Source organism: Cupressus sempervirens, chromosome 3 (assembly GCF_028749045.1).
Source record: "Cupressus sempervirens isolate cs-2001-9-10 chromosome 3, ASM2874904v1, whole genome shotgun sequence".
Taxonomy (NCBI): Eukaryota; Viridiplantae; Streptophyta; class Pinopsida; order Cupressales; family Cupressaceae; genus Cupressus; species Cupressus sempervirens.
Window position 1 is genome coordinate 359970939 of NC_143120.1, and position 144179 is coordinate 360115117.

General features: G+C 35.5%; 1 pseudogene; it reads right to left on the reverse strand.

Annotated features, from left to right (window-relative positions):
• Positions 1-16586: 16586 nt before the first annotated feature.
• On the reverse strand, positions 16587-99858 carry LOC149566487 (chaperone protein ClpB1-like; annotated as a pseudogene).
• Between the last annotated feature and the right edge of the window lie 44321 nt (positions 99859-144179).

The window sequence follows — 144179 nt, forward strand, 5'->3', positions numbered from 1 at the left end:
TTCTTCTTCAACATTCTCCTTCTTAACAATACTCTTTTCAAATGATCTTTTTAATCAGATATCAACAATTTCATGTTGATATTGGAATATTTGTGTATAACTATAGGTTCTTTCCTATATCTTTATATCTTATGAGATATTGTAGCATAATCTTATCATAGACTTTCTTTCTTGTCTCATGTTTGGGGGGCAAGGCCTTTTGTACATTCTTTTTCTCTATTTGTCTAAGGAATAAATTTCCTTAGTATACTAGTATATGTTATTATGTGACACTTTTTTCTTATAAGGAATGGTCTCTTGATTATGACTCTCTCTTGTACAAGAGGTGTATATCCTTGATCATCACCTATTCTTTATTTGCAAAACTATGTTCATTATAAGCATTTATCCTTACCACATGTATTCTAAATCTTGTCATCCCTCTTCCAGGGATCCCTATTTTCACCCATATAGGTGGATAAATAGGTGTATCCTTGTTCTTGTTGGAAGTTGTATCTTCATTCACAACACTCCTCTTGAAGGTAGATGTCTTGTACATAATATATCTTTATTTTATGGATCTCTCCTCATTTGCAACATATCCTTTCATAATTTATCTATTTCCTTGGCTTACAAGAGTTCAAGGTCTTAGCTAAGTTTATGGTATAAAATTTTGATAGAGGATATCTCCACATTGATGGAAGTAGTTATCCATGACTCTTTTCCTTACAATGCCTATGGCTATATATTAATCCTAAAGAGGAGGGGCAAATTTATGCCCTCTTTGTACTTAGTTTCCATGAACTGAAAATATAGATTCTAAGCATGACTTGGAGTACTTTAGCTTTCTTTTTTGTGTATGATTTCTAGGCCACCCTCAAATATATGAATTGTGGCTTCATGTCTCTTTTGCATGCACAAGAACATATGCTAAATATCATATATATGGGTAATGCATGTACATTTGCTAAATCCACTATAGGCATAAGTCACATCTCTCCATCCTAAGGACACACATATTTTTCCTATGGTGACACACACACACATTTATTTTCTATAGTGACACTAGGAAATTGATCTATGGGTGGACACATACATACATACCCATGTGTGAGCCACTGACAGGAGCACAAGATTGACTACTAGACACACAAACTTGATAGAACATTGGATCCTAGATTTTTTTGGTTTTTGGATTGACTTTTAGGAACACATACCTATTAGACCATTCAATCCTTCCTCATTGTGATACATAGTAAGAGACACAAACCTTACTGTACATAAGGAAACACATATTCATAAGACCTTGGTGCAAAGTGCCATGAGAATTAAAGTAAAGCTAAAATAGACCTAATAAAAAACTATCAAATCAATAATTCATGAACATCTCATGTTTCCCTAACTATAATTGCTAAAATTTATCTTAGATCAACATCTTAGTGTCAATCCTAGAAGGAGATTAAGCTATTATTCATATCTATGATGATATGACTAAGATTGGAAGAAGCTATATGAGATCTATATGAATAACAAATCTAGCAAGATAAACACATGAAAGTACTTTAAATGTGATGATAAATGATGCTAAATGATGATTAAAATTCTCTATAATAATAATGCTAACAACTTGATAGCTCTTAGCTCTAGAATGCCGATACTAAGGATGCCTAAAACTTGGGGGTCTTTTGCTCTTGATTTTGCCTCCTATTTATAGGATTGTAAAAGGAGTTAGGGTAAAGATGTGGGATTTACTTTTTCACAAGGTGTAATGATAAATTTGAAAATATCTCATAAAATCCTAAGAGGAAAAGTCCAATAGAATTGAATTATGAGAATAAAAGGGCTTTTTCATTTCTCTTTAAATAAAAAGATGGATTTTCATTTTTGAGAAGATAAATTTTTTATTTGATTTAAATTTGCATTTCTTTTCAATTTGTCTTCTCCTCTTTTATCTGATTTTTGATTTTTCCCGTTTGAATTAATTTTCTTGTTTGGAATAATTTTGGCATTTGAGTTGTAAAATGATCAAGAACTTAGACAATTAATTAATTTAATTACTTTAAATAACTTGATGTTGTGATTAATCCAAATGTCTATTGTTTTTCCTCATTTTCTTTGATATTTTCCTTAATATTTATTGATTTGATAAAATCATGTTTTTGAAGCCCTACCAATTTTAGGGTGTCTACAAATGCCCCTCTTTGAGATGATATGGTAAGCATATTAGTTCAAATAATGTCTCAATTCTTATGATTTTTAAACCAACTTTGATGGTTGAATACTTGATTGCTAATGATTTACTCATTTGATGTTGATGCTATTGGGACTCAAAATTAAAGCCCTAATTTTGAGTACCATTCAAAAAATAAAAATTGCATGTGTGCCTAGCTATCCTATTAAGGATTGAGAGGTGTTTTATTTCTAGCACCTTGCATTCAACACATCCATAGTTAGGAAGGATCTACAGGGAAGAGCCCCATAATGTTAAAATGATGGTGAAGTCAAAGTTTCAATGGTGAGAGAAGAAACAATAGAGGAGGCATTTTGATTAGAGTGAGAGCCACAGAGCTTTGGATTTTCCCACATTCAATGTGTTCCAGAACTTTAATGTGTTTAAATGTATGACTACTCGTAGGGTTAAGCGTCTTAAGAAACAAATGGCTTTTGAAAGCCACATACCCATGTGAGGGTCTGTTGTGTAGGGTCACCTAGAGGAAAAGACAATGCAAAGTTTTGATAATCATGCCCAAACAAAGATGCCATGTGGTGGCTCTAGGAGGCAATCATGTGGTCAGGAATTGAAGGTTAAAGGCTTATGATCTTACAAAATTCATAAGATCAGGAGATGAATTTCAATGCATTACGATGCTATGACAGGAAGATGCTATGTTGAACATGAGTGTAAGATTAGAGGTTGAATAATGAGGATCTATGATGCTATGAGGTGGAGTCTAATCATAGGATTGAGAGCCATAAATTAAAGATGTGAGATGTTATAATTTCATCGTAACATCGAGTGTGTCATGTGATTGGGAATGAGAATTCAAGGACATAGGATATTAAAAAATTTTGTAAGATTGTAGAGTTAAATGAAAGGTATGTCTAATGCTATGAAGAGGAAATTTTGGTGTAAGATCACAAAAGGTAATTTTGACATTTACAGAGTTATGATGAGTTCATTAAGATCGTAATATCAAGAATCTTCAAATGCACTGTTATGATATTACGATGAGCATAAGATTGTAAGGCTCATATGGTCAAGAGTTGGAATTCTCATGGTTTTGATCTTATGCTTGAGGAAGATGGATGTTGGGCCTGCCTAAATGGTGATGGTCAAATTAGAAACTAACACTTGGCATATGTGGATTGGAGAGATGAAAAAGGATAAAATAAAAGATTTAAATCAGTTTTTTCTAATTTATTTGCTTAGTTTTTTTTTAAAATTCAAAGATTTGAAATAATTTAATGATGTTATCTAGTTTAAACTATATGCTCATTTACATTTTTCATTTTGAACTCTATTCATGGCCACAGAGCCAAAATTTTGAAATGTACACTAGAGGGGATTTTTTTATTAGAAATGCATAGTGCAAAATACCATTGGAATTGGGAAGAGATGAACTATCCATTTATGTAATCAGTTTTTGCATAGGGGGTCATTGGTTAGAGTTATGCAAGAATTTATCTTAGGTGCCTAGTTTTCAGTTTAATTCAATTAAGGCAGTTTCAGGTATGATCCCCAGTGAAATGGTGAACTAAATGAACATAAAAGGTAGAATGAATGCAGTTATGAGTGAGTTTTGTCACCCCTAGTCAATTAAATCAATGCATTATCAGAATTTTATGATGCTTTTCATATTTTTAAGTAACAAAAGAGTTTTCATCATTAAGGAGGAGATATTTCAATTTTGTTACAAAAAAATGATGAAAACCTGGTGCAGGAGGACCTAGGTAGGCTAAGTGTGAAACCTAGGTATTTTTTTATTTTTGGCTTGTAGTGATGCTAGCCACATCACTATTCTAATAATAGGTCCTATGTGGTCCTTAGGTGTGTTTAGGAGACTTGGCAAGACCCAAAGTGACCAAGTTGCTAGAAGTTGCCGACTATTGTCAACTAGGTGACTTAGGTCCGGTAAAGGCTAAAATGGTCTAGAAAGGTTCCAATGGCTTTGAATAGTTTATTTGAAGTCATTTTATGCATATTATATTTCTACTTTGTTTTTGTGCCAAATTTGGAGGTCTAACTCCATGTAGAACAAAAGTTGCTGAAATGTTGTCATGTTGTCATGACAACATTTTCTTGCAAAAAGCAACTTTTTGGCATTTGTGTGTTTAGAACGTCCTAACTGTTTAGAATACTTATGTAACTGATGGAGGAGCCTTTAAAAATGTGAGGACAGCCATTTCCAGGGGGTTGGACAAGCTGGTTTTGCATTTTGTACGAATTGAGCAAGTATTTTGTTGCCGATTTTATGCATTTGAAGGCATTTTTAATAGAGGAGGATTGAATGGCCTGATTTTCGTGTTGGAAAATTTCTAAAATATTGTTTTTAATCTTTTTTTAGTGTTGGTTTGATCATTTTAATTCGTTTGCATTAGTATAGAAAAATCTTTTTGTTCTTGGCAAGTTGCTGATCTGAACAGGGCTGCACTTAGAAAATGGGATCTTAGGGCCACTTCCCACCATTGGAAACCTCTGGTATTTTGGGATTTGGAACTAGGATCCATGTACATTATGTATCAAGAAGGAGGGCCCTTGAAATCATCAGCAAGCATTTTTAAGGTGATGCCCTAGGCAAGCCAAATGCAACTTGGCTAGGAATCACAGTTGGAAAATGAGTTATGGAGAGGATTGAGTGTACAAATACCTTAATTTGGCTGCACAGTGAGTAATGAGAAGGTCTAACCTTGCTCCAGTCCAAAGGAGAGGTCTTGGAAAGGTGTCTAAGGTGGTTTTCCATCACAACAGCGATAAAGCACTTGAAATCCTCATTTTTGGCCTAAAACTGTTCTTTCATTGTACAAAAAGTTTGGAGGCTAGAAAATTACAGAATCTTGAAGTACTCTAAAAAGGGTATCCAAAAATATAATTTTTTTGTAGGGTTGTTAAGAATTTTTTCAAGAAATCTTGTTTCCAGCTATTTAGGAGGGCTAATTCCTAGTAGCCTTTTTGGAGCAATTTGGTGTATCTTCCCTAGTAGATTGAATGTGCCTATGAAATCAGAATTTTTTAGGGTCATGGATGTTAGAAGGAGTCTAAAAAAACCCTAGATGAAGAACTGGTACCCTTGGAGCTATAGATGGACTTGAGGGTTAATAGCGGACTAGAGCCGGCTAGTAAGAAATTTGATGTTACTTTGTTGGTGTACCCCCAACTGAAGGATTAGGATCTCTTGAGAAAGGTCCTAGTAATTATAGGGTGTGAAGAAGCCCTAGTGGGTCTAGTGAATGACCTAAGGTAGCCCTGAGAGAGAGCTTGGGGTTTGGAAGCAAGGTTGGGGTGTTACATCAGAGTGGTATCAGAGCAAGTTAAAGATTTGGGAAAGGTAGTTAATGTTGGAAGCCGCTGAAGAATCAGTAGGAGAATCCATGATGGTGATAAATGTGGAGTTAGCTAAAGAAGTTGATGAGCAAAGGCAAAGAAATCAGCTTCTTGAAGAAGCACTAGAAAAGGTGAAGCAAAAACTAGATGCAGTTGTAGAGGCAGCCAAGAAAAGAGATGAAGAAGAAGATGGGAATGGTAAAAAGGTAGCAGAGGAAGATATTGTACCTAAACCTGATCCTATCTTGCAAGAAGAGCCCTTCTTGAAGGAAATCAAAGCCTTAGGAGGTAAAGCTTTGGAAGGAGTGTCACTTTTCAGTGGTAAGATGGATATTGATGCAGTTATGGATTGGTTAGAGGGTATGGAGAACCACTTTGAGTGTGAGGGTATCTCAGAGGCACAAAAGGTTAAGGTTGCTAAGTCAAGGCTTAGAGGCTCAGCCTTAACATGGTGGAAGTATGTACAAGATGAAAGAGTCAGCATGGGCAAGAATCCAATTGCAAATTGGAGTGCTATGGCAAACAAAATCAAGGAGAACTTCCTACCTGAAGACTTTGAGATCCAACTCCATAAAAAGAGGCAAGGACTGAAGCAAAAAGATCTTGATGTGACCTCCTACACTGAATAATTTTAGAGGTTGTGTTTGAGATCCAAGAAGCAAGAAGAGGAGTCACTCAAGGTGGCAAGGTATCTTGGTGGCTTGAAGTGGAACATTCAAGAGGAGCTTAGCTTATGGGCCCCTACCACTATCCAAAGATGTCATCAGCTAGCTTTGAAGGTAGAAGAAAAGAACAAGAGGAAAGGAGATTCTAACTTCAAAGATAGAGGCAAAGGCAGAAATCAAAAAAATCAAAGAGGAGGCTACCAAGGAAAAGGTAGTGATCAAAAGAGCCAAAGTGAAAGCAAACCCATGGAGCAAACTATTGACCACTCTTCAAGAGGTGGTTAAAATAGAGGGAGAGGCAATCAAGGAGGATCAAGTAGGGGTAGAGGAGGTAGGAGCAGCTCTTACTTTGCAACAATGAAGTGTTACAATTGTGGTCAACTAGGCCATCCTGCCTATAGGTGCCCGGACAAACCCTCTTCCTCAAGCCAAGATAAAAGGCTAGCATATGCACAAGAAGATAATAGAAGTTGCAAGGATGTTGACATAGACCATATTGAGTCTGAAAAAGGTGAGAATCTCATGTTTAGGAGGGTGCTGATCAAGCAACCAGCTTCTAATGAGCCTAGACATAGAAGGGCATTGTTTAGGATCAAGTGCAAGATCCTAGGAAAAGTATGCAAGGTGGTGGTTGATTCTGGATCAACTGATAATGTAATATCAGAGGAGGCTGTTACAAAGCTCAAACTGAAGAAGATACCTCATGACAACCCTTACAAAGTCACATGGCTTAACAAAGGGCAAAGCATCCTAGTGAATGAACAAGCATGGGTGGACTTCTCAATTGCAGGATATAAAGACCGCTTATTATGTGATATTTTGCCAATGGATGCTTGTCATCTTTTGCTAGGGAGACCTTGGCAATTTGATAGGGAAGTGGTCTATGATGGCAAGGAAAATACCATAACATTTAAGAAAGGAAGCAAGACCTTCAAAATTCAGTCATTGTTAGAAGGGGATGAACCACAGTCCAAGGTGCCTAATGTGCTGCTATGTGGAGAGAAAGAGTTTATTAGAGACCTCAAGCATGAGGAGAGCCAAGGATTTGCAGTCATACTAAAGGCTGCAAGTGAAGAAAAGCCAGTCCAAGAACCTTTACCAGCAGAGGTACAAGAGTTGCTTGTAAAGTATAAGGAGATTGTTAGTGATGGTACACCAGCTACCCTACCACCAAGAAGAGTTATCAACCATCAAATTGACTTTGTTCCAGGTGCCTCACTACCTAATAAGGCAGCCTACAAGTTAACCCCAGATCAGAACCTTGAAGTGGCAAGACAAGTCCAAGAGTTGATGGACCAAGGTTTGATCCAAAAGAGCATAAGCCCTTGTGCAGTCCCGGTGGTTTTGGCATCCAAGAAGGGAGGAAAATGGAGGTTCTGTACTGACTCAAGGGCCATTAACCGCATTACAATCAGGTATAGGTTTCCTATTCCAAGAATTGAAGACCTTATGGATTGTCTAGGAGGTGCTATGTATTTCACTAAGCTGGACTTGAAAAGTGGGTATCACCAAATTAGAATAAAGGAGGGAGATGAATGGAAGATAGTATTTAAGACTACTGATGGTTTTTATGAATGGCTTGTGATGCCATTTGGTCTTTCCAATGCCCCTAGCACCTTTATGAGGCTCATGAATGAAGTGCTCAAAGACTTCACAGGAAGATTTGTGGTGGTGTATTTGGATGATATCCTCATCTACAGCAAGACCAAAGAGGAACATGTCAAGCATGTAGAAGCGGTTTTGAAGAGGCTTCATGAGGAGAAGCTATCTATCAACCTTGAGAAGTGTGACTTCTTCAAGCAAGAGTTGGTGTATCTAGGCTTTGTGGTGTCTAAAGGAACTTTGAAGATGGACAAGGAGAAAGTTGCTGCTATCCTAAGTTGGCCTACACCTACCACATCTAGTGAGGTAAGAATCTTCCACGGTTTGTCTCAATTTTATAGGAAGTTCATTAGGAACTTTAGTGGTATTTGTGCACCATTTCTTGATACCATAAAGGGGGGAGTCAAGTCCAAGTTTAGGTGGACTTTAGAGGCTGAAAAGTCATTTGATATGTTAAAAAAACAAGTAGCTACTCAACCCATCCTAAAATTTCCTAGCTTTGAAAAGTTGTTCACCTTAGAATGTGATGCAAGTGGCCTAGCAGTGGGTGGGGTGTTGAGTCAAGAAGGTAGACCAGTAGCCTTCTATAGTGAAAAGCTAAATGAGGCCAAGAAGAAATACTCATCCTATGATCTAGAATTGTATGCCTTAGTCCAGTGTCTTAGGAAGTGGAGACACTATTTGTTGCCAAAAGAATTTGTTGTGTTTACAGATAATCAAGCTCTTAGCTACATCAACACACAGGAGAAGTTGAGCAACAGGCACTTGAAGTGGATGGAATATTTGTAGGCCTTCACCTTTACAATCAAGCATAAGAAAGGACAAATGAACAAGGTTGCTGATGCATTAAGTAGAAGGGTTTTAACAGTCCAAGAGATTCAGCTCCATAGCATTGGAGTGGAGAGTTTTCAGAATCTTTACAAGAATGATGAGGACTTTGCTGAAGCCTATAAGGTATGCATGGATTTTGGAAACCACTTTCATAGTAGATTTTCAGAATACACTTTGCAAAATGGGTTGCTATTTAAGGGTAACCAGTTGTGTGTACCAAGAGGTTCCATGAGAGAGAACCTAATACAAGAGAAGCATAATGGCAGCTTGAGTGGGCATTTTGATATCAGCAAGACAATAGAACTAGTGCAAAGGTTCTATTATTGGCCTAAATTGGTCAAAGATGTAACCAAGTATGTGGAGCAATGTATGGTGTGTATGAAGGCAAAAGGAGGAATGAGCAATGCAGGTCTTTACCAGCCCTTACCAATTCCTAGCAGACCATGGGATTGTGTAAGTATGGATTTCATTGTTGGTTTGCCTAAAACTAAGCAAGGGTATGATAGCATTTATGTTGTTGTTGATAGATTCAGTAGAATGGGACATTTCATTCCATGTAAGACAACTAATGATGCAAGTCATATAGCTCATTTATTTTTCAAAGAGGTTGTAAGGATTCATGGACTTCCATTAATCATTGTGTCGGATCGAGATGTGAAATTCATGAGTCACTTTTGGAAGACTTTATGGAAGAAGCTTGGCACTAACATGTCTTTTGGTTCAGCTTACCATCCTCAAACTGATGGTCAAACTGAGGTGGTTAATAGAACTTTAGGTAACCTTCTTAGATGCCTAACTAAGGAGTATGGTCAGACTTGGGATGTTATCATCTCACAAGCAGAATATGCCTACAATGATAGCAAGAATAGGACTACTGGAAAGAGTCCTTTTGAAATTGTTTATGGCATGCACCCAAGAGGTGTGTGTGAACTAAGGTGTCTTGGAAACATGGATCAGATTAGTGGTCAAGCTGAAGACTTTGTACAAACCATGAAGGAGATTCAGGAGCAAGTCAAGAAGACTATTCAAGACAACACTCTAAAACTCAAAGCCAAGGTGGATGAAAAGAAGAAGGATGTTCAGTTTGCTATTGGGGACTATGTGATGGTCCATTTGAACAAAGAAAGGCTTCAAAAAGGCATTCCTACTAAGTTACAGATGAAGAGGGTAGGGCCTTGCAAAATATTGGCTAAATATGGAGCAAATGCCTATAAGGTAGATTTACCTTCCGATTTGGGCATATCCCCTATTTTTAATGTGCAAGACTTGGTGGCATACAAAGGTGACCCATCTCAGCTCAGTCCTGATGTTCATGAAGATCTTGAACTTGCTTCAACACCTACAAACAACAAGTTGGAGGTAGAAAAGGTGTTAGATTCAAGGGTAAAGAAGACTACAAGGCACAAGGTTTACATGGAACACCTCATCAAATGGAAGGAGAAACCAGTTTCAGAGGCTACATGGGTTGCTAAGATAGAGTTCAAGAAGGTTGGCATACCTCTAGATTTGTTGCAAACTGATCCACCTTGAGTTCTTTGTTGGAGGGGGGAGTATGGTGCAGGAGCACCTAGGTAGGCTAAGTGTGAAACCTAGGTATTTCTTTATTTTTTTCTTGTAGTGATGCTAGCCACATCACTATTCTAATAATAGGTCCTATGTGGTCCTTAGGTGTGTTTAGGAGACTTGGCAAGACCCAAAGTGACCAAGTTGCTAGAAGTTGCCGACTATTGTCAACTAGGTGACTTAGGTCCGGTAAAGGCTAAAATGGTCTAGAAAGGTTCCAATGGCTTTGAATAGTTTATTTGAAATCATTTTATGCATATTATATGTCTACTTTGTTTTTGTGCCAAATTTGGAGGTCTAACTCCATGTAGAACAAAAGTTGTTGAAATGTTGTCATGTTGTCATGACAACATTTTCTTGCAAAAAGCAACTTTTTGGCATTTGTGTGTTTAGAACGTCCTAACTGTTTAGAAAAATTATGGAACTGATGGAGGAGCCTTTAAAAATGTGAGGACAGCCATTTTCAGGCGGTTGGACAAGTTGGTTTTGCATTTTGTACGAATTGAGCAAGTATTTTGTTGCCGATTTTATGCATTTGAAGGCATTTTTAATAGAGGAGGATTGAATGGCCTGATTTTCATGTTGGAAAAGTTCTAAAATATTGTTTTTAATCTTTTTGTAGTGTTGGTTTGATCATTTTAATTCGTTTGCATTAGTGTAGAAAAATCTTTTTGTTCTTGGCAAGTTGCTGATCTGAACAGGGCTGCACTTAGAAAATGGGATCTTAGGGCCACTTCCCACCATTGGAAACCTTTGGTATTTTGGGATTTGGAACTAGGATCCATGTAAATTATTTATCAAGAAGGAGGGCCCTTGAAAGCATCAGCAAGCATTTTTAAGGTGATGCCCTAGGCAAGCCAAATGCAACTTGGCTAGGAATCACAGTTGGAAAATGAGTTATGGAGAGGATTGAGTGTACAAATACCTTAATATGGCTGCACAAAAAGTAATGAGAAGGTCTAACCTTGCTCCAGTCCAGAGGAGAGGTCTTGGAAAGGTGTCTAAGGTGGTTTTCCATCACAACAGCGATAAAGCACTTGAAATCCTCATTTTTGGCCTAAAACTGTACTTTCATTGTAAAAAAAGTTTGGAGGCTAGAAAATTACAGAATCTTGAAGTACTCTAAAAAGGGTATCCAAAAATATAATTTTTTTGTAGGGTTGTTAAGAAGTTTTTCAAGAAATCTTGTTTCCAGCTATTTAGGAGGGCTAATTCCTAGTAGCCTTTTTGGAGCAATTTGGTGTATCTTCCCTAGTAGATTGAATGTGCCTATGAAATCAGCATTATTTAGGGTCATGGATGTTAGAAGGAGTCTAAAAAAACCCTAGATGAAGAACTGGTACCCTTGGAGCTATAGATGGACTTGAGGGTTAATAGCGGACTGGAGCTGGCTAGTAAGAAATTTGATGTTACTTTGTTGGTGTACCCCCAACTGAAGGATTAGGATCTCTTGAGCAAGGTCCTAGTAATTATAGGGTGTGAAGAAGCCCTAGTGGGTCTAGTGAATGACCTAAGGTAGCCTTGAGAGAGAGCTTGGGGTTTGGAAGCAAGGTTGGCGTGTTAAATCGAAACCAAATCAGATTTCATGGGTAGGAAGATGAGATAGGTTTTTATAATAGCAAAGAATGGACATTCAATTGGATAGGTGTCACATTCAGATCAGATCTAGGATTCCATTCTTCTTCTATATCTTTCTCTTCATCATCCATTGTAAGGGTTGGTAGTTTTCAATGTGAGACCACATTGTTGGATCCAAAGTGGTGATTCCACCATATTATTTAGTATATTTCTCTTGTATGAACAATAGTAGTGAAGATAAAATAGATAGTACTGATCTATTTAGTAGTTGTGTGAGTTGTTTTACATGCATCTCAATGCATAGTTTCAAAGAAATGAATACAAATGAGTAAGAATCTCTTTAGTTTCATTTTGATTCTCATCTCCTATCTCTGTGACCTACAATCTTATGTGGTTTAGGGACAAAAAACTAAGACCCATTTGCATCCCCTTAATGTTGTATGTCTGATATATTTTGTTGTTGGAGCAAAGGGCCAAGTAAATGCTTGATGTGTTTGATGGGATTGCTGATTATTGAGATGGATACTTCATGAGAATGAGGTCTTTATGAACACTGATGTCTAAATCACAAGGTGATAGGATAAATATGATAATGTGATGTATGGATTATGTCATTGGTATCATAGATGTATGTATTTAATTTGTAAAATTACACAATAGATAAGGCATTAATCAACTACATGATCCACTTGTTCTTACTGCTGCATATTTGGGGTTTTGCTAAAATCAACATCATTAATCAAATATCTTTCCCTTTAATGTTGAAAAACAAAAAAGGATGCCCTCATTTAGCTTATAAATTTCTTTGGTCATGTTGTTAGTTATTTCATGTCTGAGATCTTTACATAAGTGTTAGAATATTAAGAGTTTTTATCTACTTTATTTACATTCAGTCTATGCTATTGACAATTGGTACCATATGAAGAATCTAATAGGTACACCCAACTAGGTTTTGTAGAGCCTAAAGTAGAAGAAGGGTCTAGTCTTATAGTTGGCCTAGTGTCTAAAAGGGTATGTTGAAGATGAGAAGTAGCTGTCCCTAGATGTATCTTGTTCTCATTGGGGTAATTTGGAACCATGCTATTTCAAAATACCAACAAAATGATGACTCTATTGGGGAGTCTATGAAGGAAATCATTGATTAAAAATAGTAGAATCTCTGGTATAAATAGGATTTTTAGAATTTGTATGATAGAAAAACATTGAGAATTTGAAAAATATTCAATACAATAGGAAGAATTTTCTACAACCACAAGGTTATGAAGTGTTTTCCATCTCTTTTCTGAACATCCATGTCTCCCAGTAAAGTTTTATCCATTTGTAGTAGTAGCTTTGAGGTTGAGTAAATTGTATTTCTAAGAGTTTTCATCTTCAATCAATTTAATTGGATTTTGTTTTAAAAGTGCTGTTGTAAAATTAGAGTCAAGAATGAACAAAATGTTTTGTTCTCTTTTTCAAGTCTATAAATCTAGAAGAGTGCTTTGATGATTTGCATTTCTCCTATATTTGAAGGTTTGGTTAAGATTTTTCAAGTGACAAATTATGTTTTATTTCTCATGAAGTGTGAGTGGCAACTCTAAATCTCTGCACTAGTTGTTTCTTAGTTGATTTCATTGCAATATTTTGAAGGAATTTTAGTTGTATGAGTAGATCTGAAGCTTTTGATAGTTTCTTGAAAAGGAAGTTTAGGTTCTTGATAAGTTTTAGAGTTTTTTTTGCATCTATTTTTATAAGGAATAGAAGTGTTAAAAAGTAAATCATAGTAGTGATTTCTTTATCCTCTTGCAAGGAGGTGGTGGCTCTACAAGGTTTTATCAATGGCGTGAAGGATTTTCAGTATGCACCCATGTCAAATTAGTAGATCAAAGGTCTTGCATCAGCACTTGAGGTATTTTTGATTTTGATGTTCCTCTTTCATGGAAGTTAAGTGTTAAAAATGGTTGCCTCTATTCAGTGATTTTCAGCACTAGAAGAAAGAGGTAGAATTTTTTTTTTAGGATGGAGTTAGATCTCATATCTGAGATTAGTTTGCTGAGTTCTAAAAGTTTGGAGACTGTGGTTAACAATATTGCTATATTGAATAGAAAGATCTACATTAAGATTGTCAGTGTTATAAAAATTGAAGTAGAAAGTACTCAAGGTCTAAATGTTGAACAATATTATCTAAGGCTTAAATCAGTAATTAGCAAGATGCCTTTTCATTCTAGACCTGAGGAATCTTTCCTACATAGAGTTTTCTTGGATTTCCTAGTGCATGATTCAATTAATTTGCCAACACCTATAATATTACAAAAAAATTTATAGGTTGAAAGATTCATTAAGGAGATGGAAAGTGATAATTATAGAGTTCAAGATATCTCTTCTAATGATAATAATGAGTTTGTTGAAAGTCAAGATAGTAATGAATGTAATGAATCCATATGAAGATGATTTGTCTTCTAAATGTGAAGATGTTGATTCAAATGCAAATGAATAAGATAATTACACTTAGCATGAGGAAGATGGATATGAAAGTGAAAATAAACTTTGTTATAGTGAATATGAAGTTGAGGAATTACATAATAGTAGTAGAGGTAGTTCTTGCCTTAATAAGAATAAACATTGTAATAATTGTGATGTTCTAAATTGTTACACTAATGATTTTGCTATTGTAAGTTCTACATGTCATCTAGATGATAATCATAGCCAAGAGAAGATTCGTGAGGAAATCTTCTCACTAGTACATCTGAGGCCATTTTTTGACCATTATTGGTTGAAATTTTGACCCATTTTTCGACCAAAATTTGACCAAAGTTGACCAATCCATTGGTCAAAATTTTTCCGATCAAAATTTTGACCAACCTTTTTGCTGGTCAAATTTTTGGCCAATGCTTTGGTCGAAAAACTACCATTGCCATTGTGCAAGTTTTGTCAAAAATTGGTCCAAATTTTGACCAATAAAGGTAGAAATTTTGACCAATGAAGGTAAAAAATTTTGACCTTTAAACGTAGAAATTTTGACCAATGAAGGTCAAAAATTTTGACCTTTAAAGGTAGAAATTTCGACCAATGAAGGTAAAAAATTTTGACCTTTAAAGGTAGAAATTTCTACCAATGAAGGTCAAAAATTTTGATCTTTAAAGGTAGAAATTTCTACCAATGAAGGTCAAAAATTTTGATCTTTAAAGGTAGAAATTTCTACCAACACCTGGGTGTAATTTTTTTCAGGCATTCTATAAAACAGTTCACATGCCTTACGTATGATATGAGATTTTGCATGCATCCTACACTCTCTCATCCAACTGCTGATGGATTACAGAGAGTGATCTGAAACGATGACGCTAAAAAATGCACAATCAAATCCAAAATGAACTTGCATTACAAATGGATTGTGGAAATCTGATATTGTTGATTTTGCACGCATGTCTACCAGGACAATCACAACTTAAAACATATATGTTATATATGTTTTAAGTTGTGATTGTCCTGGTAGACATGCGTGCAAAATCAACAATATCAGATTTCCACAATCCATTTGTAATGCAAGTTCATTTTGGATTTGATTGTGCATTTTTTAGCGTCATCGTTTCAGATCACTCTCCATAATCCATCATTAGCCGAATGAGAGAGTGCAGGATGCATGCAAAATCTCATATCATACGCAAGGCATGTGAACTGTTTTATAGAATGCTTGAAAAATATTGACAATAACTAATATGCTTCTTCATTAATATGCCTGATACAATAAGAAAACTTGGCAACTATGCATAGCAATTTATATGCTAAAAGGAAATCATTTAGGAGATATAGAATTTGAACAACCATATGTTCAGATTCTACAATTTGTATCACTTGCCTAAGTCTGATAGTTAAGAATAAGTTCATCATCCTCCCTACAATATGTTCCAATGGCCTACACATCCACAAAAATTCTAACGTCTTGAATTTGTATAATATGAATTGTTTGGTAGCGAATGGAAATGATTGACAATAAATCATCATATAAAAAGACTCCCATGTGAAGCATGAATAGCAAAGGAAATGAATATGGGTGATAGGGAAGAGAATTCAATAATAGAGGTTCTTAACTTTAGTTACAGTCATGATATAGGTGATGCACAACTGCCTCTTGAATTAACATTCCATCCCACTGATGAAGAGCTCATAACACATTATCTCATTAGAAAGGTTTTAGACAGCAATTTCACAGGAAGGGCCATTGCTGAAGTGGACCTCAACAAGTGTGAGCCTCAAGGAGGGTTCAATTCCCTCCTTTATTATTCACTATGCATTCTAAACATAACAAAAATCAGTCTAGATTAAATCACTTAAGTTTCGTAGCAACATGGGCATTACAATAGAGGATCTGAGCTCCCGATCGGCAAGGTGATCCCAAATCCAGGCTCTAAGCTCGATGATAAGAGAGGCCATCAGTACTCTAACATGCATCTTTGGAGGGATAAATCAGGCCCTAATTCAATTAATTTCAAGCAAGTCAGATCCTAGTCGAATGAGTGCTTTAATTGGGACCCATGGCCCTAAATCTAAGTTTGCATTAAACTTACAGCTACTTCTATCAACCATATGGGCCTAAATTTTTTAGCCATCTCCTCTGGTTGCTTGCAATGCAACAAGACTTCACACAATATTTTTAAGTGGAACTTTCTTGAGATCCCCTTTACAACTTAAAACACTAATTTCTAATAGTAGGTTGCTGCAACAATGTGTCTATTGATCAACTATCCAATGAAAGTAAAATAGGATTCTATTATGTTAAGACAAAATTCAAGCTGGTTGCACATAAAATAATCTATAATTTAAAAGAGCATCACAAGACCTAAGGAAAATTATATTCCTACCAGTTTCCTATGAGTGAGCTCAGCTACAGCTTTCACACTACTAAGACGATGAATATTTGAGTCAAATTCTGTAGTAATAACTCTTCCTTTCATAGAAGCAATCTTTCTCAATAATGCTTTGGAAACATCTGTTTCACTGGTAGTTCTTCCAGGTGAAAGAATGTTTGTGGAGTCACTCATCATCTGACAACAAAAAAAATTTCAGCAAGGAGCATAATCTAACAACTATCAAGTACATTTGATATTCCAAGCACTCTGATGGACCATAGAGAAGCTGATCAATTCCTGAGCATGGAAAATTCCCCCAAACTCAAGGCTCAAACTAAAGAAATGGTCAGTTGTCTATGTGAATACCATCAAGACATATATATGCTTGACTTGACCCTTCATCATGGAAAAAAAGAGTGACCTTTCAGATTTTCAAGTTGAAATGAAGAGACACCCACAAAAGGAAAACTCTATATGCTATAACATGAACACGTAAAAGTTGATACAATAATAGACTAGTCTGACTTTTAGTGAGCCTTCTTCAAATGAGCAGCTATGGGATTATCTTAGTAGTTTATGTCCTAAGGTGTATAATTATTTTCTTCACCTAAATCCATGAAGAGAAGGAGAAGAAGATAATTAGATGCCGAGAGATTATACAGTGAAGCATTGGTATCCATCAATGCTAGATTGCAATGGGCTATATTTGATGCGCCCCTTTAGAAATGAAATTTAGTAATAAAACAGAAATAATTAACAAACATACTAATTAATCTACATAGTTTTGATTAGTAAGGATTGGTTATTCTCCAAAAGATACGATTAGGAAGAAGTGTGTCTTAAAGAATGGTTGCATCTATTTGGAGAGAGGTATTTCAAGGAAATTAAGATATAAAGATGATGGGAGGAGGGATGTACATTTATAACAAATAAATATGATTAACACATAGCTATAAATAGATAATTTTCACAGCAAGAGATTATATAACTCATACTCTTCAAGAAAGAGGTGAGAAAGAGAACGAATCATCTACAATGTTGGTAAGCGTTGTGTGACTATAAATTATGCTATTAGAAATCTAAGTTAGATAGGGATTTATATAATATTATTATTTATACTATTATGTACCTCTGAGTTAAAAAACTGATTTACATAATATTATTATATCAAAATTCTATTAGGGATAGGGAATCCCTACATTATCTAAGATATATAAATGTAGCAATAGAAGTAATGCTAAAATCTTCATTGTTACTTAAGTGATGAAGAAGGAATGCTAATACAACTCAAGGATGCCAGTATAAATCCCAAAAGGATAGTTCCCAAGATAGGGTAGGGATCAGCGAGCCTAAGCACCTTGCGGGCATAGTTCCCAAGATAGGATAAGGGCTTGGCTCTGTAAACTTAAAGGAAATCTATCAAGTGCTCTCTAAGAGTCTTGAATTGTATTCAAAGCTCCTCTTTCCTTATAGAAAAGTAATAGTGGATCAAGCTTAGCAACAAGAAATATAGATAGCATGTGAAACTAAATTACTTAATACATAATACAAATAGATAACTATCCCTACTTATACCCTACGTTTATAGAAATCAATACATTTTCTTGTCGATTCAAATTAGGATATAAGAATTGAGATTAATTTGAATAATAATTGAACTTAAATTACAAGGGAACATTACACTACAGAAGCTCTACTTTCTTGACAAGGTAGAAGATTGGCAACTACACTTAACTCGGTGCTTTTCTTCTGAATTGTAATGGAAGATTTTCCTTGTATTCTTGTTTTAAAATTTTACTAAATTATGGTCTTTAATTCTCGCCTTTCATTTCTCTTGCTAGAGTTAAGTTTATATACATGTGTGTCTAGTAGGTTTGTACCATTCAGTATTATTATTTTAGTCTCTCTTATGTCATAGATTAGGATTTTCTAGTCTATCCAAATGGAATCTATCTCAAAAGGAAATTTTAAGCTCTATTATTTGCAACTTATCTTAATTTTTCATTTAATGCTTTTTTGGGATAAAAAAGGCATGAGTTTTTTTCATTTAGTCTCCGAGCATGCACATGACTATGTTATTTAAGGATAAGGCTCCAATAGAAACTCACTGAATATTATTAAAGAACACAAACAATATACAATAGACCATCTACTCATGTTGTTTCTGCATTTAAAGAATGCTTCAATTTTTTTGTCAGGTACAAAAGTATGTTTACCATAAAATAAAATCAGAAGCACTAACTAAGAAAAAGAGTTAAGGCCTCAAATATTTAAAAAACTCTAAGTACCTTAAATCAGCCATTTCTTGTACTTTTGCTCCATCGTTATGCAAATAATAGAAATGAAGCTTTGATCTTGAGCTTCTCTTACTCATTATCCTCCCTAAAATATAAAAACAATTTATAATAATACCCAAGGAAATCTCTATGGAGATTGGCAGTGACAATAACGAAAGAAAGAATCACAAAGATGAGAAATGCAACTCCACCAACCACCTAGAGACACTTGTACACTATCAAGATGTTCCCCTTTGCTTATTTTCTGGCACTCTCTTATGAAAATTAGAAACTAAAAGAGTGACAAAAAACTTGTGTGGATAAGGATTCAATCCACTGCTTTTCAGTGTGGCCAAAGCTTTCAATCTATTTTTGTGATATTACTGCATAGGAAAAAGTAGTTTGGTAAGTAATTCTTGCTTCTGCAAAAATCAATGAAGATACTCCCCTAAAATCTTTTAGAAGCATTCACAGAGTTAATAATGTTGACTCTTCTCCATGGAAATACTTGGGTTGCTTGCTTAATTTCATCATTTTCTTTTTCCCTCAAGTAGTTATTCTCCACCGAGATTCAAAGGTTTTGAAAGATATTGTGCAGCTCTTTCAACACTTCATCCTGTTGCTTGTTTAATCTGATCAATTTCATCTTCCCTTCATGAAATTCATTCTCTATGAATATTGTAAAGTTTACAATATATATTGTACAAATTGTTCAATAGTAAGCCACTTCAGCTATCAAGTAAGAGAAGATGATATAAGATTTGTATGTCCAATCACAGTAAAAGGATATAGACCCTGTGTGTCATGTTTTCCTCAAATTTTGGAATGGGTTACACAAGTTAAGAAGCAAAGAATAAAATGTTCTAGTTGCTTCCTGGTATTTTATGTGTATATGCTGTATACTAGTGTTTTCATAGTGCTTTGTAAGTAGAATGACACAATTAATAGTACTTTTTAGAGTTTGAAAGAAATCGTAGGATCCATATTCTCCTCTTCGTGGTCCAGGGCTTGACGCTTATGTACATTTTCACTTTGGGCAGCTGCAACCTACATTAACAATGCAAGAGCATCTTAAAATTGGAATAGCTATTAAAAAATTCTAGAATAGTCTTACCAGAAAAAAAAACCTTTAAAAAATAGAGATAGACAATAATAAAATCAATGGAGAAATGAAAATAAAGAATAAAGAATAAATGAATTTTATCAATGGAGAAAAAATTATTTTGCAATGGGATGGAAATTCAATAAGCAAAGTTGCAGCTTGCTTCTTCTTTCACGCCCCAACCACATTCTTTCTTAAATAAGAGACCCCTCTTCTGGAATTCAAGGATTTCTCTCCATGTACCCAGACGCTGCACCATCTGCACTCTCCAGCCTATTAATACCATGTTCAGGTGAAGGCAGAGGCAAGAGCATGCCAGGGCAGATAGATCTGTCTCTCAGAGACTAGGGCTGACTCACACTCACACTGATCCCAGAGTCACACTGCAAAAAGCTCTGGCAGCATGTCATAGATGTCGATATGGACGCTGATGGAAGTGCACTCTTTGCATCTTATTTCTCCCTCGAATTCACTCCTTTACAATTCTTTATGAATATTCAAATAGTTTTATATAGGTGTTCATTCATACAAGTAGTTAGTTCAATTATGAAAGTTAAACAAAATTGAGATGTATAGTATTAAATTTTTATCATCAAGATTCAAATCTTTAAAAAATTTAATGACATCTACAAGACCAAACAGTCAATGGGGCAAAATCTGAGAGCATAATGACCTAAGAACCAACTAACCAATCCCAGAAGCAAACCAAGAGCAACAACAAGATCCTTACAAGATAGATAAGACAAATATTATGTGAACAATTTTGATATAACTTGGTATTGCTAGGTTCTTGACTCTCAAATAACAAGATATTTATATAAACTGATGCTTCATATCAGATAACAAAAAAAATTCATAAGTAATCTAAATCCTCCATCAAAAAATTATATGACTATGTAAACAATTAATATAATATATAAACGTAACAGATGGGACAATAAGGCCATGCATGAGATTCTCAAAAGAAGTTCAGCCTTCACTATTTGACTGTCATGGCTATACTAGGATAACTATGGTACAAGGGGTGAATTGATAAATGTGTCCCTACAATTGGGACTGACAATAGCAACAAATAAATAAGCAATATTTGAGAGAGATTTAAACAACATAGATCACTTGGAAGGCTCTTAAGGTTGGTGCTAGATGACAAAATTAGAGGTTTGAAAAGCATAGTTGAATTGCTAGTCACAATGGAAAATAGAGGCTTGCTGCCTACTGCTTGGAGAGCTATTGTGGATCTAGAACTATAACATTTCTCATTCCTATACATGTGATTTGAGATATAACAATGCCTTAATATTGACTATGAAACTCAGTCTTTGCTTCTTTATAGTTAGTTCTTCAATTTATATTGCCAAAGCATTGATGAGAAATATCATTCAGTGTGAATCTGTTAAAACTTCAAACTAAGAACATGCAGCATGAAATTAATTACTAACTAATGTCATTATGCCAACATCACTGCTACACTGAATCCTGGAATAGTTTAACAATATACACTACTTCCAAATGGCATTTAAAGTATGCGAGCTAGAAAGAAAATCTAGGTAACAAAAATGATGGTCAATATCAAGGTCAATGTTTTACCCTGCCATTTGGCAGAGTCAGTCAAATATATTCAACCTACCCTTGAAAAACATGAGATTTTTAAAAAATCCTTAAGATTCGTTTTATTTTTTTCCTTACCTGTAACTCATGGTATGCAGAATAATATTGTGGATATCTTCCATTTGGCCCCCCAAAAGCTTCTTGCCATGTATCTAGCAGGACCAAGATCTTTTCCATTGATCATTCAGAAATACAATACAAATTAGACAAAACACAAAAAAAATTATCACAAATGTCTTATATTGGTTTATATAGTGGCTAAAAGTGCATATTAGATTCGTGGCACTGAATATGATGGCTGGAAATTGCATATCAAACCCGTGTAGGATAATATCAGTCTTTCTATTGTAGATCATACTTCATATCATACCTTAAAGTGGTCATTTACTAGTCCCAAAGTGGTCTACAGAAGCCTACAATAGCTAACTAACATATGGATGTGATACATTTTGATTATATGGCATTAAAACCTATGGATTGAATTGTTACAGTTTGATTTGTGATTGATAATAGGTCTGCAATCTCTCTTTTTAGTCTTAGTAGTGAACAATAAACTCATATTTTCCCATATCATTTAGTTGTACATGTTTTGATTCATTGCATAGTCATTTCCTTTAATCATTTGTAATGTGTTATCATAAACAATCATCAAAGTGAACTCAGCCAAAGTCAGATCATAATTGCCAAACTCAAAAACATCACCATTCCTGGGAGTCCAAAACATACAACTATTAGGTTATCTTTAACTTGCTTCTAGATTTTGATTGCATGAGGAGATTCTACATTTTGGATCACATTTATGTATCTCCTTCCTCTCTTGAACATATTAATAATATATAAATTGATTCAATGGGAATGTCAAAAAAATAGATATACAAACAAAAGTGAACCCATTTAGTTGTTGGCATTAGCAAATGTTGCATTTGTCTTATACCCAAAATTTTCCAGATGTTGGATATGATAATTCGGAATTAGATTTTGTTGAGCAAGAAAAATGAAAATGAAAATTTGATTCAATTCTAATTCCAATTGACAATTTCAATTCCACCTATTGAATGGGACTAACATATCCTCATTTTGAACCAAACTAAAAATTCAAAAATTATTCCATTTTTAGTATGACACATCTAAATTGAGAACTAATTTTTTTTCAAATTTGTTCCTACCAATTAGATTAATTTAATTTAAACCTCATTATCAACAAAATTAGAACCAAGCATATTCTATCATGCTTACCTTGACATTGATGATATCCCCTGCAACAAAAACATTAGTCTGCCCCTCCACATGCAGAGAGCTATCCACCTTGACAAATCCATGTTCATCTACAATGCTCACAAATGTTGAATCCTTGAACCAAGATGTGCCCATTCTCTTGCCAATGCATACAAAGTGGGAATCTACATTGATGATCTTCCTGCTGCTTGTAGTAAAGCTTGTTGTGGTCTCAGAAATGCTGTTCAAATCAATGCGTTCGTTGAGGTGCACTTCCACTCTCTTAGACTTGAGCCATGAGAGAGCCTCTCTTGATGCCTTTTCCCCCACAAATTCAAGAAGCCTGGAGCCAGCATGGATGAGGACCACTTTCTTCTCTGGAAAATCTACCAGTATCTCTCTTGCTAGTTCCACTCCAGTTGGCCCCCCTCCAATTATTAGGATTGTTTTTGAATCCTTAATCTTCTTATTGTCTGCAAGAAAGATATATTCAAATTAGGCAATTGCTGCTTTTCTTTGTAATAGCAAGATCTTAATGAAAATTTAAATAAACTTAATATAAAAAAACCACATTCAAATCCACAATTCTCATTACCCATGATTTCTCATGAATGAAAACCCCCAATTTATAAATTCTAAACCCCAAATATAGATCATATTTGTCCATGAGATGTTTTGATTTAGAATGAGTACAAAACAAAATTCAAGAAAAGATACAATGACTATAGGATGAGCCATTCAAGCTCAAGACAGATGGTTTTAGAGTCATAGATTAGGAAGATATTTTATGTAAACATAAGCAGCTGGAAAAGACAAGAAAGAGGCAAGCTAGATGATCAACTTCTAATTATTTTTTCACAGTATAAAAAGAGATCAATAAAACAAGTCATTATTTTGGGATTCGAATGGTGTGTTTTATTAGCATCAATGTTTCTGTGATCTATCTTTTCACTCTTCCGAATCCTACACTTTCTCATCCTGCCGATGGTTTATGTAGTAGTGTGATCCATTATGTTGATGCTAAAAAACTGTATGTCCCTCTAAACCCGAAATCCAAATCGTATTTGTCCATGAGATGTTTTGATTGGCATTGAGTGCTAAATAGAAATTTAGTGAAAATGTAAAGATAACCAGTTCAAGAAAAGATAGAATGACTTTGGAATGAATCACTCAAGCTCAAGACAGATGGTTTTAGAGTCATAAATAAGGAAGAGATTCTAGGTAAACATAAGAGGTAGGAAAAAATAAGAAAGAGGCAGGCTAGGTGATCAACTGCTAAGCTAATTATTGTTCATCCAGTACAAAAAAAATCAATAAAGCAAGTTTTTTAATATTTGATTGTGTGTATTTTTTAACATCAATGTTTTAGATCATACTACGTGATCATGAGTAGTGAATATGGGTCAATGAGTCTGACTCAAAAATCACACAGTTAAATCCTGATATTCACATCACAATTTGACTTGCTATGGAAATTATCTCCTACTTATCAATTGATGAGCTTAAGAGGCTTTCTAATGAATGGTTTATAAGGAACAACACTTGGTGAAGGTTTTGCAAATGGGGTTGCAAGCTTTGGGTTTAATTATGGAGGAAACTCTATAGTTAAGTGCATTCAGGCTGGACTAGTACTAGGATTGGTGACATCTCAAGAAGTCCCGATGCTTCACCCTGTGAGCATCACCTAGATCCAATGAGTACTAAGTGTTCCATTTATTCTCATGAGAGATGGATTCATGTTGAATCAATACTCATGAAATATGGTTCAATGAGTTTGACTCAAAAATCACACAGTTAAATATGTTAGTTAGTTAGCTAGAGATTTACTTATAAAGCATGAGTCAATGAATTTGACTTAAAAACTACTGAAAGCAATCTCACACTGACATTGAGAGTTAAATCAGCCAAGAAAACACTGACAATCTATATTGATATCAATTCTTGTGTTTGTTTAGATTAATAAAAGGAATCACTTTGAAAAGGCCCTAGCCCACATATAAAAGGTATTTTGATGTTTCTTGTTTGAAAGTTGAAACAAAATTGATTAGTTTAAATTGATCGTAATTTTAAATATTTTTAGATATTTTAATTTCAGCTATATTTTAGATTCTCTTAGCATTTCATCACTGATCTTCCAATCTTTGTGTAAGCAAGTTAATATGTTTGAATCGGTATCCTTCTAGTGTGATGTCCATATCTACTTTGGGACCAGAAGCCTTCTAATACAGAGCTCAGATTTTTAACTGACTAAATACTTTGTAGCATAACTTTCAGTATTGATATAGGAGGGTCAATGGATAAAATGTATTTAGATAATTATGCTTTTGGACCAGAACCCTTCTAATATAAGGCTCAAATTTCAGTTTGTAGTTAAAATTCTTCTTCCCATTGAATAGTAGATTGGACAAGCAACGAGGCATGTAATACAAATGTATAGAAACAAGAAAAAGACTTTGAAAGTAGACATATAGGACCGTACACCTTCTCAAGGACAAGGTCTAAAGCTGCATCATTGACTGCCAAAGAAATTCCCCTCTCTGCAAGGTGTACAACTACATCTTTTATCTACAATCTAACAACTTTCCTCAATTCCTCTTTTGTGAGAGGATCAAAAATAATTATCTCATCTAGTTTGTTTAATATCTCTAGCCTGAAATGTTTTCTGACCTACAATAAAGTTAAAAGATAATTCAACACAACACCTCCTTTTTTTAGGATCATAGATATCTCCATGACAACTAGATCAGGATGACTGAGTACAAGAAACCACAAAATGCCATAACTCAACTACATTTACTTGTTGCATTACTCTCTTTTCAGCAACATGCATGGATAGGCATCCAGAGAGTCCTGCAAGCAAGTACTCTGCTCCGAGGTTTGATGTCAAGATAATGATTGTGTTAGAGAAGTTAACTGTCCAACCATGCCCATCTGTCAATCGACCATCATCAAGCATTTGAAGCAAGGTGTTTAATATAGATACATGCGCCTTCTTAACTTCATCAAATAGAACAACACTATATGGCTATCTTCTAACTGCTTCAGTTAGTTGTCCACCTTCTTCATAACCAACATATCTGGAATTAATGATTAAAATTCAGCTGAAATATTAGCTAATTTTAGTTAGTATATTAATATAAAAATAAAGAAAAATTCTTTGGAATAAGACCAATCTGAAAGAAGTGTAATAAACTATACATACCTAGGTGGAGCCCCAATGAGCCTATAAATCAAATGCTGCTCCATGTATTTAGACATATCAATCCAGACTAGGAGGTTTTCATCATCAAATAGTTTTTCTACAAGAGCCTTTGGAAGCGCTGTTTTTCCAACTCCAGTGGGTCCCAAGAATAGAAAAGATCCAGTAGGTTGTTGTGGTCTCCTGAGTCCTACCCTTGATCTCAGCATAGCATCTGCAACTACGTTAACTGCTTTCTCTTGCCCAACAACTCTTTTATGCAAACTTTTGGCAAGGTCTAATAGCCGCTCCTTATCATTTTGGCCAAGTTTGGTAATAGGAATGCCAGTCCATCGACTCACCACCTGCATGCATCAGTAATTTATATTAATAGCCCTGCAATTGTGCAGTAAAGGTACTGTCACTAAAATTTACTTTCAATTTTCTACATTGCATACAAATCATAAACCATCACCATTGTAAGTCCACCCTGAATTTAAACTCATAGCCTATATTTACAAGTGCTAAAAGTATCAATAAAATAAGTGTTAAGAATAATTCAGAACATCCACATTAGACACACCTCTGCAATTTGATCAAGTCCTACAACTTATGTTAACATTAAATTTCCTTGAACATTAGTTTCATGTCGAGCAATTGATATATCTATCTCTTGAAGAATACCATATCTTAGATCCACAACTCTTGCCAGATCCATCCTATGATGTGCCTCCTGGAGAGTATACAACAATTCTTCATGCTTCTGCTTCAGCCGACGAATTCCATCCACTCTCTCTTTTTCTTTCTGGTGTTTCATTTTAAGAGGGTGCAGCTTATCTCTCAAATCATTAAGCTCATTTTGAACTTGTGGAATTTGAAAAATAAGAACAGTACGTTATCCTACAAAAATCCCTTGCATACCATAGTAATCTTCTCTTTCTATGTGTGTATACAATGCTCATGCAAGATAGCAAAATAGTCTTTTTAAAAGAAAGGTAGATCTCCATACTAACCTCCACGAGCCAAGCCTTGCTTGCTCTGTCTTTCTCCTTTTCAAGAGCATGGAGCTCAATTTCTAATTGAATTCATTTCCTTTCAAGTGCATCAATTTCTTCAGGTTGACTATCTAATTGCACTCTCACATTTGCACATGCCTCATCAATCAGATCAATTGCTTTGTCAAGAAGATTTTGGTCTATTCATAGTCCAAACAAGAAAACAATAATTAATCAATTTCACAAAGCCCACAAAATGTCTGCATTCTACTCAATGAAAATTAGTGTCTCAAGCTTTAGCAAACTTCTTATACTTTAAAATCAAGTAATTAATTATACACAATCACTTGATTAAAATCAAAATTCTATCCATTTATGATAAAATCTCATATCTAAAGAGCTGCCACTCAATGTCATCTTTTTCTATCACCACTTAAATCATATGAATATCTATTTGAAGAACTTACCAGTTATATAATGACTTGATAACTAAGCAGCAACCACTAACGCTCTATCCATGATCCTCACACCATGGTGACCCTCGTATTTTTCTTTCAGACCATGCAAAATGCTGATTGTGTCGGCCACACTTGGTTTAGCCACGTACACCTGCCAAAGACACTTGTTGAAATAATCTACTCACAAGGTGATCTATGATCCTACAGTGATATAGAATTGAAAATAAAATGCACCAATAAAATTAATCAGGGCCAACTTTCTGAAATTGGCGCTCGAATGCAACATCTTTCTCTATGTATTTTCGGTACTCATCCAGTGTAGTTGCTCCCACACACCTCAGATGGCCATGGGTAAGCATTGGTTTCAATAAATTAGCAGCATCCATTGAACCCTCAACATGTCCTGGGAAAAACCCCCTTTGTCAAATTGAAGACAACTAATTATAATGATACATATTTAGATTTAATCAAATGGAGAAAGAAAACAATAAAAAAAAAACACTCACCAGCACCAAGAACCAAATGTATTTTGTCAATAAAAAGAATGACTCTTCCTTGGGATTCATCCACCTCCTTCAAAATAGATTTTAGTCTTTCTTCAAAGTCACCCCTGTACGTTGTTCCAGCAACTAGGGCTCCCATATCCAATTCTATCAATCTAAATTCCAACAAATTACTGCAACATTCCAAAGAAATTTTATGAATGTCAAAGTGAAAATTCATGAAGTCCCAAACCAACTGAAAAAATTGCAATTTAATGCCAGTCCTCATCCTAATACTACTTAAATGTTCCCAAGCATCAACATTTTATTATATGTTAGCTTACAAAGGCAAAACTAGTTTACAAGGACACGTGCCAATCTTTAACCAAAATGCACAAGGAATCATGCTGACTAGATATCTAAAGCCTAGAATAGCTTGTGCAAGTTGCTTCAGTGTTATTAATTTGAGCTTGTAGTAATATATAAGGGGGCATAGTGTTGCATCATTTGAACTGTCAATTGCTAATTTAGAAAGAGGTGTGCCATGTAGAACAGTGTAACGTATATATTGCCACCAAAGGAAAATTTGAATGTAAAGTTTGAAAAATAATATAACTGACATAAAATAGATTATGAAATCCTTTTGCAAGTACTAATGTATGCTTACTACTATCTATCCTATAGGAAGCCCTAGGGTATATAAAATAAAAATAAAAAGATCGGCATAAACGTCAAATGTTCCTCTCTTATTAAGCTTTTTCTTTACTTCAGAATTGCTAAAAATAAGAACCTGTTTAGCAGAAAAAAACTTGCCTTGGCACATCTCCTCTAACAATACTTTGAGCCAGTCCCTCCACCACAGTAATCTTTCCAACACCAGCCTCTCCAATTAGCACTGGATTGGTCTTCGTCCTCTGACACAGAATTTTGATGATTCTCTTGGTCTCTTCATCTCTGCCAATAACTAGGTCAAGCTTCCCAGCTAGTTCCACCAGGTCACACCCATAGATCTTCAAAGCCTGGAAGTTTGTATAACCAAAGGTAGTCTTTGACTTCTTTCCTTCTACCCTCAGCTTCTCAATTTCAGATTTAACACCCAAAGCACTCATGCCCACTTCTTCAAAGTTGTCCACAATCTGTGAATCCTCCAATAATCCTAGAATAAGATGATCTACATTCAAATGAGAATCTCCTTTCTTCTTTTGTCTCAATTGTGTGCGCTTGATACATTTGATTAAAGCAGTGCTGGGGGGATTTTCTTGTGGAGCAGGGTTATGAGAATCGAGATATATCTTATAGCATAATACTAAATTTAAATTTTTTGGACGAAACCCCAATCTACCTACGATATCCAATGATTTAGGAATTCTAAATTATTACATCATAATGAATTTAACTCTCTATAAAATGCATCAACTGCCAAAAAATAAATATCAATACTATTTTAACAAATCAAGCCCCAGTTAGCCCATAGCTCACATCGTGCAATGTAGCTCTTTCCCAAAAAATGTAAACCCTACCCTGATGCTATTTTCTCTAGAACTAAATGATAACAAAAAAAAAGTGAAATAAATTCAAGATCAATGCACCCATCAGAGTAGATCTCTAGTCAAATAGCTCTGGTTCTTCAACTCCCGCGCACATTGAAGCTAAATAGAATCAATGAAATGGGTGGCATTTTCCCTTTTTACATATTAAGCTCGTGTTGGTTGAAATTTTGACCAACACGGGCATAGATTTAAAAAAAGCCATATTTTCCCTTTCCATACTGACCAATTTAATAAATGGTCAAAAAATTTGGTCGAAAAATGACCTCAAATGTACTAGTGTCTTGAGCCTTGATGAAATTTCAGCCTTGTTGGCTCATGATTTTGAAAAGCATGTAAGTGTTTCTAAGGATGCTCATATTTTACCTCATAATGCTTTTTTCATTTAGTCAAGTCACTTCTCCAAACTTTGATGTGGAATATAATCCAAACAATCTTTGTCAAATTTTGGAGGTGTATATGATAGTACCTAAAATGTCTTTACACATGACGACTTGTTGGATGCAGGGGATGTTAGTGAAGGGAAGTTTGGTGTTGTTTCAGATTCTTCTCATGTTGGTTGTACTGCAATATATTTTGATGTTTCATTTGATGAAAAGGAAAATACTAAAATTTGTCAATCTAATTACAGATTTTATTTATGTACTGATAAGTCTTGTAGAGATAACTCCAACATTGTTTCTGACAGCTGGTTAGATGAAGAAAATCATGGTGATCAGCAGTTTAGATTAACACTTTCAGGATAAGTTTTCATACTTGGTGACTAATTAGTTGTTTTAGTGTGAAGGAGTTGTAGCAAAAGATTAATTTGATTTAATGAGTAACATGACTACAAGTGGTCAACAATAAGATTTCACATTCTCCTCACATTCGGTTACACAAGGTGAGTTGCAAAATTTTGACACATGCAAGTTTTTGAACAAGGTAAAATATGAATCCTTCATGTTTCCAGTTGATAGCATGCATTCATCATTTGTTCATGATGGTTTTCAGATTAGTCCTAGTTTACATGAGCATGATGTAGAAGTTAATGCTGATTTATGTATGCACTATGAGAATGAAGGAAGTTTTTCTATTTTTCCAAGTGATTTGATTCAAGATGCTAATCTAATTGGTGAAACTAATAGAAGTGATTTTTCTAGCTTACCTCATGAAAGTATAGATGAAAATCAAATATATGATAGAAGTAAGGAGTTTTGATAAGTTTTGATGGCCCAGGGCCATCATTTGTACAGTATATGAATAGTTTTTTTTGCTTTCAATAAAGCTATTTGAGAGAAGTTTTTGTTGTCAAGTGTGCGGTCTACTTCTTCTAGATATTTGAATCCTTGCCATGTCCATAAGGGACATGCATCCCCAGACCAAGCCACTATTGAGATGCAAAATTGAAGCCCTAATTTTGAGTACCATTCAAAAAATCAATCCATGTAAGAACTTTTTAATGTATGTGTACTTGACTATCCTATTAAGGCCTAAGAGGTGTTTTATGTTTCTAACACCTTGCATTTAGTATGTCCACAACTAGGAAGGACCTGCAGGGAAGAGCCCCATGATGTTAAAAGGCTAAAAAAGTCAGAGTTTCAATGATGAGAGAAGACATCTCAGGGAGGTATTTTGACCAGAGTGAGAACCACAAAGCTTTGGATTATCCCACATTCAGTGTGTTCTAGATCTTCAATTTGTTCAAATGCATGACTACTCATAGGGTTAAGTGTCTTAAGAAACAAATGGATTTTTAAAGACACATATCCATGTAAGGGCCACCCGTGTGGGGTCAACTGGAGGAAAAGACAATGCAAAGTTTTGATTAATCATGCCTAAACAAAGATACCACATGGTAGCTCCGGGAGGCAATTGTGTGGTTGGGAATTGAAGGTTAAAGTCTTATAATCTTACAAAATTTGTAAGATCAGGAGATGAATTTTAATGCATTATGATGCTACGATGGGAAGATGCTATGCCAAACATGAGCATAAGATCAGAGTTTGAATAATGAAGCTCTACGATGCTACAAGGTGGAGTCTAATTGTAGGATTGGGAGCCATAAATTAAATATGTGAGATGTTATGATTTCATTGTAACATCGGGTGTGTCGTGTGATTAGGAATGAAAATTCAAAGACCTATGATATTATTAAATTTTGTAAGATCGTAGAGTTAAATGGAAGGTATGTCTGATGCTACAAAGAGGGAAGTTTGGCATAAGATTGCAAAAGGTAATTTTGACATTTACAGAGTTATGATGAGTTCATCAAGATTGTAAGATCATGAATCTTCAAATGCACTATTAGCATCTTATAGCGAGCATAAGATCGTAAGGCTTGTATGGTCAAGAGGTTGAATTATCATGGTTCCAATCTTACACTTGAGGAATATGGATGTGGGGCCCATCCAAATGGTGATGGTCAAATCATAAATTGACACTTGGCATATGTGGATTAGAGAGATGAAAAAGGATAAAATAAAAGATTTAAATCAATTTTTTCTAATCTATTCACTCAATTTTTTTTTTTAAATTCAAATATTTGAAATAATTTAATGATGTTATATAGTTTAAACTATATGGTCATTGAAATTTTTCATTTTGAACTTTGTTCATGGCCTAGAGCCAGAATTTTCAAATACACACTAGTGGGGCAATTTTTATCAAAAATGCATAGGACAATATACTATTGGAACTGGGAAGAGATGAACTATCCATTTCTGCAATTAGTTTTTTCACAGGAGGTCACTGGTTAGAGTTATGCAAGGATTTGTCTTAGGTGCCTAGTTTTTATTTTAATTCAATTGAGGCAGTTTCAAATCGGATTCCTAGTGAAATTGTGAACTAAATGAACATAAAAGGTAGCATGAATGCAGTTATGGGTGAGTTTTGTCACCTCCTAGTCAGGTGAATCAAAGCATTATCAACATTTCATGATGTTTTCAGATTTTTAGTAATACAAGGGTTTTCATCATTAAGGAAGAGATATTTTGGGTTTGTCACAAAATAATGATGAAAATCAAATTAGATCTCATAGGTAGGAAGATGAGATAGGTTTCTACAATAGCAAAGAATGGAGATTCAAGTGGAAACATGTCACCTTTAGATTAGATCCAAGATTCCATTCTTCTTTTATATCTTTCTCTTTCTCATCCATTGTAAGGATTGGTAGTTTTCAGTGTGAGACTACATTGTCGATTCTAGTTTGTCTGTGAGACCACACTGTTCGATGCAAAGCTATGATTCCACCATATTCTTCAGTATATTTTTCTTGTATGAATAGTAGTATTGAAGATAATAGAGCTAGTTCTGATCTCTTTAGTGGTTGTGTGAGTTGTTTTACATGCTTCTGAATGTATAGTTTCAAAGAAATGAATAGAAATGAGTAAGAATCTCTTAGTTTCATTCTAATTCTCATCTCCTATCTCTATAATCTACAATCTTATGTGGTTTAGGGATAAATAACTAAGAACCATTTGCATCCCCTTAAGGTTGTATGTCTGATATATTTTTCTATTGGAATAAAGGGCCAAGTAAATGCTTGATGTGTTTGACAAGGTTGTTGATTATTTTGAGAAGGATACTTCATGAGAATGAGGTCTTTATGAACACCGATGTCTAAATCACAAGGTGATAGGATAGATCTAATAACTTGATTTATGGAATATGTCATTGGTATCATAGATGCATTTATTTAATTTGTGTAATTTCCTGATAGATAAGGTACTAATCAGCTACATGATCAACTTGTTCTTACTACTGCATATTTAGGGTTGTGCTGAAATCAACATTATTAATCAAATGTCTTTCCCTTTAATATTGAAGGACTGAAAAGAATGCCATCACTTAGCTTATCAATTTCTTTGGTCATGTTTCTAGCTATTTCATGTCAGAGATCTTTGCATAAGTGTTAGAAGATTAAGGGATTTTATCTGCTGTATTTAGATTCAATCTATGCTTTTGACAACTAGTACCATATGAAGAATCTAATAGGTACACCCACCTAGGTTTTGCGGAGCCTAAAGTAAAAGAAGGGTCTAGCCTTATAGTTGGCCCAGTGTCTAAAAGGGTATGTTGAAGATAGGAAGTAGCTACTCCTAGATATATCTTGTTATCATCGGGGTAATTTGAAACTGTGTTGTTTCAAAACACCAACATATGTGGTGCCTGATAGTTGATGATTTAATGTCTGATGCAGATATGGTACCTAATTGGCCAATTAGGATTAGACACCCCAAATGATTCCTAATGCACTATTTAGTCTCATTCAATTCTTGAATAGCGACATAAACTTGGAATGACATATGCAAAGTATATGCTTCAAACCTCCTCTTCTAAGCCTATTTAAGGAATTAAAATGCTTATGCTTTAGGAAAACTAAACTAAAATAGGTAAGAAAATGTATTCTAATCAAAGCAAGAAATTATAGTTAGGAATTACTCCAACTGAGTATGCTATAGGACTAGGCTACTAATTCTAGTATTAGTAGCTACAAGAACATCAGAGTTCTAAAACATATAAATGAATAGGAAATGTACTCTACACTAATAACAAAATTCACTCATCAAGTGGGCCCGCTTGACTGAGTGAATGGAAAGTACAGTCAACATGAGAGTTGAAAACTTGAACTGAACATTCTATTCATCTATAAAAATGATTACACTGGATTGAAACCATATGCAAGAGTTCTATATTAAAAAATAGTTTGTTCAACTCACTCTAAAAGAGTCACAACAATTGATTATTTAAAAGGAAACTACTACTAACTTCCTAAACCTATGATCACTTCATAATGAGGATGAGTTACAACTCATAAAATTTCATAACAGAGACATTATTGACCATGAACAATCCTAGAATATAGGGTACACTAAATATAAGCATTGCATGCAACAAGAAGCATTGACTTGCTTTGCAAAGATTTTGCAATCATAGTTGTCTTTGATGACTCTCACACTAGTATGTAGGTCCTTGAATATCTGTGTCCAACTCCTGCAAGATAATTAATGCACACACATCCAACCATATACATATATATCCACATCATCAATATTAGGAAAAGGTGTTAGTCTCAATTATCACTCTTGCAAACCTATTGCTATAGGACGTAACTACCCAAAACATAGCTTAGGAGAGAAAACATCCATTAACATGTATAACTATTATATTTACCATTCTTGTCCATGAAATTAAGTAGATATTATGTCTTTAGAGTTATCCACATTCCATCTTATGTTCATGAAACCATAATTTCATTTGCTTAAAACCATAAATGTATGTCTATGTGCAATCAAATGCCTTAGGAAGAGGATAAAAAGTGGTGAGAAATATCATTAATTTAGGAGCCCATAATCCCCCCTAACTAAACTATTGCTAACCCCCAGCAATCATAAAGTTTTGAACCTTGGAACAAACCCTCAAATCACTAGTTGTTCTCTGCCCTAGCTCATCATGAATATAATCAAAGTATCCATAAGTCTCTTTGAGTCTTTCCCAATGCTAGACTTTAGAGGCCATGTCATAATCTACTGCACTATCATTCATTGCTAGCAATGGCTAAAGGAAGAGTGGAGGCTAAAACCTTAATGGAACCTAATGGTTAAGGAGTGTCCTACACAACATAGTATACCATGGAACTCTCCTTGTAGCAAGGGTTAGATTTTGAGTTGAGTGAGGTTCCATTCTCTTTAGATCCTATGACATCCTTATCCACCTCTACCTAGAGGCATTAATTACTACAACAACATCTCGAGAGGAATGCTATCCCAATATGCAAAGGCTTGTTCTCTCATTGGATGGATCTTATTGGCTTTACTAGTGTTTGCTATGACAAAGATCCAATCAAAATATGTTATTCATGAGTGTTGTACCTCAGGCCTCATCATTAAAAGAACTAAAATTTATTTCTCCCTATATGGTGCAGCCTGGTGTTCATGACTTATCTCGTTCTGCATCCATGACATAACTGCTTAGAGCTATACATCTCCTACATAGATGAGTGAATTCCACTATGTGTCATTAGGAACTGCTAGGTTATGTAAGTACAATTCACACAATAGATTCTTTAGAGTCATCGAGGAATACTAAAAGGCATAATAAAATTCATGGGGAGTTGATATGGATAGATTGAGGCCTTCTACAATCTTTGTTAATTTGAAATTAACAAGTTTCTCTTGAAGGAATATTGCATACATTAGTGAGGGTGATCTACATTCCATTAGTTGTGGAATTAACCCAGTAATCTGATCAATTCTTCATTTCAATACCTCAATCTCATCTAATTTTTGTTCTAATTGAGAATTCTTCTCATTAATGACTCATTTCAATTTTTATTTTTCTAAATTCCATTATGTCTTTTCCCATAACAAAAATTGGTACAAACTTATTCCTGCTACAAGAGGTGTAGACAAATTTGGTGGGGGTAAAGGTTCATGATTGAGTATGGACTAGAGGAAAAGTGAGGAATTTTAACTATTTCTTTAGGTGCAGAGGGCTTACTCTTCCACACAACAATTGGCCTGATCAAATTGATTTCTTCACTAACATCAACTGCCACCTTAGCCAACATTTCTAACTATTCCCAACCACCCTACTAGGGTACTTCTTTAATGATTTTAGACCTAAAGTTAGGTATTTCCTTTGAATTCATACTAACATCTAGCTAGGCAAAATTATCTACATATTCCTCTATGTCCTCAGAGCCCTCAAAGTTTTGATCACTCTCTATTAGTATGTAGTTAACCCCAGAGCTAACTTGTATAATTGGACTCTGCTCTCTCATTATTGTGTCACTAGTTGTAGGTTGATTATTCATTTCCTCAAAAGAGGAATTGTTCAAAGGTTCATTTTCTATAGATTCAAAAGAATCAATGTTAACAATAGAAATAGATACTTCAACATCTTTCTCAAAAAGTCTTTTACTTCTCCTCATAGGAGGTGTGGATGAGCTTGAAGGACTCTTTCACTTCTTTTTCTTCTTAATGACTACCTCCTTAGCCACTACTTCAGGAGGTTTTTTAACATTCTCTTCCCTAGGGTTTTCAAATTTCCATTTAAGAGGATTCTCAATATGTTCTTTAGGAGGGTTTTCAGAATATTCTTCCCTAGGGTTCTCAAAATTCTCTTTGGAAGGAAATTAAGAATTCTCTTCCTAAGGGGAATGTAGGGTTTCTTCCATGTTATCATTATTATCACTAGGCTGAGGTTCTAATGTTTCCTCTTCTGGTTTTGTTATTTTACCCTTACTCTTTCTAGATGTAGACCTTTTCCTTATAAAAGGTGAAGATTCAAGAATATTAGGAGCTTCTACACTTTAGTTTTTCTTCCTCTAAGAATTAGAGGCTCCAAAATTGAACATTATTTTTCTACGTGACCTAGAAATGGAAGGAGAGGCTTCTTGATCATTCTCAACCCTTTAAACAATTTTACAAACCCTAGAAGGTGTTTGTTCTCTCCTACCAACACCATGACCTCTAGGGTTGACTATTCTAGGTTTAATGTCATTCATCTACAAAAATTCTTCCCATGTCCCAACCTTTTGTCTATTCAATTCTCTTTCCACCATTAATTTTACTAAGCAATGGTGTGAAAGAGACTGGTTGCTTCTTGATTGGACTCACAAAGACTACCTTTTCAAAATGTTAAATAAGAACTTGGGAAGATTTACTAGTCAATTATCATGGTGGAGATGAATGGAATTATGAAGTCTAAAGCATGTAGGTATTTGTAACGTCCCTCATAAGTGAAGTGTTGAATAACAAATGTAGCCGATTGAATAAATTGCAAGGGCAAGGATAATCGATTGGTTCCTTGCTTCTTATCAATATCCAAATGAGGATCACCATGTAAATTGAATTGTGCTCTTGCTGATCATAGGTTGAAATCATTCACTGATGGTTCACCTTCCTGAGGCAAACTTGTCACCTTAGTAATTGCATCTTCTATGAACTCAATTTTCAAACCTTTAACTTTTGCAACCCCATCTTTCAAGATGGACATAAATTTTAGAGAAACTTCCTCATTAAACCCCCTAAGGCTTAAAAAATAATCCAGCTACCTCTACTTCTAAAAATTTCATAGGTGGGTGCATCATTTAACAAAACTGTATGGTCCACTAGTTCATGCCTTTGGAGGTCACCTCCCATTGCTTCTCTTAGACAAATTTCTAACTTGTAGAAAAAAATTCTCATAGAATTTAGTGATGGCAAGTCATAGACCTCAATGCATTATAGAACAAAATGCTGCAAAAGAAGATGACATATAAACTACAACTTCATTCATAAAATTAAAGATTTGTTTGCACAAAATCTAATGATATGAGTTTTACATAACATCTCATAAAAGCTTGTGCATGCCAAGGTTGCCACCTTGAACACATCACTGTACATATTTAAAAATCAAGATCATCTATTAGTATCTTTAATTCATTTTGATTGTGATGATGCAATCACAAAAGGAAAGATCATCACATCATGTTGCAAACATATTTCAAGATACAGACTTAAATTTTACGTGCCAAATTTTAATTTTGAAAATAGAATAGTTTCCCCCCAACTAAGTAATGGCATGGGTCCCACCAAGCTAGGTTAAGAAAGAGTGAAAAATTAAAATGACAAAAAATCCTAAAAATTAATGAATATGAATATGTACGAGTATATGTGGCACTAACCTAGAGGCATTGCAGGAAGGGTTGTCCAAAAAATTGACCTACATATGTGAAGTGATGGAATGGGGTTGATGGGTGGGAAAGAGAGAAGGTGAGATGAAAAATTATTACAGAGAAAATATTCCAAAAAATGTAAAATATTTATTATGGTGGTCTTGAATGGAATAAAAAATCAACAGAATCATGGGTGGAAGACCTAGATTCTTTGGTTACAAGAACTATTACTTCAGTTGTGCTTTGGAACTACTTGGGGAACTCATCATGACTTACAGGTTTGTAGTCAAGTTTTAGATGAAGCCCATTGATGAGTAACTTGAATTGAACATGGCCATTTTCTAAATTTTTATAGCTCCATTGTCAAATATTGATATAATCTCATAAGGCATAAGCCATCTGGTATGAAATTTTCCTAGTGTATGTTGGTATCATGAATCATATAACAGTGCCCAATCTCTGATAGAAAATTTCTTATCACAGATGAAATTATCATGCCACCTTTTCCATTGCTATTGTATCAACTTTTTATTTTGTAGAGCATACTTCCTATATTCATCCAATCCATTTAATTGCAATAATTGGTCTTCCTATGCTTTGGTGATATCTATATCTAGATCTAAAGTAGTGTGAAGTGTTTTATACTAGAACTCAATCGGCATAGAGGTAGATTTTCCATATACCAACTCAAAAGGAGTAAACCCTATGGTGTTTTTCCATGTGGTATGGTAAGCCCATATGGCTTCAAGAAGGTGAGTAGCCCAATCCTTTTTATGCATAGCTACTATTTTAGTGAGAATAGATTCTATCTCACAGTTTGTGATTTCATCTTGGCTATTGGCTTGAGGATGTTAGGGTGAAGACTTTCCATGACACACCTTGTACTCCTACATCAACTCAGTGATGAGGTTAGATGTGAATTATTCCTGTTGATTTGTGACAATCTCCCTTAGTACTCCAAATCTAGTGAATATGTATTCATAAAGAAAATCAGCAACCTTTTGATCTCTGGCATGTCTCATAGCTTTGGCTTTAACCCATGTTGTTGCATAATTTGTACATACTAAGATGTAAGACTTTCCATGAGAAGAGGGCTCAATAGGTCCAACAAAATCAATACCACGCTTGTCAAAGGGTGTGACAACTATCTATGGTTGCAGAGGCATTTCATTATTCTTTGTGGGTTGTCCCATACCTTGACACTTATCACAGTGCTGAGTATGCTTTGTTGCATCCTTATGAAAAGTAGGCTAGTAGAGCCCAGTTGTCAAGATTTTATAGACTATTGTCTTTGTGGAAAAGTGTCCTCCACATGGCTCATCATGGCATGCCCAAAGGATGTCATAAGTTTCATATTCTTGAATACATCTCCTTGTGACCTGGTCTGGTCCTGTATAAATTATAAAGCTTGAGATCCAAGAGAAGTTAAAACTCTTCTCAATTGACAAATGACGCTGTTTAGGAGAAAAGTGAATTGGCATTCTCTCTGTAGCAATGTAGTTTTCCAAGTATGCATACCATTGGTTAAAAGAATTAATATAAAACAAGTGCTCATCATAAAAACTATCATCAATTGTTGTAGGATCATCTAGAACTTGTAGTTGTGACAAGAAATTGACTACTACATTAGCCTTGCCTAGTTTATCTATGATATTTATGTCAAACTCCTACATGAGGAGTAACCAATGTGCTAGTCTACCACTAATGACAGGTTTATTCATTAAGTATTTGATAGCTAAATGATCAATATAAACAAATACTTCATATATTGTAATGTCGTGCCTAAATTTGTTTAGTGCATAAACAACTACTAACAACTCTTTTCAGTAATAATATAATTCAATTTTTCTCCTTGCAAATTTTTACTAATATAGTAAATTGCATGTTCAATAATACCTTCCTTTTGTCCTAGAACTACTCCAATAGCATAATCAAATGCATCTGTGTGGATATGGAATGGAAGCTTCCAATAAGGTCCTCTAAGAATAAGTGTTGCTTTTAGAACATCCTTCAAGTTATGGAATGATGCTTCACATTCTTATGTCCATGCAAATTCAACTTTTTTCTTCAACAAATTGTACAATGGTGCTGCAAGTTGGGTAAAATCTTATGAACCTTCTATAATAACTAGCATGCCTGAGGAAAATTCTGACATCCTTCTGCTTGGTTGGTGTGGGAAATGTGGTTATAACTACAATTTTTGTAGATCAACCTAGATTCCAAAAGATGAAAGACAATGTCCCAAGACTACTCCTTCCATCATCATGTAGCACTTTTCATTGTTAAGAGAGAGATTATAATCTTAACATCTCTTAAGAACCTTTTCCAAGTTAGCTTGTGCTTCTTCAAATGTTACTCCATGAGTTGTAAAGCCATCCATATAGATTTCAATACAATCAGTCGCAATGTCAGAGAAAATACCCAACACTACTCTCTAGAAAGTAGCAGGGGCATTACATAATCCAAATGGCAAGATTGAATAAGCAAAGGTTCCCCAAGGATAGGTATACATTATTTTTTCCTGATCTTCTGGTGATATTTGTATCTAATTATGCCCACTGAAGTCATCTAGAAATGAGAAGTACTTTTTACCCACCAGATTATCAAGCACTTGGTTAATGAAAGGCAATGGAAAGTGATCCTTCTTAGTGGCTTTATTAAGTTCTCTATAGTAAACACACACTCTCCACTTTCCTCATTTATTTGGAACAATGATAAGAGGGGAAACCCATTGACTGTCAGAGATAGGATAAATATAACTTGCACTAAGAAGCTTTTGCAACTCAGTCTTGACTATGTCTCTCAAAGCAAGGTTTATTCTTCTTTGAGCTTGCCTTACTAGCTTGTATTCTGAGCTTCTATATATTTTGTGAGTATGGAGTTTAGGATCTAGGCATGTCATGTTAGTGTAATCCCATGCAAAGGCTTTCTAGCTATCTTATAAAAGCTTGAGAAGACTAGACATCTGAGACTCGATGAAGCTTTTATTAACATTTAGTTCCTTTCTTTAAGTAATTTCAACTCTCTCTACTTTTTCTAACATCAACATTTCTACTATGGATGGAGAATTTATCTCATGTGGTAGCAAAGTGTGAAGGTAATCAAGTGCTATAGGAAATTGAGATGTGGTTTTCTTGGGTAGTATTGTTTGAAGGGAACAATTTGAATCATCACAAGATGACTCCTCAGAACCATACTGGTTGGTAAGGATTTCTACAATAATGTCATCTTGTTCTTGGGATACCATGAACAAATTTCTCTCAGTGACTATGAGTTTTTGAATAGAGCTTACTTCAAGAGCAACATCTCCTAACTTGGGCCAGACAACTTCATCAAGTTTACTTTGGGGTTTTGCTAGAGAATATAGAGTTAACTTCTTTGTATTTATTCCATATAATATGGTCATCTTTCCTAAATGAAATACACTGCAAGTATCAACCATAGCTAACCAAGGCCTTCTTAGGATTAATAGGTAACCTCCTAGAGTGGCTTTGGGTGACAAGATTATAAAATCTAAAGGGTACTCTAAAGAATCCAAAGTAACAACAATATCCTCAACCATACCATTAGGCTTGATAGTGGAATTATTAGCTAACTACAATATTGTCAGTGTGTCTTGCAAACCAATGATACTAACCTTCAATAGAACTTCTCTAGTCATAACATTAATTGATGTTCCCAACTCATCCTTGCCCTTTTCTCCATCCACTCACCCTGTGACATGTGTCACTCCTTGATTGGCTGTAAGGAAGCACAATCCATGTGCTCTCCTCTCATTCAATCTAAGCCCTCCTTAACCATCTCCCCATCCTTGCATCTTATCCCTCCATCCCTCAATCCCTTAGCCTATAAATTGAATCCCCTACCAAGCCATTTCATCACAATCTGTTAGCTAAAGTTATAATACCATTTTGAGAACAAAACTCCATAGCTTTTACATACATCCACACCCAAATCCAAATCCTCCATTGAATCCATTTTGAGTATTTGAGCATACATCCTAAATCTATCAAATAGACTCATCCCCAAAACAAGAAAGGCCTCATTGAGAGAACCTCTTAATGGTTCATATTCTCAATTGAGGGCTTATCTTAGTCTCTCTTATATGTTATGGTATTTTAATGTGTAAATGCTTTTTTTTCATTAAATTAGTGTTTTTAACATATTAGATTAGTGTATACATTTTGGTACGCTCAGTGGGATCCCACAAGGGTCATTTTAGTCTTCATTTATGCTAGTTTTACATGCTTATTTCTCATTTTCATGTTTTGGTTAACCATGGAAAACTAATGTTGTATGCTTTAACTTTTGTGTCTTTATCTTGTGATTTTTGCTTGCAAGGCCATATTGAATGCCTCAAGAACATGCTCCCAACCCTGTTCTCAACTTTGACCCAGTGAACGGTCAAAATAAAAAACTTTCTGCATCCCTGCGACCCCAGGAACATGATCCCGCAGTCCCAAGAATGTGCTATACTTCGGCAAGATCACGAACCCGCAACCCCAAGAATGTCGAAAGACCAGCAGGAACGCTAGAAAACTAGTGCCAACAAACTCACACATGTTGATAAACCCAACAAATGAACCCGCCGGCCAATCTTTCAGTGAGAACATGCCTAAAAACAGCGAGATCGTCATGTCGACCTTGCCGGAACGCTTACCTTTCCTGTCTTAAACTTCTCAAACTGTAATAAAATTTTGTTCGTAGGATCATCATTCCAACTTGTGGGAACATTGTAAGGGCATAAACCTACGAGATCGCTCTGTCAAAAAGAGCTCTCGAGTTTTTGGCTTGTGGTTTTAATTTTTTTTAACAATCTTTCCTATCATTCTCGTGATCTAGATTCGTGGTGGGATCATCATTCCCGCGAATAGGAACTCCAGTGGGATCGTGAACCCGCTTGCGAGAATGCAGTTACCCTTGTGAGAACACTGATTCTCTAATTTTCTCTATGGGAGCGTTGTCTATTTTGTTAGTCTTGTCAAAGTCATTGTCACTTGTCTTTGCAAACTGAAAAAAATGAATTTGTATGTCAAAAAACCCCACAAATCAAACACTTCATTTTGGTTCTTTAAAAAGAACAAACAAATATTTCTTTTGCATGCAACTTAGGCAAATTTGATTTTTGAACACTTACAAAATTGGTTAAGTTAAAAAAAATCAACTAAAATCAAATTAAGTGGTTTTTCATTGGACTCACCCTCTTTAATCACCCATCATTCTAACCATTGGTTGCAATATCAATGCCATATATGGGGATGGGTCTACCTAAGAGAGTGTTAAGTGTTCCATAATCAAATTCTACTTAATTAGCTTTTGAGGGTTTGTCTTAACTTATAAGATTTCTTGAATGTCCAAAAATCTAGATTAAATCGATAACACTTCATTTGGGCATAAAAATTGAACAAATCAATTGACGTGGAGGGCCTTTAGGCCACGCTTGAAATCAAGCTTTACACACATCTTTGTTTTGGGCTTAAAACAAAATCACACTCAATCTTGAATGCCTTAAAGAAAATCAATCGATACTTGATGTGGAGGGCCTCCGGGGGCATGGGTTTATTTTCTTGTTGACCCTAACTCTCCTTCTTGTTCGCATTCTTCGATCGATTTTTCTTTTGTTGACACTTCAAAATTGGAATAAATATTGTATCTTAAACATGAGTGCTTGCAAAGTATAGATCAGACAACTTAAGCGTCAGTTGGAAAAGAACTCTGTCTTTTAGCCCAAGATCATCCAAGTCTTCTCTCCCCTTGTCATCTTTCGAGGCCATCTTGGGTGCATAAGATTAGGATCCAAAATCTTGTTTAAGTTTTAGGAGGCCTACTTGGGGATTTCATTACCCCTTGGGATGACCTCAACTCCATCATTCTGACGGAGTATAAAGATCGGGAGGTGAATCCAAAGACACCTCTCTTAGGATCAAGATTTTGTCACTCAGGCTAAGCCTCAAGGAACTTTATACCCTTGAGAAGTGAAAGAGGAGAAGTGGGTTACTGCTCCTCTCGGCTGTGTGACATTGTTTTGGTTTCATCTATGGATTTGGGTCTCACGTACCTTAGGTATATCGAGGACTCCCTAGCTAAACAAAATGTCAGCTTTGTAACCAACCGTCTAGGATGTTCATGTGCTTGAAGTGATTGTTCGAAACATTTGTAAAACATACACAATCCTTGGCACAAGTATCACATTCTGGGAATCAAAATTTCTATCTAGTTGTTCTTATCTATTGCTTGATCTTTTACTTGTTGAATGAATGTTTGCCAAACTTGGTCAATCCTAGCTTAAGGCACACTTACCGTAGTCACTGCCTATTTTAGAAGTTGAGCAAGTTGAAGCAAAGTAACTAGGATCTCTCAAAGCCAAGAAAATTCAGGAATTTATGTTAGAACAACCCAAACCCAAATAGAAGTTTCACAAAGACAAACTCAAGCCATCTCAAGCATACCAAGAAATTTCAGCCAAGAAAAAGGAAGTAACACCAAGCCCTTGAATTGCCAAACTCCACAAAGCAGAAGACAAAGCTGCTGACAAGGCCCATCAAGATGCATGGTTAGATTGTACTATCAAATTTAGCAAACATCCAGGAGTTAACCCTGCTTATGCCTTACCAACTAGGCATGATTTCTATGATTACACTGCCTTGTTTCTCCACATCTTCTTGCATAAGCCTCACCTTAGAGTCATCTTTGTAGGAAAGCTAGCCACCTTAGTTATCCCCTTAAGCATTTTAGCTCATCCATCTAATTTAGGTCTTTTCCTTAGAACCAAACCAATCCCCTCAAACCTAGCTAGTATCCCAAAAGCCTAAATTTCACATCCAAGCCTTCAAAATTGTTGTCACCTTGCCAAAAGTCTGTCATTCCTACCATCTTTCAAATCCACCAGCCTCACCGAGGTTATCCCTCTGACAGAGCTTTGTCTAGGGTAATCTAGCTTTGACACTTGTTATCTCTCATCACCTTGAGCTAAAGGTTCGGATCCACAAGTGGTCAATCTCATGTTTTTCCTAAAGGATCATCAACCTATCCTTAAGTTGACACAATCACCACCAAGCTTGCACATAGAAAAGTAGACCCTTCATCCTTTGTCAACATATCTTTGAAGTTAGAATCCCCAACCCAATCCTCCTTAGGTTTTTCATATAGCTTTGCCTCAGCCTAGGAAATCATTTGTATAGAAAAGCCTTCCCCCTTTGCATCCATCAGCCTTGTTGCATCTCATCCCTAGGAGTATTTTCATGCCACCTATCACTTGCTTAGCCAAGAAGAAGAAGGAAACAATGGAGCCCTATCATTTGGATCAAACAGCATCACTCCCCTTGAGCACTCAACCATCCTTCAGCCTAGAGAATGCTATACCATTACCTATTGACATTGAAGCTTTCATGAACCAACCAAGAAATGTAGTATTGGTGAACGCCATTATAGACAAGAACAAAGAAACAATCATGGCTAACTTTTGAAGGGACAATATAGGAGCCTTCAACTTTGGAAGACCTCCTCCCTTATCAGATCCATCTCACATGTTGTTTGGACAACTACCACTCCCAATAGGCTCTTATGATTTAGATTAGCCTCAATATGTGCCAAAAGAAGAGCCTCAAGCCAATCCTTTTGATCCAATAGACCCAAACATACCAGCCTCCACTCAAGTTGAGATCTCCATTCCGCAAGCCATTCTAGCCACCACCACTCCATCCTTGGTTCATATCTCACCACTCCAAACTATCTTTGCCCAAAACACCTCACCATTAACTCCCTTCACCATTGCTACTGCTGCTCTCCAACCCAGCCTTTCAAATCTGCCCATCTCCAAAATTAGTGCTAGCATCTTTGGCCAACCTCAACAATATACAATAGGGATGCCACCCATGGGGCCAAGTAATCAACCTTTCATCACCCCCAGCTTGTTTACCTCAGCTCAGAACATAATTCCATCATTTCCACTAGGTCCTTGGAATTCAATGCCATCAGCCACAAATCCACAAGCTACTACCCTCACTCCACAAAGCTATCAAACCCCACAAGCTACTACCAACATTCTGTCAAGCTCTCAAGTGACCCAAACTCTTTCCACCACTCTACCAAGCTTTCAAATCCAGCCACCAAGCTATCAAATGCCATTAGTTCCATTCCCAAGCTTTCAATTTCCACCACCTCCACCACCAACTAATCCATTACCTCCTATTACCAACTATTTTTCTATGCCACTTCTAGGATTAAATCCACCACCACCAACCACCAAATACTTGCCCTCTTTTTCCATGTAGATACCTTCCCAAATGTGGGTACAACCCACATATATTGGTCAAACTCCTCAAATCCAAAGTCATGTTCCACAAGCTCCTTGAACCTTTCCCCAAGCTTCACAACCATCTTACACCTTACCTCCAAAAAGTAATCCATTTATCCCACAACTAGCTTATGTTCCTCAATCCCAACCTCAAATCCAATATCATCAGCAAGCCTCACAACACATGCAACAATATGTGCCACCTCCACCTCAGCAACCCATCATCCACCATTCAGTTGCCCAAGCCATGTACAATCTCTACCATCCCATACCTCAAAGCCATCCATATTCCATTGCCCCATACAGTACATACCTACCTCAAGGTACTCCTACATTGGGGGCACCCCAGCCATCACCCATTAATTCAGAATGGGAAGCCATGAAGACAACTTTGAAGAAAATCCAGGAGGGAAATGATCCAAAAATGTTCAAGTTTGAGAATGTGTGTTCTTACCCATTTGACAGAGCCATTACCATGACCCCATTTCCCAAACACTTTGAGATACCCAAGTTTGAAAAATTCAGAGGAAAAGGAGACCCTGTCACACATATCAAAGAATTTTACATGCACTACCAAGAAGTGGTATATGGTGATGTCTTCCTCTTGCGCCTCTTTCCCAAAAGCTTGGCTAGACCAGCTCTTGAATGGTTTTATAGAATCCTATATGGCACAATTAAAAACTTTGTTGAATTTTCTGAGGCATTTGTGGCCCAATATGCTCATCTTGTTGAAACAGAGCTATCAATAGTTGATCTTTTCCACACTAAGAAAAAGGGTGGAGAAAGCCTTCCTGAATATTTGCAAAGATGGCAAACCCTTACCACCCACATATCTTACACCTTGCTAGAGCACCATTTGGTGAAAATGTTTATTGATAATCCCCATCCCAGCTTGGCTCACCACATGGCCATGAACTGTTTGTAGACCTATAAAGATATCAAAGAAAAAGAAATGATCCTTGAGCAAGGCCTCATTAAAGATAGTGTGGTCAAGATTTACAAAGAGGCCAACCAAAATCAATCACATTTCGATGAAAAGTCTAGGTATTGGAAAAAAAACAAGCACGTTGCAATAGATGGCGTCATTGACACCAGACATGTGAACATTGTTGGTCCTTCCCAAAATCAGTCCAACCCACCGTATCAACCAAACAATCAACAAGATATCAACTACCAATAGAATCACCAAAGCTATCAAAGCCACAATCCAAGACCCAACTTTCACGGGTCTAGCAATCAAGCTAATGTCATCAATGTAGTTGCAAGACCAAAGCCCAAGTTCCAACCTACACCTAGAAACTATACACCCCTTGGTGAGCCATTGGATGTCATTTTTGAGAAATTGACTAAAGAAAACCTCATCAAATTTCCTCCTACCCAGAAAATTGACCCAGGCCAATCCAAAGCTGCATGGTACAAAGACAATGAGTACTGCAAATTTCATAGGGTAAAAGGTCACACCACCCTCAGATGCATGAAACTGAAAGATTATGTGTAGGACCTCATTGATCAGAAAGAAATCACCATTGGCACCCAAACCTCTCCCAATGCAGGCTTACAGATCTATCAAAATGCTTTTCCTCCTCACAACAATCAAAATCCTAGAAAAGCACCTATCCAAACCAACAATAACAACACCAACAACTGCCAACCAAACCAACAGCATGGGAAGAACAATGACCACACTTCATCCTATATAGACTATGGTAGCCTCATCAGTTATATATTTGAAAAAGATCCTTCTGTCAATGTTATCAATATCCAAGGCCCAAACAATGATTGTGTAGTCACCACTAGAAGAGCACGATTGAAAATTGCAGCCCCATCAGTCCCATCAGCACTATCAAACCTAGCAGTATCATTAGCTTCGTCCAAAACCCAATACAATATCTTGGAACACCTTGGGAAAATGCCAACCCAAATCTCCATTTTAGACCTTCTCTGCACCAGTCCTATGTACAAAAAATCTTTGATAGTGCTCTCATAGAATTTCATGTTCCTTTGGATATCAATGCAACTAATTTTCATAATCTCGTTGGACACCTATCCTCCTCATGTGCCTTATCATTCAAACCCACCGACATACCCGTGGTCGAGCCAGATCACACCCTTCCACTTCACGTAGCCATCATGGTATCCAATTTTTCCATAAAAAGAGTAATGATAGATAATGGATCAACCTTGAATATTTGCACCCTAAAATTCATAAAACAAGCTGGGTATACTGAGATAGATATCATCAGTGAGGTTATCACCATCAAAGCTTATGACAACTTGCAAAGACCCATAGAAGGAACTATTTTGCTGCCAATCAAGGTTGGGCCACTCATCCAAGAAACACTCTACCATGTTATCGATCTAAACCTACCATTTAACATCCTCCTCGGTCGCCCATGGATACATGCCATGAAAGCCATTCCATCCAGTTACCATTAGTACGTTAAATTCCCGCATCAGGGCACTGAGGTAACCATCCATGCTGATCCAGAACCCTTTACTTACTACAATGTGATTGAAGCTTCATATGCAAACCATTGCCCTAGAGTTGATATCGACACATCCATTGCCAGCTCATCCCACACTTGTAATGACCCAAAAACCATTCTCGCCTCCACCCTGTCTATCGTTAAGATCAATAACAAAGGTTGTGGAGAGTATAGTCTATAAGATGTATTTGCTATCGGGGCACTCCCACTTGATCCACACACCCATGGATGACTGACATATCACAAAGCTAAGGAGATTCCACCTCCTCGATACAAATAGCTTGGCCCAAAAACCTTTGTATCCTCAAAAATCCCTCTTCATGAGGAGCTCACTCCAGATATCAACAATTGGTTAAAGAAATCAAGCACACCTTGATCACTTCAGCCAGAAGTATCCCCAAGAACATAAGCTCATCACTAACAAATGGAAATATCAAGGTGGTGGTCTAGGACTAGAAGAAAGAGGCATGCAGTGCCCCATCAAAGCACACAAGTGGGAAACAAAGTTAGGTCTTGGCTTTGGCATACCCACAACTAGGGGCACCAATGAGAATGGTCGTGAACATTCACTGTGACCTTGTCAAAATTGAAAAAATTCCTAAGGAAGTTGAAAAGAGAGCCTACGATGATATCCCAGACCAAATCTTCCTAGGAGACTCTGTTCTTCGAGAACTATCCATCCATTTTATTGACCTACCACTTGCCCATCCACAACTCATAGATTGGGACCAACCAAGCATCATACACATTGATGAGTTCACATTGGAGGAAGCACTTTTGAGATTCATGGGAGATGAAACACCTCACAAGAAAATAAAGCCAGATTCTGCCTATATCTATAAGATAGATCCCAAGGGGTATTTTGGAGAAAATCCCCAATCTAGTTCTGATACACCCAAAATTGGAGCTAAGGTGAATCTGAGACTAGTTAAGGTAGTGAAGAGAGCCCCTTAGCAAGGAAATCTAGAGTCACAAGTAGAACATGAGGATTTAGCATTGCCTCCTCAAGATAATTGACCAGAGGTGTCTTTTATTCTAATTAAGGATACTAGAGAAGTCAACATCAATTCTTCAAAGATCCCCAGACTTTTTCACATTGCTCCATCCCTATCACAAGACCAAGCTAACTCCTCTTTGAGGTCTTAAGAGATAACATTGGATGACTTGCATGGTCATATTAGGACATGCCAGGACTTGATCTAAAGCTTCTAGTTCATGATCTTGCAGCCGATCCAAAGATCAAGCCCGTCAAACAAAAGCTTAGAAAAATGCACCCTAAGGTGGCATTACTGGTCAAAGCTGAGTTAGAAAGAATGTTAGCTGCTAAGGTTATCCAACCTATTGACTACTCAGAGTGGATCTCCAACATGGTCCCTATCACTAAGCCTTTCGATGACATTAGAGTCTGCACTGATTTCAGAGATCTTAACAAAGCTTGTCCAAAAGATGATTTTCCCTTGCCCAACATAGATATGATTGTAGATCTTATAGCTGGACATGAAATTTTGCCCCTCATGGAGGGATTTTTGAGGTATAATCAAATCAAGATTACAGCAAAAGATCAGCGTAAGATAGCATGCACTACCCCTTGTGGAACATTTTGCTACAACATGATGCCTTTTGGCCTAAAGAATGTTGGGGCTACCTATCAAAGAGCTATGACAACCATTTTCCATGATCTTATCCATAGCATTTTGTAGGATTATGTGGATGATATCTTGGTCAAATCTCATACCTTCATGGATCATCTTGCTGACCTAGAGAAAGTCTTTGATAGGTTAGCCAAATATCATCTCATGCTGAATCCTAAGAAGTGTGTCTTTGGGGTCACATCTGGCAAGCTTCTAGACTTTATAGTTTCTAAATGCAGTATAGAGATTGACCCCAAGAAGGTCAAGGCTATATTAGACATGCCTTCTCCCCAAACACTGCAACATCTTTGCACTCTTTAGGGAAAGTTGTAATCTGTCTAGTGATTCATCTCCTAGCTTGCAAATAAGTGTATGCCATTTGCACATTTACTGAAGAAGGATGAAAACTTCAAGTGGGATCCTTTATGTCAATGCAACTTCGATCAGCTCAAGCAATATCTTTCCAATCCCCCTATCTTGGTTCCACTAGTTCCTGGTTGTCCCTTCATCTTGTACATATCAGCAATGCCTACTACTCTTGGGGCACTTCTAGCATAGCACAATGACTACGGCAGAGAATGAGCCATCTACTATAGCAGTAGAACCCTAGTTGGTTATGAACTCAATTACACTCCTATGGAAAAAGCTTGTCTAGTAGTTGTCTTCTCAACTCAAAAGCTTCACCACTACATGCTAAGTCATACCATCCAACTAGTCTCCAAGATAGACCCTCTCAAGTATATGCTCTCTAGAACAACACTTATAGGCTGTTTGGCCAAATGGGTTATGCTCCTTAGCGAATTTGACATCCAATATGTGGACAGAAAGGAAATCAAAGGGCAAGCTATAGAAGATCACCTAGCTGATGCACCTCTAGTAGATGCATATCCTTTGATCACAAAATTTTTAGATGAGCATATCTATCTAATTGAAGAACAGCCCCCATGAAAATTTTATTTTGATGGCTCATACACATCTCATGGATTAGGGGCAGGAATATTGTTGGTCACACCTCAGTGAGATTACATTCCAAAAGCCTTCAAGCTATGATTCCCTAGCACCAACAATATAGTTGAATATGAAGCTCTCATAGCAGGATTTAAGATAGCCGTAGAATGGAATATCACCGAGTTACAAATCTTTGGCGATTCTCATCTCATCATCAAGAAAGTCCTAAATGAATATCAAACCAAAGATGTAAAGTTATTACCCTATAAAGAGCTAGTTGATTAGCTAACCCAGTATTTTAGAAAGCTTTAGTTTATACAAGTGCCTCAAATGCAAAACAAAGTAGAAGACACTATGGCTACTATTAGCTTGCTCTTGGAAATTCCCCAAGTGGCTATGCAATATGAGTTTTTAGTCAAGCAACTCCTCACACCCGCTTATGTGAATGATGACTCAAATCGTGTTTGCATCTTGGTTGGTCCCCAATCCCCTTGGTACCATGAGATTCACGTTTACCTTAAAGATGATATCATCTCCCCTCACCTCACATGTACCCAATGCCAAAACCTTATCTAAAAGTCATCCCGCTATGTTATCATAGCCAATACCCTATATCGTTGGGGTTATTCCGATACTCTCTCTCGATGTTTAGATGAAAATGAGGCCACAATGGCATTAAAAGAAGTACACTCTGGACTTTACGGTGCCCACACGAGTGGTATTTTCTTAGCATGACAAATCCTTAGAGTAGGCTACTATTGGCCTACCATCAAAAAAGACTCCTGTGACTTTGTCAAAAAATGTCTCCCATGTCAGTAGCACGCAAATCTTGTGTGCGCTCCAGCATAGGATCTATAGCCTATTGCACCACCTTGGCCCTTTGCATGTTGGGGCCTTGATCTAGTTGGAACTATCAAAGCCTCTCAACTAATGGACATAAATGGATAATAATAACTACATACTATTTCACTAAGTGGGTGGAAGCAGTCCCCCTAGTCTCAGCTACAGGAGTTCAGGTCTCCAAGTTCATCTTGTACCACCTTGTTTGCCACTTTGGCATCCCATCCAGCATCTTCATCGACCATGGAGGTAACTTTGAAAATCTCAACATGGAAGAATTATGCACTTCCCTCTACATCCATCACCACTTTTCTAGCCCATATTTCCCACAAGGTAACAGGCAGGTAGAGGCAACTAACAAAACCCTCCTCAAAATCCTAAAGAAAGTTGTTAATGATTCTGGCAACGATTGGCACCTACAAATAAATCCTGCCCTATGGGCTTGCCGAACTTCCTTTCATACATCCACAGGAACAACTCCATACTCCCTAGTCTATGGTGCCAAAGTGGTATTACCTATAGAAGTTGAACTTCCCTCACTGCGCATATATTTGCGAGGGAAAATATCAGATGAAGAATACAAAGTAGCTCGGCTCACCCAGCTAGATCTCTTAGACAAGAAGAGACAACAAGCCTATGATCATCTCACAGTCTACCAAACTCATCTCAAAAGGAATTTCAACAAGAAGGTGCTTCCATGACACTTCCAGCCAGGTGACATGGTCTTCAAAGAGAACATGAAAGTCCAAGCCGATCAAGAAAAGAAAGGCAAGTTTGAACCTACATGGCTTGGTCCTTATGTTTTCACTACCTCCTTTAGCTCTAGAGCCTATCAGCTATCTACACTAGAATGAGAACTCTTGAATGATCCTACTAACATCATTCATCTCAAGAATTTCTATGCTTGAAGATCCTTGGTATACCTAGCTTTTGAAAAATACAAAAATAGTAAAGAGAAACAAGCATCCAATGGTGAAAACTTGGCAATTCAAGCACCTTGGATAGGTATCTTGGTGAAAACCTAGTAATTTAGGCACCTTGTGTACTAAGACTAATCCATTATCTATCACTATCCTATCTCTCATCCATCCACTTACCATCCCATAAAACACCTGCTTGTTTCCTTGGTGTTCCAACCAAATATCCAACATCTAATGCAGCTCGTAAATACCTCCTGTACAGCTTGTAAATCTTGTACCTCAGCTTTTAAATCTTGTACCATACCTTGTATATCTGAATCTTGTCCAAAGATTGTACTATATTCTAGCTTGTAAATAATCTTGTATCCTAGCTTGTATCCTATCGCATGCACACAAAGAATTCCATTTTCACTTAAGCTTTCTACAAACTATCTACTTATCTACCTATCAACTATTATAGACATTCCACCCTTCACAAACATTTCCATCTCACAAAAACCAAAACATGAACAACTTTGTACATTTGTAACATATCTTGGTCTATCAGCTTGTACATCCTCTTTAGCTTAGTACCATTGTATTTATCTAGCTTTCATGTCAGTTCATCCTTGATTAGCATCTCGCAAACATCACACAACCCTTGGTTAGCTATTCCAATGCATCCTTTAGCTAGATCTCCTATCACCAAAGTGTTATCCTTCTTAGTTCATCTTGCCAAGTGCATCACTAATCCAAATCCACTAGCTTAGGTTCTCTCCGATAGATCCTTGCAGGATATAGCTTTCCTCATGTCTGATCTTGGTCTGTTAGTACCTCATCCTACCCATCTCATTGGTAAATGGTTCTCTTTTGGATTTTCTCTTTCTTTTGATTTGGAATCTTCCCTTTTGGGTCTTGAAGTATCTTTTTCAGGCAATCTTCTTGTTCCCTCCTCACGGTTTCTATGATTTTCCATATCATCGTATGCTATGAATGGGGCAATCTGAGCATAAGCTATTGATCAAGTCTTGTGTTTGTTTTTCTTTTCTTCTTGTGGGTTACCTAGTGTCGGTTCCACACTGCTTCCTCTTGGAATCATGTGTGATGCTGGGGAAACCCTTGCATGTTTTTTTTGAGTCAGTTCGTCAGTCCTCTGAAAAGTTGGTGACACGACCTTGATGTTCTTAGTAACCTTGGAAATTAACCAATAGTCCTATAGCAAATCTAGTGCTCAACTACATGGTGGTACTTCTCTTTGAAGTATCCCCCCACTCAAAAGGCTTCAATGGATTCCCTTCATCTCCATTATCCCCCATCCATATCCAACATATGTCTCTCCTACCTTAGCTTGTGCATCAGTATCTCTTTGAATCAATCATCACTCTTAGCTTTAGGGATCCACAATCCCTGTCTTTGGGATCCACCAATCAAATCGATCCACCAAGCCTCATTTTTTGAGATCCACAATCCTAGTCCTAGGGATCTTTGAAACCCATCTCTCTTGCCAATTTGACTCTTTGAAATCCTGTTGCATCAGCTTTATAATCCCCTCATCCTTCTCCCTATCCTAGATTCCTTTTTATAGCACTTCACTCCTTCATCCTCCCCCCAATCCTAGAACATCCTAAGCTTGCTTCCTCTTGTGCATCTGATAACCCTTTATCATTCTCTTGTAGTGAGAGTTTGAGCTAATTCAGCCCTTTCTCTTTTCCAATTTGTGTCTCTGATCGTCTCAATTTCTTGTACTTTTCAAGAAGCCATTGAGCCTCATTTCTCTCTCCATCACCTTCTTGAGGGGGCATCATCTAAGTCTAGTCTCTCCTCTTCTTATCCGAGACTGGGGAAACCTTGTTGCTAAAATATCTTCCTCATGTTGTCTCTATTCAAACTTCTTTGAAATAGTGTTGTCTCAACACTATGTCAAAGAGGGGAAAAATGTAGACACCTAAATTTGATTACACTACTTGGGTAATCCTATTTAGCTATCTCTAAAGGCATCATTAATTAAATTCCTATTTAATTAATTCTTTTCCATCCCCTAGCTAATTAATCTTATTAAATAATCTATAGTTCTAATTGATGAATCAAATAACCTATCATTTATCAATTAAATCCTATTCTTCTATCTAATTCCAAAACCCTAATTTATTAAATAAGTCTATTTGATAAATAAAGCCCTCAAATCTAATAGCCCCTAACCTATCCCTAATCCTTCATTTAGCCTAATCCACCCCATCCACCCATACTAGCCAAGCTTAGCCACTAACTCACCCACCCTCATGAATGCCATCCACTTGCACATCTCTAACATCCCTAATCTAATCCTAACCCAAGCCTAAACCCATCCCCTAATAATTTGCACATTCCTAAGTGAGCTTAAGACTTTCTTAAACCAAACCAAAGTCTCCTCTCCAAATATCCTACCCACCTAGTCATAAAGGAAGCCCACTATCCCTTAAATGCCCTTAAATGATCTTACAATCACTTATAAGGGCCATTTAAGGCCTTGAGCCTCCTTTGTTGACTCATCCTTGCCCTTTCCTCCATCCACTCACCTTGTGACATGTGTCACTCCTTGATTGGCTATAAAGAAGCACAATCCATGTGCTCTCCTCTCATTCAATCTGAGCCCTCCTTAACCATCATCCCATCCTTGCATCTTATCCCTCCATCCCTCAAGCCCTTAGCCTATAAATTTAATCCCCTCCCAAGCCATTTCATCACAATCTATTAGCTAAAATTATAATGCCATTTTGAGAACAAAACTCTATAGCTTTTACATACATCCACACCCAAATTCAAATCTTCCATTGAAGCCATTTTGAGTATTTGAGCATACATCCTAAATCTATCAAATAGACTCATCCCCAAAACAAGAAAGGCCTCATTGAGAGAACCTCTTAATGGTTCATATTCTCAATTGAGGGCTTATCTTAGTCTCTCTTATATCTTATGGTAGTTTAATGTGTAAATGCTTTTTTTTTCATTAAATTAGTGTTTTTAGCATATTAGATTAGTGTATACATTAGGCACTACTGCAACTTGAGAAATAGGTAGAATATTAATAGGTTTGCTCACAGGTATATCCTTAGTATCAAAAAATTTGGTTATTATTGGCTCCTTGGGTAGAAGCAGTGTAACTCCTGATCTAAGATGGATGTCATTTATATGCAAGGAATAAGCCTGCTACTTAATATTAGGATTTGGAGTTGGCTGAGCTAGAATTTTAGTTGGCTTTTGAGGAGTGCTATTTTCTATAGGAGGTGGTGGCATAATAGCTTGCTATTGAGGTGGAGGCATTAGTGCTGGTTGCTCATTAGGTTGATTAGGTCCCCACTAAGGTTGTGGTTGCTAGTTACAATGAGGTGGCCATTGGTTATTCTAATATAGCTACTGATAGGAGTTATATTGCTATTGGTATTGGTTAAATGGTGGTTGTTATGGATAGGCTTGGTTATAGTATGGTTGTTGATTGGATCAATTGTGATTCCAATTCTGACCTTGAGCAGCAGAATTTTAGGGGTTTTGGTTTTTCCAATAGCTACTATTTTTATTATAACCAAAATTATTTAGTGTCTGGAGGTATACCTTTTCTCTAAGCCCATGGATGTCTTTGAGCAACGTAGAAAACTTCTCCATTCCCCTTGTCTATAGCTTTGAACTTGGTGGACATTGAGTTAACATCCATAGATGCAACCATCTTACATTTACAATTTCTTTTCCTCTCTCTACAATGAGAACAAAACCCAACAAGCATAACATCTAACTCTTCCTTCTTTCTCCTTGCTTGCATACTATCTAGCTAAGTAGTGACATCATTAATGATGTTCTACTTGAAATTAGATAGTAGATTAGATAGCTCCATTTTAGATATTCTAGAACCACCATTGGACTTATGTGGTAGGTTTCTAAGTCCCCTACCCTTCTTCAAAGTTGCCATTGAGTAATTTTCACATATATTCTTTATGTCAACCCATCCTTTTTGTGTGATATCAACTCTTGCCATTAGGTCTAGAGCCTCAACACTTCCATCATTCATGCCTTTTAAGAAAAGGAACTTCTGAGATTCCTCATTTAGCTCGTGTTGAGTATTACACTATAGGTTAAACATAAATCTAGATAAATAATCCTCTAGTTTTTTGTCCTCCTTTTGAGACATTTTAAAAATGTCACCACCTTTCAAATCTTGACCTCTATAATACTTTTTGTACTTTGCAGGAAACATTGTATGCATGGCATCCCAATCTACTAAAATATTAGCACCCAACCCCATGAACCATCTCAAAGTATCTTCTTTTAGAGTTGATGGAAACAACTTCAACTTGTGGGCATTAGTGGTATAGTCATAACTCCAAAAAAAATATCAAATTCAAAGAGAAAGATCTCAAGGTCTTCTGCTAGGAGGCCATAAAATTTGGAAAGTGTAGCAGTAGGGATATTTTTTGTATTCTGATTGCCTTATTGTTGAGGTATAAGAAAAGGAAAGGGAGCTTGAGGAGCCATTTAGAGAGGATGACCTTGTGGTGGTGGCTGATATACAACAAGAGCAAGAAAATTATCTTGATATTTAGGTTCAGTAAATAGGTCATTCAAATGCAGTGATTCTTTAGATGATGAAGAGGATATGTGTTCTTGAGCATCAGAAAATGGATTTTCAAGGGGTTCTTCTTCTTCATTCTCACTTTTTGGTTCTTCAATTTGAGGATTAAATAAATCAAATGGTTCTCCTTGATAGTTATGGGGAAGAAATCTCCCAAGGTGATCTCTTCTTCTATGCATAAAAGTGCTTACTGAAGTACTAAATTAAAACTAAGATTGCAACTACAAGGATTAGTTTGAATTAACACCATCCCAAGTAACAATGCCAAAAATTCTTTGCCAAACAATGGTATCAGAAACCTAAAGCAATGGACTACTTAATTCAGGATTGGACACCCCCAAGTGATTCCTAATGCACTTTTTAGTCTCATTTAATTATTGACCAAGGAAATAAACATGGAATTGCATCTACAAAGTATATTCTTCAAACCTCCTCTTCTAAGCATATTTAAGGAATTCAAATGCTTACACTTTAGGAAAACTAAACTAAAACTAGTAAGAAAATGTATTCTAGTCAAAGTAGGAAATTACAATTAGGAACTACTCCAACTGACTATGCTACAAGAATAGGCTACTAATTTTGGTATGAACAACTATAGGAACAATAGAGTTCTAAAACATATAAATGAATAGGAAATGAACTCTACACTAATAAAGAAATTCACTCATCAAGTGGTCCCCCCAATAAAGATGAGAGTTGAAAACTTGAACTAAACATTCTATTCATCCATAAAAATGATTAGAGTTGATTGAAATAGTATGCAAGAGTTCTATATTGAAAACTAGTTTGTTCTACTCACTCCAAAAGAGTCACAACAATTGATTATTTAAAACAAAACTACTACTAAATTTCTAAACCTATGATCACTTCATAATGAGGATTGGGTAAAACTCATAAGGTTTCATAACAAAAACATTATTGACCATGAACAATCCTAGAATATAGTGCACACTAAATCTATGTGTTGCATGCAACCAGAAGCATTGACTTGCTTTGTGAAGATTCTGCAATCACAATTGGCTTTGATGACTCTCATGCTAGTATGCTGGTCCTTGAATATCTATGTCCAACTCCTACAAGATAATTAATGCACACACATCCAGCCATATACATATATCCACATCATCAATATTAGGAAAAGGTGTTAGTCTTAATTATCACTCTTGCATAACTACGCCTATAGGAGGTAACTACCCAAAACATAGCTTGGGAGGGAAAACATCCATCAACATGTATAACTATTATATTCACCATTCTTGTCCATGAAATTAAGTAGATATTATGTCTTTAGAGATATCCACATTCCATCTTATGTTCACAAAACCATAAGTTCATATGCTTAAAACCATAAATGTATGTCTATGTGCAATCAAATGCCTATGTCCAATTGATAGTGCATGCATACAAAAACCAAACACATACGAGTGTAGTCATAAAGTGATAAATAGGATCAATAAAATAGATTGGATGGATACAATGTTCCCACCTCAAGATACATAGGTGGGAAAAATATTGTGTCTGGATTAGGATGTTGAGATGGACAAATAACTAGTTCTTAATCGAACCATTAGCTAGGCAACTAGATCTTATTGATCTAGATTGATGTAGGATAATCATTATTAATGATGGACTAATGTGATTGTGTGATGATTTTGTAAATAGGTGTGTGGGTTGTATCCTTGGCCATTAGAGTTGATCAAGAGATTATCGACTAATGATCAACATGTTATAGATAGATGTGGATTTTCTTATTCTCTTTAGATGCCTTGGTTCTGGGTGAACCAAGAATTATTGATAGTTGTAGCTAAGTGGTGATACGTAGACTACAAAACCTTTCATTTACCACTTGGGGAGATGACAATTACACCAGAGGATGCATATAGGATTCTCAAGATCCCTATAGTAGGGGATCTAGAATATTATGATAAGATAGATGATGACACAATGTGCAAAGACCTCTCTATGGATGATGACATTAGGGATGATAGAATCCCATGGTTCCAAATGCTCTAGTATGATCCATTACCAATAGTCTTAGTAGGGTTGATAGGAGGATTCCTCCTTTTAGATAGGTGAGGGCATGGATTTCCTATTGGATGGGGTTGTATTATTTAGGATATGGTTGATCAACCATAAACATTTGCATGGAGGAGTTGTATTCTTGCACATTTGTATCATGATTTACATTAGGTGGTGTACTCACAAGCCACATTAGTGTTAGCTATTGTAATGATATTATAGATTTAGACATGGGAGCATCTTCCCATCACATGGCTGAAATGTGTTTGACAACAACCACATGAGATGACCTATATATATGTACTTAGGTATCATTCTCTAACCTCATTTGGGAAAGATAGAGTACTGGAGGCATACATTGGATGACATAGATGAGACTGTGTGGAGACTGTATAGGTATATAGAGCCATGGGTAGAGGATGATGATGAGATAATAATTTTCTTTGGTACTTGATATTTACTTGGCAAAATTCCTATAGTGATAGAGAGATTTTTCATCATGAGGGTAGTTAGGGAATTCGTTCACCGATAGGGGATGCCATAAGGATTAGCACATTATGCCTGCATTTATTCAGAGAGACTAGTATGGGGCCCTACATTAGAGTATAAGGCATTCTAGGAGGCCTTTATGCAGATGATAGTGATGCCATAGAGATGGTCTCTTAGAGATGAGGTGCCATATATCAAGATGGAGGGGGATTATGCGTGATAACTTAGAGAGCATCCTTTCCCAAGATATATAGATCCAACATAGTTGATTATCTCCATTGAGGATAAGTCTAATAGAGGTGAGGATGATGATGGTGAGGGTGGTCAGGGGAGGGGGAGAGTTAGAGGTAGAGGTAGGCATAGAGGCAGAGGTAGAGCCATGAGGATGCCATAATGGAGAGACATGCTACAGGTTTTAGTGCAAAGGCACATTTCAGTTTAGAGACTTGGGGATGCAGTCAAGGATAGACCTAGATTGGTCCATGGTCATGGGGGTATTGTGATGGGAGCAGGTATAGTGATGATCTTGAGTAGGGAAATGATTGGTAGTGGTGTTCCTTAGAGGAGCAATGACATGGGCCCTAGTAGGAGGGAAAATGATTTTCAGGGAGGGATAGTAGAGGAGGTAAAGACAATGAGTTGAGGAGACACCTAGTCAAGCACAGATCATAGAGCAACAACTACAGGGAAAGCCATATCCATTTTAATAGCCGCCAGCTTAGAGTGAGAGTGCTCAGTTGGTAGCTTGGATGGATTCATTAGAGACAAGGATGACATAGATTGGTTTTGAGGTGTCATAGTTGATGAGTATTATGTAGACATATATTTTGATAATGACACCAAGGCCTCCACATCCTCCATTGAGCACAGATGGAGCTACCATGAGTAAGGAAACTCCATCTATACTAGCTACATAGAGTATAGGGGTTGGCGCATGTATCCTTAGTGAGCAAGGTCTATTGAGTCAAATATAGAGAGATGGGACTAGTGCCCCTAGTGATCAGGAGCCTCCTAATTAGAGTCAAATAGATGATGCATGTGTTCTAGGTGATGAGACTTAGTGATGAGCTTTTTTTGGATAGATAGAGGACTATGGTGAGATGTATCATGTTTTTGTATTAGTTTGATCATCAAATGTATCTTGGATGTAATTATATGGACTATTTGGTCGACTATTTATGAGCATTCTAATTGAGTTTTTTCAAATCTTGGATGCCATTGTACCATGGACTTTACATGTTTTATGTTTGATATGAATTTATATGATAGATGTTTCATGCCAACATGCTTATGTTGTATTGCTTTTGTGTTGTTTTTATGCATGATGTAATGTGTATATCTATATGTTTGTGATGATGCAATAGATTTTTGTTCTATGTATGATTATGATGTGTGGATTAGAAATGCCTAATGTTATATGTTTTGGATGTGCTAAAGGCATTTGATATGTACATATATAAAAATAATAAATGTAAGGTATGGATGCATACGTGATATGTATGTGGTGAATGTGGCCAGTAGATGCAAATGGATTTCATTTTTTCAATGGAAATGATATGGATAATGCAATAGATGTTTAAGATAGTGTTAGGATTGATTTTTGTAAATGAAATTAATATATGTATGGATGTAATAGGAATGGTATTAATAGTTGATAAAATGGGAAGATTCAACTAAATGTAATAATGTGTAATGAAGTATGGGAATGATTTTTTTTAATGAATTGTATAAATGATGATGTGAGGTGAATAAAATGAATGGTGATGTAAATAAATAAGGAAAGTGAATTAAATGAGATGAATGCTCAATCCAAAAATTTGAGATTCAAAGGCCACAAAATAGTTCATGAAATAACTATATGAAATCTAAAGAATGAATAATGTGATATAATGGGTGAATGCAAGTGTAACTAAAGGTAATGGTGTGTAATAGAAAATGATAGTGAAATTTTAAATGAATAGTATAAATGATAACACGAGATGACTAAAATGAATGGTGATGAAATGAATAATGAAAATAATTATAATGAGATGAAGGTGCAATATGAAGTTTTGAGATTCAAAGGCCACAAAATAGTTCATTAAATAACTATATACAATCTAAAGAATGAATAATGTGATATAGTGAGTTAATAAAGTGAAACTAAATTCAATGTAAATGTCCTTGGAAAATAAAGTTGACAATACTCGATCAAAGAAATTCATTTGTGATGGAATTTTTATTTGTCAATTTTTTGATGTTTTTTATTTTATTTGTTTTATTTGTGTTTACTTGTTTTCTTCTTTCAATTTTGAATTCCAATCCTTTAGATGATTTTGATTAATATCCCCCTTTTGTACCAACCTTTGGATGAGTGTGAGTGACCCAACATGAAATGCAATCTACATGAATGCAACTAACTGTCACTATTTTGTAAAGAGATGCATATTAAATATCATCATTGAGCACTTAAGAAAAAAGGATATAGTATAATCACTAGTGGGTAAACCATGGAAATATGAATAATTTATCATTCTAATTATTACAAAAATAGTATACATGGAAAGTAGGGTAACCATCAAACAAAAATTGGTCAAAGTAAAACATAGAGAGAATTATGCTACACACACAAATAGATAGATTTCAAATAAGAGACCTCACCTTGGATTTCAAGTAAAATTGGTTGAGGTACACATGGTCTTCAATTCAAGAGGAGACACTTATAAATGGACACCAATGTTACATAACATTTGTAGGATCATTAGAGAAAAAAAACTATCAGTAGAAAGAAAATAAAATTTCATGGTTTCATCCCAACTCCTCTATTCATTTACATCATCGAGTTGCTAGAAGCACATGATAGTGAAAAAGCCAATATTCTCAAATCCTTGTGTGCCATAGTGTGAATTTTGTTTCATCTCTATAGATTAATGTTATTGTGTGATTTGTGTAAAGAGATATTGAGTGAAATAGTGTTGATTTTGTATTAGCTCAATGGAATAATGTCATTGTATGATGCAAATATGTATGTTGGAGGGTGACAAGTATGTACTTGTGTATTGAAATAGTGATTGTAGATTTGTTGAGATCAATGTCATATGGCATCTTTTGAGAAAATTTTCTTGGTAGATGTGTTGTTTGGTTGGAAGGTGAGTTGGTGTACTATGGAATAGTAATGTCAGAACTTAGTGGTTACCATACCTATACCTGGTGTGTTTGGTCACATAGATTGAATGTGTGATAGGGTGCAATAAAATTACAATTTCTATTATATTTTGGCCATAAATAGATGGATAGGAGAATTGGAAACAAATCAAAGTGAAGTGAAAGCATCATATCTATTTTATATCAAACATTTGAAGAGGTGGAGTGAGTGGAAGACTTTGATAATTGTAAGCTCTCTAGACCAATCACACCAAGAGGTAGAGATGGGGGATGTGAGTCATGGAGGATGGGTGAGGTAAGGGTGAAGGGGGAAGCATGCTCATTGTATGTTGAGTGATCTAGGTAATTAGTTTAAGCTCCACATACTAGACTATGAGAATTTTGGGTTGAGTTAGATGAAGGTTACACTAGAACATCTAGGGGGCTTAGAAGCCAAGGTGGAAGAACCTCTCCTATCAGCTATATGAATGTTGTTAGGGAGTGCGACATAGCTTGCACTACAAGAGGATTTGGGTATTGATCCCACAACTCAAGTGGAGGGGAGTCAATTAGGGGTGATAGTAAGCATCCAAGAGAAATCAATGAGTGTAGGGGAGATGGAATCTCCTAGGAAATGTAGAGAAAATGTGTGGAGGAAGACTGATGATGTTAGCACAGGAAAGGTAACTAGTACAAAAAGCCAATTAATTAGCCTTGCAAGGCCTATGCAAGGGTTGGTGAGTGAGGAGAGGGGATCATTGGGTGGGCCTAAGCCAGAGCCCAAGCATCATGGTGTGGTGCAACTAGGGTGTGAAGTGGAGGAACTACCAAAAGTACTTGCATCAAAGAGAGTTTAGGTAGAGAATGTAGAACAAGAAGTCACATTTTTTTTGGGTTTGACTAATAAAGCACATAAGGATGCAATGTAGGTAGAAGCAAGGCACCTAGAAGTAGTGTTAAATGAAGAATAGGCTTAGGTACAAGCTTTGGACGATGAGCTATGGGTTGAAAAGTCACCAACAAAAGGAAATGAGGATGGGGTGCGAGCCAAGTGAGTACGGCCACAAAGATTGTAGGATGCATTGAGGATGATGCAAGTGGGATTGGAGGGTGTATAGATTGAGATGGTGCTACTACAAGTGTAATCAGAGTCATTCAAGGATTTGGTGTTAAAAAATAACACCGTGTCTATGTAGATTCAAGAATGATTAATGATAAGTGAGGAAAAGCTAAAGCAATATTAGCAGTGGCTTAATGAAACTAAGGCCAATGTAGAGCACTGGAAGATGGCAGAGGAACATATACAATAAGAGTGTGATGTGTCCCAACAAGAAATTGCCACATCAGGTATAAACAAACTAGTGGACAATGTGTTCATAGATATGCCAAAGATTGCCAAAGTTCATCTAGAAGCTATGCATTACATGGGGTTATATTATCAATCGATCCTAATGGAGAAGCAATAAGAGACACTATTTATAGATAAGAAATTTACCCAATTGTTGAATGCACAGTTGCATAGTGGTAAGTTATTGATACCAATAGATGTTTTTTGGGTGAGGCAAGGATCTATGTTTGAAGCTTAATCATCATTTGAGATGGCACTAGGGGGAACGCCCTCAACCAAGATATTAAACATGCCACCTCTATGAGGAAGGCCATAGTGAGCTTCATGCTAACTTGTGCATTGTTGCAATTGCATAATGTGTTAAAAATAAAAAGTCTTTATTGTGAGAAAATAGAATCTTGTGTGGTTTGTGCACTTATGTACAACATTTGGAAGGAAATGTTAGATAAATATTTTTTAAGAGTTTTTGATTTTTTGGTATGTTGTTGAGAGTTTTTGGTGTTTTGATATTTTGTTGAGAGGTTTTTTTTTTTTTTTTTTTTTTTTTTTTTTCAAATTTCAAGTGTGGAATAAAATGTACTGGAATCAAAAGATGTGCAGGTTTTGAATGAAAGATGTGTGCAAACTTGTACATCATCCAGAAGCTATGGTAGCTCATAACTTCTATGATGAGGAGTTGTTGGACCAAGACATTAGGTGCATTGAGTTGAAAAAGCTCGAACTACTAATTCACAAGTTGTAAGTTGAGTGTAGAGAAGATTTTAGTCCACTACCTAATATGGTTGATTGAAGCCTAACTTTGCTAGCTATTGCCTGATTGAGAAATTTTGTATATATTGATAGCCTTTATAAAATAGTTAAAACCAAAATCAAGATGAACGGTCATCCCCTTGCTTAGTATGGAAAATAGTGTATGTTCTCTAGGTGTGAGTAGAGACAAAAATTTTGAGGTTGGTAAAGAAAGTAATTTTGGCCTTGAAAAGATGTGTATGGGCATGAAAAGGGTAATTAAGGGTTTAAATAAGTGAATGGGCCTTTAAAAAGGTGTATGGGCTTGAAAAAGGTACTAGAAGTCCTGAAAAAGGTGATTTGGCTTGGAAGAAGGTGCTAAGGGCCTTGAAAAAGGCATTTGGGCCTAAAAAAAGTACCTAGAACTTGAAAAATATGCTACAAGGTTTGAAGAGGTGTTAAGGTTGGAAAAGGTGCTTTGGGCCTTGAAAAAGGCATTTGGGCCTAAAAAAAGTACCTAGAACTTGAAAAATATGCTACAAGGTTTGAAGAGGTGTTAAGGTTGGAAAAGGTGCTTTGGGCCTTGAAAAGGCACGTGAGGGGCCCAAAAAAGGTGCCTTGGGCCTTGGAAAAGGCAATGTGGGCCTAAAATGATATTTGAAGGCTTGGCTCTTGTGATAAAAAATTAATCCAACCTTATAGAATAACACTTACTTATTCTAAGGCTCGGCTAGCTCCAAGGGTCAAGGTTTTGACTCTCCTAGCATTCTTCCTCTTGATTTGCTTCCTGTGAGTGAGAATTAGTCCAATCTTGTAGGTTTCTAGTAGAATTGTTGTTATGTATATAAAATTACAACCTATTTGAGTGGCGATTAAAAAGTATGATGTATCTCTGCATAAATTCATGTGGTTCCTAATTTTCCAAAGCCTAGAAGTATGTTGAAGACCTAAAAGGTGGGTTTTTGGGTCATTAAGCCTTTCAAGATAGAATTAAGAGCATTTTTGGACAACATTTGTCAATCGTGGCCTCTAAAACATAAATAGGTCTCAAAATCCATTTTGATTTACATCAATGGAAGGAAAAAGGGTGATAGTGGTTTAGGAACCTCTTCACCGCCATCCATGTTGTGCCAAAATTTCATTGGCCTAGAAGCATGTTTCAAGACATAACAACACTACTTCCTAATCTTGAGGTTGAAAGGGATGCTAGTGACATGTTGGGACTCAAAATTGAAACACTGATTTTGAGTACCATTCTTAAATTAACTCAAATTAAGCCTATATAAGAGCTTTCCATGCATATGTACCTGACTATCATTTTGAAGTCTACAAATTGTTTCATGTGTCTAAAACCTTCCACTCAATATATGTATACATCCCATGTTGATAAGTTTCCATTCCAAATCATTTTGTGAAGTTCTATTTTGAGCATTGCATAAATCTGCATTTTTACCTAAGTGTCAAACAATGACAGGAAGCCCAGTTTGCAATTGAATATCATGTACCAAATTAAGTTTCATGACTCTCCTCTTTGGGAGTGTTTAGTATGCATATTAGGAACCTTTGTTATAGATTTTGAGTCATTTCGATATTTTTTTATCAGGTTTTGAATTCCTCAAAGTCGGTTGTTTACTATTGTCATGCTGACTAGTTATAACTTTGACTTAGTTAACTCTATTGAGAAATTTATTTTTGAATTTCATTCTAGGGGTAAAAAACTTGTTAGTTTCTAGATTTACACCTATGATGAATCCATTTGATTAGTTTTCAAACATGATTCCAAATGCAATTTCTAAAGTTTCACTAGTATCTAAAGGTGTTTATTGATTGGTAGCCTTGTTCAAGATGTCATAACTTTGAATCAGCGACTTCTTGAACCAAATGGATTATACCACTATGTTCTACTCTAAATACTTTCAGTGTGCCAATTTTCAAGTTTTGACAAATTTGTCTACACGCTTTCCCAAGTTTATTTCATTGTGAAAATCACTATTATGCTAGTGTTCCTAGTTCTACAATTCTGAGTACCCAACTTTGCATACCTACTGAAATATCCCAATTATTTATCATGAGCTCAAAATATAGATTTATACTCTTCATGTGAATTTAAACTAATGCCCTATTTTTTAGGCCCTCAAGTGATCATTTGACATATTTTCAAATCCAAATTTGAATGCATTTTATTTTCTAACATGTTTGATTGCACACATTTTGAAAAGCACAACTTTGTTAGTTAATAACTTTTGACTGAGTGATTGTCATGAAGAAATATTTTTTAGACTAAAAGAGTGTTAACAAGATAGCAATTACGTCAAGTGCTAAGAATATGTCAAGTGTTTTGGTAAGTTTTTAAAGCTACTTTCAGAGGCTTCTTGGTAGAAAATCACAGTTTATAAAAAGGGGTAAAATGAGCTTTCAAATGATTAAGAAATGATTTGATTTGAATCTAATTAGGGCTAGGTGAATAATTGATTAGTTCAAAGGATTAGGTGTTTTAGTTTGAATTTTTTTTAAGCCAGACCTACTTTGGGGTCGAACTAACTTCATTAGATTGATGAGAATGTGGAGGGAAGAAAGATGTTTCATTGATATATAAATGGTTATAATTCTTAAGAGAACTTAATTTTAATAATTAATCATTGGAGAGCTTCTCAAACACAATCAAAAAATCTATAGATCATGTACACAATGAATGAAAAAAGGAGGATCAAAACATTTATTGAAGAATGATTTATACACAATAGACACATTGGAATCATGCTTATAAGAGGATGAATCCATTGCCATAGATGTGGATATCATGAATGATTGATGGGCATTTTTAGTCAACCAATCTATATTGTAGTTAGATTTTAGAGCCTCCATTATTTAGTTATCACCTTGATTCTTCTTTAGAGGGATGATGGAAGTAGCTTGGGCTATGTTTCAGATCCTCATTTATGAAAATAAATGGGGGATGCAAGAGACATCTCATTTCAAGTAAGAGGAGGGCTCAAGTTAACCATTGTTTTTGAGGACTGCAATTGAAGGCTTTGTCCCACATTGAATGTGTAGTTACCTTTCCAAGCCTTTTTAAGACAAGACATTCTCATATTTGGTGCTAAAGGTAATGTGCCTTATAATTTGTGTGGGATCTCGTGTGGAGTTTTCCTTGATCCATTTGGAGTACATGACATAATTCTAAACACACACATTGATCATAGATGATGTTAATAGTGAGGTAAACCTCAGAGAACACATCATAGTGTGACATGTGGCACTAGGTGGACAAATGGAAAGACAACAGGTGGCACACACTTCCATGATTGGTATGAAAATTGAGGTGATGAGATAGCAAATAGGACACATGTCATGACGTTGCTATGTCACAATGATGTGGTAGGTGGTTGTCATGCAACATATTGACAAGCCACCATGTGGAAGGAGTAATGAGGTGGTGTTGATGATGTGACATAGATTATGAGGTGTTGATGTGGATATAGGGTGCCATATGTCATGATGTCACTATTTTGTGATGTCACTATGTCACAATTACATGGTAGGATGTTGACAAAAACAGTGACATAGCAATAGATTGGCATGTGGACACAGGTGCTAATGTACCAAATTTGAAATGGGCACACTAGATTGTATCACGTGGCACAAATCAACGATTGTCACTATGTTGCCATAGGGATTTTCTTGCTAGTTACCCATAGCAATATGGCGACCCAATCAGAGGCTGACACCTAGAAGTGGACTTTGTTAGATGTGGTGGTCTACAGATGAATCAAGAGGTGCCACATGGTGCAAGAAAACTTGAAAGAAATAATATAACCATTTCCACATAACCCATAATAGTTCTAAAATAAATATGTAATTAAAATCCACATGCAAGAGAATAGACAACATACCCACAAAAATTGTGACACAAGATATACCTTGGGAAACCCTCATTGAGGAAAAAACCCAACCTCCAAAAGAATCCAACACCATGTATTATTCAGCAAAAAACACCATTGCAATACAACCATGGAAGCCTTCAAAGCCATAGCCACTACCAAGCAATCTATGTGAACAAGCATGAATCCACACATCCCATGCCATTCTTCCAACCTTCACAAATGCTCCCTTGGCTAGCCTGTCAAGCCTTGTCCCACTCGACTCTTTCCTTTCTCACTCACTTGTCTCTACAAATACCCTTGTGGCTACTTATATAGTAGCAAGTCCCATAAAACCACCAAGTGGTATTACATAAACCATGTGCTACCTAACCCACTGACCCAATATTTAATATTGAAAATTTAACTCTTTTCCCCAATATTAAATAATTACATGAAATATTATCATAATGTTACAATAAAATTCATCAAGTATATCCCATGGGAATCTTTACGTGTTGCGCATCCATCTAGGTGGAACATTACATAATAAAATAAAATAATACAATATCACAATATTATGCAATGTGTGCAACACCCATAATCTCAACACATGGTGCCTAGATGGAAGAGTTGTCTAGTGTGTCTGATGGAGTAGGTGATTATGCATAATTCAACCAATTAGAGCGTGACATGCGTCACAAGCTAGTCAAACCTAGCTTGACCCAGACAGAGAAAAGGAGGGAAATTACAAGATTCAATTTTTATTTTATTTTATTGATTTTGATCTTTGAACATGCAACCCATTTTAAATTGAAAGTGAGTTTTATGATAAATTTTAACTTTATCCTAAGGGATAAATAGTTGCACAAAATAAAGGTCTGAGAATCAATTCCTGAACATGGTTTCAAATGACTTCCCTGGGCATTTTTCTTAAGCAAGTATAGGCTTATCATATATCGACAGAAAGCTCTCCAAGTCTAGTTTCTAGGTTTTCCATTACTTTTTGCATAGATTTTAGTGGGTAAGAATTATATAGGGTTTTTTTTTTTGAAGTGCTCCTTATCCAACTGTATTCTGGTATAGGTGGTTCAAGTTTAATTTTTGGGAAAATAGTGAAATAGGTAAGTGCCAAATTTGGAGAGAGTCTTAGCAGGGATATTATTTTGCCTCCAAAGTTTTTCATTGTGGATTTTAGCAATATTTTATAGTAGATCTAATTTTTTATCAAAAATATGGTTTTCTCATCATTTTGGGAGATATTTGCAAGTTTGTCAAAAATAATGATGGGATTTGATCTGATTTTCAGTTCTAGAGAGATGAAAGATGTTTTACAACATCATTGGAGGGAGATACAAGTGTACAAGTGTTGATTCTAGATTAGATCTAGGATTCCTTCCTCATCTATATTTTCCTTTCTTCTTTCATTGTACAAGGTTGGTTCCACACTTTTGGATAGGTTTGTATAGCTATGATACAACCAAGGTTGGATGTGTTGGTTCCAAACTATTGAGCTTAGCTCTAGTTGTGATTCCACCATTCTCCTCAACATTTCTCTTATATGAACAATGATAATAAATATAGAGTACAATTCTAATCTATGGGTGTATTTTATGAGTCTTTCATGTATCCTAAATGTACTTGTTTGAAGGAATGAATACAAAGAGAAACAAGTTATTTAGTTTCATTCTGAGTCTTGTCTTCTAACCTTATTTTTTTGAAAACATTTTTAATTTGTGGACAAAGAACATAGGTCCAATTACATCTCATTTTTAGTTGTATGTCTTGATGTATTTTTCTTTTGGTTCAAAGAATCAAGTAAATGCTTGATATATTTTGATAGAGTTGTAGATTTCATAAGAAGGATGTCTGATAAGTATGAGGTTCAGTATGAACACTGATGTTTGATTCACAAAGTGATACGATTAATCTGATATCTTGATTTGTGAGAAATATCATTGATATTATGGATGTGTGTTGTGATTTATAGAATACCCAATGGATACAACACTGATCAGCTACATAATCAATTCAACTTATTGTTGCATATGTGGGGTTTTGTTGATTTAAATTTAAATAATCAATCATCCATTTTCCCTTCTTAATTAGGAGCTGAAAGGATACCCTCACTCATCTTGTGGATTTTATAGGTTTTTTAACTTGCTACTACATGAATAGGAAGAAAATAGGACCTATCCTCAACCCAAATTCCCAGAAGGAATGATCCAAATTGATTAACCATAAGGAAGTGATCAATGCACAAATGGATCAAGTAATGAAGAATATGAAGAAAGGAGTAGATTATATAATCTTTCTATGGAAGGTAAATACTTGAAATCTTGAATAAATAGAAGAAAAATACTAACCTTAAAGTAGGATAAATATGGAAAATTCTGATTTGTGATGTTTGTGTTTAGTTCCAAGAAATTTTGTAACCTATTTTGGACTAGAAATGTTGAGATGGAGAAAACCCAAAAAAAAAAATTTCCTTTTGAAGGTAGGTTGACCTTGACCTAGATTGAGGGACACAATATTACCTTGGGGCACAATTGTACCCCATAAATTTGACCTTGATCTACACTTCTTTGACAAAATTTATGTTCATAGATCTCACAAGTTTGACCAAAAGGGTATCCAAATCTACAATTTAGTTCACTGTTGCACACCTGTATTTGCAAGAAAAATGGTTTGTTTTTTTGGATGGGGGGTTTTCCTTGGTCAAGTTCTAGTTTAGAATCAACCTTGAAATGTAATTGAAATAGAAATATGTATAAACAAAGTAAATGGAACTATTCACCTTGCTTATATTAAAATCCTTATGGAGGATTTGAATTGTTGAATCCACAAGTACGGATGCTCCAAATGAATGTAGAAATGTATGTAGGATGTCTCAAATTAATGGCTTTAGCTATTCAACACCAATCTTGAACATATATTTGCATAATAAAAGGCTTTGATGAATATGTATGGAGAAATCTTCAACAAGAGGGCTCCATAGAGATTGAATCCTTCAATACCTAACAATGGACCTCCTTAAATTGGATCTTGAATGCTTGAACACTTGAATGCTTGAATGCATGATGGATAGTAGATCTTCACTTCATAGAATAATAGATACACATGATAATAGTTTTTCAAGTGTGTATACTCTCATAGTAAGTGGATGATGGATGATAGCTGTAATAATGAGAGAAGAAGGCTTCCTTATATAGATATCTAGGGCACAAACTTCTAGAGAAGGTTGACATGGGAGCATTAAATTCCATTTAATCTTAACCTTAAAAAATGGACCTAGATTAAATGCAATTTAGGAGTCAGAATTATAGAGTCCTAAATTGCATTTAATCTAGGTCCAATTTTAAACTTTTAGGAGTGTTAAAAAACAAATGATAGTAGTGATTTCATTTTCCCCATTCAAGGAGGTGGTGGCTCTACATGGTTTTTATGAATTGTGTGAAGAAATTCAATTTTACACCCATGCCAAATCAATAGATCTAGTTACAACATCAACACTTGAAGGTATTTTACTTTTCATGAGTTTTTGTTTCATGAAAGTTAAGTGATAAGAATGGTTGCCTCTATTTAGTGATTTCAGCATTAAAGAAAGAGGTTGAGGTATAGTTTTAAAATGGAGTCATATCTCAGAGCTGAAAATGGTTGTTTGCCAAGTCATGAAAGTGTGGTTGAAGATATTGTAAAGTTAAGAAAGAAACTCCATAATCTTATTAGCTTCATAAGAAATGCTATAGGTCTCATTCAAGGTCTAAATGATGTTCAAGTTTATATGAAGTTTGAGTCAGCACTCATGGAGCTACATTTTTCTTTAAGACCTAAGGAATCTTCATTGCCCATTATTTTCCTAGAATTTTTCATGTTTGATTTAGTGGATTAGCCAACATATTTGAGATTACAAAATCTTTTACAAATTGAAGAATACATCAAGATGATGGAGAGTGATTTGTATAAAAATAGAATTCATTTTGAATCTTCTAATAGTAATAGTGAGTGTGGTGAAAGTCATGTGAATGTAATGAATCCATAGATGATGGTAATTTATCTTCTGATTGTGAAGAAAAGGATTCAAGTTTTAGTGAATCAGATGATTGTTTTCAGCATGAGGAAGCTTGATATATAACTAAAGATGAATCATGTGATAATATGTGTGAGAGTGAAGAAAGTTCTAATAGTAGTAGGGATAACTCTTCTTGTCATGAAAATGATTATAGTGATGTACCTAGTGTTGAGGTATTTTTTAGAGAAGAGGAAACATGTTGTAAGCATTCTGATTTTTTAGATTGCTATACTGATGATATTGCTGTTACAACTTTTTTAGATTAGCTAGATTATGATCATAGCCAAGGAGAACAGACTTGTGATGAAGTCTTGCTAAACACTGATGAGATTTTAGAGCTATTGGCTCATGATTGTGAAAGGTGTGAAAATGCTTCTAAGGATGCTCATGATTTCCCTTGTTATGATTTTTCTCAAGATGAATTCCTTTCCCCAAAGTTTGATGTTGAAGGTAATACAAAATCTGAACATTCTACATCAAGTTTTGGAGGTGTATATGACAGTAGTTCAAATTTTTATTGGCAATATTTCCAAGCAATTAGTTAAGGTAAGTTATGGTTGTCATTTATGGCAACATATTTGCTTTGTAGATTAGCTTTATTCAGTTGTAGAAGAAAATTGTCTAAGTATCAAATAGTGTTATAACAACAGGACAATTTTGATTGTAATAGAATATTCCCTTGTGCAGTTGACCAGAGATGTATGACATCATAATGATGATGTATAGTAGTGCACATGTCTGTATAATCAATTGAGCTGAAGTTATGAAGAAATTAGTGATGCAGTAATGACACAACACAAAATAGAGCACATCAATAGAATAAATTTAACAAATTGATTTATTATTTTGAGTTATGAATTGTTGTTGAGTTGACTCTAATAATGCTATGTGAGCTGATTAAGGAAGAATTTATCAAAAAGTTTTGTATAAGTAAAGAACTTTATTTGTGAAGTAATAGTGTGTGGAAAAGTATGTATGAAAGTGAATGATGATTCAGTGATCTAGTAAATGTGAAGTCGATATGATCTTGTGAAATGCAAGTAATAAGTGAATGTGATACTTTGCTATATGATGCAAAGATGTGATGTATTTTGATATGTGCACAGTCGCTCTTGTGTGAAGAATCATCAATCAGAAGATTTTCAAAGTACAACAAACTACTTAGTATTGTATGTATATCTATTTCTTGAAGAAGTTATTGTATAGTTGCATGTTAGGGTAGTGGACTCTACTTGCACACATTTACATGTAATCCACCAACTCCTAACAAGGTTGAAGCAACTTATAATAGGATTGAGGCTTCTAACAAGGGCTAGTCTCCTAATAGGGACTCAAGACACTATGCATGCTTTATAGACTCCTAATAGGGTTAATATCCTTAACTGGATTCTTTATATAGTGGATCATCTAGGGGGTTCTATCCCCACCAGGGTTTTTACTTGGCCAAGTTTTCTCTAGTTAACAAAATATGGTGTCATGATGTCTCTTTGTGTATGGTTGTTTACATTGTTCTGCACTATTTGTTTATTTTCTTATGTACATGATAAAGTAAATAATAATATTCAATTGTGGGTAAAATGATTGAAAATATTGATTCACTCCCCACCCCCAGTATTATCTATTTTTAACAATTCTATTATACATGATGAATTATTTGATGCAAGGAATACTACTAAGGGGAGATTTAGTACTGATTTAAATTCTTCTCATGTTGATGATGTTGCAATAAGTTTTGACTGTTTGTATGATGAAAAAAAAAGGCTGGAAGTTGTGATTTTGATATTGAGTTTCCTTTTATGCTAACGAGTCTAGTAATGATAAGTTTGATAGATTCAAAGTTCATTCCAATGAGTTTTTGAAGAAAGAGAATGATAGTAATCAACATGTTGTATGTGAACACTTTCATAATATATTTTAAAACTTGGTAATTAATCCATTGTTTGAAGAATGTAAAGGAGTTTCAAAACATTTTGAATATGATTGGATGAGCAACAAGATTTTAAATAAGGAGAAATCATATTTCATGTACCCTTCATATCTGGTTACACAAGATGAGTTTTAAATCCATTATATATGTGACTCCTTGAATCAAGTAGAGTACGAGTCCTTTGTGTTTCCATTGGATAGCATGCATAAGTCATTTAGTGCAAATGAACTTCAGTCTAATTTTTAAATCTAAGAGAATTTCAATCTATACTTTCATAATGAGCAAGTTGTAGGAAATGATTCTAGCTTTTACATGGATTATGAAAGTGAAGATGTAGAATTTGTTTTGCAAAGTGAATTGATTGAAGATGCTAAGATGATTGGTGAAACTAATTGAAGTTATGTTCTCAATTTACCTCATGAAAATGGAAATTAAAATCATGTCTATGATAGCGGTAAGAATTTTTGTTGAAGTTTGATGGCCTGGGGCCATTGTTTGTATAGTTTAGGAGTAGTTTTCTTACTTTCAATAAAGTTGTCCCAGAGAAAGTTGTAGATTGGTCTACTTATTCTAGAGATCTAAATCATTTCCATGTCCACAAGGGACATGCATCCCTAGATAGAGCCATTTTTGGAACTCAAAATTGAAGAACTAATTTTGAGTACCATTCTTAAATTGAGTCAAATTGAGCCCATATAAGACCTTTTCATGCAAATGTACCCAACTATCATTTCAAAGCCTATAAGGTGTTTTATGTCTCTAAAATCTTCTATTATATATATGCATGTGTCCCATATTGATAAGTTTTCATTCAGAATCATTCTGTGGAGTTTCATTTTGAGCATTGCTTAAATCTATATTTTTGTGTGAGTGTCAAACAACATCAGGAAGCCTAGTTTGAAATTGAATATCTTGCACCTAGTTAAGTTTCATGACTTTCTACTTTGGGAGTGTTTAGTATGAATATTAGAGAACTATTTTTTCATATTTTGAGTTATTTTGATATGTTTTGTTTAGGTTTTGAATTCTTCAAAGTCAGTTGTTTATTGTTTTCATGCTAATGCATATTGCTTAGAATTTTGGGAAGCCCTATTTGAATAGTTATAAATTTGACCTAGTTGACCCTATTGAGGAAATTATTTTTGAATTACATTCTAGGGGTTTGACACTTGGTATGTTCCAAATTTGATCCTATGACAAATTTGTTTGACTAGTTTTCAAATGCGATTTCTAAAGTTCCACTGGTATCTAAAGGTGTAGATTGATTGGTAGCCCTATTAGGATGTCATAAATTTAAATCTATAATTGTTTGAGACAAATAGATTTTACCACTATTTTGTACTTTGAATCCAATTCCTCAGTTTGAAGTGGGTTCCCTAAGTTTGGCATGCACATATTTGAGAAGAGGTAACAACATAGATTGGGTGCTAATTGAAAGCATACACATTTGAGGAGAGATTGTGTAGGTGGGAATATAAAAAAACAAATGGATTAATTCAAGTGTTCCTTGTTAGACCATACTATTTCCTCAGATACTAAAACAACCTTTTGTAGAGATTGTTGTCTAGTCTATGAAAGATAATGCATTGTCATTTGGTTGAGTTAGGTGCTATAAAATGAAGGGAGGAGCCCAAAAATTAGGAAAAAACTATCCCTTATGAAAATGAGGCATATTTTATATCTAAGGGCACTGGCTTCCATGTGTATCTAAAGTAAAAGATACCCTCTTTTGTCATTAGATGTGATGTAAGTGGCAGAGTTACATTGTATGTAACTAATATCAAGGACCCTCCACATTCAAACTATTGTCATCCTACTCATGAGAAAAATAGTCTATTGATTTCTCAAGCAAAAGGAGAAATTAAATTACAGTTGAATAATTTGCAAGTCAACATGACATGGATTGTCACATTATACGACAACATATAGGGTTTTTGTGATGACCACAAAGAAGTATTGATCAAATGAATTTGGTGGTAGGTGATTAATTAGTTGTATCTACACATCTCTCATGTACATGTATACAAGGAAGAGCGTTAGAGTCACAAAAGAAACTATTTATCATTTTATGGTGAATGTAATCACAATAGTAGCCTCTATTGCTAAAATATTTCTTTGGCATGTGTTTAGAATTAGTAAAATATTGTCATTAAATGATTCATTCACCAATATGGTTAATTCAGTTAGCCTTTCATTGAATATGTCTCCAAAACCTACACCCAAAGTGAAAAAATAAAAAGAAATATATTGTTTCAATTTGTCTAGAGCACTTCATATAATTTGGTAGTAGGTGGGAAAGTATGTGTAGAGCTATTACGCATACAAAAATGATGGATGTTTCATTTCTAGATTGTGTAACATAGGGACGGAGTAGTTTTCAATCCCCCATATTATGTCTGCAACTAACAAAGCTAAGCTCCCTTCATTGATTTCCAAAGCAAAAATCCATTGGCACAAATGTAGGAAAATAAATGGGATGTAAATGTAGTGAATGTGGGACACAAGAGACATTGTGTTTCAAGTAAGAGGAGGGTTCAAGTTAACTATTTTTGTTGAGGACTTTTTTTAAAGCCTTTGTCCCACATTGAATGTGCAATTACCTTTCCAAGACTTTTTAAGACAAGAAATTCTCACAATAACTATCAAAGGCAATGTGCCTTAGTATTTGAGTGGGATCTCATGTGGGGCCTACCTTGATCTAGTCAGAGGACATGACATAATTTTGAATACACACACACTAAGAATAGATTATATCAATAGTGAAGTGTACCCCAGAGGACAAATCATAGTGTGACATGTGGCACTAGGTGGACAAATGGCAAGATGACACATAGTGAAGTGGACCCCAGTAGAAAAATCATAGTGTGAGATGTGACACCAAGTGGAAAAATGGCAAGATGACATGTGGCACACACTTCCAAGCTTGGCATAGAAATTGAGGTAGTGAGCTAGAAAACATAACATGTGTCACAATGTCGTTATGTCATGATGGCATGGTAGGTGGATGAGTTGTCATGCAACATAGAGACATGCCGCTATTTGGAAGGATTGATGAGGTAGCATTGATGATTAGGCATAGCTTATGATGTGGTGATGTGGACCTAAGGTGCCATGTGTTGCGATATCACTATGTCATGATGATGTGGCATGATGTTGATGAGGATATTGATAGATCAACGCATGGCAATAGGTGCTGATGTGATGGATTTGAAATGGATGCACTAGATTGTGCCACATGGTGCAAATAAAAAAATGTCACTAAGTCACCATGGGGAGTTTCTTTTGAATTACCCATAGTGATATGGTGACCCATCAAAGGCTTGCATATGGTAATGGGCCTTGTTAGATGTGGCAATCCACAGACAAATCAAGTGGTGCCATGTGTTACCTAGGTGGCAGAGTTGTCCAATGTGTGTAACAAAGAAGGTGAATGTGTAGAATTTAGTTAGTTAGAGTGTGACATGTGTCATGGGCTGGTCAAACCTAGTTTGACCTAGATTGAGAAAAAGAGGGAAATTACAAGATTCAAAAAATTATTATTTTATTGATTTTTCTCTCTAAACATGCAACCATTTTAAATTGAAAGTGAGTTTTATGATAAAGTTTTAACTTTAGCCTAAGAGATAAATATTTGTACAAAATAAAGGCCTAAGAATCAATTCTTGAACTTGGTTTTCAACCAGCTGTCTGAGCATTTTTCTTCAGCAAGTATAGGTTTATCATATATCGACAAAAAGCTCTTAGAGCCTAGTTTCTATATTTGTCATTAGTTTTTGCATATGTATTAGTGGGTAAGAATCATACTTGTTTTTTTCTGAGGTGCTCCTTATCCAACTAAATTATGGTATAGGTGGTTCAATTTTAGTTTATGGGAAAATGGTTAAATGTGTAGGCACCAAATTTGGAGAGGTTCTTAGTAGAGATATTATTTTGCCTGCAAAATTTTGCAATGTGGATTTTGGCAACATTTTATAGAAGATCTGATGTTTCATCAGAAAGAGGTTTTTCTCATCATTCTAGGAGATATTTGCATGTTTGTTGAAATTTATGATGGGATTTGATCCAATTTTTAGTTCTAGAGAGATGCAAGATGTTTTGTAATAGCATTAGAGGGAGATTCAAGTTGAAAAGTGTCAATTCTAGATTATATCTATGATTCCTTCCTCATCTATATCTTTATTTCTTCTTTAATTGTACAAAGTTGGTTCCACACTTTTGGACCAATTTCCATAGCTATGATACCACCAAGATTGGATATGTTGGTTTTAGACTATTAAGCTTAGCTCTAGCTATGATTCCACCATTCTCCTCAAAATTTCTCTTGTATGAACAATAACAATAAATATAGAGTAAAATTCTAATCTGTGGGTGTGTTTTATGAGTCTTTCATGTATCCTAAATGTACTTGTTTCAAAGGAATGAATACAAAGAGTAATAAGTTTTTTAGTTTCATTCTGAGTCTTGTCTCCTACCTCTGTTGTTTGCAAACTTTTTGTATTTGTGGACAAAGAACATAGGTCCCACTACACTTCATTTTGAGTTGTGTGTCTTGATGTATTTTTCTTTTGGTTCAAAGAATCAAGTAACTGATTGATATATTTTGATAGGATTGCAAATTTCATTAGAAGGATGTCTGATATGTATGAGCTTCAGTATGAACATTGATGGTTGATTCACAAAGTGATAGGATAGATCTAATATCTTAATGTATGAGATATATCATTGATATCTTTGATGTGTGTTGTGATTTATAGAATACCTAATGGATAGGGCACTGATCAAGTATATGATCAATTCATCTTGTTGTTACATATGTGAGGTTTTCTAATTCAAATTCAAATGATCAATCATCCATTTTCCCTTTCTATTTAGAAGCTAAAAGGACACCCTCACTCAGCTTGTGGTTTCATAGGTTTTGTAACTTGCTACTCCATACCTCTTTTATTGCATGAGTATAGGAGAAATAAGGGTTTAATCTTCTTTGTATAGATTTAGATATATGCTTTAGCAAATTTTACCATATTCCTATATATATTATTTGACATTTTTGAAAAGTTTGCAACTGAGCTTGTACATAGATAGTGGTGTACATGCTACTCCCATGCACATATCTCTAATTTTTGAATTGAAATAGATTTTTAGAATAACATTGGAGTTTTTGGGGTGATAAAATGGATTTATAGGATTATAGAAAGGATTTTTTTTGACTATTTTTTGTATGTTTCATGATATGTGGCTATTGTTCAAGACTCTATACATAAAATCTCTTTAGGTGATTGTTATTAAGGGGTTCTACTAGCTCTTCCCTATCACATTCGACAAGTTTGTAGGTGTTGGCACCGAAAGATTTGGTGGTGATGTAAGGACCAATCCAGTCGGCTTCCCATTTTCCCTTATTTTTCTAGTTAGCCTAATTGTCTGGGTTTTCTTGAAGAACAAGAACAACTATTTGGAAAACAAATGGTTTGACCTTTTTGTTATAGTGTCTTGATAACTAGTTCTAATATACTTTGAGATGCTCATATGCAGTGTGTTGGTGCTCCTCCAAAAGCTCTAATTTCTCTAAGAGAGATACCCTATAGGCTTCATCTATCATGACATCATGTAGTGTGACTCGCAAGGATGGGATTTCAACATCTAGTGGTAGAATTGCTTCCCTTCCATAGATCAAATAAAATGGAGTTTCCCCCATAGGAATTCTAACACCTATTCTATAAGCCCACAATATGGGATTTAATTATAGATGCCAATCCCAATGAATGTAATTAATAGTTCTCTTGAGGATGTTGATGATGTTCAAATTGGTCGTCTCTACTTGACCATTTCCTTAGGGATAATAAATTGAAAAGGAGTGATGGATGATATGGAATTTTTTGCACAACTCATCAACTATTTGATTTTTGAAATACAAGGAATTATCCATTAGAATGGCATGGGGTATTCCAAATCAATAAATGATATTATTAAGGATAAAAAAGAAATGTGTTTTCCTATGGCATCTCTAAGTGGCACTGCCACTACTCATTTCATGAAGTACTCTATAGAGACAAGGATCTATTTATGGCCATTGGAGGAGTGTGGATGTATCATCCCAATCAAATCAAATCTCTATTGATAAAAGAGCCATGATGTAGTCAACTAGTGAAGTTCTTGGGTAGACACATGAGTCAGGTTACCATGGATCTAACACTTCTTATAGATTTTGACATAGTCAATAGAATTGTTTTCCACAATTGGCCAAACATAGCCCATTTTAAGATTTTTTTTTAGCAAAGGTAAATCCACTAGAATGTGATCCACAAATTCCTCCATGGACCTCTTGTAGAGAAACTTTAGTCTCTTCATTTTCTAGACATCTAAACAAATTTCCATCTAGACCTTTATGATACTATGTGTTAGCCACCAATGTGTAACATGAGGCTTGTCTTATGAAGTTTCATTTTTGGTTGTGGGATTGGTTGATGGTAGGACGTTATCCTTTAGGTAGGTTTAAATGGGTGCATACCAAGGGGATTCCAGATTATCTAGGAGGCACACAATATGGGATTTAGTTGAGAAAAATGTGGGTTGAACCACCTCTTTAACTAAGAACTCATAACATTCATGTTGATTTTGTAACTGGAGTAAAGAAGCTAAAGTAGCCATGGCATCCACATTCCTATCTTTATCTCTAGGAATCTGCTCAAAAGTGATATGGATAAAATAGTCTTTGAGTGTGTCAATCATTTGTTTGTAAGGAAATAATTTTGCATCTTTGGTCTGATACGAATTATTGACTTGATTGATGACCAATTGAGGGTCTCCATAGACATCTAATCGCTATTAATTTCCATTCTAGAGCTAATTTGAGGCCAAGGACCAAAGTCTCATATTATGCCATGTTGTTGGTGCAGCAGAACAAGAGCTTGCATGATTTTGGTATGGTGACACCTTGAGGTGTGATGAATAGAATGCCCTTGCTTGATCCATGGTGTATGTAAGAACCATCAAAATAGAGCTTCCATGTGATTGGTTCTGTGTGAAGAGTATGGGCATCTAAAAAAATTTCTATAATAGGGGTCAAGTCTTCTAAAGACAAGTCTACTAATTGATCTATTATAACGTATCCTTTGATAGCCTTTCAATTGAGATGTTCAATGTCAAACTCACTCAAAATCATCACCCACTTTGCTAGCTTTCCATTCAAAGCTATTTTACTAAGAAGGTTCTTTAAAGGGTAGATCTTGGCTATGACCTTCACTTTATGTGCCAATAGTTAATGACATAGTTTTTGGAAAGAAAAAAATAATGCAAGGAAAGATTTCTCTATAAATGTGTAGTTGAGTTCATAACTCACTAGAGTCCTGTTGATGTAGTAAATGACTTCTTTCCCCCTATCATTTTCCTAGGCTAAGAGTTACCACAATGATCTCTTAATTACTAAAACATACATTAGGAGTGGCTTGTGTGGACCATGTATCATTAGGATGGGAGGATTTATCAAATATATTTTAAGAAAGTTGAAGGAAGCTTCACACTTGTCATCCAATTTGAAAACAACATCTTTGTGTAAGAGGTGGGTGAAGGGAGTATATTTCTTAGCTAGCTGGGAGATAAAACATCTCACTGACTACAATCTACCTTGTAAACCATGGCTGATTTAGATTGCTAGGTGCCTTCATATCTAAAATGTCTTGTACCTTTTTAGGATCCACCTCTATCCCATTTTCAAAAATAATATAGCCTAACAGTTTTCCAGATTGAACCCCAAAAGTACACTTCTTTGGATTAAGTTAAACTTTAAAAGTTTCAAGTCAGGTGAAAATATTGGGTAGGATAGGAAGATGTTCATGTCGTGTATGATACTTAGCTTAGATATCATTGACATAGTCTTCCATGAAGGTGTGAAGCATGTCATGGAAGATGGTCATCACAACTCTCTAATAGGTGGCTCCCTTATCTTTCAAACCAAAGGGCATAACATTATAGTAGAATTTTCCCCAAGCACAAGTAAAAGTTGTCTTCTTTTGATCTTGTGGTGCTATCCAAATCTGGTTATATCATAAAATTATGTCCATAAGAGAGAACATGGATTGTCCTATTGTGAGATCAACAATAGCATCGATGCTTGGGAGAGGGAAGTCATCAATCGAGCATGCTTTATTCACATCTCAGAAACTGATGTAGATTTTTATGGTGTTCTCTTTCTTCAAGATAGGTACTATGTTGGATATCCAAGAGACACATGCTAAGGGTCTGATGAAACTAGTCTTGTGAAACTTTTCTAGCTCCACTTTGACCAAAAGGGCTATGTGGACATGCATCTTTATAAGTTTTTGTTTAACAAGATTAGCCCTTGGTAGAATTTTTAAGTGGTGCATGATGAGCTTTGGATCCAAACCTAGCATGTCTATGTATGCACATACAAAATTCACTTGTCTATCTTTGAAAAACTTTATAAATGTTGTTCTTTCATTAGGTGTTAGGGATTCTACTAGGTGAATGAATTTTGTTTCTTCCTCCATCCCAATAATAATCTTCTCAATGGGATCGATCAATATTGATGACCTCTCTTTTGAGTACTTAGGAAAAGCATCAACCACCCCATCATTTGGTGCCACAATTGGGTTTTCACCATATGATTCACATTCTCTTGTATTTCTATTTTTTTGGAAATTTTTTTAATCACACTTTAGTCTGTTTGGCTAATGTGATTGATGTTTTTTTCATTTTTGATCTTTCACTCATCTCAAGTCTTGAATATGGTTCAATCATATTAAGTTAGATAGATATTTCATGGTTAGAGAAAAAAGTAGGGTGGCTAGTTTCAGTTGAATCCCAAGTGATAAGTTTAGGATGGAATAATGATAGGGTTTCAAAGGGGTAGTTGGGTTCAACAAGATTTAGGGTGATGATCTCGTTGGATGGTTCATACATTATATTGTGTAAGTTGATGATGTGGGCTTACTCTAAATGATCTAGCAAACTAGGGACATCTAGCTACTCACTATTTTCATCTTCAACTTCTTCTAGAAAGAGGTTGGGAAAAAGTGTCTAAAAGTCAAAACTATTATCACTTTTCTATCCCATGGGGTCACTTGTCTATGCTAGGCTTGCCTCTAAAGTCTTGTGATGCAAAAAAAAAATTTGGTGCTGAGTTTGAGTCTAAAGTGAAGGGAGACTCATTGTCTCTTACAATCTTGTGGGTAGAAGTGTGAACTACATCACATGTTTTTTCATGGGTAGATTCATTAGATAGGGAGTCAAATTCCCACTTGGTAGAGTCATCATCTTCCTCATTATTATTTGTGGTTAAGAGAGTCTCCTCTACAAGATGAAGGTTGGAGAGGGACATATTTATATCCTTTGAATTTGGTGGATATTAATATGTGGTGTTTTAATCTTTAGGGACCACAATTTTTGTAGAGGATGAGAGACCCCTATGCTTAAGATGTTTCTTATCAAGACATTGTGACCTGGAATAGATAGGTAAGCCTTCATGTTCTTATTCAGAGTAATCTACACCTATCTTACACATGCTTAGCCGCAACTTTTCTTTGAGTGGCTCAACTATGCCTTTGCCTTTCCTAGAGGACCTTCCCTAGGATAACTTATATTTTTCATAAAGATGTAACATTTTTCAATAATATGGTAGGAGATGTCAACATTCTAGACACTTTTACATTCATTTTCTCCTAAGTTTGGTGATGAATTTTTACATCTAATGAAGTATTCATTACAAGCCCAAGGAGATACGATGGAAGATGACTTTCCATGTGACCTAGGGGATGTGGGTAAGTCAAATAGATTAACAAAATATTTTCCTACCCTTTTGTATTAGATTTTGCTTATCCTTTGAAAGTCTTTCATCAAACAACTAATATTTTCATAATGATTTTGTTTATAGTCCTATGTAGGGAGAGATGAGGGATCTGTAAAACTAGAACATGCCACTTTCCCTTTTCCATTAATTATTGTAGAAAATTAGTTATTTTCTTAATCTCTTTTGCTTAAAGTTTCTACTGGCGTAGATTTGTTCTTGTTTATGTCATTGGATATTTCCTCCCTATTATGAGGACCTAGGAATTTATGATATTACGTATAGTTCTAGTCTTCTAGTATGGTTATTTCTTTACCCATGAGGAAACTTTAAACATTGATGATAGGTATATGGGATAGCTTGCATATCATATATCTAGCCTGGCCTTCCTAAAAATATATTATATGTTAACTTGAGGTCAAGAACTTGATAGACCATTTCCTTTATTATTGGGACAACTCTTATTGGCAAGATGACCATCCCCTTAGAAGGTCTTTCTTGATCATCATAAGCTTTGATCATGATCTTCTTCTTGGGATTTACAACATCCTCTACATATCTGAGTGCTTTCACAAGGTTTAGAGTTTAAATATTCAAATTGACACCACTTTCAATCAATACTCTTTTCACCTTATTTCTATGTCCAAAGACTTCTATGTGTAGAGGAATTTTTTTTGGGATAGAGTAAAGACATGTCATCTTGTGCAGAGAAAGATACAAAATGATGTGTGGAAAGATTGCTCACCATGTTCTAGAATATACTCACATCCAAATTGTGTGGCAATGAGGCATTAGTCAAGATCTCTATATGTTATGGGGAAATATGTAACAACTCAAAGATTGAGATATGCATAGGAGCTTTGAGCAGTTGATTAACCAAGCTATACTTGGAGGTGGTAGAGCTTGTGGTGGCTTGATGTAGATTGGTGGTTGCCCCAATAAATACCACTTTATAGGCTTATCCTCAAGTAATAACATTTAAAGGTTATTTTTTGTGTTTTCCCTTGACAATTATAACATTAATGATGTCATCAAATCCTAATAACATATTAATCATTTTGTCATAATTGTGGGTATAGTTAACCTTTTCATTTGTAGTTTTATTCTGGTTGGCTTTTGAAGATTCTCCCTTCTCATGGCTCATGAAGGGATTTTTGAACATTGTATTGTCTTCATTGATACAAAGACTATTGACCTCAATGACCTCATCATCAATTTTTTTTGTATCACACATTTGAGAGCTAAGAAATTATTGGTGAGGTGGCCTCGATTTTGATGGTATGCAAAAAAGTTATTTTGTTCCACCATGATGGTTTGACTTGTGGCTCATATGGTCTAGCTTTTGGTAGTACAATGAGATCATCAACCAAGAGAATTTGTGAGGCTTTCTCATATGTTATACTGATGGGAGTATTTACCTTTGATTGGTTCATAGGCCTATATCCCTTTGGTGGAGGAGCTTGATTGTATGAGACTTGTTGATTTAGAGTATATGCCATAGATGGCAGAGTGTTGTTGCATCTATAGAATAGATAAGGGATATCTTGTTATTGCACTCCTTGGCTAGTAGATGTACTAGTGTTACCTCTACAACCCTGTCATTCACTGTGTTCTTATTATTGTTTTCCACTAAGATTTCTATTTATCATTTGAATGATTGGTAGACTCATTTTTATGTGAAAATTTATTTGAGAAATCCTTGCCATCTTTGGATATTTTAAGACTTTCATTGTTAATCAAAGCTCCTATACTTTTTCAACAATCTCTAGTGTGGTTTTGAAGTTTTTAGGGCATTGGAGTTGTACCCAATTGTTCACGGGCTTAGAGAGACTATTGATGAAAATGTTTGTCATTTAGTTCTTAGGGGTTTCATAGTGATATTTAGAAAATTCCTATCACCATCTTTGCAAAATGTGTTCAGCAGATCCTCCTAGGAGTTGTTTTGTGTTGCATTAGCCTATCATGGTGACCTCCTTCTTGATGTTGTATGAATATTGCATGATGAAAATGACAGGAAATTGTTCAAATGATCAAATATTTGAGCAGAGTTTGGAAAATCATTTCAAGGCTTTTCCTCCCAAGCTTAGAGGGAATAATTGCATGAGATATGTTGTATCACTAGAAAAATTTGACTCATTTTTTGACAAAAAATGGTCAAAATTTTGACCCATATCGGTTAAATTGTCGACCAATTGCTTCGTCACTATTTTTGTTGTTAAGAATTTGAGCAATTCTTGTAGGTGTCATAATTTTGCTGATACATTTGGTCAAAAATGGTTTCCCTTGTTATTAAGGCCATTGGTCAAAATTTTGACCAAGTTTAGTCAAAATATAAGTGGAAATTTTGACCAACATGTTTTTTTTTTTGGTGGAAATTTTGACCAAGATTGGTCAAAAGATTGGTGGAAAATCTAAAGAAGTAAAGCAGTAAGGCAACAAATTCTATCATCACATCATCATGGAGAATGACCATAAGTTAAGATATTAAGTTGCAAGGTTGTGAACAAGTTCAGCTTGAAGTCAGTGATTGAATGAGTTAAATGATTGAAGGAAGCAGTTAATTGAAAGGTCACATGCATTATCAAGCTTAAGGAAATTTAAGTTGCAAAGAATAAATTAAGAACCATATACTTAGAATTGAATCATCACATGATCGTAAGTAGTTAGATTTAAGAGGCAAGTTAATGTTTAGATTTTTGAAGGAGTTGTCTTGTTGATAACAATAGATAACTTTAAATAGCTATCACTCCATCAAAAGTAGTTAGGTAAACCCTAAAATCTAAGTCATGAAGGTGTGAAAGATCACAACAATAGTTAAGTTTTAAATACATCACATCACCACAAATGGTTAGGAGTAACCCAGGGTTATGGTTGCAAAGCAACAAAAGTCTGTAATCATAGCTTCACAGGGTTAAAAGATGAGTTAACATTTCAAGTTTCAAGGTTGCAATGGAAATAAATAGTTACCTTCAAATAGCTATCACAATGTCATGGGCTAGAAGGCATTGAAGACATTTCAAGTTGTGAAGCAATGATAAAGAGCCCAAGTAGAAAAATTCAATAGATTGCAACATCGCAAGGGGTTAAGGCTAAGCTCTGGTTAAAGTGGCAAGGAAGTGAAATGTTTAAAATTGCATCTTCATAGGGTCAAAGTTGTGGTTGAAATTTAAGGATGTGAGACTAAAAAATAAAGAAAAGGTTAAAGTTGAAGTGGTTACTGCATCATCACATAGTTACAATAATAGTTAAGATTTATGGTTGTGAAGTTGTGAAACAAGGTGGTAGTCAATTAAAACAATTCATCACAACATTGCACATTTAAAGCAAGCCTTGTGTCTAGCGATTGTGAAAGGGTGATAAAGGTAAGGATAAAGTCATCACCATATTGCAAATAAAATAAATATTAAGTCATGAACTATGGCAAAGATGCGAAGTAGAAATTTTCATGGTCATTGCTGGGTTAGATCGGTTAGTAAATTAGAATGTTGAATAGTTGTGAAGGAGTGATAAAGCACAAAATGAAGTAATATTAGTTTTGCATGTGTTGATACATTTTCAGCTTCCCAGTTTTGAGCTCCTATTTGTTGTCAAGTCAAGTCCAATCAAGTCAATATTCAAAGCTATCCAAGTGGAAAATCAATGCAATGTCAGTCAGCTAGGTGATTCTAGGTGGGTGGGTAAGTGTAAAACATATTCCTAAGATGAGGAGAGAGTTGTCTATTTGATAAAATCCACTGTATATCCAATGGATGCTCATTCTAAGATAGGTTTAGTTAAGGAAAGATCACATGAACATAGAAGGATATGGACACAAGAAGAGAATAGCATGATCAAAGCAAACAAGTTCATCTTTGAATTTGCAAGAAATAAAATTGAACTCACTAGAACCAAGCAAGAAGTCATAGAGATAGTTTGAGGTGAAGGCAATTTGATAAGATGTAGAGGAAGCAACATAAACCTTCAAGAATGCTTGATCTATTATGTAATGGCAAACACCCTAGTCAAAGGTGGCAAGAACTAAGATGGAAATCAAATCAATAACATAGAATGCATTAGAATCTCCACATCATTGATTGGAAGGTCAGTTATCCTTGGAGATGAATTCCTAACTATTAGATAAGGCTTAGATCAAAAGTGTTCACAACATCATAACTTATATTCCATATGATGAAAGATAAGTCATGAAGCTACAAAAATTCTTCATTGCATTGTCATTGGAAGTTAAGAGTAAATTGAGGTCAAAGGAGTGAAGGAGCAAAAGAAAGTAGTCACAAATTTACTAGGTTAAATGTTGAATTGAGCTTTCAAGTTGTGAGGAAGTGACAAGTTGACATTTGTCTCTACGAGCCCCTCTATGGTTTCCAAGCAATAAAAAGGCATGCATCTTTTGAGTCATTGATTAGATTTAGATTAATGCTTTTTGTATTCTCACTTTTTGGAATTGCACAAAGGATAGCCAAAGTGAGAATAAAAGTGTTTGACATGTGGACATGATGGAACCTATCTTAACTATGGGCCCAAGTGATGATGATAGAGTAGAGGTGGAAAAATTAGTAACACATAGAAAATTTTGGTAATTTTTAGATTTCAAAGGAGTTGCCTGGTCAATAAAAGTAGATGAGGTTAAATAGATATCACTCCATCGAAAAGTAGTCAAATAAACCCTAAAAGTTTAGGTCATGACGATACAAAAGGGAACCATGTAGTAAAATTTTCATTAGTCACAACATCTCATAGGGTTAATGCTAACCTATGGTCTAGGTAGCAAAATGGAAATTTTTTTTGATCGCATCCTTGCAAGGTTCAAGCTATGGTTAAAAAGTTAAGTTGTGAAGTTACTGAATGTAATAAGAATAGTTAGAATGAATGTACTCACACCATCTCAAGTGGTTAAATGTAACTCAAGGTTAATATGGAAAAGGAGAAAAATATGTGTTCACATCATCGCATGCAATTAAAGTCAACCATGAGTTAAGGTAGTGAAGTAGGAAAAGCTAAAGATCGCATAGTCACTGATAGTTAAGAGTAACCTAAGGTTAAAGGAGTGAAGGACCGAAAGCAAGAAATCACACCAGTGCAAGGTTAAATGATGAATTGATTTTTCAAGTTGCGAGGAAGCAAAAAGTTGACATCTATTCCTGTAGGTTCCTCTTTGGTTTCCAAGTGATAAAAATGCATGCATCTTTTGAGTCGTTGATTAGATTTAGATCAACAGTTGTCATATTCTCAATTTTTGGAGTTGCACAAAGGATAGCCAAAGTGAGAATATGAGTGCTCAAAACATGGACATGATGGGACCTATCTTAGTTCTAGGCTCGGGTGGTGATGAAAAAGTAGAGGTGGATGAATTAGTAAGTAACACATTGAAAATTTTGGTGATGTTCATATTTCGAAGGAATTGCTTGGTCAATAAAAGCATATGAGGTTAAATAGATATGGCTCCATCAAAAAGTAGTCAAATAAACCCTAAAATTTTAAGTCATGAAGATGTGAAAGGGAACCATGCAATAAAATTTTCATTAGTCACAACATCACACAGGGTTAATTCTAACCTTTGCTAGGGGTAGTGAAATGGAAAAGTGCTTTGATCGCATCCTTGCAAGGTTTAAGCTATGGTTAAAAAGTTAAGTTGAAAAGTTACAGAAAGTAATCAGATCGCTTAGAATGAAGGTATTCACACCATCACAAATGGTTAAATGCAACTCAAGGTTAAGGTGGTGAAGAAGTGAAAACATGTGTTTGCATTTTCACATGTAATTAAAGTTAACTATGAGTTAAGGTAGTGAAGAAGCGAAGCAACAAAAGTTGAAGATCGTATTGTCACTAGTAGTTAAGAGTAACCTAAGGTTAAAAGAGAAAAGGAGTGAAAGCAATAAATCACACAATCACAAGGTTAAATGATGAATTAAAGTTTCAAGCAGAGACATTGCAAAGGAAGAAAACAGTTAAATTTGAATTGATGTGAATGTGTGATAAAGGCTTGAATCAATAGATCACTATCTTATAGGTCAGCATGGTCAATGAAGGAATCAAGTTGTGAAGAAGCAAGAGACAACAACAGTTAAGACAAATATTTATCACATGTTTGTAGGTGGTTAAAGGTAACTAGAGGTTAGGGTTGTGAAGGAGAGAAAGCCTATAATTGGACCATCACAAGATTTAGGCATGAGTTAAAACTTAAGGTTGCAAAGCAATGAAATAGGACAATGGTTAGTCATTGCATCATCATATGGGTTAAAAGTATTATATGCTAGACAATTGCAAAGATGTGATAAGAAGTAAAGATGAAAAAGGATTGTCATGTTTAAATCATGACAGTTGATAGGAGATTGATGATGCAGATTCAAAATTTTTGTGACTAATTTGATTTGAAAAATAATTTTTGGTGCCAAGGTGACTGTTACAGGTCTAGAGAGGAATATTAGCCATTTTCTAAGGAAAAATCATGATAATCAGAAATTGCAAAGGCTAGGATAGATGCTAGGTGATCGCAGGAACATCAAGATGTTAAAACCAAATGCCTAGGATACTATTAAAAATGATTATTAGTGTCTGCAAATACAAATTGAACAATCTTTCTCCCTCTATCTCTAAAATTCAAAATTGTAATGGATGACTATTGATTTTTGAGAAATTCAAGTGCTTTGTTAATGTAACTATTGAATCTATTACTGGCCATAAACCCTAAGAGAGGGCCTATGTATGCCATTTTCTAAGTTAATAGAAGGATCAACATTTTTTTCTACAATCCTTCCCCCTATAGCTGAGACTATTGACTGAGAATCAAAAGATTGTAGGGAGGGATGTGATGATGTTTGGTTATCTATTTTCTATTTGTTGTCTCTTGTTTGCTAAGATAACATGCATGTAGATTAGTTTTCTCCTTAGAATTGTAGGAGAAGTGAATGTGAAACTATTAACAACTAGCTAATCTGAGAGTCAGTAAGTATTAACATTTCAAGCAATCTAAGTGTTGTCATCATATGCATTTTTGCTCTTTTCCTTCACTGCATTTCATGTAGTACCAAAGAGTGGGTCTAATTAGTGATAAATTGTTTAGGTTAGGGGAAATCTAAGAGTTTTTGTACCTTGATAGGGTGAGTTGAGTCGTATTGCATCATTTAATCTTTTATATTTTCTTATTGCTGGTTGCATTTAATAGGTTTAATGTGTATTTAAAATTAGGAGTAGTGTTAGTAGTTGATCCTAAACTTGCCTAAGTTACTAATAGTTATGAGTAACTTAGTTTAATCCTCTTCTACTCTCAAGTTAAGAGCATACCCCCACCTTTTGATCAATTAAAGACATAATTCATTGCACATCTTTAATATAGGGCAGCTATACCCTTCAATTTAGGGATTAGTGACATCAGATTGCACCCATCCAATCTGTTATAGATAGATTGTTTCTCACAATGGTATAAGGAGTCAAGGTAATGTCAATTCAAAGTGAGGTAAAAAAATTTAACCAAGAACAAGACCATGTAGTCAATGAAGAAATAAGGTTGTGAAGTAAAATAAAATGATTACACCCATTATTTAGCATAGTAATATAGGATATCATTTTTCACAAAACTCTTGCCATTATAAAATAATCAAGAAGTAGAGAAAGGTCAAATTAGCTAATGAATTTTAAAATAATGATTAAAAAATGATGCAAAAATTAGATGTTTTGGATTAGATAAACAGGTTTTACAGGGAACCAGAAACCCAACAGTTAAAACAAAAAAAGGCTGAAAATAAGCGTGAAAGCCTAGCCAAAAAAGTTTAAGTTCATAGGCTGATAAGAAGCAATAAGCCCAGCCAAATGAAAGAGTTCTAAGAAAAGACCAGGAAAAAAAAAAACAAGCAAAGCCACAGCCTAAAGCTAGAACAAAAGGCTAAGACAATGATAAACAAAAGAACAGGCGAGAGTTATTCCTCATTATTTCACTCTAGATCATGCATAACCTTTGATTCTACTTCGTTTCCATCTGTTGTGCCCTTTGATTCCCTTGGTCCTAATCAGGAATAGAGTTGTCCTTTGTAGAGTCATCCTCCATTCTAGCCTCATCCCTGTCTTTTCCATCCTCATCTTCGTGCATTTCTCTGTCTTTGATCTAGCCCATGAGAGAGATGATGTTTTTGTTAATGGAGCTTAACAAGGAGAACATCTTATTTGCAAGGTTGTGATTGTAGTTTTCCACTTTTTTTTGCCAGACTGAGCCTATCAACTGAATCTGTCCTCCTGTTGGCATCCATCCCTTTCCTTGTAGCCTCAATATGTTTCACTTGATCTTTAACCTCCTCAAGCTCATGGAAAAGCCATTTGATTGATCTAAAATTATCAATCATATTTTTGCGAGCATTATTTAAGAGGTTCATCCCCATCTCGTCGGCTCTGTTCGAAATAGCCACAATCACCGAATCAATTAGTTCTTTCAGCTGCTGCTCTTCTTGATTATCCATGAGGATTTGGGGATCCATGACCTCCCTGAAGATGCCCATCTTGGAAGTCTTGACATTGAAGTTGATCCATGCTTTCCTCCTATCATTGGTCTGCACTTCCCCTTCTACATACCGAGCTTTCTCCTCTTTCTGCTCCTCAGGATGGAGATGGACAGGAGAAAGGGGCAGCATAGATGCCTCCTCAAATTGAGAGCACACTTCCTCCAAACTCTCCCTCTTGCATTTCTTCCTTCCACTTTCCTCCTTAATTTCCTCTTGCATCTCCATAACCACCTCTTTAGACTTTGGTTCCTCCTCATCATTGCTATCTCCCTCCTCAGCCTTCTCAGTAGGCTTTTTCCCAAGATCCCTAGGGCTTTTTTTGCTTGGGGTTATGGGGGATGGGGATTTTTTAGCATGGTAAGTTGTTGCTTTCCCCGAAGAAGATATCCCACCTTTCTCAAAGCTGAGACTCTAAATTTCATCTGAGTCAGAGGACTAGCTAGAACTTCTAGACTCCACATTCTCTGTTTGAGGGGGGGGCGATGCTTATGGTCTGAGCTTTGAAGTGCTCGTGGATAAGCAGCAACAACCCCTCGTACAGAACTGGGTTTGTGATGGGCTTCTTTTTGAAGCTATCCACCACCTTGCTCATTGAGGTTAACAGATAATAAGGGAAGGAAATTTTGGCTTTCTTCCGAAAATGATTTAAAATGACAAAGTGGTGGGTTCAAGCTCTATCAAACCTAGGGTCCAATGTAATGTACTCAATAACAGCTTTCAGAACATACCTCCACTGCTTCTTCATGGAGTCGAGGACATAGTAGGTGTCAATATTTTTCAACACCTTCAATTCCTTCTCACTCTCCACAAAGTCCCTAACCGCATTGGCAGAGAGCTTCTTATCCCTGAAGGATTTAAAACCCTCGATAGGGATTTCAGTGATAGTCGCAATCAACTCCTTCGTAATCTGGAAGTAGATACCATTCACCTTAACCCTACCATCCTTCCAGAACCCCACCATACTTTTGGTCACCTCCTAATCAAATTCATGTAGCTTCATGATATACTTGGTAACCCTACCCTCTTCAAGCTTTTCCCACACTTTTGGCCTACTTCTCCATTTCTCAAAGTCCCCAGCCCACTGGCTCCTTTCTAAATCTCTCGCCCACCATTTCCACACACTACACACCCACTTTACTCATGTGCTCTTCACTTTGTGACTAAAATGGACCACAAAGAGTAAACAAAGAACAGAGAAAAATAACCCTATTGTTGCCCCTAAAATGATTGCGATAAATAACCCACAAAGCATGATGATTAATCAATTAAGAATTACTGCATTTACGATTTCCCATGCTTCTATTATGAAAAGTACCCTTATTTCTTAACCCTTTCATATTCATAATTAAAACTTGATTTCCTCCATACTTCCTTGGATTTTATCCAAGTTGACTAGCCTTTTAACATCTGTCGACAAAATTTTTTCGAGAAGCCAAGTCATTTTTTGGTCTGTGTCGACCCCTATATTTGCAAACCTATCGACAACTGGGTTTGCTTCCCGAAAAGTATGGGTGATGTGGAATTTATTAAATTTAGCAAGGGTCTCTCTAGTCTCATCAATAAGATTTGTAGTCATCCAAGATGGATACAAATTTCCATTGATGCACTTTATAATGTTATTCAAGTCCCCTTCAAGCCATAAATTGGTGACCCCTATTTCAAAAGCTTGTTTTACAACATTGCACACTGCGTTGGCTTCCAAAAAATGATTTGTTTGGAAACCCAATGGGAGAGAAAAAGCTACAATACTGTCTCCATTTTCATTCCTTACCACACCTCCACTACTCGAGGATCTAGGGTTGCCCTTGGAGGCTCCGTTAAAGTTGGCTCTGTGCCAACCTTCAGGGGGGAGGAACCACTTGGCTTCCTATCTTTTCCTCACTTTTTCTTTTACCTTCTACTTTTTCCTACCTCCTATCTCAAAAACTCCCCCCTTCCTCATGAAAAAATTATCCTTTATGTTACTGAAGATCTTCCTTCCAACAACTAAAGTTGGATCCTCCCTATCTCTGAAAATCCAATTATTTCTCTCCTTCCATACGCTCCAACAAAAATGGGGCAAGAGCTAGGAGCTAATTTCTTGCAAGGCAGACCCATTGAACATGCCATGCCATTGGCAGAAAAAGTCCAAAAGGTTGGAAGGAAAGCACCAGCTGTGGCCAAGGTCCTAGGTGAGGAAGCCCCAAATTGTCTTGGAGTAACAGCATAGAACGAACAAATGATTACTTGTCTCTGACTCTTCTTTACACAAAACACATCTGCTAGGCATGATATGACCTCTTTTAATGAGATTTTCCTGGGTGAGAGTTTTGTCCTGAAGAGCCAACCAAAAAAATATGTTGACTTTTGGCATTAGGCTCGAAAGCCAGGCCCTCGACCAAGGGGGAGACTCTTTTAAGCTCCATAAAGTAGAGTACCCAGAGGTGACCAAATAGAGCCCATTGGCATTATTCTTCCAAACCAATTCATCCTTATTGTTGCTGAGGTATAAGGAATTAAGCATGATCATGATTGGTTTGAGGTCCTCTGAGATAATGGAAAGGTCCTTCCATCCCTGTTCAGTCTTGTAATTGCTGACTTTGTGCCCAAAAAGGTTGATGCAATCATTAGCTCATTCTCAATAGCTAGGGTTATTTATGAGGGGGCCTTGAGAAAGCCAAAAGTCAACTAGAATAGAATATTCTCCCCATTACCTAGCTTCCAAGAGACTTTAGAATTAGCCAAGTCCTTGGCTTTTAAGAAACCATTCCAAACAACTGAGCCTCTTGGGATATCCTCACTGAATAGAGTGAACTGAATAAAGGGCCTTTTTATATACTTATTTACCATAGTGTCTCTCCATTCCCCTATGCTACTAAAGATGCGCCAGATTTTCTTTGCCAAGAGGGCCTTGTTGATGTGAGTGAGCTTCTTGATTCCCAGACCTCCATTCTTCTTAGGGAGGCAAACTTTGTCCCAAGCAACAAGGGGGTACCTTTTATTCCTTTTAGTTCCCATCCATAAAAAATCCCTTTGGATTTTCTCTATCCTCTCGGCATATTTCATCGGTATGGTGAAAAGGCTCAGGGTATATATTGGCAAGTTTTGGAGGATGGATTTAACTAGTTGACATTTTCCAGCTTGGCTAAGAATGGCTCCTTTCTAGCCAGCCAGCTTCTTACTGAAACTATCCATGATGCCATTCCAGAAGGATTCAGAAGGGGTTGTTCCCAAGGAGAGACCAAGGTAGGTAGAAGGAAGCTTCCCCACCTGACATCCCAGGATTTTGGAGATTCTCTATTATCTTTCCTCCAGAGTGTTGATAAAGAAAATAGAGCTTTTGTCCCAATTGATGAGCCGCCTTGACCCTCTAGAATAGGTGTCCAAAGTGTCTTTCATAGCCTTGGCCTCCCTGATCAAGGCCTCTCCACCCATAATAGTATCATCAAAAAATTGCTGATGTGTAAAGGGGGTGCATTTGGAAGAGGGTTTAAAACCTTTGATCCTCCCTTCTTTCTTTATCTTCTCCATGAGTCTATTAATACATTTCACCAAGATGATAAAGAGTATTGGTGATAGAGGATCCCCCTGGCGTAGGCCTCTAGTAGGTTTGAAGAAATTAGAGGGGGATCCATTCACTAGAATAGCTAGAGAGGGGGTGGTGACCAGCTGGGAGATTAGCTTGGATGATTTGACATCAAAGCCAAAAGCCTTCAACACCAAATCCAAAAAATACCAATCGACCCAATCATAAGCTTTGGACATGTCAAGTTTGAGTAACATCCCTTCTCTCTTTCCAGCTTCCATAGAGTGAATCACTTCATGCACCATGATAATCGAATCTAAAATTTGTCCGTCCAAGACAAAACTAGATTGTTGTTGAGAAATAATCAAGGGGAGAAGCTTAAGAAGCCTCAAAGTGAGAACCTTCAAAATAATCTTATAAAATGAGTTGCATAAGCTGATGGGTCTGAACTTATCCAGAGTGTCAGCTCCTGGCACTTTGGAAATAAGAACTAAGAATGTGGAGTTAATTTCCTTCAAAATACTTCTAGTTCCAAAGAACTCCTTAACCACCTTAACAACATCCTTCATAATGACAGGCCGCTACATTTGGAAAAAGAAGGTGGGAAAACCATCAAGTCCAGGTGATTTATCTGCTAGAAGAGAAAAAAGAGTTTCTCTCACTTCAGAATTAGAAGGAATGGCCTAGAGTAGATTATTATGGTGCGGTTGGAGGATCTAAGGGATACAAGAGACAATGTTGTCCTGGTCCACTTTAGAGAGAAAATGATCCCAAGAAAGAAGGGAGGAGAAAAAAGAAACTGCTTCAAGTGAAATATCTTCTTCCTTAGTTAGCACACCCTGATCTTTCTTTCGGCCAGAAATCCTGTTATTAGCTCAATGCTTAAGAGTGGATAAATGGAAGAACTTTGTGTTTTGGTCTCCTTCCTTGAGCTAATTAATTCTAGATATTTGCCTCTAGAAATTTTCCTCTTTGCTAATGATATCATGTAAATTAGACAGGATGGATAGCTCTTCTTCCCTACTCGAGGGATCATACCCATTTTCCTGAATGGAGGCTTGGATAGAAGAGAGATTAGTAGAGAGATCCTCTTTCAGAGTGAATTAATGACTAAAATCTGACTTATTCTAAGCTTTTACCATCCTTTTAACATTACTGAGTTTTCTAGCTACCCTGAACATTGCAATGTCTTCCACATCTATGCTCCACCAGACCTTAATTCTTTCTAAAAGGTCAGGGTGGGAGGTTCTCATTTTCTTGAAATAGAAGGGGGGAGGTCTACAGGGATCAAAAGGAACAATCAAGAGGGAGATGGGGGAGTGGTCGGACCCAACTCTAGGCAAAAGAGATAACTTGCAAGAGGAGGATTGCAGCCATTCAGGAGAAATGAGGGCTCTATCCAGTCTAACTTGAATACACTCCTTGCCTAAGCATTTATTGGACCAAGTAAAGTCACCTTTCAATAGGTCTAGATCCAGAAAAGCCAATCGATTGATGAAGTTAGAAAGGTCATGCTTGCTATCCCAGTCTTGAGGCAGACCACCCTTCTTCTCCTTGTCTAGAAGAGGGGTATTGAAGTCTCCCATAATGATTCTTTTTTTCATGTTACTATTCTATACCAGCCCTTCTGCTCTAGACTAGTAGGATTTTCTATCTCTCTTGTTGTTGGGGGCATAAATATTGAGCAAGAACCAAAATTCATTGGAATAGATATGGAACACTTTACAAAAAATAATATTACCTTCATTGAAAACTAATTCCACCCTGAAATTTTTTGTCTTGTATAAATTCAGCAAGCCCCCAGAGGCTCCATCAGAGTCTGAAGCCTCCCCACTCATCAAGTTACTGAACTTTATATTTCTCAAAGAATCCTTTTTCATTTTTGTTTCTTGGATCATCAAAATGTCTGGTCTCTGGTCTCTAATAAGATTCCTAATAATTTCTTGTTTATGGATGCCATTTAGGCCCCTAATATTCCATGAGATGATCTTCATTTTTTACTCTTAAAAAAATCCTTTAGGGTGCTTTGGCACCCATTCACCAAGCACCTTCTGGTCTCCTCTTCTCTGGACTCCCTTTCTTATTTTCTACCTACTTTGGTTGTAGAGCCCACATCTGGTTTGCAACTACTCTTGGTTGCCATAGAAGAAGCCTTGGATGGATCTCTAATTTGATTCTTCCTAGGTATCTCTCCCTTCTTTTCAAACTTCAAGGATCTAGAAGCCTTATTGCCATTCCTTGGGGTGCTGAGAAGATTAACCCTTTGGTCCTAATCTTTCAACAAGTCCTCCTTTTTTCCTGTTCTGGTCGTTGCTTCTCTGGTGGAAACCAAGTTTTCCTCTAGGTCTTGAAAGATGATAATTTCCTTATTTTCTCTTTCCTTTACCTCTTCTGTGGAGCCTAGAACTAGCTCTTCCTTGCTGGGGAAAAGGTCCAAACTAGACTCCTAAAAACCTTTCTATGAGACAACCATACCTTCCTCTTCTCCTGGCTTGAGGGTCCTTTCCTTGACCTGTTCATCCTCAAACTGTTGGGAATTGTTTAAAGGTAGAGAGGAACTGGGTCCTGACTTGAGTAACTCTCCTTCTTTGCCTTTCCCACCTTGAGACTCTTGGTTTGTCATCTTAGGAGCACCTGCTGCATTCTGGGTCTCCGTAGAAAGGCTCTTCTGTCCTTGTACTGTGGTCTTCTTTTTCCAAACTTTCTTCATTGTCAATTATGAAGAAGAAAGGGGATTCTTCTTCCTAGAAGTCTTAGTTTTTGGGCACTGAAAAGCCTTGTGACCTATTTTTAGATAGTGAAAACACCTAAAAGGGACACTCTCAAAGTCCAACTACTGGATATGAGTGCCAAGTTTAGAAACCACTTTAGGCATATCATCCCCTTCCCTCACACCAACATAGATCCTTGCATAATTCAGCCTACTCTTAGAAGCTGTGATAGGGTCAATGGAGAGAAGCTCTCTGAAAGAATTGGACACTCCCTTAAAGACATCCTCATTCCAGAACTCCAACGACAGCTCTAGGAGTCTGACCCAAACTGGAGCTTGCTGAAGGAATGATTTGTTTAAGTCCAATTCAGATGACCATTTTTGAAGCATCAAGGTGGCCCTTCCGAAGCTCTAGAGACTTTCACACAAAATGTTAGCCATGTCCTCTTGATAGGTGAACTCAAAAGAGAGAAAACCCTTAGCCATTGCTATGACACTGACTTGACCTTTCAAGCTCCATTTTTTCAAAGTGTAGGCCTGAACCACATCAATATTTGGTCTTGGGCCAATAAACTTCCTGACAAGCATTGAGGACATTGAGGTAATGTTGTGATCAAAAATATCATCTGGAATAGCAATCGTGCAAGATCCCTTTTCCAATCTTGACACAACCTTAACCGAAGGAAAAGAGAACTTACCAGATGGCTTGACACCAAAGAGTGAGGCCCAACACTTTGGGAGATTCCTTGGAATGTCCTCACATGGGTCCCCATCTCCTGACTCCTGTCTGCTACCTGCCTAGATCCCCTCCTACGTGCCTGGTGATCGAGCTCCACCTCCCTGTGACTTCCTGCCTGTCTCAAGATTTGAATTTTGAAATTGCGCTCCCATTGTGCTAAAAGTGAATGGGGCTAGAACCAAGTTTCTCACTATATGCAAAAATTAGAGGTTGTAACATGAAGTAGGATATAATTAATATAAATAAACATCTTACTTGGGATCTTGAGTTATGTGGTGCAACACAAAAAATGACTCCATGGTTCCAAGTCATAGAAGGTTATGGTGGTCTACATATGTAATTATTATGTCATCTAGGAACTCTAACCTTATATTCCCTTCATGTAATCCATCTTCATAAAATTCCTATTTCAAAAGTTTCAAATTCATAATTATACCCTCAAAACAAGCTATAGAAAACATGACCAGTAAGAAAAATAAAAAAATGTATTTGATGCAGGTTATTAAGGTCCTCCAAAGTAGCCTTAATCTCAACTTTCATTTAGATGCATTTTGTGCCCTATATTTTTTGCTTAATATCATCAATTTTTCATGTATGATTTGATTAAACAAAATTGTTTGCAACATTATATCAATTTTTGTTATATGAAATTCCATTGCTTCTACTTACAAGTCAAGAGTAAAGATTCATATAGCCACTAGAGCCAAATTTGTATCGGCCAACCTTTTGTAGTCTCATTTTTGTAGCTTTTGATGTGTCTAGTAGTCTATGAAAAGTTTAAAAAATGTTAAATTATATATTTACAAAGATCACTAATTTGTGCATGATTACATTCTACTTAACACTATCATGGCATACCTTCTTTTGCTCTTTTCCGGTTCATTTCCTTTACCACATAGCCTTTTCTCTTTTGCATCTTCTATTATTTCATTCCACTCCATCAGTGGAATCATAGGAGGATGCTCTTACTTTGTATTGTCATTTAGATCCCTTCTATATTGTTCCCTCACAATATTTATATGTTTGAATGCTCTTTTGAGAAGTAGGGCACTGTCAAAAATATTTTTTCCAAAAAGGTCCTCAAAAGATGTAATGAGCTGATTTTTTTTCAAGCCCCTATTCATTCCACCTTTTAAAAAAATGTTAGATCAATAACTTTAATATAGTACAATAAATAGAAGAAAAGAAAAATATTGTAGCAATGATATGAAACTACATACCTTTTACATATGGTAGGTCCAAACAACTTCAATGTCATTTCAAGAAAGATGATCCTACAAAAACATCATGGGATTATCAATCCAAAATGAGTTATGTATAAGTGAACTATAATTATAATGTAAATAATAACAATTTTATAGCACCTGGAAGCTTTGGTAATTTTAATAGAAATATAGTTTTCTTGTCTAGCAACAATCTCCCTACAAGTGAACCAGTACTAGTCACATGGGCTGCTCTTGAAAATGGTTTAGCTTCAGTAGTACTAGTCTTTTTTCTATCAATTGATGGTGTATCTATTAGTGCACAAAATAGGTCCATGAGTATAAAATACACCCAACAAAGAAAACAATGGATGATTATCACATTACAAAATATAGAAAAATAAGGTTTTACCAATTGTACTTGGCATAGTTGAAGATGTATGCAAGGTCCTTGTTGCCAATAATGTAGTCGGCAATATCATAGCAATGACCAAAGGAGGCATCCACACTTCATCATGAGCTAAAGAATACATTGTTAGCAAATGCATTTTTCAATGGATAAAGATCAATTGGGATACTAGCTAGAAGCATCCAAAAATCAAAGTTAAGTGTTATAATGTTGATGAAAACAAACAATGTTGCACTATTAGGGCCACAATATTCTATTATTGCTCATATTGTTTCACATGTTACTAGTGAACTTGATGTACTGACTCTTTCATTTGGAGCAATAGATCCAACTCTCTCATCATATCAATATGGAATGATCAGTTTCAAAGGGAGAAATGGATAGCTTCTTATTGTGGTTGCATATACAGATGACATGTATTGAGTGATGGTAGTTGCAACTGTGATTGGTCTCTATGGCTAGAAAGATATAATTCTCACATTGCATTTTTTGGTGCACTAGAGTTAATTTTCATATGCATACCAAGGTTATCTTTGTATTACTATAGTAGTGTAGAAATTTGATGCAGGAATGTTGTGTACAACTGTTGCATTCTTTCTTCTCATAGGTGTTGTTTTATGGGCTTCAAAGCATAAACCAAATTGTGAATTTCAACGACATCTAAAGGAGAAAGCCACATTGTTAGCAAAGACATTTGTAACATTGTTTGTTTTCATTTGAAATGGATAAAGATAAAAGTTAAGTGTTATAATGTTGTAAAGAGAAAGTGTTACTTACATGAAGGTTGTGCGCTACAACCCTCACCATATTGACCATGCGGTCTTGCAGGTGTGACAAAATCTTATAAGAAGACTACATAATATTTTAGATCATGATCCATAAGATACTATAAAATATAAACATCCATTGAAATTTTATTATTTATTAAGATTAATTATTTCTTACCTTCAAAGAATTGACTCTAAGTATCAATTCGTCTTTCAATACCTCTGTCTCCTCAGTTGTGTTTCATTCGAGGACAAGGTTAAAAATTCCATCACTATATTTTTTATAAGTTTATGGGCCTTGAATAGAGGTTCAATGATATACATGATTTCATCTACAAATGACACTTGAATTTTAGATTACATTTTATCTACTATCATTTTCGCTTTTCCCTATCAATAAGTATCATGTTGTGACATCAATATCAGTAAAATTCCATCAAAATAACTCCAAAGAAAGAAATAAAAGAACATAATAATATGACATTAATTTCTATATAATTTGTACAATTACACCAATTAAGGTTTACCTTCACTAAAGAAGGTGTGTGAGTTGGTACATCCTCGCCTGTGCCTTGTGGTGTATCCGTGTCACCTTATGAAAAAGATTATTCTTAGCAATCAATAGCGAAATGAGAGTAATAGACTTACCAAAAAAAAATATTAATAAAAAAATAGATTGTATATTGGATTCAATATTAATTGGAGGAAATTTCTGTAAATGTTATACTTACCAATCTCATGATACTTGACATTGATCATACATCAACATACATTTCATTAATCATGTCATTGATCTTCATCTTCATCCATGTCATCATCATCATCACCATCATCATGAATTTTATGTGAAGTTGGATAAGTGAAAGTGTTACATTTTAGTAGAATAAATCCATCTCAAAATTTCCTAAGTCCACAAACTTACCCATGGTTTAGAGGAAAACTGCTAGGACAAACCTAGCTCGCAAGAAGGCTAAAAGCTACAAAATTGCAATTTGTGTGTCCAAACTTAATAAGGTATTTTGATTGTTCATATTTAGGATAAATCCATTATTTAAACAAGTCTAGGGTGTCCTAGGACTTTAATCATCACCATGTGAGTTGTTGTTTCTTCAAAGAAAGGTAGACCCTAGGAGTAAGGAGTAAACCTAGGAAAGGAAGAGTGAAAGATTGAATCAACATTGAACAACATATCAATGCATGTTGGAAGATTTAACAAGGTCACCCAAGTTTCCATTATGTTCGCTCTACATCATAGTGAAAGAAGACAACTTGAGAAGACGATTCTAAAGAAATTAATGGAATTGTGTTTTGAACTTTTCCCCTTTCAAGAATAGTTTCTAGCAGGGTCATAGAATCTCTTTTCAACCATTTTGAGTTGAACAACCATACAAATGTTAGCTTTCTCTTTCACTCATTGCTATGAATTCTAGTTATATTTCTATTGGTGTAAATATGTACTTACTATTTACACTTACTTAAGTTTACTTAGGTTAATGCATTATTTTATTATTTTGCATTAATTTATTATTTTATTTTGTGAGACACTTAGGAGTTTTTGTACCTTTTTGAGTTGTCATGTTGACAACACAGAAGTACACAACTCTATTTTAGCACATGGTGTCTACAACACTAATTTGCATGTCACACCCTTGTAGGCTTATCCTCTCATCACCACACTTACTTCTATGCTTAATGGAGGATACCCATATCTAGTGGACATGTGCTTGGTTGTATGACTTATCATGATGCTGATTTTGAAGCCTCAGAGGCCTTTATATATAGGCACTCCTAGTGTACTTAGACATTGCATATTGAATGAATATATTTTCATTCTGATCATATTCTCTTTTTCTAGTCTACAGTTGTGCTTGTGTTTGAGTTCTTAGTTCATGGGTGAATTTTTTTCTTAGGAAAATTCTTACATGGTATCCGAGCTTGGAGATTTTCTCATCACATAGCCATTTGAGACCATTGTTTCTTTGACACCTCAGCCCAAATCTGGAGTATTGTAGAAATTGGGAGCATCTAGAGCCAAATCTGACCTTGCCATTATGTCTAGAATGTTGATTTAGTGAAAATTGACTATAAACTTGACTAACTTTGACCAAAGTTGACCATGAGGCAAAAAAAAATTCAAATTGGAACTCAAAGGCCCTAATTTGCAGTTTGGCTATGGTCATTTTTTGCAAATTTAATTAATTATTTGGATTTGCATTTTTTATTTCTCTATACTTTTTCATCAATATTCACAAAAAAAAATTTGCCCTCCAGGCACCCAACAGAGAATTTTTTTTAGCAAAACTAGGCTATTAGCTCCCGGCCCTGCGCAGAGAAATTCTTTATTTTTGGTAGATAGGTTTATTACAGTGATCATACCAATCAATTTCATATTAATCGCAATAGGCATCAGAATCAAAATCTAGCAATTACTTCACTAGAGACTAGCGACCACATCCAAAAATTTCCCCACTGGCCAAAGCCCCACCCAAGGACCGACGACCTTTCATTTTCTTTGAACATAAATGCAAGTTTGTTTTTAAATAATGTAAAGTTTGCTCCCACTACCAATGTGGGATTAACCCACCTATTGCCGGTGGCATCTACTCAAATATTCTGTCATCTGCAGCCAAATTCTGGTGCATTTTTGGAGATCAGTGGCTATAGAGTTTAAAAACTTTGGTGTACTACATATTTCTTGCCCGTAGACTTTTGACTCTACCATGTAGAATAAGAGCAGTCCACATGGACCCTTCGACTGCCACACAGACCTAGGATGGGTTCAGGATAGTGCAATGAACTTGCCACACGACAACACTAAACCTTTCCATGTGGATTCATCCCATTGTACACTAAAACTGCCATGTGCCACATGGAATTTGGTAGTCATGACATGTTTGCAACTTGACACATCATCCTTGATAGCTTAGTGTACATGTCATTGTATGGTTTTTGACATGTGTCACAATTATGTACGATACGAATATCCACGTCACTTGCCATGTCAGCCTAGGCACTAATTTTTTTGCTAACATTAGCAGAACACTGTATTAAAATTGAGAGTCATCTGACTATCATACCTAGTCAATTTTCAACTGCTGTGATGGTCATTTGATCATCAAATTTAAGCTAGAAGTTTTCCTACCAGACCCCTCTCCAAATTGCTTTTCAATTTGGCAGCCTAACTTTGCGAGCCCATAACTTGGACATCAAGACTCCAATTCAAGTGCAATTTTTTTTTAAATTGGGTATAATTTTCTAAATTTTCTAGTGCTAGTTTTTTTTTCTAGTTTTGGTGCAAGGATTTTGTAGAAAATTATTTTTGGTGATTGTACCTACATAATCCTACATTTTGCAACTTCAAACACTTCGTACAGGCACATCTGGTCACTTTTTTAGGTTTCATTTTTTTGAAAGTTCATATTTTTTCATCTACTTTCTAGATTTGAAGTTAGATTCTAGGGTTGTGTGGATAGAATTCTCGCTTTTAGAATTAGGCCTTTTTTTGCATTGTAAAGCATTGATTACTTTTAAAAATTGTTGTACATCTGAGCCACAATGCTTAGTGATAGATTTGAGCCTTAAAAGGTACTTGTAAAAGCAAAATTAGAAAGTCCACTTTGTTCATTTTCACAAGTGGCTCATTGCATATGCACTACGTATAAAGATCCAAAAGCATCTTTTTTGGGGGGGTCTTTTGATTGAGTGAAAAGGGGTGGTGTGTACTATGTTCTTGTGTCTATCTTTTGTGCTCTTTTCATTTCTACATCATGGGTTTTAAATGTCCTTCTCTAACTTCAAGCAACTATTCTATATGGAAAGATATTGCATGGAGTAGATTAATGGAAAAAAGGATATAGTCTTTGTGTTAATGGTACAATTACCAAACCTACTGATGCTAAAGAACTCATTGAATTTCAAAGAAAAGATCAATAGGCTTTAGGAGCTATCAGGAGTTGTGTTCATACAGATCTCTTCTTTCACATTGCCAGTTGTACAGAATCCAAAGAAAATTCAGACAAACTTAAATCATTGTATAGTAAGATGGATGAAGAAAAGGGATTTTAGATTGAGGATGATCTACTTCTCTTGGATCCAAAGAACTTTGACATAATTCAGGATTACATCACCAAAGAAAATGAGTATAGGGCACTTCTTAAATATTGTGGAAATCCCATGAAGGATGACAAGTTGATTCATCACATCCTAAAGAGGCTACCTTAAGAGTATGCTTCCTTTGTTTTGAGTTTTAATACTCATAGGTTAACCTTCGGATCTGATTACCAAAAGCCTTCATTTGATGCATTTGTAGAGATGTTGATTGTTTAACAATCTCACTTGATGGATTTAGGACTTATCAAGTCATCAAAGACCAAAGCCTTGGTGGCTAGTGATGAGCACCAATCAAGTCAAGGAGGGAAAAACAACAACAACAAGAAGTAGTGGAAATAGAAATTACAATCTGAGACATAAAAATCCTCCTCACAAAAAGGCAGTTCTTCTTCAAACAAGAAGGGAAGTAATGACAAGAAGGACAAACTATTTTGTGCATACTGTAAAAATCCAAACCATGATGAGCATCATTGCAAGACAAAAAGAATAAATGAGTTAGAAAACCTACTCAAGAAGAATAAGATTCAAGTGCTAGGTACTTCCAAGGATTCAACTCCAACCTCTTCAAAGGGTAAAGGGAAAACACTTATGGAAAACACACGTTCTTCTTTAGAATGGATACTTGACTCAGGTGCTTCCTACCATATGGGTTCTTCAAAGCAATATTTTTCTTCATTGAAGTAGTCAAAGGTACCACACATATTCATGGGAGATGATACTAAAATGGAAGTTGAAGGAAAAGGACATGTGGAAATGGAAAATGGGGAATTCAAAGATGTTCTCTATGTTCTGAACCTTAGCTTCAATCTTCTATCAGTTTACCAAATCACTCACCTTAGATATGGTCATAAAGTTGAGTTCCTTCCAGATTTAGTGATGGTGCATAGTCTCATAGATGATTAAGTCAATGATGAAAAGAGACTTTATTCCTTCTCCCACTTTGTGCCTAAGTCTCCTTCTCAAGCCTTGTTGACTCACTCTACTTCACAATCTACCTTATGGCATGAGCAGCTTGGTCAATTTGACTTCTGCTCTCTTCAACAACTTTGCTTAAAATACATGGTCAAAGGTCTACCTAATATCAACTTTTCTAAGGGAGAGTGTTCATCATGCTCAGTGGATATGAATCTCAAGGAGAAGTATGATAAAGGGAAGTCTTCTAGAGCACCAATTGTTCTCCAGTTAGTTCACATGGTTTTAGCAAGACCCTTTGCAGTGACTTCAATTATCCAAGGTCGCTACATACTCACATTTGTTGATGACTTTTCAAGATTCACTTGGGTCTACTTCCTTCATCATAAGAGTGAAGTGGTTCATAAGCTTCAAGCCTTTAAGACTCATGTTGAACACAAATCAAAGAAAGCCATCAAGGTACTTTGGGTAGACAATGAGAATAGATATGTGGACAGAAGACTTAGGGACTTTTATAGAATCAAGGGGATTGATCTTCACAATTCACCAGCATTCAGTCCACACAAGATAAATGTTGTAGCACTGAGGATTAAGACTCTCAAAACCATGGGAATTTGCATGATAAAAGCCAAGTCTCTTGATCCAACACTAGAAGTTGAAGCCATTAGCAGTGCTAATCACATACTTAACAGGTCTCCTCATAATGCCTTAGATGAGAAGACTCATTTTGAGGCATGGTGCAGTAGAAAACCAATTGTGAGTCACCTTAGAGTCTTTGCAGGTTGTCCAGCATGAGAAAACCTATCTTCCAGGGGATGGAACACATCGACACCTAGGCCTTGTACCTTTATCCATTATGAAGATAGTTCTAAGGCATACATACTTATGGACCTAGAGACTCATGAGATTTTTGTGGAAAAGCATGTTCACTTTGAGAAAAGTTCACCCAGTTTGCCGTCTAATCCTCTTCACACATCATACATAGTGGAAACTGATAGTGACACTAGCCATAGTGTTTCAATAGATTTAGACACATGGGGTTCTATTGATAGTTGCAGTGAGAGGTCACATCGTCAATCCAATCCACATGCTTATATTGCCATAGTGAAAAGTTTAGCATAGCATGGTACATCTCATCTTCTAGCTCTAGCTTCAATTAATTTGGGAGATAGTCTTGAGGACTCACATCTTCTCATTGATGACAATGATCCTTCTATAGTTATTGCGAGGGCTCACTTTGACCCTCATGTCGATTCTCTACATGATCAATCTTTACAGGTTGGCGTGATTATGGATACTTATGTATAGCAATTAGAGGAGGTCTCTTTGTCAATTGAGGAGATAGATGGTTCAGTAGAACAAGTTTAATAAACATCCTTGCTACATCTGTATTCATTATTTTCAGCACTGTTGGAAGGGGTGAACATCAACATCAGCATAGGGATACTTGAGCAAGTTTAAGGGCCGACATACATCTTTAGGATTGTACCTTTGCCATTGTTTCTTCCATAAGGGAGGAACATCATTTAGCATTTTGGACCAACTTCTTCCTTGATGCAACTTTCACTGATAGGCATTCTTCATTTGTGGGGGGGGGCTACCTTGTCTCTCTTCCTCTTCTTTCTTATGGTGGTGACTTTTTCCTCTTATGAGGTTCTTGTTCTTCTCATCTTTCACTTTTGTATATATTGAATGTATGTCATAATGGAGGGGGGGTGGTCTTGATTACTCCATCCATCCATGCATCCCTATTTATCTCTCTTTTTGGGGGAGGGCTTTTCCCATGAAGTTTTCCCTCTTTCTCCACTTTATGAGAGATTGCATTTTCATTATGTACATGGGTACCTAACATGGCCTAGTAGTTGGGACCCATTATGAATCTTCATCCTAGTTTTCATAAACTTAAGGGCATTCCCCTAAGTTGCACTTAAGGGGGGGTGTTGGTATAAATATGTACTTACTATTTACACTTACTTAAGTTATTTTAGGTTAATGCATTATTTTATTTTGTGAGACACTTATGAGTTTGCACACCTTTTTGAGTTGTCATGTTGACAACATAGAAGTATGCAACTCTATTTTAGCACATGATGTCTACAATACTAATTTGTGTGTCACACCCTTGTAGGCTTATCCTCTCATTACCACACTTACTTTCATGCTTAATGTAGGATAACCCATATCTAGTGGACATGTGCTTGGTTGTATGACTTATCATGATGCTGATTTCAAGTCATTCTAGATGTATCTCAAAGGCCTTTATATACAAGCACTCCTAGTGTACTTAGACATTGTATATTGAATGAATATATTGTCATTCTGATCATACTCTCTCTTTCTGGTCTACAGTTGTGCTTGTGTTTAAGTTCTTAGTTCCTAGGTGGATTTTTCTCTTAAGAAAATTCTTACATGGTATCGAAGCTTGGAGTGAAACCACAATCTGAACATGACTATACAATATTGAAGTGACATAAAACCTAAAAGGAACCCAAACAGATCTACACACTCTACCTTTTGTCATATTGGTTTACCATGATGAAGATTTTCCTTATTGTATCCATAATCTAGGTTCACTTTGTCACTACAACTTGTTAGCCAGGGATTAGGAATCTCATACCCCTACCCATTAGCCAAAAGTGACACCTTTAAACTTACTTGTGACTTTTATGACAACTTCCTGTGACCTTATATGCCCATTAATTGGCATTTGGTAATGATGATAAAACATAGATAAAAAAATAGTATTATAGGTATAAACTTGTAATAGTGTGGGGATAGAAATAAACTCTTGACTAGAGCAAGTTCTCAATCATGTGAAGTACTTGAAAACCCATTGAATCCATTTTATGAGATTTCTAATGTTATAAAAAGAAAAAGAATAAAACTCTACCTATATAAATAGAGAATAATACTAAAGAAATGTGTAGCAAATGTGTGAAGCGAAATGTCTTCAAACTCATGTCACTCATAGACCTAGATAAAAAGTGTGCATTCATGTCTTCTCCATTGAGATTAGCATATTTTAATCTCACACTCACAGACCTTCAAAGTGTGCATTCACATCTTCTTTGTTGAGATTGATTAACATAGTTGAATCTCACATGAACAATAATTCCACCCAAAATGCTCAAATTGTGAAATAAATCTCCCATTCTCCTTTTTCTTTTTTTTTGTTCATAAACCTAGTTTGGTCAAAACTTTGACCAAATCAGGCTCATAAACAAAAAATGAGCCTGATTTGGTTGAAATTTTGACCAAATCGGCCTCCTAAACAAAAAAACAAGAATTGAAAAATCCAAAAAAAGTCCTTGGTCAAAATTAAAGGTCAAAAAATGACCTCAAATGTAGTAGTGCATGTACAAATTCAATACTTAAAGTATAGAATTATCGAAGATGATCTTGGGGGTTGAATATACCAAAATACTTGTATTTTGACATTTGCATGTTAGGAGGAAATGGTGTCAAAATAACACTTCTATCAAAGGGGAGAGGACATATCTTCTCTAAGTTAAACTTTGTTGGTTGTACCTTCCCTCTCTTTAGTCTCTCCACTTCCAATTGTAACTCTTGGATTTTTTGTGTAACAACATCCAATGGTGTATCTTCTTTTTCTTTCTTATAGTTGGATATATCAAAATTAGCTAGTAATTTGGCACCTTTTTGTGTTTCGGATAAAAGATATCTCTCCTTATGTCTTTCTAATAATTTCTCCATTATGTCAAGTAACGCTGGGTTTAGTTGAAACTCATCTATCTTTGTATTAAAGTAATCATCACTCCTCAATGGGAATTGATAAAATATCTTAGGTATTGGTTATTCTAATTGAGGGAATTCTTTGTCAATAGTAGCTAATGAATAGTCAATTGATATTGTGGGATCAATGGTGTTTGATGATTGTGAAAATTTAGCTATTCTAGTTTATTTTCCTATCCTTGCACTTATAAAAGTGGCAACCTTTTTGGATCTTTCTCCTTTTCACTTGTACTAGTTTTTCTTAGTGGCATGAATGGTGAATGTAACCCTCTTAATCTTTGATTATGTTGCAAGGTGAAGATAATATTTAGACCAAATGGTAGCAACATATCAAGCTATATTTCATGTCATTCCAAAAAGACCAAAGGTTAAGAAAACCTTGTCGATCAAATCAAGCTTTGTAAAGTTAGGGGGTGAAAGGATGTGTGTATCCTTTGATGTTTGACTTTTTAAGAGGCATGGATGCTAATGTTTTGTTGAATTGGACTCCAAGTAAGATTTTTTAAATTGTAGATGTTGTGAGAACTCTTACTTGATTTTGAATGTATTGGTCTTAAAAGGTTTTCCAAATTTGTAGAATGTTGATAGAGAAAAGGGTGTTCAAATGTTCTATCTAATTTGGAAAACTCTTAGTGAACACATCCACTATTTTCCAAGTTTCTAGAAAAGCATTACAGAATTGCTCAAATACATTATAGGTAGTTGTAAATTTGCTTTTTTAGTTTCACCAGGCATTATTCTGTAGTGTGGATGCACTATTTAAAAATTCAAATGCAATTTAATGTTTTATACGAGTCATTTAATAATGTAAAAGTGTTATTTAAAGCTTCTTATGAATTCTTTTGAAGGGTATGTGCACTATATGGTATCTTAGATGTGCATGTTTGTGATGTATATGTACAACTTTGTAGGGAAAATGCATTATTTGAAGAAAAAAAAGATATTTCCTTGTGATTTTTGATAATTTTTAACTAAAAGTTTGAACTGGCAAAATGTTCATTTAACCCAAAAACAACGCATTCAAACTCAACAAATAGAAAAATAAAAAAATTTCTAGCACAAACCTAAAGTGAAAATTACTTCCTACTAATGGCTTTACTCAAGCTGGTGACTACAAGGATTTAGTATCATCCAATAATGGTCAAATTTTACCTCTCTATAAAAGAGAGCTTCCCACCAATGCAGGGGAGGTTTGGTGCAATCCCTTATGAGACTCCTGGAGGAAGGCTATCTTTTGAACACTATTGTCTTGCATCCCATTAAGAATGCAATTCTGAAGGCTTTCCCTCTTACCAGCCCTATTAAGGAAAAATTTGGGAGGTATGTCTTTCTATGGCTTTGTAAGCTACCTATGAAAAGTGAAGAAAAATGAAATAAAAAGTAGATCTTAGGGTTTGGTCACCCTAAAAGGATGAGAGCATATACCTACCACCTCAACTTATAAACATACTAGACATGACTTGTTCAATTCCAGAGCCTTTAATCTATGGAAAATGAGTGGATTTTAATTAAGCTAGGTATTTTTTTCATTTTGTAGCTAATTCTCATAACAAACTAGGTATGTTTGGCATTCTAATTCACTCATCGGAGTGAAGAGCATAGGCCTAATACCAAGTCAGAGATTCAAAATAGCTTGTCTAACTTAGGCTAGATTTGGAACTAGAAAATGCTACAATTTAAGTGTAGAAACCTAAAGGGTTTTTAGGCTTACCTCATTTGAAGCTAGCAAAAGGCTAGCTGTATTTTTGAAGTTTCAACACTTTGTTTCCACAATTATGATGATGTGGTTGGTTCCTTGCAGATATTTAGAGACCTATAATCACCCGAAAATAAATTTAAAAAATTAGATTAAACCAATCTGAGGTTTACGCAAAAAGAAGAAAAAATGAGCTATAGAAAGTTACATAAGTGTTATTCTACATCATATGAGTGCCATATAATATTGCATGTGTATTATAAAAATTCTCAAATATGCTATAACATAAAATAAATGTGCTACAATGAATTGTATATGTGCAACATGATGTTGTAAATATGCTAAAATAGAGACAAAATCGCTAAAATTGGAGAGCAGATCTAAGATCTGGTATTTAGCAATCTTGGAGTGTCTTCAAAAGGTTTTGATGCATGTTGTGTGTCTTCCCAAGGTGCTACTAAGCTTGCAAAAAGTTATATATGCACAGGAAAAGAGAGAGAAATATAGATTTGGAAGAAAAGTTATAGATTAGCATGAAACATCAAGTAAAAATGAGGCCTTAATTCAGCCCCATTTTGTATACAAGGAAATGCATATTCATGAGACCTTTGTTTGAAGTGGTATGAGAATGATAGTAAAGATAAAGTAGACCCAAGAAAAAAATATCAAATTGATAATTCACAAACATCCCATGTTTCCCTAACTACAACTACTAAAATTGCTCTCAAGTCAACATCTTAGTGATAGTCCTTGAATGGGATTAAACTATTATGTAGATCTATGATGATGTGATTGAGATTGGAACAAGATATATGAGATCTATATGAATGAAAAATATATCAAGATAAACACATGAAATTACTCTAAATGTGATGCTAAATGATGTTTAAAATTGTTTATAATAATGATGCTTGTAACTTGATAGATGTTAGCTCTAGAATGTGTATAGTAAGGATGCCTAAACCCTAGGGGTCTTTTGCTCATGATTTTTCCTCCTATTTATAGGATTTTAGAAGGGGTTAGGGTAAAGATATCAAATTTAATATTTCACTAGAGTTAGTAACAAAATTGAAAATATCTCATAAAACCCCAAGAGGAAAAGTCCAATCGACTTGAATTGTGAGGATAAAAGGTGATGCAATGGAGCCTAGTGGAGTAGTCCTTTGATGAACAACTAGTACTTAGATCCTCTTCACTAAAGATATACCAAAAAAAAGTGTCCTTGATCCTATCCGAATGTGCTTAAGAACCAATCACAAGTGCCCAAATAAGATGTTATGTTATTACAACTAATCTCCCAAACAAGGAAAACCCAATCACAAGGAAAACCTTCTCAAATAAGAAAATTTATCACAAATTGTCCAATAAGCACAAAATTGACAATTTTGACACAAGACCCCAAAAATACATAATAAGACTAGGGGAGACTTAAGGATGGACTCGTAGTCTATTTAGGTCTAACATAAGGTGGATGGAAGGTTAAAATAAAACTATGCAACATTTACCTTATGGTTGCTTCACAAAACCACCATATTAGGCTTGTAGCCTTTTTCATAAAATTCTAACTTGACTTCAGCAATCTCCACACAACCCTATGAAAAAATCACATATTCTAATACCCTTTTTGGGTTTACTAAACATACCAACACACCAGGACTGTAAGTTACAAACAAATTAAGTTTTTCCCAATTTCTTGCCTGGGCAATTAGCCCTATTAGGTCCCCAAATACAAAGGAGGAATACTTTACAAAATTCCAAACTTAAAACCAAAAATTGGATCATGAAGAGGAAAGTATAAATAGGTTGAAAACCTAATTTCAAGACTTGGTGTCACTTCTAGAGCAAGTTATGGGAGATTTTGATTAACGTTATAAGCATGCACATGGTGTAAAAATTTGGTATAGCTATGATTCCATGAAGAATTTTCCTTAGGGAAAAATGAAGCCAAGATCAAGAAGCACAAGACTAGCACAATATGGACCAAATAATGTATGATTAGAATAAAAATATGAGAATGAATAACTGATTATCTTTGGATATCAGATTATTCAATAATAGATAATTGATGTTGTTGATGTACACTAGAAGTGCCTATATATAAAGAAGCTCCCCTCAATGATGTAGGCACCCCCATGAAAGAAGCTCCTTGATGACTGCAAAAGCTATACCATGAAAGCTAAATGTGTAATCACTCAAAATGGAAAATTTTTCATCATGATGAGAATTAAAATGAATAAAATCAATTAATTCAAATCAATTATTACAACCCATTTGACAAATACACATGAATATTAATTTCAAATAAATTGAAAATTGACATTTATCTCCAAAAATGAATTTTATATTAAAAACAAGACCTTAATTTCATTATGAATATTTTATTCATAGTGGACTTATAGAAATTAATATTTTATTCATAACGGGTTTAAGGAAATTAATCTTTTATTCATTAAGGATACAAATTAATATTTTATTCATTATGGATAGAAATTAATATTTTATTCAAAATAGATCCATAATTTTTTTTTAAATCAAAATGCTCACTTTAATATTTTAATATTCAAAGTGCTCATTTAAATATTCAAAGTACTCATTTTAAAATTCAAAAAAGCCTCTCCATTTTGAATTAAATAATAAAAAATGGACCCATCCACTCATCTTTGAATGAAACTCCACCCTTGATCATGAGTGTTCTAAATTTGATCTCAACTATCCATTTTTCTTTAAAAAGGAGGCTCTTCCTCTCTTAAGGACATCTAATTTAGGCTAATATTATGCTACAAGATTTGAAGACCTCATTGCTTGTGGAGAGCTTCTATCTTCTTATCTCATTCATACATCCACTCTTTTGCTACCATTATGCTACACGATTGAAGACCTCATTGCTTGTAGAGAACTTCTATCTTCTTGTCTCATTCTTTTAGCTTAGATTCATGTAGTTTTAATTCATTGCATATATCTTAATGCATCTAGTCTAAATAAGGGTTTTTGTAATCTATCATTTTTGTTTATATCTTGCATATCATTTATATTTTACTTGCATTGCATTTTTAAATCTTTCATTTCATGGTGTACCTTGTGATGTATTTGCATGTTTCGTTCATTTGAGAGCCATATTTTCATAACCCACATGTCATATATAGGAAGCTATAGGCCACCATCTAAGTTCTCTAATTCACAGAGTGCCTTGGATATAAGAGTCTATAGAAGTGTGACCCACTTTTATGCACACATTTTTGGCACCCAATGTGGGGCTTGAAAAAGCCTCCTTGAATATTTGAATTTATTTTATTTTATTCTGACATTTTTATTGCAGTATTGGGCTGAATTTTTTATTGCAGGTTTTAGATAACTTCTAGATCTCACCAAAAAAAAATCATATTTTTTAGAGCAGTGATTATTTTTTAATGATTTTCATTAAAAAATTAATTTTAGCCATAAGTAGTTGAATTTTAATCTGATGTTTTTTTTACATGTTTTGGATGTTGAATTCAACTCACGATAAAAATTTTATATTTTTATGATCATAAATTAATTTTTAATAATTTTTTTAATGATTTTTCGTAAAATAAAACTTACAACCCAAAATCATGGAAGTCTAATTTGAATATTTTATTGCAGGTTTGGGATGTTTCTAAGAGGATTTCATACAAGATTTGGATTTCTACACGTGGTCTACAAAATGCATGTCAAAGACAAAAGCATAAATAAATTTTCTAACCCTTGTTTGTAGGACGTGTAGTCAAAGACTTTTAAAAACATGTCAAAGGCCCTTAAAAATGCACCTAGCCTTTGCTAGATTCAAACAAGGTAAGCCTATACTCTTGTTTTTGCTTAAATTGTGGCATTTATTTTCAAAATCTAGCCTAAGTTAAGAGGGTTAATTCACTTTCATGTGCGACACTCTACTAGTCATTTTCATTTCCTAGGCACATTAAACTTGTGATTGAGGTTCTTTGGTGATAGGAGAGTATGCTCCTCACTCTTGTGGTGAATCAAAAATCTTGACCCACCTTTTGATTTTTAAAAGCAACGGGAGAATTGAATCTTCTTGGTGTGTTTGGGCAAAGCAATCAAGATAGGAGAGTATGCTCTTCACCCTTGAGGTGAATTAGAAATCTTGACCCTTAAGATTGGATCCAATTTGTGGTAGTTAGAATCCTTTAGTGGGCATGCTCTTGGAAAACCTAAGAGGAATGATCTAAGTGGGGACAAGAAAATTACTTGGCTCTTCTAACCCATTATAAACTCAAGGCCATCAAGGACACAAAACCTTGGAAGACGTAGTGTTTTATTTCACTTAATGTGATTGCTTATGAGATTTTGACCATAAGGAGATCACTAGGAAAGAATTCTTAAGGTGCTCTTGTGACTACAAGGTCTATGACACACCACAAGGTGGGGTGTCCCTTAATTGGGTGCAAGAGGAACATTATGAACAAAAGCCCTTTTTAAACACCCTAAGTTAGTATCTACCCTATTTTGCTGCTCAATTTCTTGGTGCAAGGATTGATCCAAGTGGATTACTTAAATCACCCCAACACTTCTACACTCACCATTTGTGTCCCTTGAGGGCACTTAGTGTGGGCCAAGTTGTTGAGTAATGAATTATGGCATTTAGGCAGTTATGCTTGGCAAGTGTTTTTGAGTGTGTTGACCTATGTAAATGTTCTTTCACATAAAACATCTTGGTAGCATGGTATAAAGTGGTTTGGATATCACAAATGTGTGTTGGAAAAGTTTCTTTGTCCCTTGTTCAATTGATTGAGACATGTAATTACCCCTACTATTTTCAAACCAAATACTTGTTGATTATTGTTGGTCTCTCAAAATTGTTGATGAACTTGATCTCAAAACACTTGAAGTCAAAAAAATTGTTTTTATTGCTTACTAGGGGGAGTCTCAACATGTGGGTTTTCTTTGCTATGTCTCTAGTGCTTGAACTTTCTTTAAATGGCTCTTTGGTCTAGCTTCTCTTAGTCTTTTCCACTTTCTTGGTCTATGTCAGCATACTAGGCCCTTCATTTAAGCTAACACGATTACCTTGATCTCTTGACTACACTCTTTTATTGAGATAGTTGTTCACTTGTCCTTACTTATCTATCAATTTGCCTACTTGGCCATTTGGCTTCTTGCCTTGCTCTTGACTTGAGTTTCTAGTGTCATAAGTTTCTTGGACACTTTGATTGACAAGTCACCGCTCATTGGTACCTCTACTTGACAAGTGAACACTCTACCTTTTCTAGTTTTGACATCAAGATATCTTGTGTCACTTTTTTAGCTTCCTCTAGTCTCCTTCATACTTGATTATCTATCTAACACTATGGAATTCAAACCTTGTGCTACCAAATCTCAACCAAGTCTAGATGATCCTGAGTTGCTTGGTCTCTTTAGGGAATTGAAAAACCTACATGCTGAATCATGTGATTCTTTCTATGAATGCAAATCATCTTCTTTAAGCTCATCCTCTTCTTCTAAGTCTACATGCTTTACTCCAAAACATCAATTGTGTTCATCTACTAGATATAAAGACCTTTTTAGAGAGAGAAAATGATGTCTCCTTTGAGCATATTCCAAGCTTTCATGACAAGCCTATCTTTGACCAAGACAATGATGAAGACATAGATGCATGTAATTCACTTGAGAAACAAAAAAATGATTCTAGACATATTCTTGAGAGGAATTTTACTCCCTTGGAGTATTCTTATGATACTATCTTCCAAATACTCCTTGCAAATGAGCTCCTCATGCTACCTAAGTCTAGCTCATATGGAAACCCATTCTTGGATATCTATTGTTCTTATTATTGAAATAATGAGCATAGTACTTTAGATTGCATTGAGTTGAAACATAGAGTCCAAGATCTTATTGATGATGGGATTGTTGATATCTCTAATGACTCATGTGATGAGGATACTTCTCCTGAGCAAGATCATATTGATGAACCTACATCTAATAGTGATTTCATTGATATCTCCACTTCTTCCAACATTCACATGTCTCCTAAATCTTCAAAGCTTCCCAACATGCCTCCATCAAACAGAGAAACTAATGCTTTCCACATGTTGGCACTAAAAATTGCATGGTCAATTTTGAGTCGCATATTGAAAATTTTGAGATTTCAAGCCCTCTAACTACCCATAATTGCATTTGTACCCAGTTGTACCTTTGTTTCCCTCTAAAATGTTCCATTTAGCCCATTCACATGTTCCATGGTGATAAACTATCATTCCGGGCCATTCTATGAAGTCTCATTTTGAGCAAATTTCAAATCTGCATTTTCACCTGTGTTAGACAGTAACAGGAAGCTATGTTTTCCATTGAATATATTGCACCCAGAAATGTTTTGTGACCCACCACTTTGAGAGTGTTTATCGTCCATACCTAAGAACCTATATTTCAAATTTCAATCTGTTTTGAGTTCGTTTGATTAGGTTTTGAATCCCTCAAAGTTGGTTAGTTACTGTTTCCACACATTTGCAAAATGTTCATAATTCTAGGAAGCCCTATTTGACATGCTATAACTTTTGACCAGTTGACCCAAATGTTGAAATACCTATTGTGTTGCATTTTAAATGTTAGATACTTGTTTTTTTTCAAGCTATAGCTTATGATAAATCCGTTTGATCAGTTTTCAAACTTGATTCCAAACGCAATTTCTAAAGTTATACTGGTGTCAGCATTTGCAGATTGTTTGGTACCCATGTTCGGGACATCATAACTCCAAATCAGTGATAGGTGAAATCAAATGGATTGTACCACTATGTTTTCCTCTAAAAATACTCTGAGTGTGTTAGTTTTTAAGTCATGATGAATCCATTTGCACACTTTTTCAGGTCAATTCCATTTGCAAAAATTGATTTCTTGTCATTCTTTCCAGTCAGCAAATCTGAGTAGCCCACTTTTATCGCTTGTCATTTTCATCCTATTATTTTTCATGCACCCAAATCGTAGATTCATAGTCACCTTGTGACAGAGAAGCACCACCCCAAGTTTCATTCTCCCAAGTGTCCATTTGCCCAGTTTTTAAAGCAAAGTATGAACCCAATTTATTGCTTTCTAACATGTTCATTTGCAGGTGATTTTAAGAGGTCAAATTTGACAGCGAATATCTTTTGACCCTAGATTCTTCATGAGATGAGATTTGATAGGGTAAAAGTGCGTGGAATAAAGAGTTAGTGTGCTAGTTTTTAGAGCCTGATCAGGTGTTCCGGCCATTTTTTAAGGCCAGTCAACGGACCTCCTGGCACAAATTTGAGAAGTTGGCAGAAAGTGATAAAATGAGTTTTATTTGATTAATCAGTGGTTGAATTTGATTTTAATTTGTTTGAGATGTTTAGTTGGTCAGTTTAAAGTATCATTTGTCTAGAAAAAAAAATAAAAATTAGCCGGACCCACTTTGGGGTCCAACTAATTTCTCCAGTTTGGTAGAATATGAAGGACATTGCTTCAAATGGAGACTGATATTAATAAGAGCTAGATAGTTAGCTATAACAGAGATTTCTTCCATTGAAGTCATTGCGGGTTCTAAAAAAGGATGATGTTACCTCTATTATGGTTTATATCAAATGAGGGATGGAAACATTTGCTCGATGATATATGGTTCATTTCAATGAAGGTGGCATCGAAGTATTTTATTGCAATTGAATTTGAAGTGTTTTATAAGGATTTTTTTATCAACTCATTCCACATTAAAGGGATGGCTTCCAAAGTTCGAACAAGCCTTTAGCTATTAATTAGATATTTCAAAAAAGGCAATCACTTCCTTTGTCACCACTGGTTCCCTCTTCAGCTATAAATGGAAAAATTTTGTTTAGTCTAAATAATTTGAGGAGTTCACTATTCTCTCACTGTTTATGTCATGGCCCTAAGAAACAATTTGAAGAGGTAGAGTATGGAGATCTTAGAATATAGGAGAATAAATTGGAAGGATGTGTGGACTAGAAAGGAAGACCTATTCATAAGAAAACTCATGGTGGAATATGCTCTACACTCTTCATTTACATGATAGAAGGGTTTGACAACATAGCCTTTCTAGAAATGGCTGTGAACCTTGTGAACTATCTCACATTGATCATATATTTGGAAATCACTATAGTAGTCACCACACTGACCAATTTCATGGGTAATGCTTTTCTGTCGGCACTGCTTGGGGGTTCATTTCTAACTTGCACATTAACAGATTCAAAACATTTGTTGTGTTTTCTTCAATAGAACTTCTTGGTTACCTTATATTGACAATACAAGCAAGCAAGAAGTCTCTGTGACTTCCATACTGTAACTTATTAAATCCCCTTGAAAAGTGTGAGAAAGTGAGTGGAGGGAAGGCTGGGATGATGTTCATTGGGTTGTATCTTATTTATTTTGGAAATGGTTTTGTGAAGGTTGCCTTACCAACATTAGGAGAGGATCAGTTTTAATGAAAGAGATACCAAAGAAAGGGAGAATTTAGCGCATGAAGGTGGAACATGAAGAAGGAGTTGCCCTAGTAGTCCAAGGGTGAGAACAAAGTAGCACATGCAATTAGACAAGGTGTTAGTAAAGAAAATTAAATGCCATCTAAGCACAAATACCCACTCATGTGGATGAAGTCGTAGCAAATAGAGGTAGTGGCAGGGGAAAGATAGAGACTGTGGTAAATAGAAGAGGGGCATTCAACTCCCATATTAAAGCTCCACATTCAAATAGAGCCATTACAGAAAGGAGTCCCTCATGCCAAGGCACTCAGAAAATGAAGGCACCATTAAAGAACAAAAACAAAGTAAGCAATGAATAGAAAAAAGCAATGGAGACCCACTCAATTAAATGAGAGAACAACACTTCAAAAGAACTCCATGCATGCACATATAAAAGCAATCCATGCTGAATGAAGGAAAGAAAACACACTGATCTGATGAGCTAGCATATTGGTGGAGGAGCTACTACATAACTCACCAAGTAGCGTAAAAAAAATTAAGTGAGCCATGTCAACAGAGATGCTCAGTGCTAACGGAGAGCCATGCTAAATAAACAAAGCACCACATCATAATAGATTGGCAAGGAAATCATGTTAGAACATAGTACAAATTAGCATTTTGAAAGGGAGCTTGAAGACAAACGGAGCAGCCAACACTTAGAAAGCATGAAGCTATAGCGTGAATTAAAGGCCATGCCCTAAAAAGGATGCCCATGCAAGAGTGTAAGGAGTCTCCATGCAAAAAAGAAATCCTAGAAGTCCATCAATAAAATCCCATGCTAATTAACAAAATTTGTAGTCAGACAAAGATCCATGCATTGAATAGATCCTCCCACATTGAAATTCAAGAGGGAAGCTGTTAGAGCTTGTAGCCCATGTTCAAAGCTCCGCAGGCACACGCCTAAAAAGGATAGAGTAGAGGTCCATGTAGGTAATATGAATTGTATTGAAATTTTACAAGATGCTAAGCATTAAGTGGAATCCCACATATAGGAATAGGGGCGCCCAAGGGAAGAAGGTAGCGTGTAAAAAAGCCACAGAGTAATATAGTCAAAACCCTTTTATCCCACATTTCTCCTATGGCAGGTTTTCAACTTTTTTAAATACAACTACACACAATGCTATAGTGTCTGACAAAGACAAGCCTTATCAAAGCCATGCAATGCGCTTGTGGTGGGGTCTTTGGGTATGACGTCAGTCGAAGGTGATCTGTGTATAAATTTTAAATGAACGCGCACTAATGATGATGTGGCAAGTTTAAATCTAGAGGCAATGCAATCATGTCACATGGCAGATCGAATGATGGGCACAAGCCCACAAAATCAACCTACTCGAAGGATAAATTTCTTGCAGGAAAGCGGGGTGCTGCCATGTGGTAGTAGGTCGCACTCAATAATGAGGTGGCACCACCAGAACAAGTTCAAAAAAATTCACTAGATGCCACCACATGTCTAGATCGACGGTTGGTGCATGCCCGCTTCTCGGAGTTGCAAGGAAGATAAATCTTGTGGGAATGTGGGTGACAACCATATGGTAGTGCGGGACCTAGTCGATGATGAGGTGGCAATAATGACCAGTTGCAGACAGAGGCACAGGTTGCTACCACATGGTAGATCTGACGAATGGTGCATTTTCATAAAACAAAGATGCACACCAATTAAAAAAATATGGGTAAGTGAAATTCTACCACGTGGCAGCGGGCCCTGTTGAGGTGATGATGTGGCACTGAGTTTGAGAAATAGGCCAATCACAAAGCGCCACATGGTGCTAGTCAAACGGGGGGTTGACCATAGAGTGGAAGGATAGAGGAAAAAATTGAAGAGTTAAAAAATAATTTAAAATATTTTTTCAAAAGAATTTGCACAATTTAGGACTTTTAAAGGTTTTAATTCTAAAGATAGACTTTAGAAAGTTTTAGAGGGTTTCAAAATAACTTTCAGAGGGTTTCCTGTAGGAAAAATATGCACTCCAATATACCGTTGGAATCAAAAAAAGATGAACTATCTAGTTCTAAAGTTAGTTTTTACACAGGTGCTCACTGGTTTGAGCTATAAGCCAAATTGTAAAATCTGGGACATTCTCAACAGAATAGGAAAAACTCATCATTGATTAGCAGAATTGGTTAAACGACAAATATTAAGGCTTGGTGAGATGTGAAAGTGAAGAAAATTAGTTATGTGATGTTTTCTTGGTTCCTAAAGGTCATATAACTAATTTTTCACTTTTTACTTCAAGTTCAAATGCAACATCAAAAATTAGTTATATTTTTTACCAAATATCTAATATTCTTTATGCTTCTAAGAGCAAGAATCATGGGGATTTGATTTTCAGTTACAGAGAGAAGGTAGAGAGAGGCTTTTGATCTTCTTAGGAAGGAATTTAGAGGGGATACTTGTTAGTTGCAAATTCAATCTGAGAATTGCCCTCTTGATATTTATGATTTCTTCTTCTCTTTTGTAAGGGTTGGAAAATTTAGAAAGTTTCTCTGGTATGAAGATAGTTAGTAGGACTAGCCTTGGAATTGATGTATTCTGAATGGAAGACCTCAGATGTGCTAGTTCCTGACCATGAAGCTTTGCTTTGGCTATGATACCCCCTTCCCATCCCATCAGTTTCTCATTCCTGCCATTTTCTCTCTTGTATGACAGCATATGTTATTGTATAGTCTGGTTTATTAGGTGATTTGTGAGTCATTTCATGTATTTTTATGTGTTATTCAAGGAAATTAATACAATGAGCAGCAGGTGTTTAGTTTTAGTTTAAATCTTGTCTCCTTTCTCAATTGAGCTGTGATGTTTTATGGTCTTTGAACAAAGAGCCTAGATCATAAATGTAGTCCCTTAAGGCTATATGTTGCTTCATTGTTGCTTATAATTCAAGGAATTATGTAAATGCTTCAAAGATTTAACAGAGTTGCAATTTTATTGAGGGGGATATCAGGTAAGAATGAGATTTAAATTGAACATTGATGTATATTTACAAGGTGAACGTATAGATCATATATCTGAATATATAAATAAGTATCAAATATCCAAAATACATGAGGGAGATTCATGAATTTTTCCAATGGATCAAGCACTATTCAGCTACAGGGTCATTAAGTTGTTGTCTATACATGGTTTTCATCCACTTTCCCCACCCACATAAAATCAAATCAAATTCAAATCATCTTTACAATTTTATGTTAAAGAGTTAGAATAGTTTAACCCTCACTTAGCTTATGAGATTCATAGCTTTGCATTTAGCTACTATAGATCTGTGTCATTTCATGAGTTATTAGGAGATATAATGGTTCTCATCTACTTAATAAATTCAGGGATATGTTTTTGCACTGGCACAGTATCATTTGAATCTAAGGTCCACCCACCTAGGTTTAGTAGAGCTTGAAGTAGAAGAAGGGTCAAGCCTTATAGTTGGCCCTGTGTCTGAAATGATATGTTGAGAATGGGAGTTAGCTACCCCTAGATATGTCATATTCTCATGGGGATAATTGAAAACCCTCCAGTGTTTTCAAACACCAACAAGATGGTGACTCTACTAGGGAGTCTATGAATAAATTCATTGTTAGAATTACTAGAATCTCTGGTATAAATAGCAAGGTCATGAAGTGTTTTCCATTTCTATGTTGAAGATTCATGTCTCCCAGTAAGGTTTTATCCATTTGTAGTAGTGTGTTGTGAGAATTGAATATAAATTTTGTTCTATGACTGTTATAAGTCTATCTTCAATCAGTTTAGTCTTTGCAAGTGCTGTTGAGAAAGTTCAGAGTCAAGAATTGGTTTATAAAGTGTATTTTCTTTTCAAGGTGTTAATGATTTGCAATTTTCTCCTACATTGAAGGTCTGGTTCAGATTTTTCAAGTGACAAATTATGTTTTATTTCCCACAAAGTGTGAGTGGTGACTCTCAAATCTCTATACTAGTTTGTTCCTAGTTGATTTTATTGCTAAATTTTGAAGGACTTTTAGTTGTATGGGCAGATTTGAATCTTTTGGTAGTCTCTTGGAAGGGAATTTTAAATTCTTGATAAGTTTATAAGTGTTGTTTGCAATCTGCTATTATAAGAAATTGAAGTGTAAAAAGTGAATCACAACAGTGATCTCTTTATCCTCTTGAAAGGAGGTGGTAGCTCTACAAAGTTTGATTAGTGGTGTAAAGGGTTTTTAGTCTTGCACCTATGCCAAATCAGCAGATCAAAGTTTAGCATCAGCACTTGAGGTATTTTGATTTTCATGTTTTCTTTTCATGGAAGTTAAACTATTAAAAATGGATGCCTCCATCTAGTGGTTTCAGCACTAAGAAAATAGAGGTAGAGTTTTAAAAGTTTATAAGATGGATTTTGAGTCTAGGTCTAAAAGTGATGTGCCGACTCTTGAAAATTTTCATGCAAATATTGCTAGATTGAAAAGAAAGACTCATGATAAGATTTTCTTAATGTTAAGAAGTAAAATTGGTGATATTAAGGGTCTTAGTGGATTTCAAATTTATATGAAGTTCAAATCAGTAGTTATGAATCTTGATGAGTTTTTCAGACCTGAGGATTCTTCACAGCCAGTGGTACTCTTAGAAGTTTTTATGCCACGTTCAGTTGTTTGGCCAGCCAATATAAGATTAGATAAGATTTATGAAATCCAAGATTTTATCATGGAGGTTGAAAGTGCTTTGAATGCTAATGAGTCTAATGTTAATGAATGTAATGAATTTGTTGAAAGTGATGTTAAAGATGAAGAGTCTTAGTTTTATGAATCAAAGAATAGTGATCAATAGTTTGATAGTATGCATAATCTTGATTCATATTTTTATGATGATGATTATCAAGAAGAAGAAATATGTGACAATAGTAGTAGTCCCTCTTCTAGTGATGAAAGTAAATGTTCTAAGATACCAATTGTTGAGATGTTTCCTAATGAAGAAGATATATGTGATGACCATAATTCTGATTTTTCACACTTTGTTACTAACAAATCTATTGTTACAAATGTGCCAAGCCATCCAAATAATGATCTGAGCCAAGGAGAAGAAACTAGTAGTGAGATCTTGTTAAGTGTTGATGAAATTTTTGACTTGTTGGCTCATGATTTTGAAAGGTATGCTAACCAATCTAAGGATTCTTGTGTTTTTACATGTTATGCAAATTCGTGTGGTGAAGTCATTTCCCCTAAATTTGATGCTAAAGAAGATACAGTTTCAGAATATGCTCTATCAAGTTTGGGAGGTGTATGTGATGGTAATTCATGCATCAATACACATGACGAATTCTATGTTGAAAATGAAGATGTAGGGATAAGGTCAGTTGTTGGTTCATTATTTTTTTGTTTTCAAGAGGCCGAGATAAATTCAGATAGCTCATGTTTTGAGAAAAGAAATACTAATGAAATGGTTTATCCTAGTGAGTTATTTGAAGAAAAAATTGAAATGGATCAGCATATTGAGAATGGGCAATTTCATGATGATTCTTGGGATTTGGTATCTAATCATTTATTAGAATATGAAGACAATACAATGTATGTTCAATCTGATTTATGGAGTACTGATGTCACAAACAAGGAGGAATCAGATTTTTCATTCTCTTCACACCCAGAGGCACAAGGTGAGTTACAATTTGATTATTGCAACTTGTTGAATGGAGTAGAATATAAAACATTTGTGTTTTCGGCTGAAGAAATCCATGATTTAGTTAGTAGTGATTAGTTTCAGTTTGTTGTCAGTTGCTATGATCATGTTGATTCATATTTTCATAGTGGGCAAGATGAAGAAAGTATGTCATATTTTTATATGCACTATGAAGATGATGATAGTTTTGTTTGCCTAATGAGATGATTGCAAATGTTGATGTGGTGGGTGAAACAAATGGAAATGAGAATGTTAGTTTACCTCAGTAGAATGTAAATAAAAATTAGGTGTATGATAGAGGTAAGCAGTTCTGAAACTTTTCGGTGGCCCGGGGCCATCGCTTGTACATAGTAGTGCTAGTTGTTGTTTGCTTTCAATAAAGCTATTCGAGAGAAGTTTTTGTTGTTAGGTGTGTGGTCTAATTCTTCTAGAGATCTGAAATCTTGCCATGCTCACAAGGGACATGCATCCCAGACAGAACCATTGTTGGCGCTAAAAATTGCATGGTCAATTTTGAGTTGCATATTGCAAAATTTGAGATTTCAAGCCCTCTAACTGCCCATAATTGCATTTGTACCCAGTTGTACCTTTGAGTCCCTTGAGGTGTTTAATTTGCCTAACACCTTCCATTTAGCCTGTTCACATGTTCCATGGTGATAAACTGTTGTTCTGGGCCATTCTATGAAGTCTCATTGTGAGCAAATTTCAAATCTGCATTTTCACCCGTGTTAGATAGTGACAGGAAGATGTGTTTTCCATTGAATATCTCACACCCAAGAAAATTTTATGACCCACCACTTTGAGATTGTTTAGTTTCTATACTTGAGAACCTATGTTTCAAATTTTAAGCTATTTTGGGTTCGTTTGATTAGGTTTTGAATCCCTCAAAGTTGGTCAGTTACTGTTTCCACACATTTGCAAAATGTTCATAATTCTGGGAAGCCCTATTTGACATGCTATAAATTTTGACCAGTTGACCCAAATGTTGAAATACCTATTGTGTTGCATTTTAGATGTTAGAGACTTGTTATGTTTTAAGTTTCAGCTTATGATGAATCTGTTTGATCAGTTTTTAAACTCAATTCCAAATGCAATTTCTAAAGTTATACTGGTGTTAGCATTTGCAGATTGTTTGGTACCCATGTTTGGGACATCATAACTCCAAATCAGTGATAGGTGAAATAAAATGGATTGTACCACTATGTTTTCCTCTGAAAATGCTCTGATTGTGTCAATTTTTAAGTCATGATGAATCCATTTGCACACTTTTTCAGGTCAATTCCATTTGCTAAAATCGATATGTGAATGCTAAGAAAGAGAATGCACAAAAGAGACCACAAAGGTCCACTTATCAAAAAGATAAACCAAATAAAGTATGGGTTCCTAAATCAATTACTAAAGAAATGTTCTCTAAAACATCCAATGAAAACTCTAATGTCTATGGATTCCCAAGTCTCTCTTTAAAGACTTGAACATTAAGAACAAATCAAAGTTGACATTCAAGTTTCCAAAGGCTTCCAATCCACCTTCTTCCAAACATCTTCCTAAAAAGGTTTCAAAACCTTCCACTCCATCTTCCTCCAATATTACTCTACCATTTCATACATCTAAACCTCAATCTATCTCATTCATATCTACTCAAACATTTCACTACCCTTCAAGGTGTGTGTCAATGTTGATCTTGCCCACTTTTTCTTCTACCCTTGCACATCCCTTTCAATATCCTATTAACTATCATTCCACCTTGTATCCTACGGCCTTTTATCCATCCATTCCACTTATCCCATCCAAAGCCTAAAACCTTATGCTCCATATACCTTTTCTACTATCTCCCTTCCATCACCCCGTCAACATCTTTGAGCATAAATTTATATGGTCTTGGCTTATCATGACTTATCTTCCCTATAAGAGCACTATCTATCTTGAAAAATCTTGGGCTCTTTCTAAAACAAAGGATTTTCTTTAAAAAAAGGAAAAAATGAAAACATGCCTTGGTGAAAACCACTTCTTGTGGCACCTTGGTAGAAAAAAAAAAAAATTCTTAAAAAAATCATCCTATGGTGAAAACTACTTCCTATGGCACCTTGGACAAGTACCATGATGAAAACCTGGCAAATAGGCATCATGCATAACTTTTCCATAATCCATCCATTCCCTCTTCTATCCTTGATCTTGACATTGTTGAGCTATCCAAGCACATTGGCTATCTTATCTATCACTCACCCTATATTTGTGTTTGCTCATATTGTTCAGATCTAGATTTATTCCTATTGTTATCGTATTGCTATCCTATCCACTTGAATCCTTGATCTTGTTCACTACACTCTCTTGGCATGTTCACTCTTTGGACTACTTGCTTTCATGACGTCTCATTATTATGCTCTTACTATTGGCTTGATATAAACCTCTACATTATCTCGCTTATTGACTTATGCTCATGCTATCTCTTGCTCCCTACTTCCACTACTTATCCAAAATCTACTTCATATCGCTATTTTTCCCTCGATTGGGTACTCTTGAGGAGTTAATCCTTAAGGATTGCTTTCACTCACTTCATACTCCTTGTCTCTCCATCTTTGCTAATCCATGATATCCTACACCTTGCTAGACATTGGGACAAATTGATGTGATCTTTCTTTAGAGCTAGCAATCTTTAAGTCATTCTAAAAAAACCCCAAAGAAAAATCCATATATGATGCTAAAAAATACCAAAAGATGGAAATTCATGAGTTTTTTATAGTTTCTTGCATTTTGCATTTTTCTACTTTCGTTTGCTACTTACGCTTATGCATATGCTCTTATATTATTCAAAAGACAACCTACCAAGTCTAAAGGGTCATATCTTGATGCTTTTTAGGAGTCTCTTGTGTGTCAGTCACCAATTGTTCCAACTATGTCTATCTACTATCATTGTCTTACTAAAGAGATGCTCTTACTCAAGAGTCTCTTGTGCGTCAGTCACCAGTTGTTCTAACTATGTTTGCCTACTATCATACTAGTAGTGATGAGATTTCTACTGCTTTAAGAATTCTAAATTCTTGAACACTTTGCATCAATCCAATCGATGTTGTTTGAGCTATGCTAAGCTTTAAATTTGAAAAATCCATAAAAAAAAACAAAAAATGCCTCATAAATATCAAAAATACAAAAAAAATCATAACAATTTCAAAAATACTCAAAAAACATTCATAAAACTCATAAAACTTCAAAAACGTCCATATATACCAAAAAATTGAAAAATTGTTTCATTTTCTACCGAGTTAAGTATTCACTAATATTTTCTTTGCAATGTTCCAATATTTTCATATTTTTCTAGTGTCCAATTATAAGTGCCTCCTTCAAATTAGAAGGCCATGTCTACCTCGATCAGGTTCATATGAAAACATTGGTGAGGTCCCAAGTTAATATTTTCAAAATACTTCACTACAACATACCCATATTTTCAACATATTAGATGCCATACAACAAATCTTTCAAGAACAAAACAAACTATCAAATTTATTTCTTTAATAAATGAGCATTGCTTATAAACCATCCAAATGACAACACAAGAACATTTGTTTCCACAACTCCACACAACAAAGAAAAAAATAGTAAATTCTCATTGAGCTCCTCCTTATGGAGGTTGGACATTCGGATTTCCAGCTAGGGGCACACATGTTTGTGCAGTTCTAGATGATGAAGCTCCTGGTGACAATCTTACACCTTCCCAGATTGTATCCATAGGGATTGGGATATGCCCACATCTCAATAGAGTATTAATCTATGTCATAAATGTCCTATCTAAGAAAGATATTCCTCTCCTATTCTCTAGGGGGAGTGCTTGATGATATAGTCCCATGTAGTATGCTACCTCTTGCACTAGCTTTTCAGACTTCTCCATGACTTCATTCATACCTACTCATAGATTTTCTAACCTAGGTAGCATTGTTTCCTGTTGAGAAATGTCCCATTTTTCCTTATAGGTGTTTGTAGTCATTTTCTAGGACTCCCTCTCATGCTTCACCTCATGCATTTGATTCATGAAGTGCCTAATCCTTGCATTCATAGCATTCAGTTGCTCTTGCAACTGATATGCTATGGCATTTGTCTTTTCCATCATTTCTTTGAAAGCTTCCACCTATGCTCATAGCAAGACCAATTCATTTTGGATTTTCTCCATCCATGCTTACTCTCTAGCTAGAGATGCTTTTATGGTCTCTACTTGTGCTCACTCTACTAAAAATACTACTTCTAAATGCTTGGCCTCCTTGTATGCCCCATCTTCTCAAGCTCTCTTGATCAAACCTTGAAAGAACTCTATCTCTTTCACTACATTATTATCCCACTTTGTCTCTTCCACCAACACTTTCTTTAGCTCTACTTCCATTTCCATGACTGCATCATGAATTGGTTGCAAAACAACACTAGGTTGTGCTTCTTGAAATGGACAAAATGAAGACCTGACAACACCACTTGTTTTGTCCTCGAGTATGTTGATCATACCTCCTAGGATTCCTTTTCCCTACCTCTACAATGATGCAACTAGCTTTATCACCGATCCTTGCTCCACATCTTGGGAAGGCTCCTCTATCGGCATTTGCTCCTCTACTTGGATATCTGTGAAATTGATATGCACATTCATAGTCTTACTAAATCTTTACACACTTGGTGATCTTGTTTCCTTTGCTGGTTTCTCCTGATCTGTGAGTCAAATTGCATTCTCCACTAACAATTGAAGTAAGGTAGGGTCCTTTGTGTTTTCCTCTATTGGACCCTGGACTGGTAGCTCCACTTGACTTGCTCCAACCACTTCTGAATTAAACCTATGAACACTTCAATGAGAAGATGCTCCTCTTGGTTTTGATTGCCTACACTTTTCTCTTCTATGTCTCCTTAACCACATTTCATCCACCAAGCTATCACTTTACTCATCCATCCATCCTCCCTTTCTAATGTCTACCATCTTTAGTTCTTGTTGTCCTTTACTAGCCATAACCGTAACAATTCACAAGCTCTATTTGCTTGACACAAATTTCTCAAGACTACTAATAAACTTGAAGACTTGTGAATTGGTTTGATCAATCTAATTGTTTATCTATAGAAAAACTCCAATGTACATTATTTTCTCTATATGTCATTTCATTCATCCTGTAATTGCAACATTCCAAAGTAATATTAGGAGTAGGTGAAGTTGTCCATTGAATTGTCAATATTAAATTGGATAGTGGTGGATAGGTGTCTCTCACATCCTTTGTTACTAAACTTTTCACTTGTTTCATTCATTGGATGTTACACTTTTCATGATATAACATGATGCTTGGATTTTCACTATCCTTCAATAGTTTGAACTAACTCCCACTTTCACTTTATTAAATAGGATAAAAATAAATTGCACATTGTTTAACACTATCACACACTATTGTGTAATAAACAAAGACTATGTGATGTTTTCTTTTCTTCAATCACATGTCTCTTGAAATTTGATGATGTTCAAAACTAGAGGAGCAAGGACTGTGGGATGTGATCTTTTCTTTATTTTCTTCTTGATGGTTTAGTTCCAATGATCTGAAGAATTCATACAAAATGGGTGTCTACTATAAGAGCCTCTATCTCATGTTAGATGGTTGTGTGTACCTCAACTCATTTTGTATGGATGTTTTAGTGAGTTTGGTTCTTCTCCTTTTCTATTTGAGCGAGTTCTCTATGCTATAGTATATATTGATACTTGTCCTTTGAGTGAATGTATGGGTCACTGTGAGTATACTTAATAAACTTTTGTCTCAAGTTATGAATGCATGGGTCATTACAGATTGAATACTTCCTAATTACTTAGCATGAGAAGGTTCTCTCGCATGTTTAGTGTGCTTGTATGCAAGAAAAATTCTAGTCATCCTAGCATTTATGCTTTGATGCTTATGTTCACTTGCTAAATCAAATTGAATAGGTGTTCTAGTCATTCTAGCTTCTTGTGCCTTGATTCATACATTTGATTCTGACACAACTCTGACTAATGTCATATTCATATTCTCATGACAGAAATATTAGTGATGGTTTTCTGACATCTTGTGGCCTTATTGCAAATGCTCAATGATAAAAACTAATATGAAGGACTAACATGTATGCATCTCATGGGTACACCTTGTATTTTCATATTAGCTTGCATGTTAGGTTCATTTTAGCTTTTGCATCTTTGAATGTTGGAAGCATCTCCTTTTATCTATCTGGGATGAATTAGTCAACTATATTAACTTTTCTTCCTTCTTCTCAATCATGTCTCCATATCTTTCTCTATCTTTTCATTTCATTATCTCACTTCAATATTCTTATTTTGACCTACTTGCCCCTTTACTTAATTTTGACATCTTGGATTCATTTTTGGGATCAAAATCTAAATTCATGGGTCAAAAGCTCATTTTCTTTTATTTTCTTCTATGTAGTTGACTGACTATTTGAAGTATATTCTTCATCTTAGGGCAATCACCCTTTCTTCTTCTTCTTCATTTTCCATCTCTCTCTTTCTTTCATTTCCCTTTCCTTCTTGATTTGACCTATTTCTCATGCTTCATCCTTCTTGGTCAAACTAGGGCATCTCATCTTTTAATTCTCATCATGGAATTTTGTTTAACTAGATTTGATCAAATTTTGCTCCTTTCTGCATCTCCTCTATCTCATTTTGATTTTGATCTCGAAGGGGCAGGAACATTCTAAATGTTTTTCTTTTAGTTGTTTGCTACTAGTTATTGGCTATTTGCTATCTGCTTGGACTTGTCAATACTCATCTTGAGTTATGATTTGTCTCATCTCCATTTGCTTGACCATTTCCATTTTCTCTTAATCTATTTTTCTAGTGTTTAGAACTATTGCTATCAGTTTGATCACTCAATGCTTGCTACATCCATTGCTATTATAGTCTCTTTATTCTTTGACTGCATGTGTTTCCATATCGATCACACATTAGTTATAGAATGGCTTCATTATTTGAAGTTAGAGCTATCTATCTATTTGCTATCATAGCTTCTTCATTTGATGTGTTCCCACATCAATCACATATTAGATGAGGAATTCTTATCTTTTTCTATTATTTGACTACATGTGTCCCCATATCAATCACACATTAGTCACAAAGGAGCAAATGTAATCACTCAAAATTGGTCAAAATCCTAAATGGAGAATTTTTCATCATGATGAGAATTAAAATGAATAAAATCAATTAATTCAAATCAATTATCACAACCCATTTGACAAATACACATGAATATTAATTTCAAATAAATTGAAAATTGACATTTATCCCCAAAAGTGAATTTTATATTCAAAATGGGACCTTAATTCCATTATGAATATTTTATTCATAGTGGATTTATAGAAATTAATATTTTATTCATAATGGGTTTAAGGAAATTAATCTTTTATTCATTATGGATAGATATTAATATTTTATTCATTATGGATAGAAATTAATATTTTATTCATGATGGATGGAAATTAATATGTTATTCATAATGGGTGGAAATTAATATTTTATTCATAATGGGTCGAAATTAATATTTTATCCATAACGGGTGGAAATTAATATTTTATTCATAATGGGTGGAAATTAATATTTTATTCAAAATGGATCCATAATCTATTATTTTAATCAAAATGCTCATTTTAATATCCAAAATTCTCGCTTTAATATTTTAATATTCAAAGTGCTCATTTTAAAATTCAAAAATGCTCCTCCATTTTGAATTAAATAATAAAAAATGGACCCATCCACTCATCTTTGAATGAATCTCCACCCTTGATCATGAGTCCCTTGAATTTGATCTCAACCGTCCATTTTTCTTTAAAAAGGAAGCTCTTCCTCTCTTAAGGACATCTAATTTTGGCTAATATTATGCTGCAAGATTTGAAGACCTCATTGCTTGTGGAGAACTTCTATCTTCTTATCTCATTCTTACATCCACTCTTTTGCTACCATTATGCTGCAAGATTGAAGACCTCATTTCTTGTGGAGAACCTCTATCTTCTTGTCTCATTATTTTAGCTTAGATTCACATAGGTTTAATTCATTGCATTTATCTCAACACACCTAGTATAAATAGGGGTTTTTGTAAACTATCATTCTTGTTTATATCTTGCATATCATTTATAATTTACTTGCATTGCATTTTTAATCTTCCATTCCATGGTGTACCTTGTGATGTATTTGCATGTTTGGTTCATTTGCGAGCTATATTTGCATAACCCACACGTCATGGATAGGAAGTTATAGGCTGCCATCTAAGTTCTCTAATTCATAGAGTGCCTTGGATATAAGGGTCTATAGAAGTGTGACCCATTTCTATGCACACAGAATGATATTCCTCCTTGTAGGAAGAAGTGGTGCCATAGGTGTAGTAGAGAATGCTCCCCAACTAGTAGGAAGAATCCTTAGAAGATATGATGTCTAAGAAAACTTGAATACAATCTCCAAAAATTGATATGTCTCTTCTAAAGTGAAAGAGTTCTCCTTCAAGTGTTGTAAAGAAGTATTCACAATCAAGTTAGTCTTGAAAGAAATCTCAAGTGGTTGAGGGTTAGAGTGTGTCCTCACAACAAGTGAAGAATAAGTCTCCTCAATAAAGAGTAGATGGATGTCATCAATGATGTCTCCCACATCTTCAATGTATGACTCCACAAATAGCCCTACAAAGTCTAGAAGGAAGTCATCCTATGAAGCTGAAGTAGGAAGACATGGTTTATCTTGCTACACTGAATTAGGAGCATCTATGGCTAGAACTAGATCACTAGAAGCAATAGGAGCATCAAGAGTAAGGATCTCATCTAGAGTTGAAGGTACTATAACTAGAGTGACTAAAGCTAGAATATCCTCTAGAAATGGAGGAAATATTAGATCTCCATATGCTTTCCAAAGAGCCATCCAAATGTCATAAGGTTCAATTTTGTTTCCAATAACATCAAGGCAATAAGCATTGATATTGAAAAAAATGACATCTAAAATTATTTTAAAAGGTGTATGATCATCAAAGCGTAGTTCTTTAGAACATAGATAAGGAAATACTTCCTTTTACTCTCTTCTTAGATGATCAATTATAAGGGCACTCCATTTTTGATAGTTCTTCTTTGTCAACCTTAGCCTTATACCAAACTGACATGTGAAACAAAACTCCATGAGATCAATAAATGTATGCATCCCCCCAAATGCAAAAAAAAATCAATCAACCCCCCCAATGTATGAGTTGGCACTTTATACTTAGTGTGATTACAATTAGCCACTTTGTCAAAATGGACATAGGGGACTTTTGATTTTTTTGTTTACAACCTCCTCTTATAGTTTAAATTTGGAACTAAGCAATGTAGCTCAGAAATACAACAAATTTGAAGCAATACAATGCAAAGAAAGGACTTATTACTAAAAGTGGTGTTTTTGTCTTCACAAGCCTATAATCTAATTGCATATCTAGAAAGTAGACAAAAATTATTCACTTTCAAAAAAAATGAAACCTAATTTGGATTCCAGATGAGCCTATACGGAGCATTTGAAGTTGCAAAATGTAGGATTAGATAGGTTTACTCACCAAAAATTAAAATATCTAACAAATCCATGAACCAAAACCAAAATATAATAGCACCACTAAAATATTTAGGAAATTCTAGACAAAATAAAAAAATTTACCCCTGATTTGGAGTCCAAATGGCTAAGATATGGCCTCCCAAAGTCAGATTGTCAAATCAAAACTAAATCTAGAGAGGGGTTTGATCAAAAAAATGTGAGGTTAAATTTGACATCCAAATGGTCATCATAGCAGTGTAATCTAGCCTACAAATGGCAGTCAAATGACTATCAAATTTAATGTAGTGACCGTTGATGTCAACAAAAAAGGCCTCCCTAGGTAATGTGGCAATATGGATGAGTGATGTCAGTCGTATGAAAGTTGACATGGCTTGTCGACGTCTATGCCAACTTGTCAAGGTGCTAACTATGTTTGTTTATGTAGGGATCTATAGACATGGTAGTGCATTTTTCCACATGGCAAGGTGCTGACACCATGGGTGGGAGGACACAATGATCACTCAAGGGTTTTGATTGGTGGTGGTTGGAGTGGCTTTGATCAGCAAGAAAGGTTGCCAGAGTTCTTAAGTCACTAGCAAGGGAGGTTAATGTCACTGGTGGGAAAATTAAAATTAGTCGTCGATGGAGTGTAACAACACAGTAGGTGATGTGGGTTTAATCCCATATGCACCTAGTTTGTGTGTGGGAAGGCTTTTAAAAGTAAGAAGCCACAGGTAGTTTATCAGCTTGAAGCTACTAGAGATGATTTGTCATTGGGTGTTGTAAGTCATTGTCGGACTATGGATTTGGCTGGCAATTAGATTGCCTAGGTATGTAATGTACAATCTGCCATGTGTTTGAGCTCGCCAATTTAAAATGGAATATGCCAAATTAATAAGGAATATTCCACATGAAGGGGCTAGGATTTGACCACCCAAATCCTGCAAAAAAAATTCTCTATAGGCCTGATAGGCCTAATTTTTTTCTAAAAAATAAGTCAAAAAATACAATAATTGTAGAGAAATGAAAATGACAGATCTGAAAAAATAAATTCACAAATCTAATAGATCATATGAAATTTTGCAAATCGGCCTTCAGGTGTTCATTTAAAAAAAAAATTTCCTCAATTTTGACTATTTCCCAACATAGGCAAATTTATAGTCAAAATTCATTGAATCGGTTCTCCAAGTGCAGTGGTGAGGTCCGCTTTGGCTTTAGACACTCCCAATGACTGCAGATTTGCTAGATCTGAATTAGTGGCCCTCTGAGAAGTGAAGCAAGAATGGTCTCCAATAGCTATGAAATGATGCCTTTATGGCTTTGATACCATCTAAGAATTTAGTATAGCTATGATACCATAAAGAATTTGCCTCAGGGAAAAATGAAGCCAAGATCAAGAAGCACAAGACCAACACAATATGGACCAAATAATGTATGATCAGAATAACAATATGAGAATGAATGATTGATTATCTTTGGATATTAGTTATTCAATAATAGATAATTGATGTTGTTGATGTACATTAGAAGTGTCTGTATTTAAAAGCCTCTAGAATGACTATGAGTTAGCAATATGATAAGCCTCACAACTAAGCACATGTCCACCAAGAGTGGATTATCCTCCACTGAGCATAGGAGTTAGTGTGATTATGAGAGGATAAGCCTACATAGGTTTGTCATGTAAAATTATGTTGTAGACACCATGTGCTTAAGTAGAGTGTGAAGAACTGTGTTGTCTAAATGACAACTTAGTTGATTATGCAAACTCCAATGTTGTAGACACCATGTGCTAAATTAAAGTTTCTCACTCTTGTGTTGTCAACATGACAACTCATATAAGTATGCAAAATCCTAGGTGTCTAACCTAATAAATAATAAATAATATATATTTATCCTAAGTAAACTTAAGTAAAGTGTAAATAATAATTATTTACACTAACACATTGGTCTTGCATGCCTAGGGCATTAGATTTCTATTTTCCACCTACACATAAAAAATTAAGACCAAATGAATCTTAAAGTACATAATCCACACTTGGATTTCACCAGAGGTCATCAAATTCACGTAGTGAAATCCTAAGATATGACAAATGTTTACTGAAACCCTAGTTATGACAACTTTTAAGAGCAACTTTTAGAAAAATCCCAATATCTTGAGTTGGGAGATCGATCAAGACCTTAAACCAAGTGCATTGGAAAGATAATTCATCCACTTATTTAGAATGTAGGTCGATCACCCTGAAAATGGTAGGAAATCTAAGTTGTTTTTATTGATTTGAAATGCAAAAGTGCATCATAATACCTACCACCCACTTGAAAGGGCTTATGTAGGAATCCCTAATGGTCACTACAACTTTTTAAGCCATTTTTGGCCATTGGGAATTAAAATACAAGTTTTTGTAATATTTGCTTAAAAGTTGCTTGACAATTTTTGAATAAAACATATTCAAACTTTACCTAAATGAGCCAACTAGGATCAAAACATGCTAAAACCATGAAAATATGAAAAATCCTAATATTTCAAGCCATTTGGACATATTTGACCATAGTTAATCAAGAGATTATAATTATCTCAATCTTGGAACTAGGTCTTACAAATAGGTCCAAATGGTTAGATGTTAATCCTAACCTATCCTATAGGTTATTAAGACTTAGAAGACTATTCATTTGATGTGGGTGCTCCTAAACCATAATCCTATTGACTTTTTGAGCTCAAGTTCCCACTTGAGGTTAACTACTCAATAGAGGTGCCATGTTGGTTGATTTGATCCTTTGTCATCCAAATTGCATCAATGTTAGGGAGTCCTTTACATTTCACTAGATTTTGCATCTAATTTTTATTCCTTATTTGTTTCAACAACTTGGTATACAATATTATCTCCAACTCAACTAGTCTTCTTTGAGGGAGATTAGTTACATATAATTCATCCACTTTAGCATGCTGATCCTACTTACTTGTTTAACCTATCAAACCCTTATAAGGAGTGAGGTATGCAACATTGAAAATTGGAGAGATCTAGAAGGTAGGGGGAGAGATATCTCATAGGCATTATCACCCATTTTTTTGAGTATAGTACATGGTCCAACCTTCTTCATGTGAAGTTTCATACACCTACCCTTAGGTAGTCTCTCTTTCCTCATGAATGCACATACCTTGTCTCTAATTTTGAAATGGACTTCTCTTCTTCTCTTGTCTACATATTATTTGTACTTTAGTATATATTTTTGTCATTCTTATTTCACTTTATTTTGTACCTTGGTAATTAACTCTACAAGTTCTTCTCCTTGTGCACTAACTCTAAAATTTGAAGGCAACTACACCAAATTCAAAGGACCTTTAGGATGAAGCCCAAACATAGTCTGGAAAGAAATTTTTCCTGTTGACTTGTCCATGGAGTCATTAAAGGAAAATTCTACCTAAGGTAAGATAAAATCCCAACTTTGAGCATATTTCTTAGTTAGGCATCTTAGGAGGTTGCCTAGTGACCTATTCACCACCTCAATCTTTTCATTAGTTTGTGGGTGATAGGCAAAGCTATAGGTCAAGTTAGTTCCCAACTTTTTGAAAAGACTCCTCCAAAAAATTCCCTTGAAAATTTATATCCCTATCTAATACAATAGTTTGGAGTAGGCTGTGGATTCTGACTACTTCTTTAAAGAAGAGATGTGCAATGTGAGATGCCTCATTAGTTCTCTTACAAGGTACAAAGTGGACCATCTTGCTAAATCTATCCACTATGACAAACATGCTATCAAATACTTGTTTTGTTCTAGGTAGACCTATTACAAAATCTATTGAATGGATTCCCAAGGCCTTGTAGAAATTGGTAAAGGTTGATAAAATCCTTGATTTTTAGATACTCCTTTGGCTTGTTGGTAAATAGTACAAGTTTTAATGAACTTCTTGACATCATTTCCCATATTTAGCAAAAAAGAACTCCTCTTTACCATGTCTAATATCTTGTCTATACCAAAGTGACCACCTAATCCACCACAATATTTCTTCCTTATGATGCATAGTTGAACCCCCTTAAATAAGAGTCCATTCTGAATCAAATATTTAGAAAAGTCAGCATGGTACTTTCCTAGCATTTTTGTGTAAACTTCAAAAGCTTCTCTAAAATCTAGATCTCTTGCATACAAATTATTTAGTGAGTCTATGCCCACACTCTAGAGTTGATCCTCTTCAATCAATCCAAATCTCCTACTAAGGACATCTTCTACCTTTTTTTCTACTCCCTTTTTATGCTTGATATTAGATATGTATGCTTGCAATTGCTCCATCCATTTGAGATGTTTGACTGATAATTTTTCTTGAGAATTAATGAAAATTAATGCATGATTAATAGTGTAGAGTACAAACTCTTTAGGGATTAGGTAATGTCTCCATTTATTTAGGGTGTGTACCATAGCATACAACTTTAGATCATATGTACAATATTTCTTCTTTGCCTCATTGAGTTTTTCTTTAAAATGCTACTTGTTTACCTTCTTGCCTTAGGACTACACCTATGGCCAAGTTGCTTGCATCAGTCTCAATAGTGAAGACCTTGTTGAAATTAGGGAGCACCAAGGTAGGGTATTAAGAAAATCTATTATTCAAGTATTGAAAAACATCATTAGCCTCTTTTGTCCAAGAAAACTTTTTCTTCCTTCCTCCTTTAATAATGTCTAGCATAGGAGCATACACATGACTGAAATTCTTGATGAATTTCCTATAGAAAGTGGAAAGGCCATGGAAGCTCCTTACATCACCTTGGTTCTTTGGTGGACACTAGTTGACAATGGCTTCAACCTTCTTAGGGTCCATCTTGAGGGTGCCTTGTGAGATGACAAAGCATAGGAACACAAGTTCCTTCTTCATGAATATGCACTTTTCCAAGTTGATTACCAACTTGTGCTAATGAAGTCTCCTCAAAACTTTTGCCACATGATCAAGGCATTCTTCTCTACTATAAATAAAGAATAGTATGTCATCAAGACATATAACAATAAATTTTCCTATGAAATCAATAAATATCTCATTCATAAGCCTCATAAATATACTAGGTGCATTACTTAACCCAAAGGGCACTAGAAACCATTCAAAAATGACTTCAATGGTTTTAAATGTTTTCTTCCATTCATCTCCTGGCTTGATCCTAATTTCATGGTAACCTGACTTCAAGTCAATTTTGGTGAAATAGCAAGCATCTCCTAGTTGATCCAGAAAGTCCTCAATCCTTGGCATGGGGAATTTGTATCTTATGGTGATATTATTTATTTCCCTATTGTTAGTACACAACCTCCATTTTCCATCCTTTTTAGGAGCAAGGATAGATGGGACTACACAAGGACTGAGACTTCTCAGAATCAAACCTTTCCCTAGAAAATCATTGAATTGTTTTGCAATCTCTGGATGTTGTACTAGAGTCATTTTGTAGGGTTCTTTGTTAGGTAAGGATGAGCCAATGATCAGGTCAATTTAATGATTGATATCTCTTATGGGAGGAAGGCTTGAGGGAAACTCACACGTAGTGACATCACTGTATTTAAGCAATAGATCCTTGATTTCATTTGTTATAGGTTCTTTTTCCTTAGCACTGATGTTTTCCTTAGGTTGAGAAACTAGTATGAATCCTTGGAAGTCAGGCTCTTTCAATGCTTTCAAAATTTCCTTCTCTCATATGCTGACTATAGTAGACTTTTCCTTAGGATCAGGCATTGGTTTCATTGTAAAAGTTACCTCATTCTTTTTTATAGAATAGGTGTTTTTTCTACAATGGTGTGTGGCATCTACATTATATTGATAGGTTCTACCAAGGAGAATGTGGGAGGCATCTATCTCAATCACATCATAAATAGCTTTGTCCTTAAAATTTGCAATACAAAACTCTACCCAAGCTTGTTTAGTTACTAAGGTTTGTTGACCTTTTGTGAACCAAGAAACATGATAAGGGAAGGGATGAGGCTTCTTACGAAACTTAAGTTTCTCAACCATTTCAGAGGACACCAAATTATCAATTGAACTAGAATCAATTAACAAACTACGTACCTTGCCTTAAAATTTGATCTTTGTTCTAAATAGGTTCTTCCTTTAGGATGGTTCTTGGGTCTAAGGGATTTTTAAGAAGTCTTGTCTCATCATCAAACATACACCTCCCTCAGCTTCAAGATCTCTGCAGTCATGTTGATTTTCCTCAATGAGTTGAGCTCTCCTCTCCCCTTGATTTTTGTTCCTCTTTTGAGGAAACTTTCATGTATGGTGATCCAATTGATTGAAATTGTAGTATTTGATGGGCCCATTGCCTCTTCCTCTTCCTTTTGTCTCTATAGTTCCCCTTGGAACTAGACTCTCCCTGATCCTTGTTCTAATCAAAAGTTTTATTGCCATATTTTCCCCTTTGCTCCAAGAGTTGTTCTTTCCCTTGAATTTCTTTTTCTTGTTATTTTCCTTCCTTTTTTTGGTCTTTCTTCCTCTTCCATTTCTCCTCTACCTTCATGGCTAACTGGTAGCACTTATTCACAAAAGCGGGACTATACCAAGAACTTTGATTTCATTCTCTCAATATCCACAAGTTTGTCATTAGTGGACACAAAAGACTCGGTATGCAATATCTTCAAGTATTGAAATACCTTATCAATGATCTTTTGCACTAGGTCATGTACTTGAGCTCATTTTTAGACCTCATAGAGATTTCTATAACAAACTCCAAAGATTGTTTCTAGTGAAAAAATGATTCATTGCCTATCTTGAGGATCCCATGAGTAATGGAAACATTTGTTTTCATGTGAATTACTTCTTGTAGAAGAGCCAATTTCTCTATCAGCTTGTCTGCTTCCTTTTGTATGGTAGTTTGATGGTTTGAAGTTGTCGCTCTAAGTTTGTGAGCATCTAACACTAGGCTTCCCAAGTTTTCAACTAATAGGGCTCCTTGAGCCTTCATCTGATCTACCCATGCTTGGCCAACCTACCCAAATTTTCTTTCTTGTTGTAGCTTTTGGAGTATATTTTTGTTCTCCTCTACATTTAGGTCAAATTGACTCAAAGAAGTATTTATGAGTGCAGACCTTATGTACTCAACTAACTCTCTTTTCAAGGCCTTTAGTATTTCCTTCTATGCTCTAAGCTCTTCCAACTTATTCCCAATTTTCTCATTGGTA